Below are 107,827 nucleotides of genomic sequence, written 5' to 3' on the forward strand. Positions count from 1 at the left end.
TTTAGCAGCCATCTGTGAAAAGACCATAGTCTGCAGTGACAGCAGCTGTCCATGCCCGTCTTGGTAATCAAGTGTAGTCCCCACCAAATAAAAGACTATCTGGACTGAGGATTTTAACTAGAGACTTTAAAGGAGAGGCATATAGAACTCAAAAATTCCTCAACATAAATGTACTGGAGAATACTGGAATTTTGGAACGGCACAGACTTTATAAGTATAACTTCCTGGAAAGTTACTTTGGTGGTAAAGGTAAAGTTTTTTGATTTTTCTGCCTTTTGCAGTTTTACGTCTCTTTGACATCTGAAATTTAAGCTCATTTTGATAAACTGCTCAGTCTTCCAAGAATGGAAAGATTCTTGTCTTGAAGAAAACTGACAGGCCTGACAGCATGTGTGCAAGAAGTTGGGAGAAGATGGCTAATGCTAAAATGGTGCATGGCAAAGCTAAGGTCTCAGTCAGTCAGGCCTAGATCTTTGTGTTACCAATCTCATTCAGCAACAGCACACAACCTCCAAAACCACTTGCAAACCAGTTGGAGGAATGCAGTTTTTCCCCCTAGCAACTCGTGGTGAATATGGGGAGTGTCACCTGATTGGTGCATGACTCAATTAGCAATTAATTTCATAGCAACCATCAGCAACCACTACATCTGTTCAGGCAATACTTAATTTTGCCTTGCAACTGGTGGTAGCAAGGCAGTTGCCAACCAGTCTCTAGGCCTGTGTGATTGGGCTTAAAGAGTCTCTTGGAAACTGGCATCTCCTTTGAGAGAAACTTTATGGACCTTAACCCAGAAACAGCAAGAGTGATTGTGCCAAGGTGTTTGATCAATTCTGTGAATTGGTGACAAAGAAATTGCAGCTGCCTTGCTAGACCCAGATGCTATAAATGTGCTGTCAAAAATATAATGTTATGCAGAATATTAGACAGAAATAAAGCAGTGCCTTGAAGTTTTAGTTTCAAAGCACATCATGTGCCTTGGGCACTAACAAATACTTTTCTAGACAACCAGCTTCTGTGTCTCCAAAATTCACAGGTCATATGTTACTAATCACTTGTCATATATAGTAGTATAGTAGTGTTATGTTGAGTTAAGACAGCTAATTATAGAGCATATAAGCAAAGAGCCGCCAGATCTTGACTGAGCAAAAATGAGTGTCTCTGCTTCTTTACTCAGATAATTGAGAGGATTTCCATATAAAAAAAAAAAGGTCTGTAACTTTGTATCTCATTTTCTCTTTCCATTCCTTTCTCTATCCCTTTCTCTGTCTCTCACTCTCTGTGCCGTAAAAGCAAGCAGACATTAATTAAATACACAGATTAATGGAGGAGAAAAAAGAGCCAAAAGGAGTAGAATTAATTACAGTAGGGTATGGGCTGACAGGCTTCAAATCCCTGCCTGGAGTGCCAGTAATGAGCTCCCCAGGGTGACAGGGCTTACAGAACAGCACACAGCTCTGTACTTAGCTTCAAAATCCAGGGATAATCTGTACAAAGAGACGACTCACTCGACATGTTGACTTTTTTTATTGTCTTTTCCGACGTGTCCGAGATGTTCGTTCGCTGGGGTTTAACATTTTTAATCATAGCACTCAATAGGCATAAAGCTTTGGTTTCCAGAGAAACATTCTACTGTTGAATAAGTGGATTATAGTCTAAGTCTCATAAATGCCTACAGGTTCCACAGTATGCACAGGTACGAACCAGAAAAGACATGTTAAAAGCAATGATCTGCTCAATTTTTCACACTTTGTACATTTTCACTGGGGTTTGAGTCTTTATGTCCTTGCCTCTCTTTCTGCCCATGCTTGCTGAATGATATTTCCATTTCCATAATGCTGCTTCTAAATTTGGACCCATTGTGGTGTGGCGCATGATGCAGGAACTCAAAGTTCTCTAAAAATGTAGAGAAGCCATCCATTGCCTAAAATCAGAAATCTCTAACCCTTTTTTACCACCAAAAAGTTGGGACACTGTGAAAAATTGAATTAACTTATACACAGTAGAACATAAAAAACTCATTTTGAATTTGATGGCCAGCAACACATCTCATGCAGGTTGGAAGGCAGGGAAAGAAACAGCTGGAAAAGTTAGTGGTGTTAAAAAAAAAAAAAAGCAATGTAAATATACAAAGACTGAGTATCTCATCATCTACAGAACATAATGTCATCAAAAGATTCTGAGAAGCTGGAGAAATCTCTGTCTTCTGAAAATCAGTGGTGGATGTTTGAGATCTTTTAGGTCTTCAGGCAGCACTGCATTAAAAACAGACATGATTCTGTATTGGAAATCACTGCATGGAATCAGGAAACGTTCCAAAAATCTCAAGTAACTGGCCACGAACAGAGACTTAAAGCTATGAAGATGAAGCCGTATTTGAACATGATCCAGGAACAACGCTGTGTTCTCTCGGATAAAGCTTAGTTAAAATAGACTGCAGCAAACTGGAAAATTGTTCTGTGGTCAGACAAATCGACACTTAGATAGATTCTGCGCTCTTCGGATTACAGAGCAAAGCTTTTAACAAACTTGCGGCTCGCTATCAGCTCTTATTTCAAAAGCCTGCATCTCTGATTATAAGCTGCCAGTTCAATACAGCTTTTCAAATGAGCGGCATGCATTTGTCTAAAAGCGCCAAAGGTATGTACAGGTTTCAGAGAAGCATGTGCTCCTATCCACACTTTGTTTTGTCTTCTGTATTTCAACAAGACCATGTTAAACTGATTACTGCATCTATTTCAAAAGCATGGCTTCATAGCAGAAAAGTCTCATCATAATATTGGGAGCATCATGACACCAAACATATAACATAGGTGACCCAGAACTGTTAAGCAGTTAGAATCCCATATCAGAAAAGAATTGGACAATTCTTGGTCCTAACTTTATTCAGACATGTGGCTGCCACAAAATTCATAAAATGGGCTAATGATCTTTCAGTCAGATAATATTTTAGAATTCTTCTAATATTCTTAAGTGGTACGTTTTCTCAGCTTAAACATTTGATATGTTTCCTGTGTACTACTATGAATGGAATGAGATTATGCCATTCTGTCTGTAAACATGACAGATCAAAAAGTTTTGAGATAATACTGATAAAACTTTGTGTAGAGTGGGCTCATGTTAACAATCTATTACAATTTGGTGTACTTCCACCAAGGTCTTAAAGGTCAACTTATTGGCAGAAAATAGACAAACAGCCTCATAACTATGTGAAAGAACAGTTGGTAGCATTCAGAGGCAGGTTCAGTTTCAGGCAATACATTCCTTCTATACGAAGTAAGACATAACTGTGATCTCTAAACCCTTTCTTATACAATAAGGACTGAAAACTATAATTATAACATTATCGAATTTGTCACAGATAAAGGAATGATACACTAATACACACTAATTTAAAAATCCAATGAATGAATCCAACAAGTTCAAGTCCATCCAAACCACACTCCTCAGACATTTTATTAGCTGTTCCTGGCCAACCGATTGTTAACCTAAATATCGAATCAGCAAATCATATGGTATCAACTCAGTTAGTTTAGCCATGCAGGTCAAAATGACCTGAAGTTCAAACTGAAGGAAGAAAGATGATTTAAGTGACTTTGAACATGGTATGTTTGTTGGTGCCAGATGGGCTGGTCCAAGTGTTTCAAGAACTGCTGATCTACTACACATCTTTTTTTTACAAAACCATCCTTAGGATTTAGAGAGAATTGTCTGAAAGGGAGAAAATATCCAGTTAGAATTAGGCACAAACAACATGGAAGCCTGGATTCCATCCTGCCTTGTATCCATTGCTCAGACAGGTAGTGGTGCTGTAACTTTCTTGGTCATATTATCTTTGCACACTTTGGGCCACTTATTACCAGCTGAGTATTGTTTAAATGCAACAGAGTACCTGGGTATTGTTGCAGCCTGTGTCCATCCCTTTGTGACCACAGTGTACCCATCTTTTGATGGCTTCTTCCAGCAGGATAACATGTCTGAAATCATCTCAAACTAGTTTTGTGAACATGACAAAATGGCAAAATGGCCTCAACACTCACCAGATCTCAATCAGCACTTTTAGGTTGTGATGGAAGAATTGTTCATGGATGTGCAGCAACAATGTGATGCTATCAAGTCAATATGGACCAAAATTTCTGAGCAATGTTTCCAGCACCTTGTTGAAACTAAGCCAAGAACAAAGCAGTGTTGGAGGCAAAAGAGGGTCCAGCCCAGTACCAGCAAGGTATACCAAATACAGTGTTCGGTGGTATGTAGGGATGGGTATCGAAAACCGGTTCTTGTTGAGAACCGGTTCCCACTGTTTCAATTCCTTGGAATCGTTTGCCACTTTTAAAAACGATTCCCTTATCGATTCCAGTCGCCCCGAATGACGTCATCACGTTGAGTAGCGTCTTTTACCCAGTAGGAAACACGGCGCCTGAGCGGCACAAACGCTCAAAAGTTTGGTTACACTTTATGAGAAAGGATGACAACAGGGCAACGTGCAATACTTGCAAAGTAGAGATTTCATCAAAGGGAGGAAACACTACGAATATGCAAAAGCATTTGCTCAAAAACACGCGATTGCTTTCAACGAATGTCGTGTTTTTGATCCGCTCCGGACTAGCGAAGCTCAACCCAGCAGCAGCGGTAGCGTTTCCACGTCCTCTCCCGTTAATACTGCAGGTAACTAATCAATTAGCATTGCATATTATGTTAGCGTGATTTACCTTATTACAAAACCTGCTATTACTGTGCGTTGCATTTAGATAACCATGATGAGAGAGACAGAGTCTGGCTCAGATGCTGGCAGTTCTCGCTGCAGTCTACCGGTAGCGTCTCCTTTCAGGCCAGGATAGACGAATGTCACCCAGCAGTGTCTAAGTTTGTGGTCAAAGGTTTGCACCCATTTGCCACAGCAGATGCCCCCCGATTTCACTTTGGTAAGTGAATGTGTTTAATTGTAGGCAGGACATTACTGGATATTCTTGTGTAATTGCTACAGAATAATTTATGTTAAACTTTGTTATTGCTACAGGAGAATATTTATTTTATTATTTTACATATACATTTTTTTCCTGGGGACCCTGTGACACCCCATTGAAGAGCCGTAGGCTGGATCTCTTAAGATCTCACTGTTGGGTTTGTAAGGCCATGTTACTCCTAAATTTCTATCTTGTTCAAAGAGAAGATATAAAACAAAGTTCTAAGCTAATCGACTTTAGTGTTCTCCTTTTTAAAAAAAAGAATCGATAAGAGAATCGATAAGGAATCGAATCGTTAAACAGAATCGAAAATGGAATCGGAATCGTTAAAATCTTATCAATACCCATCCCTAGTGGTATGTAACAGCCTATCTGTCACAAGGTATTGTTCTCTGCAAAGTATTTCTAAAGGGAATATATATAATATTAGAAAAGCCAGTTAATAACATGAACCTAATGCCAAAGGAGCCACAGCTTTACACTGCAGCCTTATTTAAGAAATGAGAATGTTCTTAAACTGCACATTGAAATTCAGACAGCATGAAACGCCTATTTACTAATGCAGCAAGACAGCTCAGTCGAGACTTACTAGTTCTTGATAGACTTGACAGTTGGTGGGTTTTCCTTTGAATCTTTAGAAACATTTTCATTAGATTCTCTAACCGGTCACAATTTTTTTTCCTCAGCTGAATGTAAACAAAGAAGTCAAAGACTGAGTCCAGCCATCTCTGACTACAGCGATTGTGCTTTTTTTTTTTTTCGCCTTTCCATAAAGTGCGACGGCTCCTTCTGTCAACAGCAGCGGCCAAATGTCAGTTTAACTACAGCTGAGTCTGTGACAAAGGCTTTGACGTTCCTGCCAGTTGAAGAGGAGCTCAGTGTAATTCGAGTCATTTTTTATCATTGTGCTGTCATTTTGCTGTGGCAGCTATCAAGAGCACCAAGGAAAGGTCAAGGTCTGAATGAGCCACTCAAACAAGGCTCTCACAGAAGCTTGATGGATCTCTTTTCTTGTGTATCTAAATACTGAGTCATGAAAATGAAGAGTTAGCTTTTAGTTTTGTCCTGCTGTATGAACCACAGTTCTCTTCTCTTATTTTAGAGGAAAGTTTGTCTACGCTTCTTAAACTGACAAACCTTCACGCAACGCAAAGTAAAAGACTGTTTCTTTAGATTTTCCGCCTTCCTTTACCGTCTTGCATGGATTAAAATAAATACCAAAGCAAATGACAGATGTATAACCTCTTGCATTTCATTGTGACAATCGTGTGAATATACTGGGAATAGAGATTAGATACGTTCTGCTGTCTCAGATCTGTAAATACATAAGTAAATGAATAAAAAGCTGTTCACTAGTATATTTACATAAGAAAGTGACTGTGCAGAACTGATACTTTCACCACTTTAGTTTCAGTGTTTAGATGTGTCACAGTCTTTTTTGACACGCTTAACTAAAAAATTACTTACATGATTTATCAAAGTTGTACCATCGGGCGTAGGGTCCTGGGTGGGTTATGGGGGACTCTGTTATAGCAAACATCAATCAAGATTTTAAATCATAATGGATTAAAAAATGGTACAAAAAAGGTAAAAATGGCAAAAAAGGTATGTTTACTGAAAATTTAGGTTGTTTGCCTATGCAAGGTCCTAATATATTCAATGAATTAGGCTTTAATTGTCAGCTTAGTTCAGAATAAGTTACATCTAACTATAATGATGGCCTCCTGTTTTTCCTCCTCACGTGCTGCCATCACTGACAAAAATACATGCAAGAAGTACTAAAATCTGCACAACCAGTTCAGTACCCACGTTTTAGCCCTGAGGATGAATCCATTTTCTTTTCCTTCAACCAAAACAAAACAAAAAAAATGGTTTCCATCTAAAAGCATTTGAAAACACATTTGATGCCACAGAAGCTTAGACATGCCATGTGGTTTGACTTCTGTAAACCAGGACCTATAATTTATGATGTTGTCAGGACATGAACATTGAATGCCACAAAATGACGTGCCTATTTTGGTTATCTGGACGTGAAAAACTGAGAAGAAAAAATAATTTAGTATACTGTGATTTTTACACATGTAGTCACCCTGACTTGTTCTTTACACACGAACACGTAACTTAGATGTAATGTCACTGTTCGTTCTGACATCACTTACCAGACATAATGTATTTAATAAGAAAGGATTTCAGTGTTATAAAATATTTCCCAAAAGCTATACAGATGTTGTCCTGGTACCCAAAATAGTTTATATAATTAAGTTTCATCCAGATTAATGTGTCTAGGAGGATTTAGGGAAAAGCCATTCAGATATATTGTATGATCATTATAGTTAGATTGTTATTATTATTATGATAACAAACTTGAAGTAGAGAAAATCATTTCTGACTTCAGAGACCTAATGCTCTGCCTTTATATCACTCAGATAGGGATGAAGGCTTTTTTAGGAAAATAAAAGTCATTTTTCCTTTTTATTAGCACTGGCCTGTAAACCGTGGTGGTATAATCCAGTACAGCTGAAAAATCATTTACTAAATTGATTACATAACTTCCTTAGGGATTAATAAAGTATTCTGATTTCAAAATGTGACTTGAAAGTTGTGCACTCATGGACTGCTTTTTCCTGCTCTACTTTTTCCCCGTTTTTTGGTGGAGATTTCAGGGTTCATACGTAAATAAAAGGTTGGCCAGCATGTTCACAAGCGTCGGTACCGCAGCAGGAGTTTGTGTCTTTGCCAGCAGGAACAGAACAGAAGTCTGTTTGTTCTCATAGCAGCTCTCTGATGAGAAAGGTGAGTAAGATCGAAACCTGGAAGGGAGGCCGAGGCTCTGTTTGCTCAGCACCCGTCAGCCCCTTCCACAAACCAAAACCTCTTCTGTTCACTCCCAATCCTTTATGTGTGTGTGCGTGCTCGCTAAACACAATCAGGTTTTATAGTTTGAAGGGAGATTGGGAGCAGCAACAAACAGGGAAGAGAGCAAAGAGAAAGATGCTGACAGATTGGACTGCATCAGAGTTTAGAATTAAAGGTAAGTCACTTCTTTTTACGTTTTTTTTATTATGTGCCCCAAATATATTTTGGGTAAGTTTTTAAAAATTATATTCCTGTGTGATACATAAAACATACAGGGTATCATTTCTGTTACTCTACATTATAGACATTAAATTGGGTGCAGCTATGATATAACTATCCGGCAATACTGGTACTGCGATAGAAAATTATTATGCTGGACAAAAGCAAGAAACATCTCAAACTGATTTGTTTGCAGTTTTAAAACAATTTAAATGGGCTCTTCAACCCTTAAATTTCATGTGACTATCTACTTATCAGAAGTCAAAACCCAAGCAATGTCTTCCCTGAATATACTACTGTTATTGTGGGGTCCACCTATTGATTTTGAACAGATTGACCTCTTTGTTGACCCTCTACTGACTCTACTGACTTTTTAATTTTTTGGGAAAAAAAATATTTACAGATATTGGTTTGTTGCTTCAAGGCAACACTGTGCGACAAGGGTAGTAAAATGCCAAGTTATTCTATAATAAGTTGTATTAGTACAACAAGGATGAACAAATAAATAAACAACAAATAAACAATGTAAACATTTCACAGAACAATAAAACACCAAAATACATCCAACATTTGACCCTAACCCCATGCACGCGTGCGCACACACACACACACACACACACACACACACACACACACACACACACACACACACACACACACACACACACACACACACATTTCCTGGAGGCTTATCCTGACTCTACCCATCACAAGTCCCTGCCTGAACCTTACCCTAACCCTGACTCAAGCCTTCACCCTAAAATTAAATGATTTACCTTGCAATTTGTCCCCATAAAGTAGGCGAGACCTCACAATGGGAGTTGTGTAAACAAATTTGTGTCCCCACAACAATAAGTAATACACGTCCACACACACAGCAAAACTGGTATGGAACGGATCTGGCCCACACAATGTGCTTACACATGGCCCACATACTGCAATGAATGACGGCCCTTTGGTGGCCCAGACCTAGTTTGCCAGTGGTGGCCCACACATGGGCCAGTAACAAGGCCAGTTTCAGACACACTGGTGGTCCTGTGCTGGCCCATGTGTGGATTACATCTGGGCAAACCTGATCTGGGCCACGCAAAGGGCCGTCCATTCATTGCGGTAGTGTGGGCAATCTGTAGGTGGGTGCAGCCACGGGCCGTTGCAGACACACTGCTGGCCCTGTGCTGGCCCAGAACGGTTTCAGTCTTGGCCCCATATGTCAGCCTATGGTGTACCTTAATCAAGCCATGCAATAACAACATGTGCCAGAAATGCAAAACAGTGCCAAGTAACATGCGGAACTCTGTTCAGACAGTGAATTGGAGCTGGATTTTATATAGCGCTTTTCTACTCTCCCAGATTGCTCAAACTGCTCTATACAACATCCATGTCCTGTAATTATGAGTAGATTGAAAAAGTAAAAAACATTGACTATGATCATATAAATGCACACAAACACATCTCTAGACGTCATAGTAAAAGGCATATATAGTGCCTGAAAAAAATTGGGGCCTAACTGCGCAGGGTTGCCCTTGAGGCAACGAATGAAAATGAACAGTTTTTACTTATAAATAATTTTAAAAAGTAGAACAAACAATCAAAATATGCCTTCTAACATATTCAGCACATACAAGTATTTTTAATGATACAGTTTATTTCACTATAACATGTAAAATAGTAGATCTTTATCTTGCCTACCTAATGGAGATGTCCCTCATGTAGTGCAGCTGCAGACAGGGGTCCCCCCCCCAAAAAATGATAGGCACGACCCACCTTCAACTCATCATTTTATTGGAAGAGAGTGTCTGGTAGCATTATTTTGAGAAAAAAAAGTTTTTTTTTGAAGGGCAGTGTAAGGCATGAACAACTGTTGGTTTGTTACCATCAGGGCAAACGCTATGCTAAGCCCCAGCTTACAAGCAACATAAATATATTTACAGCCGCACTTACAGGGTTTGGTTTCTATAAGAAAGTTTATTGGAACTACTCCAGTCTACAAATCTTTGAAAGGCTGTGTATTCAGAGGAACAGCCATTTAATATAGAAACAGTTTATCACTCTAAAAAATAAAAAAATAAGAAGAAGAATTAAGACTTCTAGGGTGGACTATTGTAATTCAAAAGTTGATGTAGTGAGATCACTGATAGGGATCGGAAAGACAGAACATATTTCTCCCACATTGGCTCCTTGTTAAATCCAGAATCAAATTTCAAATCCATCTCCTTTTGACTAAAACTGCCTTATCTTAAACACCTCATAGTACCGTATCACCCCAATACAGCACTTCACTCAGACTGCTGGCTGTGAAGTGCAGCCTCCCATTCTACTTTTAAACATCCTGGGAACGTTTAATGGTAGAATGGGAGGCAGAGCCTTCAGCTTTCAGACACCTCTTCTGTGGAACCAGCTAGCCTCTCCTAGATACGATGCTGGACGATTCCCACGATGCACTGAGTGTTTCTTCTTCATTCACCTCATTTCAGTCTATCTTGTCTCCCTCCCACATTAGATGGCTGCCTCTCGCTGAGCCTGGCGCTGTTGAATAAATTCTTCTTGTTAAAAGGGAGTTTTTCTTTCCCTCTGTCACCAAATGCTTGCTTATAGGGCTTTGTCTGATTCTTTGGGTTTTCTCTTAATTACTGAAGGCTCTGTTGTTGTGATTTGCTGCTACAGTATATAGAAAAATTGACTTAAACAGAATACAAAATGAGTTAAGTTTGTATTATGTTACATGCCTTGTCTTCCTATTATTCCTTCTCGCCTTTAGCACGTTAATTAAATTACACTGACATCACTTCTGATAATTATGTCCATGAAATGCTTTGCAGAGCTGGAGGGTATTGACTGGATGAGGTCTCACCCACAGGTTTGAACCCTTGTTGTTTTTGGGTAGGATTTGCTGAAACCATGGTAGAGTTTTCAGATCCAGGCTCTTTATTGTGCTCTTCGAGCCATTCCTTAGCAATTTTGTGGTTTTGATGTGGCAAAATGTTCTCCTAAGATAAGGTGCTGCTGTCAGTGAGTGTGGTTAGTAAAATGGGCTGTACTTACGTAGCACTTTTCTACTCTAATTTAACACTCAACGCGCTTTTTACCACAAGCATCACTGACCCAGTCACACGGTGCTTTAGTCTAAAAGTACTTTGCCTAACATTCATGCATATACTGGGGACAATTGGAGTTCACCGTTCTACCCAAGGGCAAATGAACCTGCTTTGCCAAGCTGTGCTTGGTCTGCAGTGTTTAAGTAAGTAATGGTGACCAGTGTCAATAAATGTCATCATTCATAATTAAAACTGTCACATCCACACATTTATTAATTCTGTTTCAGTCACAAATATTCAGATTTCTACTGGTAGTTGTTTTCCTTATGCCAATTTAGGCTACTTTGTCTCTATACATAAAAATAAGAAAAGCTAGTGTACTGTTCTGGCAGACTGAGGGAAATAGCTTCCTCCCTGCAGATATTTCCTACACAGTGTATATGTAGTAATGACAAGATTGCATTTAATCAAATAAGCTGCTGTGGGCAGGTCATTATCATCAATCAACCACCATGTCTAACTATGTAAAATGACCACATAAATCTGATTTTATCTAGTGGACATGTGCAGTATATTTCCTCTCCATCCATTACTGACTGAAGCCACACACTTGTTTCCTCAGTTAATTTTTAACAGAGTGAGAGGCAACAAGCAGGAAAACAGGTAAATGGATCTTTGTTCCTAGTTTTCCATCTGTGATAAGAGTACAAGACCTTGTGGTGCAAATGTACAAGTATATTTTTGTACCAGGCAGGCAGACTCCTGCTCAAACTCAGACAAGCCTACATTCGTTCATTTTAATGTTCTCTGTTTTGTTTCATTTAAAGATTGTTGATACATTTAATTGTTGCCAATTTGATTCATTTATCTGCTTTATCCACTTTCTACTTGCTTAATATAATTTAGAGGATATTATCTAATTCCTTCACTGTATGCCTCTCTGCTTTAATAAAAGTGGCTTTATTTCAGACTGCATGTGTTTTAAAAGCACTTCTATGTAAATATATGTCCAGTATTTAGGCTCTTTTAGATCTGTTTTTGGTTTTTACTACCACTGGCTCTGCTTAATAATCTTGCTGTTTTCTGCTCAGTCTCTAGCATATTGTCTCTCTAATAAGAGACTTTTGGTGCAGCAAAAAAATGACACTGCAGAAGGAGGGCATTTCAGAGGAGCTCCAGATTTAACTAAAAATTCTCTGTAGGTTCAATAATTTATGACATTGTTATTGCACTATATGGTTTTAAGTTGCTTTACCTAAATGATTTTCCATTTAAGCCAAACTAGCAGTTACTGTGTCATTTGTATCCATATCTGTTGGGGAGAAAACCTGGTGACACAGTTAGCATTGTTCCCTTCGCTAAAAAGGTCCTGGGTTCAAAACCACCTGCTGGCCTGTGTGGAGTTTTTATGTTCTCCCTGTGCTTGCAGGGGTTCTCTACATGATCTTTGGCTTACTCAGTTGTTTGTAGGTGCACTTTTTCTTCTGGCAATCTGCTGGCTTGTAAGTCCCTGCAGTAACACTAACTGATGCAAATGATGTAACAGTGAATTTACAAGCTGCTGGTCACAGCCTCTGGAAACCTGCAGGCAATTAAGAACATCCCTTCCCTGTAGTAAAACTGTGTGTTGTTGCATGTTGTATATTTCCCCCTGTTTTTCATAGACAAAAGTCAACAATGAGTTGAACCATCTGTTGAGGCTTTATTAAACTGCATACACTGCCTGCAGCCCTCAGCTGTCACAGTTTACCTGCAGCAGGATGATTTACCTTTTAACAAAAAGCAGGAAGTTGGTGATGTTTTTTCCACAGTGAATGAATCATTTGGTAGTAAATATCTGGGGGGAAACGAAGGTGTGTTTGGGATTGGGTCAAAATATATTTATGTATATTTGGGTGTTTGGGCTAATAAAGGAACAGTCACCACATCCACTCAAATTATCCAGAGAAAGTAGGGCTGCTTAAACATCCATCTATCCATTTTCTTACTTATCCAGTTCAGGGTGGAGGTGGCCTATCCCAGCTGTCAACTTAAACAAGTTAAACATAAATGAATAACAGATTTCAAAATATTATGAGAAAAATATATTTTAAAAATTGGAAGAATTTGGTATTACCTTTTATATTACTTTGCAAAAAGTTATGCATTACTGTCCAAAACTTTGGATGAACTCACAATTTGCACTGGCTTAGAGTAACATTTGCATTTCCTCTTACTCATGGAGAAGTGTCAGCGACAGCAGACGGTGGCTGGTTGTAACTACAGCAAGTGTCAGTGCACCCAAGTTGTGGTTCCACATGAATAGGTCTGCACCATCTCATTAAAGAAGAAATTTAGACCACAGGTACCGGTCCGTGAGTTGTTTGGTACCGCGAGAGTTGAGGCTCGGGTGTGAAATTTATGGTTTTCAGGGACTTCAAGGTTCCCTGGGTCTTTTCCCATGTGTTATGAATAAATCCTTCCTTTTTTGGTTGCTGTACTTGTTTTATTTTGTTGTATTTTTCTGCAGCACCTTAAAAAAGGCCGGTCCGTGAAAATATTGTCAGATATGGCGCCAAAAAGGTTAGGGGACTGCTGATCTAGAGGAACTAACTCTGAGAACTGGTGAGCTAGTTAATTCAAGACTACTTTTCATATGTTAAAATAATTTGTTTCTTCTTTGTTTCTTCTTTTAAAACAGAAATGATATTGTACATTTCACTGCCCTTTCTGTGGTGTAGTGGGAGGAGAAACTGCCAAGAAGGTGTTGTGTATCATCTGGACAGAGGAAATAGGACAAGGAGACTTGGTGGTGGAATGACAAAATGCAGGAAAGCATTCAAAGGAGAAGGAGGCTAGGCTTGGAGGCTGGGCATACAACAAAGATAGAGGTGGCAAATCTAAAGAAAAAGACATAATGAATTACATGGGAGGCTAGATACTTAAGACAAAGAAAGGTACTTGTATCAATTTGTCAAATAGAGATATTAAGCTGGAAAGGATGTGCAACAGGTTAGGGTGATTTAGGAGTTGGAAATATGTAAACAAGTGAAGAGAGCGTACTGGGAAGATGGAAGGAGTATTTTGAGGAGTTCATGAGTGAATGAGGGAGAAAGTAGGACAGATGGAGGAAAGTTAGTGAATCATGAAATACAGAGGATTGTGGAAAGGCAGATGGTTCAGATGACATACCTGAGATGTCCAGGAGAGAGGGCAGTGGACTTTTTGGCCAGACTGTTTAACACAATCTTGTAGAGTCAGAGGATCCCTGAGAATTAGTATACTGACACCAATTTTTAAGGACAAAGATGATGTGCAGAACTGTAGTAACTACATGACATGAAGATAAAAAAAAAAGAGTTGTTGAAGCCAAGCTAAGAAGAGAGGTGGTGATCAGCGAGCAGCAGTATGGTTTCATGCTGAGAAAGAGAACTACAGATGCAGTATTTCCTTTCAGTTTGTTAATAGAGAAGTATAGAGAACAGGTTGAACTGTGTTACAGAGATAATACAAGGTATAGTAACAAGAGAGGAACTGTGATAGTGCATGATGAAGTTCAGTGGCAGAGAAGTATGTCAGGGTGAGGACAGGGAGACAGTGGTGAGGTGCACAGCAAGATAACAGATGGAAGACAATGTGATGTGTATTTAGAGCAGGTAGAAGAGAGCGTGGAGAGGTGGAGATGGAGTCAGAGAGACTGGGGTATTGTGAGAGCGATTTTACACCTGTACTTTGTTTCCTCTGGTCCAAATCAGTTGATGAGTTTGTAAACTTGCAGCTTTTTCCCATGATTTGGTTTCTTTTCACACAGAGAAAAATCCAAGTGAACATTTTTTAATCCGTTGACTCTGTGAAGGCAACTTCTGTGACAATAATTAAGTCCACAACAAATTTTCCAAAGGGGACAATGAAGTATATTTATCATATCCAAGCGAACCAAAATGTGTCGCTACAAACCACGACGTGTGAATATTCAGTCTTCTTATTAGCCAGGCAAAAGTAAATACAGGAAGAAGGAGCTGTTTTATGGACTATTGGAGAACACAGAGAATTTATGGCTAGTAGCCCATACAGACCTTTGCACATATATATAGTACCTTGCTGCATCCCAGAAGACAAAGCATAACTGACTACACAAAGTTATTTAGCTCTAATTTGCAACATTTTTCAGAATATTAAGCAGCGTCCCAGGTCATAACCAAAAACACCTTTAATATTTTCTTACAACTAGATTACCTATTGTGATCCGGCATCCGATTCCATTCAATCTTTCAAATCACGGTTAAAAACCTATTTGTTTAATCTCGCCTTTCCTGCTTGTTAATGCTCGCACCTGACTCTTAGACTATTTTTCCTTATACATATTTTTTATGGCTTGTGCTTTTATTATGTTTTTATTTTAATATGCATTTTATATTACCCCTGTGTATTAGTGGCATTGACCTGTGAGTATATTTGATACTTTGCTAAGGCCTTATAATACTCGTGTTACTTCTCTGTCTCTTATGTTAAGCACTTTGGTATACCGCTGGTTTTTAAATGTGCTCTATAAATAAAGATTGTTGTTGTTGATTGTAGATTACAACGATTTGGTACAGAAGCAGCTCCCTGATCTTGATCCAATTCCAGGCATTCCCACTGAAAAGAAAGAAAATAGGCCCAGCAAATTTTGAATTTCTTTTGGCATTAACAAGAAAGTGTCAATCACTGTCATCAGTGACCATGTGACAGACCAATGCAAGCAATAAACCAGTGATTTGCAGATGCAACCTTCAGATTCTATCCTGCATGATTTCCTCCCAAAATAATTACTCGAACTTTCCCCCAGACAATGTTCAGTTTCCAAACCAGTCTAATTATAGACTGGTTCTCAAAAAGCACCAAGGAAGAACTGGCTCTGCAGAGGCGCCAGTGTTCTGAATCCAACCCTGGCTGTGCCCACTCAAGGCAATACTTGAGATTCTGCATCTCAGAGGCAGGGTGCTAAGAATAGTGTTGGGCTATATTTTTAAGAATACCGCAAAACGCTGCACAGAGCAGATGAGGGGGGCTAGAAGTCAGACATAGGAAGAGAATCTAGTAAAAAAAAAACCACACAGAATAATCTGTCTTCACAATGAAGACTGTGGGAGAACTCTCAAATTAAATACACACACCAAGGGCGATGGATAGTAAGGTCCAGGTGAATCAGGAAAATAATGGGGACGGGAAAAGGAACAAAAGTGGGAAGTAAAAACACAGAAGGCTGCAGGAGGAGTTAACGTTAACTACAAGATGGTCTAAGAACAGATCCAGATACATGATACAGACAACAACAGGAAAAGACTATGGAACTGATGGCAATACCAAAAACACTGGCAGCCATCAGTGCTACCCCACAGTCTTCTAGTAGATCCTTCTCTCAACCCATCCGGTCACGGCAGATAGCCGCCCCTCCATGAGCCTGGTCCTGCCAAGGTTTCTTCCTGTTAAAAGGGAGTTTTTCCTTCCCACTGTCCCAGAGTGCTTGTTCTTCGGGGGTCATATGATTCAATTCAATTCAATTTTATTTATACTTTATACAGCACCAAATCACAACCACAGTCACATCAAGGCTATTGTAGGGTCTACCTTACAACAACAGTGAATAAAACTGAAATGAGTTGAATAGATGCACTAATGGTTAAAATGTGAAAATCCTAGGTGGCTTTCTTCTTGATTTCACAAAGAGTCACAAGATACTAGACCTCTGACCTTAACCATGATTTAAATCGTCTGAGACTTTTTGTAGATGCACCTATAATTTGAAAATCCAACATCATCATGTTCAAAAAGTTGGGTATCCACACCACCCACCTGGCAGGGTGATGACAAAAGCCTATCAGCCTTTCATGGCTGATGGGTAAAAAGTAAAGTTTAATTTCTTCAGTCATTTTCCTATGAAGCATAAAGTCCTTACGAAATTGAGTTCTGTGCTTTGGCTGTAGTCCTTTATTACCTCGTAAACCTCACAGTGGATGAAAAGTGATGCGGCGATTAGATCTGTCAGAGATGTTTTCCATCAGGGAATTGTGTTGCGGTTGTTGTTTACCCCTCGTTGCCCTGAGGTTCTCACATTATTCATCTCCTGGATATTGCAGTCAGAGTTGTAGCATTAGCACATTGATAAATATATTTTCTGTTTGCTGACGATATAATCATTCGTCTTGACGTCTTTCAATCATTGGCTCCATCTCCCCCTTGCACACACACAAAGGTTGCCATGGAGATTTGCGTCCTGCGCTCTGGAGGTTGCCATGGCACCAATGTTTACCGGTGTTTTGTTGGCACGGTGATCTCTCTGCCTCTGCCAGAATGAAGCAGTTTAAGTTTGCGGCTGTTGAACACTGCTGGATGTTTACCGACTCCTGAAATGGATCGCAATGACTGACATCGAAAGAGAGGAGGACGCGGGTGAGACTGATAGTGAGGGGAGAAAGGCGTGGGTTTATGGATATGATCTGCCTGTTGAAAGCATCATTGAAGTGGCTATGAGCGCCAATGAGGATACTCAAAGGAAAAGAGCAGCATTGTGCTGAGCTATAGCTGTGCATAATAAGGAATATATGATTTTTCAGTTTTATCACAGCATCTTACCATTGGTCTCCCTTTTCAAAGCTGTATATTAAAAATCCTGCCCTCTGTGGTGCACATTAAAGGAGAGTCTGAAGAAGGGACACAGAGAACAGGCTGGTCATCCGAATCTATTTTAACACTCAACATGACTTCACATTTTTAGATAATAGCACCAAAAGATTTCCTCCCTGTTTTGGTGTAAGTTCAAAGAATAGTTTATTCTGTTTGCCGAGAGCCTGACTGTTCTTCATCCTGGTTTAAATACAAACAATCAGATACTAGAAACACACTCCCGACTCAAAGACTGGAGGGAAAAATAAGGTTAATATATGAAGACTGAGAAATGTTCAGCTCAGTTGCTGTCTGCTGATAAAAGGCAGTTTCTTGAACCTGGTCTCCGGTGCAATGTGATGAAATGCCTTTATCTCTGGCAAACGTATCCTCCTTGAAACCAAGTAGGTTTTTACACAGATGAGGTTTCCTAGGAGACGAGAAAAGAGAAAGTAAATGGCGAGAGAAAAAGGCAGCCTCCACTGAGCTGCTATAGTACACTGTCTGACACAGAGGTGATGCCTGTAACGAATGATATTCTGACCATTATGTCAGAACTTTGACCTCTTTTACATTTTACCCTCACGAGTTTTAACAGCAAATCCTACCCCAAAAACAACAAGGGTTCAAACCTGTGGGTGAGACCTCCATCCAGTCAATACCCTCCAGCTCTGCAAAGCATTTCATGGACATAATTATCAGAAGTGATGTCAGTGTAATTTAATTAACGTGCTAAAGGCGAGAAGGAATAATAGGAAGACAAGGCATGTAACATAATACAAACTTAACTCATTTTGTATTCTGTTTAAGTCAATTTTTCTATATACTGTAGCAGCAAATCACAACAACAGAGCCTTCAGTAATTAAGAGAAAACCCAAAGAATCAGACAAAGCCCTATAAGCAAGCATTTGGTGACAGAGGGAAAGAAAAACTCCCTTTTAACAAGAAGAATTTATTCAACAGCGCCAGGCTCAGCGAGAGGCAGCCATCTAATGTGGGAGGGAGACAAGATAGACTGAAATGAGGTGAATGAAGAAGAAACACTCAGTGCATCGTGGGAATCGTCCAGCATCGTATCTAGGAGAGGCTAGCTGGTTCCACAGAAGAGGTGTCTGAAAGCTGAAGGCTCTGCCTCCCATTCTACCATTAAACGTTCCCAGGATGTTTAAAAGTAGAATGGGAGGCTGCACTTCACAGCCAGCAGTCTGAGTGAAGTGCTGTATTGGGGTGATACGGTACTATGAGGTGTTTAAGATAAGGCAGTTTTAGTCAAAAGGAGATGGATTTGAAATTTGATTCTGGATTTAACAAGGAGCCAATGTGGGAGAAATATGTTCTGTCTTTCCGATCCCTATCAGTGATCTCACTACATCAACTTTTGAATTACAATAGTCCACCCTAGAAGTCTTAATTCTTCTTCTTATTTTTTTATTTTTTAGAGTGATAAACTGTTTCTATATTAAATGGCTGTTCCTCTGAATACACAGCCTTTCAAAGATTTGTAGACTGGAGTAGTTCCAATAAACTTTCTTATAGAAACCAAACCCTGTAAGTGCGGCTGTAAATATATTTATGTTGCTGTAAAGCTGGGCTTAGCATAGCGTTGCCCTGAGGTAACAAACCACATTGTCATGCCTTACACTGGCCCTTCAAAAAAAAAACTTTTTTTTTTTCAAATAATGCTACCAGACACATCTCTTTCCAATAAAATGATGAGTTGAAGGTGGTGTGCCTTTCATTTTTTGGGGGGGGGACCCCTTTCTGCAAGCTGCACTACATGAGGGACATCTCCATTAGGAGGCAAGATAAAGATCACTATTTTACATGTTTATAGTGAAATAAATGTATATTAAAAAATACTTGTATGTGCATGAATATGTTAAGAAGCATATTTGATTGTTTGTTCTACTTTTTAAAATTTATTTATACAGTAAAACTGTTCATTTTCATTCGTTGCCTCAAGGCAACACTGCGCAGTTAGCCCAATTTTTTTCAGGCAATATAATGCCTTTTTATATGAGTCTAGAGATGTGTTTGTGTGCATTTATATGATCATAGTCAATGTTTTTTACTTTTTCAATCTACTCATAATTACAGGACATGGATGTAAATACCTTTTATGGAAGGAAACCAAGGGAATGTGCACTTTCTGTCCTCAGAAAGTGAGGACAGTGAGCTTTCAGGGAGTGACAGTGAAGTAAAGGAGTGGATCCCTGAATGAGGTTTGCGGGACACTTAGGAGCTCAGGGGTCGGTTGGTAAAGTAACTGTGTCTGTGTGTGTGTTAGTGCCCACATAGCAAGCAGGTCTGGCCAGGATCTGGTATCAAGTTGGCACTGCTGGCAGACTTCTGGCATGATAAGACGTATGTCATCCAGATATGGGACAGGCCTGGCATAGATGGCACTGTCTATGTGATGGCATGCCATATCTGGCTTGATTGTGGTTTGGTTTATGTGGCCCAGGCCTACAGAAAACAGGTCTGGCCCAGATCTGGCATCAAGGTGGCACTTCTGACTGACTGGTGTTTTGGCAGAGTGTATGTCAACCAGATGTGTGCCAGGTCTGGCAATGACGGCCACTGTTTATGCGATGGGATGCCACATCTCAGGTGGTAGAGCAGGTTACAAACTGATCGGAAGGTTAGCGGTTCGATCCCTGGCTCCTCCAGTCTGCATGTCAAGAGTGTGAATGTGTATGAATGTAGTTAGGAAGCACTCAGTTAAGCAAAAGTGGCATGTTGTATAGAGCAGTTTGAGCAATCTGGGAGAGTAGAAAAGCGCTATATAAAAATCAGTCCATTCACTGTCTGAACAGAGTTTCCGCATGTTACTTTTGCACTGTTTTGCATGTTCTGGCACATGTTGTTATTGCATGGCTTGATTAAGGTACACAATAGGCTGACATCTGGGGCCAGAGCTGAAACCGTTCTGGGCCAGCACAGGGCCAGCAGTGTGTCTGCAACTGGCCCGTGGCTGCACACCACCTACAGATGGCCCACATACCGCAATGAATGACGGCCCTTTGGTGGCCCAGATCAGGTTTGCCAGATGTAATCCACACATGGGCCAGCACAGGACCACCAGTGTGTCTGAAACTGGCCTTGTACTGGCCCATGTGTGGGCCACCACTGGCAAACTAGGTCTGGGCCACCAAAGGGCCGTCATTCATTGCGGTATGTGGGCCATGTGTAAGCACATTGTGTGGGCCAGATCTGTTCCATACCAGTTTTGCTGTGTGTGTGGACGTGTATTACTTATTGTTGTGGGGACACAAATTTGTTTACACACTCCCATTGTGAGGTCTCGCCTACTTTATGGGGACAAATTGCAAGGTAAATCATTTAATTTTAGGGTGAAGGCTTGAGTCAGAGTTAGGGTAAGGTTCAGGCAGGGACTTGTGATGGGTAGAGTCAGGATAAGCCTCCAGGAAATGTGTGTGTGTGTGTGTGTGTGTGTGTGTGTGTGTGTGTGTGTGTGTGTGTGTGTGTGTGTGTGTGTGTGTGTGTGTGCGTGCGCACGCGTGCATGGGGTTAGGGTCAAATGTTGGATGTATTTTGGTGTTTTATTGTTCTGTGAAATGTTTACATTGTTTATTTGTTGTTTATTTATTTGTTCATCCTTGTTGTACTAATACAACTTATTATAGAATAACTTGGCATTTTACTACCCTTGTCGCACAGTGTTGCCTTGAAGCAACAAACCAATATCTGTAAATATTTTTTTCCCAAAAAATTAAAAAGTCAGTAGAGTCAGTAGAGGGTCAACAAAGAGGTCAATCTGTTCAAAATCAATAGGTGGACCCCACAATAACAGTAGTATATTCAGGGAAGACATTGCTTGGGTTTTGACTTCTGATAAGTAGATAGTCACATGAAATTTAAGGGTTGAAGAGCCCATTTAAATTGTTTTAAAACTGCAAACAAATCAGTTTGAGATGTTTCTTGCTTTTGTCCAGCATAATAATTTTCTATAGCAGTACCAGTATTGCAGGATAGTTATATCATAGCTGCACCAATTTAATGTCTATAATGTAGAGTAACAGAAATGATACCCTGTATGTTTTATGTATCACACAGGAATATAATTTTTAAAAACTTACCCAAAATATATTTGGGGCACATAAAAAAAAAAAACGTAAAAAGAAGTGACTTACCTTTAATTCTAAACTCTGATGCAGTCCAATCTGTCAGCATCTTTCTCTTTGCTCTCTTCCCTGTTTGTTGCTGCTCCCAATCTCCCTTCAAACTATAAAACCTGATTGTGTTTAGCGAGCACGCACACACACATAAAGGATTGGGAGTGAACAGAAGAGGTTTTGGTTTGTGGAAGGGGCTGACGGGTGCTGAGCAAACAGAGCCTCGGCCTCCCTTCCAGGTTTCGATCTTACTCACCTTTCTCATCAGAGAGCTGCTATGAGAACAAACAGACTTCTGTTCTGTTCCTGCTGGCAAAGACACAAACTCCTGCTGCGGTACCGACGCTTGTGAACATGCTGGCCAACCTTTTATTTACGTATGAACCCTGAAATCTCCACCAAAAAACGGGGAAAAGTAGAGCAGGAAAAAGCAGTCCATGAGTGCACAACTTCAAGTCACATTTTGAAATCAGAATACTTTATTAATCCCTAAGGAAGTTATGTAATCAATTTAGTAAATGATTTTTCAGCTGTACTGGATTATACCACCACGGTTTACAGGCCAGTGCTAATAAAAAGGAAAAATGACTTTTATTTTCCTAAAAAAGCCTTCATCCCTATCTGAGTGATATAAAGGCAGAGCATTAGGTCTCTGAAGTCAGAAATGATTTTCTCTACTTCAAGTTTGTTATCATAATAATAATAACAATCTAACTATAATGATCATAAAATATATCTGAATGGCTTTTCCCTAAATCCTCCTAGACACATTAATCTGGATGAAACTTAATTATATAAACTATTTTGGGTACCAGGACAACATCTGTATAGCTTTTGGGAAATATTTTATAACACTGAAATCCTTTCTTATTAAATACATTATGTCTGGTAAGTGATGTCAGAACGAACAGTGACATTACATCTAAGTTACGTGTTCGTGTGTAAAGAACAAGTCAGGGTGACTACATGTGTAAAAATCACAGTATACTAAATTATTTTTTCTTCTCAGTTTTTCACGTCCAGATAACCAAAATAGGCACGTCATTTTGTGGCATTCAATGTTCATGTCCTGACAACATCATAAATTATAGGTCTTGGTTTACAGAAGTCAAACCACATGGCATGTCTAAGCTTCTGTGGCATCAAATGTGTTTTCAAATGCTTTTAGATGGAAACCATTTTTTTTTTGTTTTGTTTTGGTTGAAGGAAAAGAAAATGGATTCATCCTCAGGGCTAAAACGTGGGTACTGAACTGGTTGTGCAGATTTTAGTACTTCTTGCATGTATTTTTGTCAGTGATGGCAGCACGTGAGGAGGAAAAACAGGAGGCCATCATTATAGTTAGATGTAACTTATTCTGAACTAAGCTGACAATTAAAGCCTAATTCATTGAATATATTAGGACCTTGCATAGGCAAACAACCTAAATTTTCAGTAAACATACCTTTTTTGCCATTTTTACCTTTTTTGTACCATTTTTTAATCCATTATGATTTAAAATCTTGATTGATGTTTGCTATAACAGAGTCCCCCATAACCCACCCAGGACCCTACGCCCGATGGTACAACTTTGATAAATCATGTAAGTAATTTTTTAGTTAAGCGTGTCAAAAAAGACTGTGACACATCTAAACACTGAAACTAAAGTGGTGAAAGTATCAGTTCTGCAGTCACTTTCTTATGTAAATATACTAGTGAACAGCTTTTTATTCATTTACTTATGTATTTACAGATCTGAGACAGCAGAACGTATCTAATCTCTATTCCCAGTATATTCACACGATTGTCACAATGAAATGCAAGAGGTTATACATCTGTCATTTGCTTTGGTATTTATTTTAATCCATGCAAGACGGTAAAGGAAGGCGGAAAATCTAAAGAAACAGTCTTTTACTTTGCGTTGCGTGAAGGTTTGTCAGTTTAAGAAGCGTAGACAAACTTTCCTCTAAAATAAGAGAAGAGAACTGTGGTTCATACAGCAGGACAAAACTAAAAGCTAACTCTTCATTTTCATGACTCAGTATTTAGATACACAAGAAAAGAGATCCATCAAGCTTCTGTGAGAGCCTTGTTTGAGTGGCTCATTCAGACCTTGACCTTTCCTTGGTGCTCTTGATAGCTGCCACAGCAAAATGACAGCACAATGATAAAAAATGACTCGAATTACACTGAGCTCCTCTTCAACTGGCAGGAACGTCAAAGCCTTTGTCACAGACTCAGCTGTAGTTAAACTGACATTTGGACGCTGCTGTTGACAGAAGGAGCCGTCGCACTTTATGGAAAGGCGAAAAAAAAAAAAAAGCACAATCGCTGTAGTCAGAGATGGCTGGACTCAGTCTTTGACTTCTTTGTTTACATTCAGCTGAGGAAAAAAAATTGTGACCGGTTAGAGAATCTAATGAAAATGTTTCTAAAGATTCAAAGGAAAACCCACCAACTGTCAAGTCTATCAAGAACTAGTAAGTCTCGACTGAGCTGTCTTGCTGCATTAGTAAATAGGCGTTTCATGCTGTCTGAATTTCAATGTGCAGTTTAAGAACATTCTCATTTCTTAAATAAGGCTGCAGTGTAAAGCTGTGGCTCCTTTGGCATTAGGTTCATGTTATTAACTGGCTTTTCTAATATTATATATATTCCCTTTAGAAATACTTTGCAGAGAACAATACCTTGTGACAGATAGGCTGTTACATACCACTAGGGATGGGTATTGATAAGATTTTAACGATTCCGATTCCATTTTCGATTCTGTTTAACGATTCGATTCCTTATCGATTCTCTTATCGATTCTTTTTTTTAAAAAGGAGAACACTAAAGTCGATTAGCTTAGAACTTTGTTTTATATCTTCTCTTTGAACAAGATAGAAATTTAGGAGTAACATGGCCTTACAAACCCAACAGTGAGATCTTAAGAGATCCAGCCTACGGCTCTTCAATGGGGTGTCACAGGGTCCCCAGGAAAAAAATGTATATGTAAAATAATAAAATAAATATTCTCCTGTAGCAATAACAAAGTTTAACATAAATTATTCTGTAGCAATTACACAAGAATATCCAGTAATGTCCTGCCTACAATTAAACACATTCACTTACCAAAGTGAAATCGGGGGCATCTGCTGTGGCAAATGGGTGCAAACCTTTGACCACAAACTTAGACACTGCTGGGTGACATTCGTCTATCCTGGCCTGAAAGGAGACGCTACCGGTAGACTGCAGCGAGAACTGCCAGCATCTGAGCCAGACTCTGTCTCTCTCATCATGGTTATCTAAATGCAACGCACAGTAATAGCAGGTTTTGTAATAAGGTAAATCACGCTAACATAATATGCAATGCTAATTGATTAGTTACCTGCAGTATTAACGGGAGAGGACGTGGAAACGCTACCGCTGCTGCTGGGTTGAGCTTCGCTAGTCCGGAGCGGATCAAAAACACGACATTCGTTGAAAGCAATCGCGTGTTTTTTGAGCAAATGCTTTTGCATATTCGTAGTGTTTCCTCCCTTTGATGAAATCTCTACTTTGCAAGTATTGCACGTTGCCCTGTTGTCATCCTTTCTCATAAAGTGTAACCAAACTTTTGAGCGTTTGTGCCGCTCAGGCGCCGTGTTTCCTACTGGGTAAAAGACGCTACTCAACGTGATGACGTCATTCGGGGCGACTGGAATCGATAAGGGAATCGTTTTTAAAAGTGGCAAACGATTCCAAGGAATTGAAACAGTGGGAACCGGTTCTCAACAAGAACCGGTTTTCGATACCCATCCCTACATACCACCGAACACTGTATTTGGTATACCTTGCTGGTACTGGGCTGGACCCTCTTTTGCCTCCAACACTGCTTTGTTCTTGGCTTAGTTTCAACAAGGTGCTGGAAACATTGCTCAGAAATTTTGGTCCATATTGACTTGATAGCATCACATTGTTGCTGCACATCCATGAACAATTCTTCCATCACAACCTAAAAGTGCTGATTGAGATCTGGTGAGTGTTGAGGCCATTTTGCCATTTTGTCATGTTCACAAAACTAGTTTGAGATGATTTCAGACATGTTATCCTGCTGGAAGAAGCCATCAAAAGATGGGTACACTGTGGTCACAAAGGGATGGACACAGGCTGCAACAATACCCAGGTACTCTGTTGCATTTAAACAATACTCAGCTGGTAATAAGTGGCCCAAAGTGTGCAAAGATAATATGACCAAGAAAGTTACAGCACCACTACCTGTCTGAGCAATGGATACAAGGCAGGATGGATCCAGGCTTCCATGTTGTTTGTGCCTAATTCTAACTGGATATTTTCTCCCTTTCAGACAATTCTCTCTAAATCCTAAGGATGGTTTTGTAAAAAAAAAGATGTGTAGTAGATCAGCAGTTCTTGAAACACTTGGACCAGCCCATCTGGCACCAACAAACATACCATGTTCAAAGTCACTTAAATCATCTTTCTTCCTTCAGTTTGAACTTCAGGTCATTTTGACCTGCATGGCTAAACTAACTGAGTTGATACCATATGATTTGCTGATTCGATATTTAGGTTAACAATCGGTTGGCCAGGAACAGCTAATAAAATGTCTGAGGAGTGTGGTTTGGATGGACTTGAACTTGTTGGATTCATTCATTGGATTTTTAAATTAGTGTGTATTAGTGTATCATTCCTTTATCTGTGACAAATTCGATAATGTTATAATTATAGTTTTCAGTCCTTATTGTATAAGAAAGGGTTTAGAGATCACAGTTATGTCTTACTTCGTATAGAAGGAATGTATTGCCTGAAACTGAACCTGCCTCTGAATGCTACCAACTGTTCTTTCACATAGTTATGAGGCTGTTTGTCTATTTTCTGCCAATAAGTTGACCTTTAAGACCTTGGTGGACGTACACCAAATTGTAATAGATTGTTAACATGAGCCCACTCTACACAAAGTTTTATCAGTATTATCTCAAAACTTTTTGATCTGTCATGTTTACAGACAGAATGGCATAATCTCATTCCATTCATAGTAGTACACAGGAAACATATCAAATGTTTAAGCTGAGAAAACGTACCACTTTAAGAATATTAGAAAGAATTCTAAAATATTATCTGACTGAAAGATCATTAGCCCATTTTATGAATTTTGTGGCAGCCACATGTCTGAATAAAGTTAGGACCAAGAATTGTCCAATTCTTTTCTGATATGGGATTCTAACTGCTTAACAGTTCTGGGTCACCTATGTTATATGTTTGGTGTCATGATGCTCCCAATATTATGATGAGACTTTTCTGCTATGAAGCCATGCTTTTGAAATAGATGCAGTAATCAGTTTAACATGGTCTTGTTGAAATACAGAAGACAAAACAAAGTGTGGATAGGAGCACATGCTTCTCTGAAACCTGTACATACCTTTGGCGCTTTTAGACAAATGCAAGCCGCTCATTTGAAAAGCTGTATTGAACTGGCAGCTTATAATCAGAGATGCAGGCTTTTGAAATAAGAGCTGATAGCGAGCCGCAAGTTTGTTAAAAGCTTTGCTCTGTAATCCGAAGAGCGCAGAATCTATCTAAGTGTCGATTTGTCTGACCACAGAACAATTTTCCAGTTTGCTGCAGTCTATTTTAACTAAGCTTTATCCGAGAGAACACAGCGTTGTTCCTGGATCATGTTCAAATACGGCTTCATCTTCATAGCTTTAAGTCTCTGTTCGTGGCCAGTTACTTGAGATTTTTGGAACGTTTCCTGATTCCATGCAGTGATTTCCAATACAGAATCATGTCTGTTTTTAATGCAGTGCTGCCTGAAGACCTAAAAGATCTCAAACATCCACCACTGATTTTCAGAAGACAGAGATTTCTCCAGCTTCTCAGAATCTTTTGATGACATTATGTTCTGTAGATGATGAGATACTCAGTCTTTGTATATTTACATTGCTTTTTTTTTTTTTTTAACACCACTAACTTTTCCAGCTGTTTCTTTCCCTGCCTTCCAACCTGCATGAGATGTGTTGCTGGCCATCAAATTCAAAATGAGTTTTTTATGTTCTACTGTGTATAAGTTAATTCAATTTTTCACAGTGTCCCAACTTTTTGGTGGTAAAAAAGGGTTAGAGATTTCTGATTTTAGGCAATGGATGGCTTCTCTACATTTTTAGAGAACTTTGAGTTCCTGCATCATGCGCCACACCACAATGGGTCCAAATTTAGAAGCAGCATTATGGAAATGGAAATATCATTCAGCAAGCATGGGCAGAAAGAGAGGCAAGGACATAAAGACTCAAACCCCAGTGAAAATGTACAAAGTGTGAAAAATTGAGCAGATCATTGCTTTTAACATGTCTTTTCTGGTTCGTACCTGTGCATACTGTGGAACCTGTAGGCATTTATGAGACTTAGACTATAATCCACTTATTCAACAGTAGAATGTTTCTCTGGAAACCAAAGCTTTATGCCTATTGAGTGCTATGATTAAAAATGTTAAACCCCAGCGAACGAACATCTCGGACACGTCGGAAAAGACAATAAAAAAAGTCAACATGTCGAGTGAGTCGTCTCTTTGTACAGATTATCCCTGGATTTTGAAGCTAAGTACAGAGCTGTGTGCTGTTCTGTAAGCCCTGTCACCCTGGGGAGCTCATTACTGGCACTCCAGGCAGGGATTTGAAGCCTGTCAGCCCATACCCTACTGTAATTAATTCTACTCCTTTTGGCTCTTTTTTCTCCTCCATTAATCTGTGTATTTAATTAATGTCTGCTTGCTTTTACGGCACAGAGAGTGAGAGACAGAGAAAGGGATAGAGAAAGGAATGGAAAGAGAAAATGAGATACAAAGTTACAGACCTTTTTTTTTTATATGGAAATCCTCTCAATTATCTGAGTAAAGAAGCAGAGACACTCATTTTTGCTCAGTCAAGATCTGGCGGCTCTTTGCTTATATGCTCTATAATTAGCTGTCTTAACTCAACATAACACTACTATACTACTATATATGACAAGTGATTAGTAACATATGACCTGTGAATTTTGGAGACACAGAAGCTGGTTGTCTAGAAAAGTATTTGTTAGTGCCCAAGGCACATGATGTGCTTTGAAACTAAAACTTCAAGGCACTGCTTTATTTCTGTCTAATATTCTGCATAACATTATATTTTTGACAGCACATTTATGGCATCTGGGTCTAGCAAGGCAGCTGCAATTTCTTTGTCACCAATTCACAGAATTGATCAAACACCTTGGCACAATCACTCTTGCTGTTTCTGGGTTAAGGTCCATAAAGTTTCTCTCAAAGGAGATGCCAGTTTCCAAGAGACTCTTTAAGCCCAATCACACAGGCCTAGAGACTGGTTGGCAACTGCCTCGCTACCACCAGTTGCAAGGCAAAATTAAGTATTGCCTGAACAGATGTAGTGGTTGCTGATGGTTGCTATGAAATTAATTGCTAATTGAGTCATGCACCAATCAGGTGACACTCCCCATATTCACCACGAGTTGCTAGGGGGAAAAACTGCATTCCTCCAACTGGTTTGCAAGTGGTTTTGGAGGTTGTGTGCTGTTGCTGAATGAGATTGGTAACACAAAGATCTAGGCCCGACTGACTGAGACCTTAGCTTTGCCATGCACCATTTTAGCATTAGCCATCTTCTCCCAACTTTTTGCACACATGCTGTCAGGCCTGTCAGTTTTCTTCAAGACAAGAATCTTTCCGTTCTTGGAAGACTGAGCAGTTTATCAAAATGAGCTTAAATTTCAGATGTCAAAGAGACGTAAAACTGCAAAAGGCAGAAAAATCAAAAAACTTTACCTTTACCACCAAAGTAACTTTCCAGGAAGTTATACTTATAAAGTCTGTGCCGTTCCAAAATTCCAGTATTCTCCAGTACATTTATGTTGAGGAATTTTTGAGTTCTATATGCCTCTCCTTTAAAGTCTCTAGTTAAAATCCTCAGTCCAGATAGTCTTTTATTTGGTGGGGACTACACTTAATTACCAAGACGGGCATGGACAGCTGCTGTCACTGCAGACTATGGTCTTTTCACAGATGGCTGCTAAAACTCACTCATCAACTGATGACAAAATTAATTTCATACTGACCCAAGTGGACCCCAGTAAATTTGCAGTTGTGGAAACTATAAAAGCCTCCCTGGTCATTTACACTGGTGATTTGCTCTATGCACGTGATCAAGACCCTCCAGCCCCCTCCTTAAAAAAATGGACAGTATAATGAGAGCAGTTCAACAATGAGAATAGGGACTGGTACAGATCATCAACCCTTTTTATGCTACCTGAGCCACCCTTCTAGTTTCTCTTGGTCTTGCAATGTATAGCCAGAAACTACCCAGAATCTGTCCTGCTCCCTACCACCTTCAACTGCACACTTTCTCAGCCATTGTTTTTTTTTTTTCCACAAACAGAGCACTGATAACACCTGAAACATGACGGCCTGTCTCCCATGCTTCAGATAAGGAGTTTCCTGACTGTGGTGCCCTGTTTGTTGGTGATGGTGGTGGGGGTGAGGGGGTTGTTTGCGCAGCCAGCAGCAAGTCAATTCTCACGAATGTCGTGTACAAATATTTACATTTTATTTAGAGTCTCTTCCGTAAAAGTATGCAGTCACAAAAAAGGTTTTCAACTCAACACTGGCTGTGTCACTAGCACATTATACAGTATGCAGCACTGGGACGAAAGCTAGAGAAGCTTTGATAGACAGTGTCATTACAACAGTGGTCTCAACATTGTACATGGTTATTTGTGTAGAGTTCTACTTATTTTTGGCAAGCTTTATAAAAAACAGAAAGAAAAAAAACAGATTTTGCATAACAAAGATGAGAGAGTTCAGAACTAAGAGGTGTGAGTTTGGTTACTATATGGAGGTACAGGCTCAAGGTAATCGTTAATCAAGACATAAATCCTTGATGGACCAATCCTAACACTCAGTCGGTGTTCTTGATTGTTTAGTTTACTGTGACCCATATTTCAGCCAGTTAGTTTAAGGTCCCCATTACGCAGGACACAGTGAATCATGCCCCATCTCCACTGTCCCCCTTCCATCTCTCTACTTTGTGCTTTTAGGGCTAAACATGCTTCACTTTTCTCCCCATAATTTCGCCAGTGCTCTTCTCCTCAACTTTACTTTATCCTGAAATAAAATTAGCATCTAAACCCCACTTGCAGAACCACACACTTCATCATGATACTACCGTTTAGTAGAACAAAAGCACTCTCCCAAAGCACAATGCAATGCAGTTCATTAAATTTATTCTGTTTTGAGTCATTCTGGAGCAAAGTTACAAAGTTTGCTCTCACAAACCTAGCAGTTATTTAAGGTGAACCAATTATACTATTCCCTTTTTTTTCTTTGAAAGTGGTCGTTACTAACAATGAACACGGCCAAGGTTTCAGATAATGAGGTCAGCATATGTAGAAGGAATCCCTGTGTGTCAAAAGCTCAGGCGTCATGCTACTCTAAATACTCTTTCAGACATTTTATTTTTACTTTTGGTGCTTTTTTAATGTCATATGCTCACATCTCAGGCTATGAGGATAGAAGCTCCACCTATCTGCTGTTCATGCTTTCTTTACGAGGGGCAGCCAATCAGAGGAAAGTTGGCTTAAAGAAGTGAACAGAGAGCAAAAGTAGCTTGTTTCAGACAGAGGAGGAACTGAGGGGCTGCGGAAAGGCCATGTATGAACTCACGAAATGCTACTTGTAATTAAATGAGGTCCACTCTGAAACAGACATTTTCAGATGTGCAAAGAAAAGCAGCAGGAAGCATTTGACCACCTAACGTTAGCAAGCAAGTCACATGCATCCTGTCAAAGTTCCTTTAAAAGAGAGTCTCATAACTTAACAATTCATTTGAAATGCCTCCAGGCACTTATTGGGTGAGATAGAGGCAAAAGACCTGCTGTGGTGATCCATAAGATTTGAGTGGATTATCTAAATTAACATAGATTTCAATGATCTGCAGGGAATAAACACTACATGTAAAGACCCACTTGATTTAAAAAATGATTCTGTCTGATTCTGTCCGAAAATAACGTTTTAAACAGCCCGCCACAGTTTGACTTCTACTACCATCTTGTCTGCTGCACAATTTTTGCAGATTTTAATTCAGGACTCTTTGAGAGACCTTTCTCTCCCACAGGCGGGCACAATGCATTCACACTCCTCACACAAACCGGACTGTGGCGGGTTAAGCATGCTCAAATTGCCTAACGGGAGTGCATTCTAAGTCAAACATGGACTGTGGATATCTATGTCTGACATTCTCAGTTTTGGAAAGGTTGGGACAAGTTGAGTGAACTAGAACAAAGTGAGTATGGCTCAGGTCGAGGCTGATTTATCAATTGATGTTTAGAAGGTCAAGTTTGTTACAATAAATTTAATCAGAAAACAATATAACAGTTTTTAGGAAGCCAAAACTCAAAAGTTGATTTAAAACTGACACAAGGGTTTTAAATTTTGCTGAAACTAAATTATCAGTTTAAATCTAATAAATCCATTGATTCATGTTCTACAAAAACACTGCGCGTTTCAGTGTAAAACTGAATGTACAATCTTCAGTCTCAGATCTTCGAAAATAGAGGACACCAAAATATTTGGATCACTGAAATTTGAAGGACTGCAGTGAGGGAGAAGCTGAAGACAGACCAAAGGTGATGCTTCTTCTTCTTAATGTATAAATAAATAGAACAGATCTGACACGTGAGGATACGAGGATACAATATCTAAAAATGTCTTTTCTTAATAAAAATGTCTGTCTTGGCATTCAATCCACAGATCTTAACCAAATGGTTGCTTAAAAAACTGCTGTGCCATAATAAGAGTACAAAAATACATAACTGTGCAAGACTGAAGCTATTAAAAGAGTCTCTGTGAATACTGCAAGCTCCATAGAGCACTGTATTGTTTGCTGGGGACGTGGGGCCTGTCTGGTGATGTTGCCCTGGGCACGAAGAGCTGAAGGCAACGCTGCAGGAACGACAGCAGTAGTGGCATTCAGAGTGAGCAAACAGCTGATATGCAGCATTTCAAACGTTGCAATTTCAAAAAAAAAAAATTGCTCCTGAAGAGCAAGGTGTGCTGGTGTGGGGCAATGCTTGGGTTCAGATGGCATAGTCATCCTGAGCAGAGGGGCTGAAGGCGGAGCTCCGCAGGACATCCAAGCAGTTGACCAGGATGAGCGTGCCGGTCAGGTGCTTCCAGCGTTTGGTGATGGGGTTCTTCATCTTGTCCAGGCCCATGTGAAGCTCTTGGATCACATCCCTGTAGCTATCGCCAATCTGAGCTGCCCACGTGACCAGGAAGTCGTATGCCGGCTTCCACATGGCCTGCAGACAAGAAGAGAAACAAACGTGTCATGATCTCCTGGGACACTGACATGTCGAAAAACTGTCACCGGCTGACAGAATGATACAGATGCACTCGGTCCACTTGTGATTTTGACAGAAGGGAAAAGTGAAACATTTGTATTTCTCAAGATGTGTCACTGTTCCTTTAAAACACAATAATCAGGTCAGGAATCACCTACACTTTCAGCTGCTTAGGTCAGCTGATTTCATCCTCTGAGAAACATGAATGTCTTAATGTTACAGATTCAAACAGACAAGCAAATAACTGAGTGTTCAGTCCTAAAACATAATAAAGCTGATCAGGCTTGTACAGAATGGATTCGTTGTTGAAGTTGTTGTTGTGTGAAATCTTTTTTTGGGATGTTAGGACACGCGTACCTCGCTGTCCACCACCCCGTTCTTGTCACGGTGTGGTGCCTCGTAAGCATCCATTTGTTGGCGCGAAATCTTGACGAGCCTCTCGGCCATCTCCCTCCAGCGGCCGGCTACCTCCACGGCGGTGGTGAGGAGGACAAAGTCCATCACCAGTCGGGCTACAAGACCCTGACAGTCCATCTTCAACAGGGCCTGCAGAGAAAAGAGAGGGAGAAGATTTCAGATGTGGGTTCTAAATAAATTATTCACCTTTGAGTGATGGAGGTCGATTCAGAATCAATTCCTGATTCTGAAGAATTCTGGTTTGGAATCAGTGTTTAATTTCATTTCATTTCAATTCAATTCATTTTTATTTATATAGTGCCAAATCACAACAACAGTTGCCTTAAGGCGCTTTATATTGTAAGGTAGACCCTACAATAATACACACAACATGAACATACATACAGTGTGTTCACAAAAAGTCTGTTTAAGGTGCAAAGTGACCAGACGCCAGACAGAAGTCACCCTTTACAAAGATACAATTAATAAATAAATGCACATCTACAGGTTTCAGTTTTTTCCACAGCTGGCCTCTCTAACCCACTGCAAATCTCAGCTTTGTGCAATTTTTACGAGCTTCAGGTTGGATGTAGAAGTAAGAACCTTGTGTTGCTTCAGTAGCATATTTATGACATGAGGAATGCAGCAGCTCAACACTGATACACACAGGATCCAATATGAGATCCAGTACACAACAATGACATGTCTGATGTCCAAAGTGTCCCAATATTTTCTTACAAAATTCCCCAGTCTGGTCAAAAATGTCTCTGGTCTTTTACCACGTTCATGATGTAGCTGGGTCTAAATAAACAGTAATTATCTGACTTTCTTCTAACCAAAAATAGGACAACTGAGGACAGAGAGAATAAAAACTAAGAAAGAAAAATGCATGATGCTAAAGTGACTCCTGTTTGTTTGAATTTAACTGGTTTGGACAGGAGCCCGGCCCCTCCCATCAGCCTCTGCAACCTCTCTGTCTCTGTCAATTCTGCCCAGATGACTGGTGATTGTGGGAAAACTAAAGACTGCGGAGACTCGCTGTGTTCCTACGGCGGAGAGGACCTGCAGCACGTCAGAGCAGATTTGCAAATCCAAATGAATCTCATGCAAATAAGTGCATTTCCACTAATGTGTGCTGACTTTATGAGTACACTTGTGAAGACAGTGTATTCTAGAGGCTTATATCCATTTATGGAGAAATTTTCATAAAATGAGTTGCAAAGTGTTTTTTCAGCTTTATTTTGATAGATACAGTGAAGAAGGTTCAGGAAAGCAGGGGAAGACATGTGGTAGAAGGCCACGGGTTGGACTCGAACCCGGGCTGGCTGCTCTCAGCAGTGTGGCATGTGGTCGCCACATGGGGGGGGGTTTACACCTGGAGTGCTAATCTTCAAGCAGTGCAAATTAAGAACTAAGTCTGAACTAAGTCTGAATCCTGCCCTTTATAGAAGCTAGAAGGCCCAACAGCACTGATATTAACTTTAGGCCCAACAGTTTGATGGTGCCGTGCTGGTTCCAGGTTTGTGCCAACAACACTGATCTCTTTTTGATAGAAATGCATGGAAATGCATTTAGACACTAAGGGTTTTCGGGAAGAGCCGGGCTGCTCTCTGAGAGGAAGCAGGAACCATGCTCTCCTGAGTTTTAAATGCACTTTAGAACAGCACACAGCAACACTACATATGAGCGGGCGTAGGGAGGTTTGAGGTCTTCACTCACCCTGGTTCTGTTAGCCGTCAGGGCTGGGGGGCTGGGAGGAGGTGCTGGCCGTCAGACTGGGGTCTGGGATGCGGGGCCTCCCTGCTACTGCAGATAAGGAGGTGGTCCGCTTGCCTCCACCCCAGAGAGAAGGGTTACATCTCCTGGGTCTAGGTGCGGCTTGCCCCTCTGAGGGCAGGGGTACCTGGACCTGGGATATAGAGTATGTTTGGGGAGTGCGACTGTCTGTGCAGTGTCTATTTGTGTCTGTCTACACGTTGGGTGAGTGCCGAGTATTTGGTTGTGCATATGGGGTGGGAATGCACGTCTGTGTCCGCGTGTGCCTGTTCGTCTGTGTCTATATGTCAGGTTGGGTTTTAGACTCAACCTCTCTGGGTACATCTCAGGCCCTCTAAAGTACGGAGGCCTATCTCCCCTCACCACACTCCCTGCCGGTGGCTGATGCCCTCAGACGTTGGTGTGTTGGTGGTCCTTGTCGTCTGGGGCTGGGCGCTCACTCCTGGTGGCTGACTGGCGGGGCCGGGCGCCTGTGGCCCGGCTGGGCCCCTTCCAGGGGGTGGGATGCCCTCAGGCCTCTGGCCTCTGGGCCTGAAGCTCGGTCCTCTCTGGCACAGCTGGCTGCCGGCAGAGCCCGCCGGCACACCACTGCAACCCCCTCTGGCCTCTGCTCCGTAGCTGCGGGGTGACCTCTCCTTTGGGGCTCTACTCAGCTCTTCCCAGGAGGGTGGCACGGTTCCCCCCCCTTTGGTGGTCCTCCTCGGGTCCTTGTACTCTGGGGCCTCTGGATATCTGGGGCCTGGATCTCCTCCATACCTGCTTCATACCCTGGTGGACGGAGCTATGGCTCCCCACACTCCCTAGCAGATCGTTACATGGAGAAACCTTTGGAATACAAGCGTGCTGATCCACACAGGTATGCACACAGGTGTACACACGGGTGTTCACAGACACGGACTACACCTTTCTTGGCTGCTGCCTCAAAGCACATTGTGCGCTGTCTATCTTGCGTGCTGCACAATATCGTTTATTATTTAGTATCTACTGTTATCTACTGCTAGCTAGTTTATTGTGATGGTGCTGTTTTTTTTTATTATGTTGCTCTTTGTTGTTTGCTTTCTCTTCTGTTTTTTTTCTCCATACAGGTGATCCAGGTGTTTTGTTTGTTTGTTTGTTTTTTTTCCTTTCTTCCCCCCCTTCTCACCGTCTCTTCTCCCCTTTGGTTTTCTCTCTCTCCCTCTCTTTCTTTCATTCTTTCTCCCTGTCCTATCCCCCAGTCATGTCTGTCCCGTTTGTAGCAACTGAAAATAAAATAAATTCATAATTATAATAAAGGTCAATCAAATGGACCAATATGGCAAGGCCATGATGATCCACTTGGTAAAATAAATCCGCTTGGCATCTTTCTTGGCCTTAAGACAACAATTCTGATGGCTAAAGATCCAAACGGGACACGAAAAAAAAAAAAGAAAAAAGAAATGCATGGAAACTGTTTCAGACTATATCACCAAATGAGGAACTAAAAATTTCTATTCCGAGTGTCCTCACAAAGACAGAAGTGCCAGCACACACTCGGATGCAGCCTTTGACTTGCAGGCTCAACAGAGCGTAGGTGAGTTTAAAGCTCCACTTTGGACCTCAGCTGGATGTGCAGGAATGTGTGGAACGACAGGATATTGGGGGGGGAGGACGGGAGACTGGGGGAGGGGGTAAGGAATGCAGATGCCATGCTCCAGCAGCCTCTCTCGCTCTGAGAGAAGACCAGAGGATGAGATAGCGGCAGCTGGGGGCCAATCAGACGGCGTTTTGCTGGAATGCTGGAATGCTGATCTGTCGCCACATTACATCAAAGACAGAGAAGCAAACTGAGTCGATCAGACACTTCTGGACAAAATCTGCAGCTAAAGTTTGATTTGGACTTTGAGTGACAGACAGAATCACACAATGTTTGTTTGGTATTTTTCTGGATATCTTTGTGAATGTTAAGGGGAAGAGGATTTTAGCAATACAAGCACCTGTTTCCTTGCTAGATAACAACAGGAAATTCCTGCCAAAATAAAGGAGAACACTTCCTGTCTCAACACAACACAAGTCTCTAACAATATTAGAATTTGTTTACTGCAGCAGAAAGTGTTGGACTGACAAAGTCCAGCAAACATTAGGAAAATAAACACATTTATTGTATTTCGTAGGTTCAGAGTTTTGGATTTTATTAACAAGGCGAGTTTAACTGAGATGTTATTATTTTGCTCTATACTGGTATTTTAATGTTTAACTTTTTAACGTATTTCCAATAAAAGAGAATAAGCATTCCCACTCTGGACAAGGAACTTTATGAAAGCACACAAGAACAGAAAATAAACACATGACACAATAAATATAAAAAGAAGTGAGTGGTCACTAAAAAGATAAAAATGCAACAGCACAAAAACCAAGAACAATGAGCTAACACACCACCCTGTGTCCTGCCGCAGAGCACACAGCCATGCGGTGACCAGGGACCGAGGAATTCCAATGAAGGCTCATGAGTTAGACGAATCTCAGCTTTGAGGTTGCAAGCTTGAAGCAACTACCAGTACAACAGGGTCACCAACAGCCACTTTATTACCAAATATAAGCTACACAGTAATGGCTAATAAGAAAATGACTTTACTTGTGGAGAAAGGGTTAAAGGGGCGCTCACACAGGAGGACTTGACGCAGTGACGTGGTGACCACACACCATACAAGTCAGCGACATTTAAGCCCCTTTTCAATTAGAACCTACTCAGATCAACTCGCCACGGTTTTCAGGGTTTTTCATTAGGTCACAGTACCTGGGACGAGGTCGTTTTTGGTACCTGCTCGGCTAGGGTTCCAAGCAATCCAAACAGGTACTAAATTCTGACGTCGTCAGACTGCATGGCACTGATTGGCTGGTCAGTAGTGTCACTCGATGAGTCATGAGAGCGTCTCGTTCACGAAAATCAAAACTGCTAATTTTGAAACTCGACAAGGAAAATGGCTACAAAAAACAACGCTGTGGTCCCTGAGTCTGACGAAAAGCAACAGACTGAGCAGCAGGTATATATTCGCTTCGATATCCACCTTTGTTGTAGCGTTCATCTTGCACATTTATTGTGTCGTGGGACGCACAGACAAGCATGCAAACAAGGTACTCCCGGGTTGTAATGGAAAACCAGTCGATCCGAGTCGAGTAGGTACTAATGGAAAAGAGGCTTTAGCAACTTCAGGGAATGAAATAACTGCTGTCAGCGCAAAGTGGGCGGCTCCAGAATTAATGTTTTCATAGCTTGAAGTCAAGTAATTGAAGCAACTACCAACAAGAGTAAAGGATAGTCCTGATTGACATATGAAAGGTTGGTATATAGATTAGGGGGTTACCTAGGCTGCTTATGTCTGGATTGTCCCCTAGCAACCACATATCAGCTACAAAGCAATGCTGAGTGAGCTAATCACTTGCTGTTCCACAGGGGCATCTGAACTGAATGTGAATGACTGAAGCAGCCTACCTGCTGGTGCTACCTTCCCTAACATTGGCGACCCAGTATGTGTTAGGGTTGGAGGTAGGGTTTCTTTAACAACCACCCCTTTTAAAAGTCCGAAATTTCATTGAAAATGCAACATCTTCTAGTTTCTGAAAATGTGCGTATTTAGCATGTTGCTAAAACAAAACCCAATAAAACCCTTAATCTAACACTAGACAGGTTACTGGCCACCTGGTAGACCTTATCACACTTTTCTAGAGTAGTAGCACAGTGGTATAATAACTGTCGGCTGTAGCAATGGTCCTTATAATGATCACCCGGTCCATTACAGGCATTATCATGCCTATAATGGACTGAGAGGTCAGTAATCCTTCAGTCTGTTAGGATTTTCTGCTTTACATTTTAAACATTAAGTGTTATTTTAAGAATTTTGCTGCTTCAAAGTTTTATGTTGGTAAGCCAAAAACCAGCATTTTAAGTAAACATGCTACAAACCCTATCTTACATGTGATCTGTAATGCTGGAGCAGCTCCAGACACAGTACAGGTTCTATGAATGTTTTTTCCCTGCAGTAATGAGGTCTATTTCACTGTTTGAGTTTAAAGAAGACGTTCTGTGGATCCGCACTTTGGTCTCTTTTTGGAGCGTCTTGGTGGTTGGAAATATTCTCCTTGCTGTAAATTTTTGATGGCGTGTTGTAAAGTATTTATCACAGAGCGTGGCTCCCTCACGAGTCCACGAGTCTGATTCTAAACTAATAATTGCACTGCAGAAGGCCGAGCTGGGCACACTGTCATTATTGCCATTTAAAAAGCTTCTATGCAGTGGGATAATACTCTGCCTCTATAGAGGAATCAACTACTGTGCTGCGTTTTTCCAAAATGTCAGCTGCTTTATGTGTTATAGGACTCTCTGAATGTTTGTGTGTGTGTTTGTTAAATGCCACCGAGTTTGTTTCACTAGCTCAGCAATCAGTGCTCTGAAGCCCTGCAGCTCTCCCTGCTGCATAAATCATCTGCTTGTCAAAATGAGAAGAAAATTCCTCCAGACATATTTTCAGAGATAACGGCGGTGTGGAAACGAACGAAGCGGGTGGTTTCGGTGTCTGTTGTTACACACCAAAACACACACACAAACACACAGAGAGAGAGGGTGCCTTTAGACCTGTAGAAAACAACCAAACTAAAGCAAAGACAATTTTGATAAATGATTTGTTTCTTCCATTGTCCTGTTGCAGTTCTTTTCCCCTCACCTAGAAAACTGACAGTCAATCTCTCCACTTCAATCTCCTCTTTATTATTTTTCTATCCCATCTTCATTTTCCATCTGACTTCCTCCACCTCACCCATTTGCAGCCTCTGTGCTCTATCTTTGGCACACTTCTTTCTTTCTTGTCTGTTCTTTCTCATCTCTTTACCACTTTGCGAGCAGTGGCATCAGCCTCAAAAACTAAAACATTGGAGAGATTGGAGAGCCCAGCTGCTGGTTTTTACCCTGCATCTGAACTCTCCTAATTCTTAAGTAACTCCCCCCAAAAAGGCAGAATCTCCTGAGAGTAAGCGAGCTGTTGTTCAGACAGTTATTCCAGAAGCAGCAACTCACCACACCCAACCACTGAAGGAGGGGGAGGAAGAGGAAGTGGAGGGAGGAAAAAAAAGAGGAAGGAGGCCAGGGATGGGGGAAAAAAAACCTAGATTGATCTGTGTACAAAAATGGCATAGCAGAGCGCAAATTGCATATAATGGGCCTCGCCATTTTTCAGAGCCTTCCTCCAGAAATAGGATGTTATTATTATTCCCAAGCTCGATTTGCTCCACTGATCTCACTGCAAGTAATTCAGTGGGGTCAGATGTTCAGCTGCAGAGCTGAGTGAGAGCTTTGAAATGAAAATCCCCTTTTAGCTCTGAGATACAACAGAGGTCCCCCGCCCCCCATGTGGTCCCACGCCTCAAGATCTTGTGGAATCTCTACACCGGCATCTGACTGAAAGGAAGAACAGGACGTGAGGTTTCTTTGGTGCTGAACAGAAGATATTCAGCTGAAAGAGCAAAGCTCAGTCTTTTTTTAAGGGTGACAGAAGGAAATGTGTTTATTACATACTAAACTTAGTGAGCCAATACAAAATTCTCTTTGTATTTGATGCTTTATGTTGAAACAATGGAAATTTTTCTTTTGATTTTCCTGTTGTTGGGTCAGAATTAGAGCTTAAACGATTAATCCTATGACCTCTAAGTGACCGTAACCCTCATGGTCTTCCAAAGTCTGGAAATCAGGGGGCAAGCAAAGTAATCATTCAAACTGACATGCATCATAATTTATTTATTTTACAAAAGTCCTTGTTGCTTTACATAGAGTTTCAGAGATCAGGTTGATCAGTGATTACTTGCACAGCAGACGGTTCATCTAGTCCAGGGGTCCCCAACTCCAGGCCTTGAGGGCAGGTGTCCTGCAGTTATTAGATGTGTCTGTGATCCAACACAGCTGATTCAAATGGCTACGTTACCTCCTCAACATGTCTTGCAGTTCTCCAGAGGCCTAGTAATGAACTAATCATTTGATTCAGGTGTGTAGACCCAGGGTGAGATCTAAAACCTGCAGGACACCGGCCCTCGAGGCCTGGAGTTGGGGACCCCTGATCTAGTCCTTTGACTTTTTGGGGACTTACCTAAGCTGTACTTGGCCTTTTACCAAGAGTCAGGTGGGATAGGCTTCATCCCCACTGGACTAGTTAACAATAGAGACTGATGGATGTTTAGAATATTAATATTATGAGTGACATGAAATCATAAAGGACTGATTGTGGTGGGAATTCAGTATTTTTGTGTACTGTGTGAAAGGAATGAAAGCTAGAAGATGTGTGTGGCATCAAAGACCTTTCGCATACCATAAATTGTTTTGAGCAGCCACCTATCCCACATGCTCTCATAAGCCATGAAATTCAGAATCAGAATACTTAAATTTTCGACTTTTTGATCATTTCTCACACCACAGGACGTTGGTTTCTGTTACTCTATGTCAAACAGTAATAGAAACCAGTGTCATGTTTTTGTTATTGAAACTATGATATATCTCTTGACAATGTTGCTGTGAATGGATGTAGAAAAAAAAGACCTGAAAAAATCTCTAGATTACCGATAATATCACCATATTGTGATACTTGAATTTTTTCAATATTTGAATTTTTTACTTGAATTCAAAACTTATTTGGTTGTACAGCTTTAATATGTTTTTCAGCCATTATAATTTTACAGTATTAAGAATAACATTTTGCATGGCTTCATTAAATATACTGAAGCCTCTTCACTATAACTGATTCTGAATAGTTTTGTACTCTTTCCATTTTTAGATTTGCCTGAGTTTGTATGGAAGTACCCTACTGAGGCATTTATCTTGACCAGACTGATATGGTCCAGAGACCTCAATTACTTTGAGCAGGCACATAGCAACCCTGAATCCTAATATCAGAAATGCATTTGAAAGTCCTGCATATCCACTGACAAGAAAAGCAAACTAACATTAATGTTACTGAGGAAGCCAGCACTGACCTGCCACCATCGAGATGGAACCACAGAGATGGAAACACAAAAGCCTAATTAGACTTAAATGATGCTCAGAGGATATCTGGAGAAACCTCAAAAAAATGTTACACATCATACTGGGAATACCTCACAAAGTAACAAGGAGATTCTTTTTTTCACTCTTTCAATGAAAATGAACAAGCTGCCATAGAAAAGCTACAGCACACTCACATCAGTGTCCACACTGAAAAGGTCTGTGGAGTTAGTCTTTTCAGTCATTTAAAGACCCATTTTAAGAGCACCACAGGAGGTCCATCACACTCCACTACTTTCTTCAAAGTGATCACTGATGATAACGGCATGTAACACTGTTACATTTACTGTTGCATTACTAGAGATGGCACGATACCACTTTTTTATGTCCGATACCGATACCGATATCATAAATTTGGATATCTGCCGATACCGATATGAATCCGATATAGTGTTTTTTAATCAACAAAACTGTTTTTTAAATATCTTGCTGCATTTTGTATAAGTTCATACTCAAGTTTAAAACAACAACTACACTAAAGTTATTCTGTTATACCTGTATGCAAAAAAAAATATTTCATAGTTCAGCAATACTGATCAATCTAATAAACTTAAACCTACACCATCCTCCCTATTCTGGTATTTTAAAGAGTACTTAGCATAAATATTAAGCAACCTAACTAATAGGGTTCCAACTCCCAGCAACAACAAAAATAAATAAATAAAAAATAGGGAACCACCCCTCACGCTCCACCTCATGATGCTTAATCGACGTAATCAACCTTAATTTGATGCAGTGTGAAAAAAAATGCACAGAAATCAATTATTTTTCAAGAAATATTAAATAGATTCAACATCTTTCTTCAACAAAATTGCAGACTGCACAGATGGTACCTTCCCAAAGGAAAAAGTACTATAGCTTACTAGGGTATATATTAGGGGTGCAACGATATTCGTATCGATATTGAACCGTTCGATACAGTGCTTTCGGTTCGGTACGCATATGTATCGAACAATACAACATTTGTAATTTATTTTATCAATTTTCCTTCTGACGATGCTGTCTGTGTTGAGCGCTCAGTGAATCTGTGTTCGACTACTCCGCCTCGGCTGCACTGTCGAGCGCAGATCCACTGAGCGCTCAACACAGACAGCATAGTCAGAAGGAAGAGCGCAGGGCACCTCCCCCACCCTCATTCAGATCTGGCGTTTGGAATTATTTTGGTTTTCATGTGACGTATGACCCTGAAGGTAAGCGAGTCATGGACTAAAGTAAAACAGTATGTTGGATGTGCCATGCAATGCTCAATTACATTGGTGTGAACTAGTGTGTTAGCGCAGTTAGCTCGTTAAAGTGTTTGCCGTCTAGCCCAGCCCCATGCACGGAGCGATCGGCGGTAGCTCGTTAACGGAGATTTGCCGTGTTGTGGCGTTAAGGTCATTTCAACGAGATTAACCTGAAAGCACTAGTGGGAACACAACGAATATGACTGCACATTTACACCGACATCATCCTAGTGCAAAGACAAAAACAACAAGCATGCTACTAACTTTAGCCGAGTCATTTAGACAGCTGTTAGCACATGATTCTCCTTATGCTGCTGAGAATATAGCCCAGAAGTAGCGGATAGTATAGCTTTTATTTTGGAAAGAGACATTTCTCTGTAATAAACTCTCTTTTCCAAAGATGAGTGATTCCTCAATCAGATACAGGGCTTGCAATATCGCTAGCCCGACGTCCCGGAGCTAGCGATTTTTTCAGTCGGGCTACCAAAATCTATCTCTTCCCTGCCCGTCGGGCTATTGTAGGAAAAATATATGTCAATGCTTTTGCATTCTTTCAGAAATGTAGCTGGGTAATTATGTCATTGGCATCGGTGAGCCACTGTCAATATGTGACATATTGAAGTCGCGTTTGAATTTGCGCTTGTTTTTTTGCTTTCACTTTGCAATCGTGCGAACTGTGTGTAGAGAGCGACAGCACTGATCTGTGAGTGATGATAATTTGTGCACCAATTCCTCTGACATCGTCTTATTAATCGTTAGCTTACTATGCAAACATGACAAGTGAAATCTCCCGCAGCAAGCTTAAACATGTGAGAGGTTGATCGCGCAGAGAATCGCTGAGCTTATGTGAGTGAGCGTGTAAAAGCATTTCAGTTCTGCTGAGCCAAATAAGACAGGTCAGGGTGAAGAAGTGACAGCCAAAGAAAAGCTTACCACAAAACGGAGAAGTTATGACAAATCAGACTATAAGGCAAAAAGAAAGTGCAGCTTTATGGTTTCATGGACAAAAGAATTTCTGTGGCTGCAATATGATGAGCTAAATAACCAGGGCTGCACATAAGTGGTCCGCAGGTGTGCATTCGCTGTCAAAATAAAAAACACGCACAAGGGTTAGGGTTAAATTTAAAAACTGTACTTTTGAGTTAAAATATATATTTATAATTTTAATAAATGACAAGTTAAAAATGCATGAACATTTTTTTGTATCGAAAAAATATCGAACCGTGACACCAAAGTATCGAACCGAACCGAACCGTGAATTTTGTGTATCGTTGCACCCCTAGTATATATGTATATATATATATATATATATATATATATATATTAGACTTAATAGTTACTATATACAGTAATGGACTTCTATTCATTTTGCATCAAATTAAAACTTTGGGTGTCAGATAATTATTTATTAAAAGCTAGACATTTTAAATGAGAATAAGAAAGAAAAGTATGTCTTTGTGCCCCCTTTCCCCTGTTCATGCCCTATCGGCCCCCCTGGCTAAACTTTGCTAGATCCGCCCCTGCACAGTTACCAGCGTCAGCTACGTAGAAAAAGATCCTCGAGTAGAAAGTAATATTAAATACATTCTAACAACAGCTGATCAAGCTTAAACGTGCTGCTGTTGTTCAGCCGCTGGTTTCCTCTTTCTGGTGCAAAGAAAAGCCGATCAGCTGATCGTTAAGCAGTTTCACGATTGAAGTAGCAGTAAGAAGAGGCAGTCGTTTGTTAAGCTTAACGCAGGAATGCTTTACAAACATTCAGAGATGGACTTACACACTTGCTTTACTTCTCTCGGGATAACTTTGTTGGAGATGAAATGCCGGGTTGCTAGCGAAGCTCCAAATGCTATCCAGACCACCGACAGGTCCCGCATGCCACAGCCGCTCTATCACGTGATGCATACTGCTCCGACGTGCTAACGTTCTGAGGTGAGTTACGGCGTGTTGCAAGTTTTGTGAGGTGCTTTCGTGATATTTAATGGATCGGATTACATTTTTTATTTTTCTCCGATATCCGATCCAGTAATTTAGGTCAGTATCGGACCGATACCGATACGTAATATCGGATCGGTCCATCAACAGAAGGTACTTTCAGCTGATCCCCTATTTCCCAAGAGGCCACCACAGTGGATGTATCCACATGTTGACTTGCCACATGTTTTTGCTCTTCCTCACATTTTACTCAGGCTTGGGAGAGGCACTAGGACTTACAGCAATGTGAGACCCAGTTAGGCTGGGTTTGTTTGTACCCCTCGGAATCGAGCCAGGGGTCTTTCAGACGTAAGGTTAATGTGTTTAAGTAGACTTAGGTGTCTATACATTTCCCTTTAACCATCCAATCCTTGTCATAACATAAAATGACTGCATTTGCAAAATAATTTTAATAGTTGTAATAATACATGTTTTGTCATTGTCATTTATATTTCTAACACAAATGCTGGCAAATTATCATAAAAATTGGATTTAATCAGTTTCCACCTCTGTGTGGAAGAGAAAGACAGAAAGGTTATGACACCGACTTGTCAGAAAAACATTAAATATTTACAAGTTTATTCCCTCAGATTTTTATGATTTAGCTGCAGAGAGATTTTCCTAACATTTCTACTGCTTTAGCCATTTTCCATTAAAATGCACACTATTACTGCAAAGGCAAATCAATGTTGGCAAACGAGTGGTGTCTGAGTAAGCATCTAGCAGGCAGGTTTACAGTTTAGTGTAAAAACCTGAACGTGCCCAAACATCATGTTGAGGTTACAACAGGCCATGAGCAGATAAGGGGAGAGGAATGGAGTGAGTTAAAAAAAAACTTAAGGGGGAGTGCAGGACCGAGAGAGCCTGTTAAAACTTGTCCAGAATTTCTCAATCACACAGCACTCAGTTTAGGGCAACATAGTGTTGAAATCATGTAATTTTCTTATAACATCAATAAATATTGTTCAATTTTTTGCTATGGGTGGGTCTCTACTAACCCCTGAGGGAGATGTCTCGCTCTTTGATATAAGTGTACTGTTATCAGGAAACCTTAATGTGTCTGAAGTATGTGAATCCCTTGCAACGCCCTAGAAAAGTAGAATTGCAACTTTAAAAAATAAAAATGATTTAGGTTATATGTTAAAATTCAACTTTTCTGCTCTTTTTCTTAGGCTCACAGCAGTAGTATCTCCCAAAACATTAAATCTGAATGCTTGCATGGCATCTACAGCATTTTATTGAACATTAAGAGGTGCTGCTTGATAATAGCTTTGTACAATTTGAAACAAAGCATGAAAAATTAATAGAAACAACTACAGTTTAAGACAAGACTGAAACTCTCAAGCTGCTGAAATTCCTTTTTAATCTATTTTCTTGGTGAACAGAATGCAACCAAATGACACTGAATGAATTTGGTGTCCAGCCCGACACTATGAAAGCATCTGCTGAGGTTTTCCTGCTGCTGTGGGTGAAGCACAGGAAAACACCAGCAGAATCAACACTGAGCTGAAAATGAAACCACGTCACATCATTTTCTCTCTTTGCTTTTCCATAACAGTTTCACAGGGAGGGTCTCACATGCACCGACATGCACACACAGATTAGCTACCAAAACATATAATAAAAAAATCTCAGATTACAACACACACACAGAGGGAGAGTGACTTCATTCTCTGCTCCTGTATATATTTTCATAGGAAAGAACTATCTGCTGCTACATTATATCAGGCTTCTAATTCTCACTTATAGAACCTTTAACAGAAACTTGATTATACTTGGACCTAATTGCAGATTTCATGAAAAAAAATCAGAGAAGTTAGAAATCTGTGATTTTACACTGTGTCAGACATTTTTCATTCTACATCTCAATTTTTTCCCCCGACATATCTTTGTCACAAAACCCTTAGTGTCACGCTCTCTTGCTCTGGAGAGTGTTCTCGTGTGTGTGCAGGTTGCCGCCCTGGTGCATGGAAGTTAATAAGATTGTGAAGCAGCTGGATGCACACACCTCATGCCCATTCTTTATCACACTTCTGTGATTTAAAGGCAGGCTTCTCCCATCCACCTTCCCCAGCAAGTTCAGCTTCAGTAGCTGTAACGTTAGACTCTTCTTTTCATGCTTTGGTTTTTTCACAAATACATACCCGCTGTTTTCATCTTTAGGAAACTCTTAGTGTGTGCTTCATACCCATGTGGCCCCCAAGAAGAATTCACAACTGACTTCCAAGCTAAACTGGAATTGGACTTTGATTATCAACCTACCTGACTGCTTATCAGTTATTTACCCTGCTTTCCTGCAGCAGAACAACAGCAGAACTCTGGCTCCTCTAGCTATGCTCACCACACCAACTCTCTCCTTTCTCTGGTCTCCAGAAGCTGATACAGACTTCCAAACCTGTCTATTCCCCCAGGTTTTTAGATTATTGATGTAGATGCCTCCCTTACTCAATCAATCTCCCAGAACATTGGCTCAGATGGTAAGCTACATCCTGTCTATCTTCATCTGAAAAGAACGACGATGTTGCCATTAAGCTAGCCCCAGAGGGAGTGGAAACATTGGTTCCTTCTTATTGGCAAAGCACACCTGATCCAGGTAACCAGCAGCAGGTAGGGCAGGGATATCTCAAAAACAAGCAGGATGCTGGCCTTCGAGGACTGGAGCTTGACACCCCATGACAAGGACTCGACAAGGAGGTCGAGTCCTTGTCATGCTGGGTAGGGACTGTTTGTGGGTGTTCTAAATTTCCTTTTACCTATTGCTTGAAATCCAGGGATATAATACCAGACACAGATTCCCAAAGAATGTCCCGATGCTCCTCCCATAAATATGGGTGAACTAACATGGAGAGACTGACATGAAGCCACAGTCAACCAAGACCAGACAACATGATCCAGACATAGGAGGAGGCCCTCCCAACTGCCTTTATGTTCCCTCCTCCATACACTCTCAAGTAATCCAATGGGCTCAATGCTGTGAGATTTGCATGCCATCCTCGAGTGAGTTGAACCAGAAACTTTATTAAACAAACATTCTGATGGTCTGCTCTGGAAAGGGAGGTTTATTCTTATGTGTCAGCCTGCTCGGTCTATGCCTTAAATAAATCTTTCCTACAACCCCCATCAGATCTATTATAACCTCTGGACCCTACTAGAGCAGGGCAATGTGACCAAAAATATTTATTATGATATACATTTGAAAATTTGCGATAACGATATAACTGACGATATAATTGACACTAGACAAAATACTTTACAACTCCACAATTTTATCAGTGCAAAAAAAAACATCACTGTATTTTCACTTAAACAAGCAGCTGTTTTTTACGTGCATTAAAGTTATATAAAAAATTTAACAGTGCAAATGCAAATTCCTTGCTGACAGTTTAACCAAAAGGCATTTCCAGTGGAAATTAGCCGACATATCCTCAGCATAACCACGTATAATATCCACAAAACTTAAAAATACGGTAATATTATGTTGAAGCACAGTACGTATCACTCCGCGAGGCTCCTGCCTACGATAGACTTTCGAGCACCGTGTACCACATAAAATAGTTTCGAGGTCAGTAAACACAACCAGAATTCATACATAAGGCACACGGGATTATAAGGGGCACTGTCTATTTTCAGAAAAATCTAAATATTGATTTTAAGTGTGCTGTATTTTCCAAAAAACACGGTAATAACCACGGCCCGCTAGCATGCTCTACCAAAAATAGTGCTTTGTTCTGTATCTGACGGACGAAAGCTAAACCAGTTCCACACCACTGAAGTTGCAGCATTTTTACAAACCAATTCTGGTTTATCTTTTTCATTCAATGATCCACTTTCACCCTTCTCATTCTCCGTCGCCGCCATGCTTTTCCGCCATTTGCGCATGAAAACAAAGGCGCTGCGCATGCACGTTTTACCCATATTCTATCGCAATATTTCATTTTCTTATCATTGCCCAACATTATACCAGTATTACCGTGAACGGTATGATATGGCCCAGCCCTACTCCCTACCAACAGACCCTGGCATTGGAATAGGTTTTGTTACTGTCCTTCTGAAGGGAATACAGTAATCCTTGAAGTCTAAGATTTTCTAAATCTTTCCACTTCAAAGCACCTTCTAAATTGCTCACCAGCTTAGAGATAGCTAATTTATTGATCCACCATGTTTTTCACCTTCCCAGCATTCCTAATGACACCAATTCAGACTGTGAGTGTCAGTCATTTAAGGTGTGCAAGGATTTTTTGTAAAATGCCGGGTGCCTTTCCTTTTGGTTTCACCCCAAAGAAATGGCCAGACAAAGCGGTGTAGCTCTGTGCACTGTACAGCCTTCTCCAACCAGTCTACCAGTTGGACCAGTCTACCAGTTGGTCTACCAGCTCACAGCTGCTTTGGATTGAGTGCACATGCAATACACTCACGTCATCAGCAACAGGAATGACAGTCTTTGAAGCATTCCCGTTTCAAACCAAGGAGCAAGAGTTGGCAGGGCCATCAGTCCTCCACCACCTCACTGCTATAGGATTTGGAATCAGATTAAGGCAGCGCTTCTTTAGACAGCAGAGCAGAACAAACAACTGGCAGACCACAGGAGGACCCTCCTCTCCCAACTATGTGGCAGGTCACAAAGTTTGGCTCTCTACTAGAGACATTCCACTCAAAACTGACTAGGAAGATGGCTCCCATATTATCGGACCCTGTTTTATTTTGTTATTGAAAGACTAATAAATCATGCCGATATTCTTAAACTTACAAGGTCCATGAAATTCACCCTACTTTCCACGTGTTTGTTAAAACCCATCACCTCAAGCCCATTTCAACCAGTAATGTCTGGGTTTTGTCAGAATTGAAGTAATTCTGAGCACAGAAAAGTACAGTCAGATTTTGCTTCAGCTGGAAAGCATCTGACTGGTAATGCTTTCCATTTTTCCTGGATTACAATGTTCCCAAACATGAAGTAAAAAGAACACCTGAATATACGCAAATCAACCACACAAACGTTATCAACAATTGATTGGCCTTCCCAGAGCCTGGACCTCAACATTACAGAACTCTCTCTCTCTCTCTCTCTCTCTCTCTCTCTCTCTCTCTATATATATATATATATATATATATATATATATATATATATATATATATATATATATATATATATTAGTGATGGTGAGATGAAGCCTCATGATGAACTGAAGCTTTCCATCCAATTGGTCGACTCATGGTTCGAAGCATTGTGATGATTCATTTGCTCTACTGCGCCATGAAGTGGACAATTCAAGTGAAGCGGGCTCTTTGATTATAATGATGTGTAAACCTTATGTACATCTGGATAATGACACAAACTAGTGTTTGGTGCTTCACTTTTTAATAAACTAAAAGACAGAAATCAGATTATAGGATGTGTAGTGTTGTTTATTTATATTTTGGTGTTTATCATTTGTGATATTTATTACTGTGTGCATACTTTATTAGGAGAGACAAAATTTAAAAAAAAAAACATGTCTTCCTTGCTGGTTCCATCGAAGAAGAAATGCACAAGTAACTATGTAGCACGTACGTAATCCAATTCCACAACACGGTGTGATGGGGAATCAGCTGTTTTCCTGCCCATGTTATTTCGAATCTGGCGCGAACCGGTGAACCAGTCCCTGAATCAGTCACGTGGTACGGACTGCCCGCGAGGCCTCGAACGTCACTGCATACGTAATCAAAGCAAGCCTCGATACGCGCTTCAGAAAAACGCCCCCGCGATTACCCGACGCACGATTCGAAGCTTCGACACACAGGACACATCACTAATATATATATATATATATATATATATATATAAAAAACACCCAGCACGCCCCTGCGGGCGGTTTATCCTTCAAGCTCAGGTCCTCTACCAGAGGCCTGGGAGCTTGAGGGTCCTGCGCAGTATCTTAGCTGTTCCCAGGACTGCGCTCTTCTGGACAGAGATCTCCGATGTTATTCCCGGGATCTGCTGGAGCCACTCGCCTAGCTTGGGAGTCACCGCACCTAGTGCTCCGATTACCACAGGGACCACCGTTACCTTCACCCTCCACATCCTCTCGAGCTCTTCTCTGAGCCCTTGGTATTTCTCCAGCTTCTCGTGTTCCTTCTTCCTGATATTGCTGTCATTCGGAACCGCTACATCGATCACTACGGCCGTCTTCTTCTGTTTGTCTACCACCACTATGTCCGGTTGGTTAGCCACCACCATTTTGTCCGTCTGTATCTGGAAGTCCCACAGGATCTTAGCTCGGTCATTCTCCACCACCCTTGGGGGCATCTCCCATTTTGACCTCGGGACTTCCAGGATATACTCGGCACAGATGTTCCTGTACACTATGCCGGCCACTTAGTTATGGCGTTCCATGTATGCCTTGCCTGCTAGCAGCTTGCACCCTGCTGTTATGTGCTGGATTGTCTCTGGGGCATCTGTACACAACCTGCACCTGGGGTCTTGCCTGGTGTGATAGACCCCAGCCTCTATGGATCTTGTGCTCAGAGCTTGTTCTTGTGCTGCCATGATTAGTGCCTCTGTGCTGTCTTTCAGTCCAGCTTTGTCCAGCCACTGGAAGGATTTCTGGATATCAGCCACCTCTATCTGCCATGTACAGGAGGTGGCTGACAACTGCTCCGTTCCGTAGTCGGTATCCGTAGCCAGTCTTGTTAATGATCTCACTGAGGGGGTTCAGGCCTATGCAGAACAGCAGTGGGGACAGAGCATCTCCTTGGTAGATCCCGCACTTGATGGTGACTTGTGCTATGGGCTTGGAGTTGGCCTCTAGTGTTGTGCGCCACATCCCCATTGAGTTCCTGATGAAGGCTCTTAGGGTCCCATTGATCTTGTACAATTCTAGGCATTCCAGTATCCAGCTGTGGGGCATTGAGTCATAGGCCTTCTTGTAATCAATCCAGGCAGTGCACAGGTTGGTCAGTCTGGTCTTGCAGTCTCGGCTGACTGTTCTGTCTACCAGTAGCTGGTGTTTTGCGCCTCTGGTATTCTTGCCAATTCCTTTCTGTGTCCCGCTCATGTATTGACCCATGTGCCTGTTCATCTTAGCCGATATGATGCCTGACAGGAGCTTCCATGTAGTACTGAGGCAGGTTATTGGTCGGTAGTTGGAGGGGACCTTCTTGGGGTCCTTGGGGATCAGGACCGTCCGACCTTCGGTTAGCCATTCCGGGTGTCTCTCGTTAACTAGCAGCTGGTTCATTTGTGCTGCCAGACACTCGTGGAGTGCAGTCAGCTTCTTTAGCCAGTAGGCATGCACCATGTCGGGCCATGGTGCTGTCCAACTCTTCATACTGGAGACCCTTTCTTGGATATCTGCCACTGTGATGGTTACTGGACCCTGTTCAGGGAGGTCACTATGGTCTGCCCTCAGTGCTCTCACTGCTGCCGTATTGTAGATCAGCTTGTTAGTGTCGGTAATCGTAGTTGTAGGTATCCGTAGTGCTGCATTAATATCATCTAGCAGACCTTCTGAGGGTACTTCACGTAATCTTGGTAACCGGCTGCGGGGGATCCAGGTTTCAATTCCTTTCGCACTCGGGGCTATGTACCCAATCTCGGGTGGGGGTGATGATATCTCCCCCCTTACCTGGCGTCCTGACTCCTCCTTGCCGTAGCATTTCTGTTGTACCTCGTCAATCTCTAGCTGTGAGAGTAGTCCCTTCTTTCGAATGTTGGAACACTGAGCTATTAGTTGTTTCGCCGTCATTGTGGATGTTGGGTATCGAAGAATCCATAGGTCCCTCATCCTATTCGTGTAGCCCCTTCCGCCGGGGTTACTTGCGTAGTAGCATTCCAACAACGCCCTGTTTTCGTCTCTTGCACACCGATGCCTTCCTGTTCCAGTAGCCCACTTTTTGTCAGGGTGCCCTGGTTCCTCAACACCTGACGCAGACCTTGTTGATCCGGGCGACGTCCGAGCCGGCATGCCTTCATATTTATCTGTCTCGCACATGTCTGCGGTATATATATATATATATATATATATATATATATATATATTAGGGGTGCAAAGATACTCGTATCGATATTGAACTGTTCGATACAGTGCTTTTGGTTCGGTACACATATGTATCGAACAATACAAAATTTTTAATTTATTTTATCAACTGCTGTCTGTGTTGAAAGCTCAGTGGATCTGCGTTCGACTACTCCGCCTAGGCGTTAACATCATTTCAGATTAACGCTGACAGCACTAGTGGGAACACAATGAATATGATTGCACATTTACGCCGACATCATCCTAGTGCAAAGACAAGTGGAAGCAGACAAAAACAACAAGCACGCATGCTACAAACTTTACCCGAGTCATTTAGACAGCCGTTAGCACATGATTCTCCTTATGGGGACCTGATATGTTTAATATGCTGCTTCTCATAGTTGCTCATTTTTACTGTTAAAATATCAATCTGTTCATAGACATCATCCACCTGCCTCAGACAAGTTCAAATTGGTCCTATGTGCAGGGTCTGGGTTAAGGAAGACAATGGGGTCGTATGGATTGCAGGCGCCTACTAGTCCACAACTGCATCTTCTGTTTAGTTTGGGAACAATGAGGCAGGAAACATCTGCAGGTTTGAGATCCAACAGACATAACTTGGATCATTTCCATTATCCACAACAACAACAAAACTCTTTTTACATACCAACAAAACTCACATCTGACTGTCCTGCAGGGCCAAACTATTACGTGTGCGATGGAAGCTATATTCACACCACTATTTGTATTTACGCACTGAAAGAATTCCACATAAGATGTATTAAATGAAATAACAGTCTAGCACTTTTTAGAATTTAAAACTTCCCTAAAGCTCAAAGCAGCATCTGAAAGGGTGAAATTGAGCATAATAATAAACACACCCCATTAACATCAAGTTTAAGTGTGGTGAGATTTAACCTGTGAGTTTGCCTCATGGTGGTGTTTTTACCGTCTGCTGGTGGAGTATAAACTGCTCCACAAATAAATGGTTTGTAGACAAAGTAAAGGGAAAGTACATTGATGGTGTAAATGATTTTCTTTTTTTTTTTTTAACATAATGCCACTTTATTTTTCTGTTGCCAACTGAGCTGTCCATGAATCTGAAATCACTCCCCATTTATTACACTGTTTAGGGTGCTAAATGTTCATGTAGTCCACAGCATGTCTCCCCTTTACTTCCTTTAAAACATCTACCATCTATGGCTGTGTTATTATGAGAAAGAAAATGCTTATTTTGTTTAGATGAGACATTTTTACAGCATTATAACACAGATTTTTTTTTCATAATGACTGAAAAAAATCACAGACTCCAGTTAGTCACACAGAGACAGCTGAAATAAATCTCCAGCTGTACTCCCAAGGTATCGACAGAGAAGTCAAGCTTGTCCCTGCCTGTTGATATAAAAAACCTTATGGAAAAAAACACTAGAATGCACTGTATTGCTCTCTGAAAATCACTCTCAAACCAAAAAAATTCACTTTAATCCTAGTTTAGTATTCTGACTACTGTTAAAAAAACAACAACAACAAAAAACTTAGCTACACTAAGTAGTGTAAGAACACCCTGACCTGATGGTGGCACCAGAAAATACCCGCGGTTGTCGTAATATTAAAAATAATATTTTAAATTGAAACCAGCTAATTGGTTTGAAGTGTAATAAACACTCAGATAATCCAACATGTTGTGGAAATTAAAAAATGTAAGAACAGAATAGATGGATTTATATGAATATGAGCACAGCAGTACAGCCCTACTGATTTTACTCCTGAATAAAACATCATGCAGATGTATGGGGAATTAGTCTGAGTGACAGACTTCCCTGCTGTTCTGCCTTCCTGTTACGGTTTATAAAAGATCTGCAAGTTACTCACATGGCAGAAGTAAGTCTCAGATCGTTGTCTTGTTTCTGCCTCTCCAGTGTGAAGATTTGCTCAGTTTCTGTTCTAAATTACAGAAAATTAGTTCTGGACTGTTGGTGGACCAAAACATGGCTTATAAAGATGTCACCTTAAGCACAGACTCTGGAACACAGCATACATCAGTGGCCAAGTTACAATATAAGCACATAACATAATCATCTCATAACATAATACCTTTTGTGCCTCTGCAATACAGGTGCAGCTTAAACTGAAGCTCATAATCGTTGCGAAGGAAGATGTACTGCAGGACTGGATGTGTGCATATATACATACAATGTTCCTTTTCTCTACTAATAATCAAAGCACACTAAAAAAGCATCATACATTTTAACACAAAGACTGCTCTTTGGTGCAGCCACAGTGCTTTTGATTTGGTTCTCTTTCGTCTAAAAATAGATTTCAAAATGGCACGTCAAATGGCACACAGGCGAATCGTTGGAGAATGTCCCCCCGACACAGAAAATAGCTCAATTTCCAGAGGAGTGAAGATTTGATCACGCAAATGATTCTGTTTCGGGGGTGGGGGGGAGCAGTGTTTGCACATTGGTCAAACAAGAATATGTACGCTGGTAAAACAACCGTTCGTGATACCGAATCTGAGTGATCATTGCGTGCTTTGATTGTCCTGAGAGTAACCAGTAGTTTATGTGTAATCCAGACAGGAATAACATAAAAACAGGCCTATGTTCAAACTACCCAGCAGGGCATATTTTCAGTCACCACCTTTTATTATGTTCTTTTCCATACTGCAGTTTCTCTGTCTATAAATGTTTCTAACTAGTGTTTACAACCCTGTGCAAATTACAGTGTTTCTGCTCGGCATTACTTCAGCTGTAAGATGTCTGTGACCTCTGAGAAACTCTCAGGAGGATAATGTACTGATACAGAAACAAAGCGTAGAAACAGTGCCTCAAGTCAAAAGGGGACACAGCCCACTAAAAAGTAATATTTCAGGGGCACACAGACGTGTAAAATGTAAGTCGTAAAATGAAAAATGCCAAATTTTACGGAGCACAGTTCCACAAACAGTGTGTTTAGGCATGTAAGGATGAGGCTCGATATCCAGACAGCCTGAGGCGCTGAGGCGAAAATCCACATTTCCATGACAGAAGATGTATAACTGAGTGCCAGACAGAGCTGGTTTGCACATTTACAGTGAGCACAGCTCAGCATTTTGGCCTTTCCCCCTCCGAGAAAAAAAAAAGGCTGAATGCACTGAAAAGAAAAAAACACAATACATAAGCATAATGACCAGGCTTCAGACACATCTGTTCACTTTAGAAGAAAAGCCCCAGTAAAATCCCTAAAAATGTTAAACTTCGCTAAAGCATTCCACATTTGATATTCTACTTAAAGCCCAACTGAAAAAAGAGACGTAAAGAAAAGGGTTTTTGTTATGAGCTGACAAGCACCTGTGTTTCTTTCTAACTGGCTGAGCTGTATCGCTATTCCTAACCCCTAATGATAACCTAAGAATACGGGATTTGTTTCCCAAGTTGTCACAACCACTGGTCAAAATCATAGTAATTGGAACTGACACAAATGAAAAACATGCATTTTTCACCAAAAAATAGAGTTTGGGTTACTTCTCATCATCAATCACACGTTAGCCTCACCGAATTAATTAATTCAGTATCATTGTTTCCATTCCTGAAATGTCTTAGTGTACATACCAGAGTAAGAGCCAGTTTCATTAAGCTCTCAACACTTTTTTTTCTTTCCTGGTATTTGATTTATTTGCACATAAAGTAAAAAAATTACAAGTGCAGTCTATGCTATCTATTGGATTTGTAGGATCAGCATACTCATGGGGACAAAGTATTCTGCTGCTCTGCATAGCTCCTCGGTCCTGATTAGACCCCGATGCCTACACAGCAGTTATTGACTGCACTCCCAGCAGAATCAGTAGACTGGACCACAGCCTAAATCCTAAGGCAGCTGTGGGAAGATAACACAGCAGAGGGATAATTTTGCTTTAAGAAACAAGTGTCCAACCAAGGGGATAAAGAACAAATAATGCCTCTAATTGGACCAATGAAGGCCATAATGTATCGAAATGAAACTGAAAAGTTAAAACAGAAAAGAACAATTTTCATTTCTTCAAATCGGTTGCTCAAAGAAAACGCTATGTCACTGCTACAGAGGAGGATGCCAAGGTAGTAACTTACTGTCAGGAGTTCTTTCTGGAAGGACTTCCTCTCTTTGCTCTCGGCATTGTTGCAGTCTTCCTTCAGCCTCTCCAACACTGATGCAACCCTCTCTGGTTCGCTGTCCAGCTCAGCGCGGCAAAAATGCGTTAAGGGTAGGTTGACATATCCAAGTGCATCTGCGAATGCTCGCCAGTTGCCAATGTTCTCCATCAATATAGTTCTTACAGAGGCGTAAATATATGTGAGGAACTTGCAGGGCTTCAGTATCTGCTCAAGTAACAATGAGGTTGTGAGGTCAGGCCCAGTGAAGTAAATTGGCTTAACTTTGCCGACCACTAGCACATTCTTACAATGAACAAGTCCCATTCTGCCCTGATAATATCCAATGTACCATTCTTTTGTCCACAACTGGCCCTTCAGCTTGATCTTCTCCTCACTTAACAGAGCTACAAAATCTCCTTTCCTATATTCAAGCAAGTACTGATTTTTTGTTTGTCGTATGACAGTTTTGATTAACTTTCCAAACTTCAGGTTGTTTATTCTCCTGTCCTGAAAAACAGGATACTTAGTGGCAATGGCAAGAGGAGACAAGACAATCTTACCAACTTCCTTCTTCTTCAGGAATCGCCGTTGCGCTGATGTCTTTGGGCCTGCTTTGGGTGGCGGTGTTGGTGTCTGGACACAAAACTGGGCCAGTATACAATCTTGGTCATCTTTGACCTGGATTCTTAGGGTGAAATCCGACACATCGTCTGCGCGTGATGCAATGACATAGACAAGCCTGCTGACTTTGCCTAGCTTAACTTGGAATCCTCGAACTACCCTGGCCTGCTCACTAGCCTTTACCTCATAATTGGCCATGTTGGAATAAACTCCAACACGAAGGTCCTGCGGTCGGGACAGGATAAACTGGTGTTTGCCCCAGAGCTGGAGAGCAACTGGTGGTGCAGACTGGGCCTGCTTGCCAACCTCACTCACCAACAGTGTCTTTGGCGCACAATCATGGCCGAACATAGCCACCACTGTCTTAAAGGATGGATGGATGTGTTTGGGACCATACACTCCTAAAGTGATCTTCTTAACCACATGCTCCCAAACTGTGGAATTTGGAGATAAGGATTGAGCCTGAGCCACGACACACACATACATACATGGCTCAAGGTTATCCAGGCACACCTGGACTGTGTCTCCATACATGTATGCCTGAGGAACAGGAGTGTAAGGTCCCTCTTTACAATCACTTCGTACACACAAGACTTCAGTAGTCTGCCTGCTCTCCATTTTTACCACAACAGACACTTTCATCTCCAGGGTAACAGTGGTTTTGGTTTCCATGTTGCTGAGTTTAATCTCCACCACAGGGCTGACAGTGGTACAGCGGTCACTGTTGAGCTCTAGCGGCGGGTCTAGCAGAGCTTTAATTGAGATCTGCTGTGTATCCCCAGGGGCGACATGGCCCTCTGGTACATGGATGCTGATGCTGGTTTCCGGAAGCTGGACAGCTCCGCCTGAGCTGTCTAGTCGACATACGATGTTAGTCTCCACCGGCTGCGTTTGGCCCCAGCCTGGGTTCTGGCCAAGGGAATCCAAATCATGGCAGGACCTGGCCAACTTGCGGTGTGTGAGCCATGCAGTCCGGAAATCCTCCCTGCTCTGGAACTGCTCTGGTGCTGGTGCTTTAAGGCCTCCAAAGAAACTAGCAGAGGCCTGAGGAGCATCGGACTGTGCCTGCAGGATGGATAACTCAGACAGACTGTAGGAACGTTTGCTTCTAAAAAACGGGTTGTCTCTGCGCATAACCTGACCGACCCCCACAGGACTTACAGGGTTCAAACTGATAACACCGCTGCCAAAACCATTAATGTCAGCAGTGCTGCTGGTGGACTTGGGCAATGATGGAGTGACGGTATCAAACAGAAGAAGATCAACTGATTTTTCATTACTGTTTTGATCAAGTGAGCTCTGGGGACCCCCGTTTAGAAAGGGATTTGTAGAGGTATGGTTAGTTGCAAAAGGATTTCCATTTTGGAAGGTGGTTGGTTTAAGAATCACTCCTGCCCACTCGCCTAGAAGGTCCATTTCTTTGGCTGCCTCCTCATTACAGTCTCCCACAGTGTCAATCATCCCACTGTCGCTGAAGGACGAGTCTCTGTAGTTAATGGGCTCCACATATGCTGCAGGAATGTAACCCATCTCTTTGTTATTGTGGGCATACCACCACTCTCCTCCTGACGAGTCCAGAACATAGAGGCGATCTCCTTTAGAGAACTTCAGGGTGGTGAAGCTAGACGGGCAGTAGTCCTTAATGGCAACGACCTCCCTGGCAGTGCCAAAGGAGGCAGTTGTGTCCAGTCGTAAGGCACTGGGAGAAGGCACTGGAAAAAAATAAATAAATAAAACATGAAAGTGTGATATTTTTGTGGTGAAATACATCATTATGTATATAAGGCAAGTGCTAGTCATCAACTTTTCAGTGTTTCTATAGAGAAGTAGGGTTAACTTCTAAAATCCTAGAAATAGGGCTTTAAGAAAATTTTATTTATTACAAATTATTTCAAGAACTAAATATTTTTTGTCTACATATGCAGAACCTGGGCCATTTATATTCAGCTATGGAGTGTCACTACCAGATGTGCAGACATGGAAGGAAAGCTCTCACTATTTCATGCCCCTGTTTTGTTTTATTTTGTTGTTGTTGTTTTTTTTGGGGGGGGGGGGGTGGTTCCTGTGTATCTTACCTACACTTAACAACAATATGTATGGCAGAATGATGGCTCAATGCGGAATGAGTTAGAATGTTCTTTGTGGAGTTGTTTACACAGGATGTTACAGAGAGCTCTACAATTATCAAAGATAGTACCTATAATCCCCATAAACACAACTACAAAACAGAGTCTGCATCTAAAGAAGTTCACTGCTGAGTCTGGGGTTTATTTAAACTTTATTCCTAGTTTTAACAATACTGAAAAATTTACCCTAAAAAGCACTTAAAAGTAGTATTTATCAAAGTTTATCTCTGAAAAATTGTAATCAGCTTATTTAAAGTAAAGTACTTCAAACCTGAGAGAAAAACAGAGAAAAAAAGAAATAAATGACTCTTGTGTCATTAATTTCAATACGCTTTTCAGGCCTGCTGACCTTTGACATCGGTGAGACTGGCTTCTGACACTCCTTCGGTGAGATCGATGAGCGTTCCCTCTGATTTGCAGCGAGGCAGGGAAGCGTTGTTGTTCGTCGTGGCTCTGATTCGATGGGCAGCCATGTTTGGACCAGTGACTGCACACCCGGCGGTGTTTTCGAGCTACTCTAGCGTCCTCTGAGCTAACGGGGAGATCAGATGTCAACAGCCTCCCATGATCACTGTAAGACAGAGAATATATTGAGTCAGCAGTTATTAATTATTATTTAGAATATACCAACGCGTCCTCTCAAAGTAAGATTTTTAATCTTTTAATCTGAATGTTTTTGGTTTTCTGTCTTCTTTAAGACAAACTAAACACCAGTGTGTATAGATATAGTGGATGTTCAAAATTATTTGGATGATTAAAGTCTCCTAAACTCTTTGATGCTCCTTCAGGAGTTCAGGATATTCATGTACAGATTCAGCCCAGAAAAGAAACATCAGTAGAATACAAAATTAAGCACACGCATGAGTTTTGGCTGCCTGGGCGATGATAGCAATTAATCTTCATAAATGTTATCTTATTTATTCAGACTAATCTTCTCCTTAGTGATAAGACTATTTCTGTAATAATTAACATACTCGAAAGAAAAAAGAGATTATCTTGTTTTTGAGCTTCTAAAATCTAAAACGCAGAAGGGTTATATTCAGGGGACAAGTCAGCTGCCAGATATGATCAAGTAAAAACACAAAATATTCCCTCATCTTTGGTCAACAGAAGGCAAACTCACACTGCTGTCCACTCTTAGCTGTTGGATTCAAATGAACTAAAACACATAAATATAACACAGGATCAGTGTTTCCTCCAAAGTGATTACTATCACACTGATAAAGGTTAAGGTTAGTAGTCTGTATTTTTTCCTTCTATTAATAAATCCTCCAAAAATACCAAAACAAATAAATGTTAGTTTCTCAGCCCCAGGCTGTCTGGTTCCTGCTGAAGACACGAATCTTTAAAAAGTTGTTACAAATATAGTTTCATTTTAAAACTGAAACTATTCTGTAAACAGCATTTCTATACAGGTGGAAACAACACCAACTGATTCGTTCACCTTTGATGCTCCAGCTTGTCTGTGGTGCTTCAAAAGAAAAAACGTTTTAAGAGCTCAGTTGCTGTAGTAACTGTGTGTCTGTCTGTGAAGCAGTTTATACTTTCACACAGGAAAATGTGAACGATACAACATAGCTTGTGTTCAACATCCTTTAGTGCAATACCAAATATTGAATGAAATGTCTCTTGATATAGTTTTAGGATAGAATAATTGGACTTTTATTTTCTCTTTGTGAGTTACACGTGGCACATATTTCCACACATTGTAATATTTCTTGTTTTTTCTAGATGCATCATGCGACGTTTAGTATAACTTTCTGTCTGCTCTTGCAGTCCTTGCCAGGAATCAGACAAGACTTTAAACCCACTGCAGTCAATATAAACACAAGGCTTAAAGAACAGGAGCGTGAAGAAATGCAAACAGCAGATATGGGTCAGTGGAACATAGCAGTTTGAGAGACACCAGGCATTTCACTGTAATCCATAATTTACAGTATAACACAGTCAGCTCAAAGATGGCATAAAGCGCAAGGAGGAAGAGGCCAAGGAAGACTTGCAGCTGTACTGCACTATACAAGCAAACATCCAGTCTTTCACTGGGCTGTAGCTCAGGAGTTATAGCAGGTCGTCTACTAATCTGAAGGTTAGTGGTTCAATCCATGGCTGCTCCAGTCTGTATGCCAAAGAATCCTGATACTGAACTTGCTCTGATGTGTTCATCTGTGTGAGAATGTTAAATAGAAAGCACTTAGGTGTAGCTTGTGTAAAGTGCTTCGATTGCTCAAGTACAAAAGCACCATATATGAACCATTTCAGTATTCTGGCTTCAGCTAACTTTGGCAGATGTCAGACACACTTTGTCTATCATTAACATCAATACGATGTTAATATTCACCTTCATAAAATCTGGTAAAGCCAATTTCCTGTTCTCTGCTTTGTTAACAGTTATCTTAGTTTGAACTATTTTGATTGATCTACTGAATTAAATCAGAATTTCTAATGGAAAACAAATACAGTTTATGGAAACCTATACAATGTGCAATGAAAAAGGTGACTGAGGGTATTTCATCACATAACAGCAAGAGATCCTCTTAGACAGCTGCATGCAACCCTGGTGTGCTTCTAACTCACACACGTACACCAAACATTAGATCAAAAACACTGCAGCCAAAGTTTTACAGGCTTCTTTGAATCTTATGTGCACCACGTGTGTTACTGCTTAATTAAACTGGGACTCTAAAGTTTGAGCGCTCCAGTTCAAATTTGTTCAATCAGGACATGTATGTTCTTTGCTTTACATCACACTCATTGAAGCATTTAAAGATTCAAGTTCAGTTCATTCTGTTGCTTCACATAAAACATAGATATACAGACTGTTTCAGACACAAAGGGGACAGGAAGAGGTTCAAACAAACAGCTGTTCTGCTTTAGGTTCTGCTTTTAAAGTTTGATTTTAGCTCCAAAACAAGAAGTCACAGCTTTACAGCTTCCCACTGTCAGCTGTTGACATTTAGAACATCAGGGGAAATTACTGTCTTATGCTTTGGAAACCATTAACAGCCCATTCACTGAAGCAAAATTATTAATTTGGTATATAAAAGCTGCAGCATCAGCTACTTTATAGTATCCCCATAAAACCACATGCAGGGTTTCTGAGTCCTAACAGGCTCAACAAATACCAGCTTATGATTAATCTCTATCCTGCTGGGAGACAAAGATTCACTTTATAGCTGTAGCAATGCATAAAGGTGTGCGTGATTAACCTTCATTACTCTCTAGCACATTAAGTATGGTTTTGTTTTGTGCTATAACCCTTAAAACTGTATCTGTGTGCCATGTTCTCAGTAATAGCACAGGCTGGGCAATGGAATTTAAGGTACATTAGCAACAAAGGCCATTATCACTACTGTCATAAAAATGACTTTATTGTCTTTAGTTTAAACACTGACACGTTCTTGTGGGGCTACTGTTTAGTTAGTGTTTTCAACAAGATAAATTACTTGTCAAAGAATATGGCCAGTTTGCTGTGGGAAGGTTGTACATGGAAATTCTGTGCATATAGAGCTGCAAATACAGGTAAGCATATCTACTGACTGTAAGTTAATTTAGGATAGATTTTTTTAACTTATTTTTTTTTAACTAGAATTTTTAGCCTCTTTTAGTTGTCTGGCCCACAAATGTTATATTCTTTGTTAGCTTAGGCCTCATTTACAATGGTTGGAAACTCCCTAGCAGTCTCTGGAAAAAATGTGCATTCTCCAACCAGTTGGTGAGTGGTTGCTAGAAGCTGTTGGTCATCGCTGAGTCACAATCAGAATTAAAATGCTGCACCAAAACCCTCCCTGAGATTGTTTAAGTCACTAGCAGACTGCATGGAAGATATTGACTTGTTTGCAAACATTCGCTACGTACCTAACCTAAGTGAAACTCGAAAAAGTGTGACACAAACTAGAAACAGAGACACTTCACTGGTGCAGCAGATACATTTTAAATGTGCAACTTTTAATGAACGGTCTCTGTTCAAACCAGTATTAAGGTCAAGCATATAATAGATACATCGGTCCACTGTGCCTATTTATAACACAGTCACGCATGCAGAAGCTGAGTAAGCTCAGTAACAGCAGAGGGAAATATTTCATTTCAAACCAAAATGAAAATTATCAAGGGAAAGCGCTTAAACAGACATTATTAACACATTTACATATAAATACACATTAGCCGCCTAGCTTAATCGTTACTAGCATAGAAGGATTGTACTTCATACTATCTTTGGTCGCTAGGAGCTTCTTGGCTTTAAAGATATGATCTCCCCTGCTGGTACTGCAGCTTATACATGCATGTTCACTTCATGATTCAGAGAGGCACAGCACGAAATGGAGTGTTTGGAGATATCTTCCATCTAAAGAAATGGCCTCCAACTAAAGATTATTTTGGTAGTTGACTAATCTGCCAATTTTTCTTCAATTAGTCAATTAGTCAACGATCATTTCAATAACTCTCATCCTGCGGGCAAACCTCCTGTTTTAGGCCCCAGTGCCTCACATGTTCAGGTCTGTGAATATCACCCTGTTGTCTCGTCTCACAGCAAATTAAAGTAATGACTTAGGAAACATATGAATGTGAAAATAATCAAATGTGTTTTTAACAATACTTAATAGGATCATCAGAAAAGAAATATTAACTACTATATACTAATACATTTACGTGGTAATAGTATATGACGTGTCGACAGTAAAATTTCACGTCGACTAATTTTCATAGTCGACATCATCGATATTGGCAACGAACTGCTGCAGCCCTACTGGTGACCACTTCACCAAGTGACAGCAAGCAACATCCCACAAACATTTGCCGAGGAATACACATTTTTCACTAATGAATGGTAGTTACTGGGGGATTGACTAGTTTCTAGTGCTGTGTGACTGGAACTTAACAACTGATTTCACGGCAACTGCCAGCAAGCAGTTGAGGAATACTTACGACCCTACCAGGTACACGCCAGCCAGTCTCTAGACTTGTGTGAATGGAGCCTTACGCAGGTCTAGCACATTCATTTTTGGCCTCTGCTGGCCAGAATTTTTTAAAAGACATTTTTCAGGTGAAATGCCAGTAGACCAGCTAAACACTTCAGTATTTTCTCTGGTATTGGAGGTAACCAAATGAAGTGAGTATCAGATTCCCATTCATGAGCATTTTTGCCACCAGTAAAGGTGATATAATATTGCATTGTATGATGATTGTATCATAATTCACTTCTGCTGCCCACAAGTGGCCAAAACAACAGCTCTGAGGCAATTTTAATTAAGATGATTACTCATGTACATTACACCAATATTAAAGCTGTAGCACTGGTTGTAATTGTATCGGCTATAAGAATGCCTCTTATGACTTTACACAAGACTACATGCTCATGTGCCAAAATATAGTCCATGTCTGAGTTTTTTGCTGGATGAAGCAAGTGGGTCCCTTGGGTCATCTGCACGAGCCGTTTTTAGGTTTTCCAACGTTCAGGCCAAAATCCTCTGGTGGGGCACATTTTTGCTTGGCAGCTCTGAGCTGCTGAAACAGCCTGATGAGGCTCTGAGAGGAGCAGAGTGTAGTGACAGCTTTATACATATTTTAAATCCACTCTTTTAGTACAGCTTCATGTTTTTGACCATTAATTTTATTATTTTTTTAACTTGTGTCCCCATTTATTGTTTTATCTGATGTCTTATTGGATTTCCAGCCATCCTTAAAGCTCCTTTCTGAATATAAACCGCTGCACAAACAGGTTCATGAAGAAAAAAATTAGCTTTAATCCAAAAATATCACTATAATCCACATTAGTCCAGCCCTAAAGACAGTTTTCTCACTATTAACTCAAAACCAATGTTAGTATGCTCTGCTCAATGGCATATTGTCTGGATCTCATCTGAAACGAGTGGGAAGACCTGGGTGAGGTGAGGTCAGATGTAAACTTTGGGTGGTCTGCAGCAGCAGCTATCCAAACCTCAGCCTGACCACCCTGCACTGTTTAACACTGTAAAACAATGGTGGGCGAGGTCCTTCTGGCATGTATATCTGAGAAAGCGCAACAAGAAGACTCTATTCATGCAAATCACAACATGCTGCCTGGTAATAAGGCGCTTGGAGAGGCCATAATGAGGCTCAGCCAGCTTCTTTGCTAACAACATGTCAAAACCTCTCCCTCCAGACTTTTTCTAATAACATTTCTGCAAAGTGTAACTGCTTTAACTGACTTCCATAACAGTTTCCCACAATTTCAAGTTTCTCATTGGGAGGATTGTGTCAAAAAGGAAAGCTGTGGCTGGTATTCTCCTCTAAGCCACAGTAGAACAGACACAGATAAATGCAGAACAAGTGACCAGAGAACACACAGTAACAGTCTTTTATTTTCATCTATTGTGAAGAATTTTATGTAAAGACTTAAAGCCTGACTGTGGAGGCAGTTCAGCTAAATAAGGCTCTCTGAAAAGAGTAATGCACACAAACCAAGTGTGTGGACAGAAACACTTGAGCAAATAAAGACTTGATGAAGATGTACAGTATATGAGCAGAAAGCTGCATGAGTGCAAGCTAATAGAGTTAGTAGAACCAAAATAGGAAAAAGTGGGAGACAGTTTCCAAGAAAATATCAAGCGTATCTGGATCCAGGGACTAATTCATGCTTAGAGTGGAGGTTATTTCCAGCCTTGGTGGGGGTATACAGTCTCAGGCTGTTCTTGACTTTTAACAAATTTGGCAGCTTTGTTCATCTAATTGACATTTAAAAATACATTTTCTATTATTGTCTAAAGTTACAGCAAGTATTACATCATCTATGAAATACATGTGCGAACATTCAGTTTTCAATGTATTTTCTAATTTCTGAAACCTTTTTTAACTTTCATTTACCTGAAAAGTTTAAACTCCTGACATGAACTTCAGATTGTGTCCTGGGACAAGACAGACAGCATTAACTTATCATTTTTTTAAGGTGAAAGAAACCGGAGCTCCCTGAGAAAAACCATGCTAAAAACCCATACTCCACACACAGAAGGGCCCTGCAAGGGTTTAAAAAAAAACTCTAGCTTTTTGGAATTTAAGAAATTGTGATTGCACAGACCAAATGACCAAAAGAAAGGTTTATCAGGAATACAATGAAACTTTAGTAGCAACTCCAGTTTGGAGTTGAAGAACCTCCTTCATTCTGCTAGAACACTTAAGATAGGTCATTGGGGGATCTTCCAGTATGACAATGACCCAAAATATATTTCCGAGGAAACAAAAGAGTGGCTAACGCAAAAAAATACTTTATGAGTGGCCTAGCCAGTCTACAGACTTCAGTTTTACAGAAAGTCTGTTGAGGGAACTGAAGCTTTAAATTGACTGATATTCTGAATATTATATTATTCTGTCTCTCTCCATTAGAATGAAGCTACCATAAAAATAAGAGACTATTCGTTTCTTTGAAAGTGAGCAGACTTACAAACTCAGCAAGGGATCAACTAATTATTTCCCCCAGTGTAAATGTCCAAAAAGAGACTTCTTGTCGCCTTTAACGACTGTTTAGCTTCTAGCTTTAAAATGTACATCCTTAAAATACATCTTTACAGAGCAACAAGCAATAAACTCTAAATTATTTACACATCCCATTTAACAGGTTCAAAATCGTCCAATAAACTCTGGTGCAGTGGACTGTACTGCAGGCAGCGAGGAGAGATTATTTGGTCATATCTTTTGTTTTGCTGTCTTTCTCTGCGTACTTGTTTAATGGTACTGATCCACTGTCAGCCCAGTTAAAGCCCAGCCGCCCTCAGGCTGTCTGCTGCTCTGTCTTTTAAACTGTCTGCAGAAGGAGGGATAAGAGGAGGAGAAGGGGGAGTGGGAGGAGGAAGTGTTAACTGCGTTGCAGCGTGAGACGATTTCTTCCGATGCAAACCAAGGCCATGAATATAGAATTATAATCACATCCGTCATTCTCCAACCTCTGCTCTCATTTCCTGTCAGGGCAGTGAGGTGGTCAATTTAGGCAGGCAGCGGGAACGGCAGATAGTTGACCCTGCTGAGGCGCCTTAAGCCGATTTCCACACTTCAGTTCACTGCAGCGGCCGTGGGAGAACATCTCAGCTTGAAGAAAAAGTCAAGTCACTCAGCCTTTCCTTCACGGTCCCTGCAGAGGAAGTGCTCTGCAAAGCTGTCAACCGTGCCACTCCTTTTATTCAGCCGTTCACTTCCTGTAGGGTGGATGTCCCTCAGGAAAATGCTGGTGCCAACTGGTTTTTATTACAGATTCACAGGGAAATCACAAAGAGCCTTTGAACAGCTTATAAGGCACAGTGGGCATCTTCATTATAGAAAAACCCACAGTTTAGAAATAATGTGCTCTCCCTGTGACTCTTAGTTATGAAATGTTTTGTTTTTCCCAGACTCTCTAACTTTAATGTCCGTATGAGGTTTGTAGCATACAGAAATGTTATTAAACCTATAAAAAAAACACAACAACTTTTTTAGTGTCAGCATCCATTTCCCGCACAGCAGTTGGGGTGGAGTTATCATATGTTAAGCAAGCATCTGTACTACAACATAAACTAATTTCAATCCCAGTACAGTTTGCCTTTATAAATGACCATGCCAGTATGCTAATTATGCATGTGTAATTTTAAATTAGTTTCCTAGATTAGTAGAGCTGTCAGAAATGACAAAGAAATGCAGCAAGTGTTAATGATAACAGTCGAATCAACCACTGGATAAGAGGACAGGTACATTAACTAATATCAACTCCAACACTGCCTGTTTCACTTGGAAACATATAAGTTAGTTCCAAAGGCACCTTCACGTTCACTAGCAACAAAACATCTGCTTCAAAACCATGACAACGAGTGCGTGAGTGACTTTATGAGTGGACTCAACCTTAAGTAGGCTGATGTTTGTTAATTAGCACTAAATGTTAAGCAGACCCAAGGCTAAAGAGACAGGGTTGATTATTGCTTTGATGTTTACTGTCACAAAATATGAATATTTCAGAACGTCTGGGTGCACATATTTACAAGTACCACCGGTAACAGGATCTTCTGTGTTGGGTTTTAAAATCCCAACACCAGCCTGTGCACGGTGAGCTAATTAAACACGACTTCGCCTTGGGCACAAAGCCTGCTAATAAATGAAACATATGACAGATTGTGATTTTACATTAATGACACATTTATTTTATTTTTCCAGTACAAAACCGTAGGAAATTATTTTTCTGGCCCCACGTTTTTGGGTGGATTTGAACAGTTGCCAATCAATTCATATTACAGATGAAATGTCCCATTGGACTGGTGAAATGTCTGTATTGTGTACTACTCTGTGACTCTTTAATTCCAGCGTCATAAAAAAAATCAAATCCGGTTTTGCTGTTACTAACAGTGAGATTGGATTTAGCATTTTGAATATACTTGGATCACAGATTGTGGCTTGAAACAGACCCTGCCTTCCTGCTTGCTCATCATTTTTTTCCCTTTTATGCTGTTACTTTAAAAAGGAGAGTACACCATTTGTAAAGAACAGGACTGCAGTGGATAGCCACTAATGATGCTTTGGGCTATAAAACCACCTACTGTACAAGGTTAAAGATGTTTTCCTCACAGCAATAAAAGGAGCCCGATGACCAAATGACAGGCCTCATATTGACCGTCAGCGTAGCCTGGGCCTCTGCTATGATTTTAAGGGCGACTGCTCCTTAGCAGGAAGTGGCTGAGGAGGAAATGCCTTTGTGATGAGAGGCGGCCAGATCTCTGCTTACTCTCCCTGCCTGTTGCATTTCCTTCAAAGAGCCGCCTTCAATACATTGATAGCATCTGCTCACTTGCAATCATAGATCCTCAGGACACACCAACAAAGAAGATGGCAGAAAAAAGGGCATCATATTATGGTTTTCCTAACACAAAGCTTTTTCTTATTTCGAAATGTTAACAAAACATTCTTGTATAAGTTACTTTCTGACTAAAGACGGACTGAACAGAAACAACAGTGACTCCACCATTGCGTCACATTTAAACCCACTAACACGCACAGCCATCTGAGTGTGTCTCCAGCAAGGGAGGATGAGGCAGCTGACGAGTGCTGGCTGTTAAACAAGCTCTCAGACCTTGAATTAACTTGTGAATTCATGAGATAATGAGAGAAACCCAGCTGCTGTGTTTGCAGGCAGCAGCCCTGCGAGAGATGCAAGAACACAAACACTCTCATACTGAGTCAACACTGCCGAGGCCTTGAGTGTGCGGAAACAAAGCTCCGGTATTTCATGTCCCGCAGCAAGGCAGAGCTCTGGCGCAGGGTATACACAACTGTCAGGGAGACCTGTTTCTGTGCATTTGGAGAGTCATGCTTCGCTGTCACAACTACACCTTAAAAATATTCAAACTAGGTACTGGAAAACAATTGCAAAAAAAAAAAGGGGGAAGGGCTGAAAAGCGATAAATATAGCGGAGGACATGGGATGCTCTGGTATGGAGTTAACGCCAGTGTTTGCCACCATGGGACATCATACACACACAACAATAAAAAGCAGAGAGTCAAACAACAACTCAACCCTATAGGCTAACCACATTATTAAATTAATGCATGTAAGGTGAACTAGCAAACACCGTCGTAGTTACGTGCTGCTGTCTTCTTGTTTGATGGCAGACACTCCCTTCACCCTGGCCAAAAAGGCTAAAATGACCAAAGAAAAAGTGGAAAACAGCTAAATATGAGAGGTTTTTGGACAAAGTTTGTGTTTATTCCATTGTTTAAGCACTGCTTCCAGCCAAGAGTGATACCTTATATGCCCTATAGCTACAGAAAAGGCTAACATTGTTATCTTTTTACAAAAAAACAGCTGAACATGAGAGGTTTTTGGACAAAGTTTGTGTTTTCCATTCTTTAAGCACCGGTTCGAGCACCGTTTAAGCACCGGCACCGTTTCAAAAGTACCGGTTTCGCACCGGTAATGGATAAAGCCTAAATGATACCCATTCCTATATATAGGACTGTGCGATATGACCAAAATCTAATATCCCGATATAAGACATTTCCCCGCAACGATATATATCACAAAAATTTTACATTTTCGGTAAATTCTGTGAATCTCAGGCAACTCAACTTGCGTGAAGTGTTTTAAGCTGGGCGTCGTGTACCTAGAGTCGAGTGTTACATAAGTTGAAATGGCCGCAAATTTCTTTGTGAGTATTTATTACATGGCGTGCCGTGGGGAAAAGCCTGTTCTAAGGTTTATTTTTTAACACCTGACGGCTCTTTTTAGCTTCTCGTCCGTAAACACTCTGCATACTATTTCACGTGATTCCGTTTATTTTGAAAAATCTCAACAGGCTCTTCAGCTTTATTGTGAAAGGTTTATGTGGAAAATAAACAAGCGGATGGTGGAGCCACACGATGGTTTTATCGTCGCTGCTGCTAACGACAATGCATAAAAACAGTGGCTTGTCAGTCCGTAGTGTGGTTATATAAAATAAGAGAAAGAGAGAACTTTAAGGAATTCTACAGTGACCATCAAAACGATGAAAAAATATTGCTAGAAACAGTTTATTTTACAACACCACGAAACAAACGATAGCATAATATGAAGCAATAGACTTTTTTCATATCGTCATCCGATATATATTGTTGTATCGAACAGCCGTACTGCTATCTATAGCAATAGTTATAGAAAAAAATTAATGTATGCTGAAAAGGAGAAAAAGGAAAGCATGAGCAACAAGGAAAAAGAAGGGGTGAAGTTAAAGCATTGAAAAGAGGAAATAAGTTATGTTCCATTGCAGTAATGTTCATTAGCAGATACTGCACAAGCCAACAGTAAACAGTCTGCTTTTGTTTTATTCATTATTCAAAGGCGTCAGACACCACAGAGGAAAAACCATGATGATTCTGGCTCCTGATGTGAAAATTGCTGGTATCTAATTTGCCTACGGATTTTCAGGTGGAGCAGAAATGGAAACGGAAATGGAAATACCTGACATTCACTTGTTTTAGTTTAAATTTGTATACGCAATTCCTGGAACCAGGAAGATGATCAAATTACTAGTAAATAAATAGCTGTCAATGGATTTCCTGTTAACCAACGGCTTAATGATCTAATCAGCACTCAGACTTTAGAACCATCCCTGGTTCAGACTTCTCATCTTGCCGATGCTCCACCACTCCACCAGGTTGAAAGAAATTCAGCCTGGTAGTTAATCTTGCTGATTAACAGACAAACTGCAGTAAAGCGCTTGTCTGGAAACAGTTTTAGCTATCACCTAAAAACCAAAGAAGGAATCTGCTCAACTCATTGAGCCTGCACTGAGTTAGGTGTCTCACACCGTCATTACTCTTGTTTTATGAACTCTATTAGTTATTTCTGTTTTTTGACTAACAGAACTCTCCAAGCCAGAGCTCCTGATTGCCTTAGGGCCTGAAGTCCACGTGTCTGATTTTAGAAAAACCCACATGAATGCCGAGGACAAAATTTCAGTGCACTTATTCTTTTACACTCAGACACAGACTGTGCTGGCTCACAGACTCTCCTTAGAGTACTGCGATGATGACCAGGGGCAATAAACCGTGCATGTTTGAATATTTTGACTCCTCTGTCTCTGGCAGTCCCGGGTGCATTCTCTTAAGTACATATTTACGGATAAAGATTAGTTGTAGATACCAGTTCAGTTTTCTTCTGACACCACAAAAGTATTCTGTGTGATGTGTCACTGCTGCAGCAGATGCCTCTATCATCCAGTCTTTCACTTCACTATATAAACACACCAAGGTGGAATGGAGCTGCAGGAAAGAAAAGTATGGAGGAATGCGAGGAATGCCAAGCTTCAAATGAAATCATGCACTATTCTAGTGAAGGAGGAGGGAGAAAAAGAGGAAAATGTATTCTTCTGACGACAAAGACGAGGTTAGAGATCACGCTTTAACTGTCACTCTCTGCCTTTACCAGCAAATTCACTGGGCTGTTTTCAGTGTTACCAGTCTTGTCACGATCCTGAATACAATGGCAGCACACACACAGACACAAACCCATATACCCTAGCCCCAACACACACCCCCACACACACACACTTCATTCCCTTTTGCTTTCTTTAACAAGTCCACAGACTGAAGCCAATGATATGTAAGCTGTGAAGCTTGAATCTATATTACACATCCTAAAAATCATACTGATGGACACGTCAAACAGTCCATCAGTCCACCATGATCGTTTATTAGTTTGGTCATGTTTCCCACTCACAGTATTAATTGATGATACTGAACAGATCGATCACAATACTTGCCGGCTGCGACAGTTACATTCTACACTGTAGGTTGTGTTGTAGGGTTTCATAGGGGGTTGTGATTATGATGGAGCTAAAGTGTAGATTTCCCACTTATTACATGGTCCCTGGAGAGGTGATACTTTAAGAATTTCAGCTAGAAAACAATGACAAGGAAACTTGCTATTTTCTAACTCTGTTAACTGGCCAGACTGTGTAAAACAGCAGGCTAAGGTAATACAATAACTAATGTTATGGATGTAGCTTAAAAATAGTTGTAAAATAAAAATGTTAAATAAAAAGTGCTGCTTAGCTGTAGCAGCGGGTCAACTTGTAAACTCTGCAAAATGGGTGGCTATTAGAATTTCCTTTAACTAAAAAGGAATTCAACCAAAATATTGCAAATACTGTATGGTAATTTCTATTTTTTTTACAGTATTTGTACTATAAATACAAACAGTATAAATACTAAATGTATATATGGTCATTTGATATTAAAAGATATATATGTGTAAATACAATATATACACATACAAATGAAAACAATAGGTGGTCATGATGAGGGACAGTGGCGTGCCCTCATTATGAGGTGTTTCTGACCATCTAGCCCACCTCACAAGTGTCCCTGCAGGTCTGCAAGTGTATATCGGGAAGAAAAGAGGACATACCAGGGAAGCTCTGCCATAGGGCCACAGGTCTCTGGTCACTAAATCGCTGCTAGTCAATTCTTGTGTGAAGTCCCATTAAGCCAACAGCAAATGTTTATTGTGAAAAACATTTGTTCATGTTATCTCCTACAAAAAAGAACAGTTTCCAAAACTTTTACAGTCTTAATAACCACTCAGGAAGGCTAGAAAATCAACAAGCCACACAGAATTTGTCACTCTAATGACGCCCAATTAGCATCTCATCAGACAAAGTACTGTGTAATCTAAACAGATTTACAGGGTGTTTTAGATCGCTGTACACTCGCCATGTACCTCACATGTTGTTGAATTCCTGTCAGAAATGTCACACTCCTCTCAGAACTAACACAAATGTCTGACCATCAGACACTGCCATCCTTGGAGTCACCTCTAATGTGCTGCAGTTCTGAATACCAAACAATGTTGCAGGGACACTGATGTTCACACAGACTGTCATACAGCACGGTTTAAAAACCTTGAAGCAAATCAATCTGATAAACACTGTGTTTCCTTCTTGATAACAGGTGGCGATGACTCGCGTGCAGCAGTGGAACACTCACTCTAAGCGCCAGCTGATGCTGAGCGTGAAAAGAGGGGAGGTAGTTAGGAAAAGACCGAGCTCCAGTATGACTCACCCCTGATATAAAGGCTGGCTTCAATCCCTGACAAGTAAAGCTGATGATGGTGGCCCTGTGCTGCTGGGTGGGGGATGGAGGTGAGGACCAGCTGCCTGTCTGATGCCAACAGCAGCAGTGCCCATGCTGTCATAACTCATGCTGTAATCAGCTGGAACTGAGCTAGAGCGACACCAGGACACGCACGTTCACCCCTGGAGGGGAGAGGGAAGGAGGGGAGGGGTGGGGGTGACGCTTATCTGGAATCACATGTATTCATTCACACAATGAAGTCCGTTCAAGTCCAGCTGAAACACAAGACTGGGCCTCCCAGTGACAGAAAGATGAAGCAAGTTTTGCTCCGGGTGAAATGTCCAGAACAAACATACAGACCTATAAACGACATTGAGCCGCGTTAACCTCAGTCACGCACCACAAATCAAATTTACACTGCAATCAGCCATATGACTGTTGGTGTATCTGCAGTGTGGCTCACAGAAATGTCTGAGACAAGGAAGGGTAGCCTGGAATGAAATAATAACACACGTGGTATGGTCGTTTCGGATTCAGAAGCTGCTGTTTACTTAGTTTTGCGTAAGCCACACACTTCAAATACATTACAGAAATATTTAGAGTTTTTCAGTAATGTCCTTTTTAATTCATAGATTTGTTTTCCACCTCTCAAACTTCTGGTAATATTCTAAATGTCTCTTTTTATACTTAAATATTGTGCATGCATATCTTATTTCTCTGTGTAACAGACCTCCACTATCATCCAAAAACTATTAAAAATACATTAGTGAGCCATAATGTTGCACTGGGTGACAAGTTCATTAATTACGATAAACACATACACACACACACAGAGTAGTTATTCTGACTTAATCACACATACCCCATCGTGTTGTCACAAAGATGCATTAATCCCTCACTCAAAATAGTCCGCAGTAAAATGGTAGATATTCTCATCAGAGCAACAAAGATCATTTGGCTTTATATATTTATAAAGGCTTTATATTGTGCTCTGAGAAATGTGTATAAGGGGAAAGTGGTAAGCTTGGAGTGGAAAGTTACAGACAGGGCAGTGTAGTCAGTGACTATTTAAAGATGGACTGATACGCTGTTGGATTCTGTGCTTTCATTGTACTTGTTAACTATGGAGAAAAAAAAGAAAACTTCAAACATTGTAGCAGTCTGAACAATTCAATTCAATTTTATTTATATAGCACCAAATCACAACAACAGCTGCCTCAAAGCACTTTATTTTGTAACATAAAGAGCCTACAATAATACAGAGAAACCCATAACAATGAAACAATCCACTGTGAGCAACCACTTTGGCGACCGTGGGAAAGAAAAAAACCCTTTTAGCAGGAAGAAATCTCCAGCAGATCCCAGCTCAGGGAGGGGCACCCATCTGCCCCAATGAACACTGTCTCGTAAACTAACAGCAGTCCTAAAAAAAGTCCATATTTTTGGGCGATTTTTGTTTTAATGCAATATGTAATGCACTTGTAAATAGGGCTGCCACAAACGATTATTTTGATAGTCAACTAGTCACCGATTACTTTTGCGATTAGTCGACTAATCAGATCATGCATCCATTAGACGTAAAACGTACAGCTTATTGCACCAGCATGCGTCTGCTCTTATATAACTATCATTAGCTTACAGCTTTAAGTGTTTAAGGTATGTGCTAACTAAAAATAAAGACAAGATGATAGTTTATTAAATTTTAATGAAATTTGCAGATTCTTTCGTTGGAGTTTAATAAACTCAGCCGTCTGCTCCTTGCTATCTAAAATATAACAGGACACCGGAGTATATTCTCGAGCATCTCACACTTCTGATAATCAGTTGTCTGCTTGATGTTTATTCAGCTGTGTAAAAACTATAACTTTAATCTCAGCCAAACCGATTTACTCAGGAACAAATAAAATACTGAAAAAAGCCAAACAATAACATTTTTAAGATATCTAAGTGACTTAGGGCGATCGTGGCTCAAGAGTTGGCGGTTCATCTTGTAATCAGTAGGTAGCCGGTTTGGGCCCCGTCTCGGACAGTCTCGGTCGTTTTGTCCTTGGGCAAGACACTTCACCTACCGCCTACTGGTGTTGGCCAGAGGGGCCGATGGTGCGATATGGCAGCCTCGCTTCTGTCAGTCTGCCCCAGGGCAGCTGTGGCTACAACTGTAGCTGCCTCCACCAATGTGTGAATGTGAGAGTGAATGAATAGTGGTATTGTAAAGCGCTTTGAGGGCCCCGAAAAGCGCTATATAAATGCAATCCATTATTATTATTATTACTTATATATCATGTTTAACCTGAGTAGGGACAGACCGCGGGGGGTTTGAAAACGATTCCGGAGTCCGGTGTTCTCACGGGCTCTAGTGAGCCTTGCCCCCGGCTAGCTATCGAGCTAGTGGGTAACAGACGTCTCCGAAAACGTCGGAGCACTTTTGAAAATATGTGGTGTCTTGATAAACCGAGCAGATATTTGAGGTTTACACAGCTACACTCTCCCCTGAAAATATGTTAAATGTTTATTTTGTGGCCCAGAAAGAATAATAAGAGTAATATTAAAACTAACTATCTGCCGCCATTGTTAGAAACTAAGCTGGGCCAAGCTATGAATTCTGGGATAGGTTGGGCTACGAAGGACACAGGAAATGAAGGGCGCATTTATCGGCCGCATTTGTCGGAGTCTTCGAATTTGGACAGTCTTCGTCGTGTCACTGTAACGTAATCGGCCTACAAATACGGGCACAGGAGGATGCGGTTCCTGAATTTGGACACAGCTACGACACCAGACACTGCTTCTTCTTCTTCGAGGTTTAACGGCAGCTGGCATCCTTGTACATGCAGTGCTGCCATCTTCTGTTTCAGTCCGTTATTACACTCTTAAATCCTACTACTTATTCCTGCGTCTTTTGGGACCTTACAAAGCTATTAAATTAGTCGTCATGACTAGTCGACTAATGGTGGCAGCCCTACTTGTAAATAAACTTACCCTCTTCCATTCCTTACACAGAGAACATTACAGCAGGAGACAGGAGGTAATTGGCTTTAAAGCCCACGTACCAACAGCTCTAAAGCTCACCGATTAACCAAATATGTAAAAAAGAAAACAAGCTTTCGTAACAGAGCTATTCTGTGGACTTCTTTTAATCTGTTGATCTTTTCATGCTCTATTTTTATATCAACTTATCAGCAGGTATGACGCTCAAAGCAACAGAGCTGTGAATGAAATTTGACTATATTTTCATGATGTCAACAGATGACAAGGAAATCACACTCAGAGTAAAACACAGTTTGCGCTTTAAGACGTGACGTACAAGTGATTACAAAAGAACATTAGAAAGACTCTGAAGTGTTATTTAAATCCAAAGTGGGCGTTAATTCATTTGTAGCGGTTTTTCAACCCAGTAAAAGAATCATCTGATTTCATTTGAAACATGACTCACTGACAAAAAAAAACAGCCTTCCTATTGACAAAAAGGGAAAAGCACTAAAGATGCAAAAAAAAGAGAGTGATTCTACAAAGTGGCATTTGTTAAGAACGTCAAGGAGCCACCACCAGTACACCACACAGACAAAGTGACTCTGGAAATGTAAATAGCTGATCGGAGTCTCAGCACAGAGAAGTAAATAGCACACTGTGCCACATCAACCCATTACACGCCAGGTGTGCTTAAATAATCAGCTCAGAGAGCTCAATATTTACACACTCAGTGCATTTATATTATGTACACATCACACACCATGCCACCTTATATGCTCTCATATACTGTGTATACACGGAGAAAATGACAAAAACAAAAATAATTCTCTACAGAGACTTTTGGGATGCATATTTGCCAAAGTTTAATTATTTTATTAACTATTAAAGTATGAGGTAGTAAACTGTAGTTGCTTATTTTTTAGCGCTGAATCTATTTTTCATGTAATTGTCTAAGCTGTCAGAAACAGATCTCTTATTTTTGTGACAATTAAGTCTGTTCAGCTGTCTTGAGTGAGTGATGATCAGTCTGGCTTGCAAATACGTGTTCATGGTCAGCTGACATTTGGCAGTCATTTATTTTAAATATTATTGGGAGTAAACAACTCTTAAATCTGCAGTTAAGATTCATGTCTGTCTGAAACAGTTTGTTATAGCTTTCTTCAAATTTCCTTAAACCCAACTCTCTTCTGATTGGCTGCCCTTCATGAATCGAAAGTTTGAACAGCGGGTGGGTGGGGCTTATGGGCTTACAGCCAAAGCTGTGTGCCTGATGTGTCCCTATCAACTTTCACTAATACTATACAGATTCGAGATCAGAAAAAGCTAGCATGCTGTTTTTGTTGGCATATTAAATTATCTCAAGATTCTTTACATATTTCTCAAGATTAAGATTAGGCTACTTTTACCTGGGGTGGTAAGGGCTTGGTTCCAGATAACAAATGCTCCAATGTAGCAAAGAGATCATAAAATATGTGTAAAGTTAGCAATTATTCTACCAGTTATGATCACAAAGTCACCTGTGATGCTAAATAACTTAAGCTAACCTTGGACTCCCCGAGAAGCATTTTATTCGAACTGCATTTTTGAAAGAACAAGATGACTCCAAAACAGCTTAGAAGTGATGCTCAACAAGTGTCGACACATTTTATTTAAGATGATCGGAAATAATGATGACCACAAAAAATGAGTTTACGCTAGTCAGGGCTGAGGACTATCATAGAGATGTATAGAGAACTAAAACAACCACAGCCCATGGCCCGGCTGGCAATTAAAAAGGCATTTTCATATTGTTTTTACTTTTAATACCCAGAAACTACACCCAGCCTTTATACTGTACATATATGAATGAACTCCAGTTATTTTCTGTTTTGTTATTACTGCTGTAATACTTCAGTCAAACTGTTTTTACTTGTGTAGGATCCACTGCAGGATAGACTTGCATTACTGTATAAATAAAGTACTTTATGAAACACACAAGTGGGGAATTCAGCACTATGTTATCTAAATTCTGTTGGAATTCAGATAACATAACTCTGCTTTTCACCTAATGTTTTTGTGGGTTGTTCATTTTTGTTCCATTGGACATCAGACTGAGATTTGCACAGGACATATTTTGCCTGTATGTGTCCTAGAACCTACTAGCTTCACTAGATGCAGATAACAAAAGGGTGACAACATTGAGCAAGTATCTAGAAACTGCCACAGCTTTAAAACCTGTACAAATGAATCCTACTGGTGATGAGCTTTTCTTAAACGCGGCATTTTTACATTTTATACAACAAAATTATACAAACAAAAGAGTTTCTAATGACCCATGGGAGCTCTAGAGTGGGGCTAGTGCTAGGACTGCATTACAGTCAAATGTGTTCTGTAGTGATGGGGTGGATTTTTCTCCCCTTGGGCCAGTGAAAATTAAGGGGGCCAGTAAAGCTCTGACCAGGTGGTGAGTAGGTGGAGGAATGATAGGTGGGGCACGTAGGGTCCTGGAGGTCAGGGACGCCAATGCAGGAGCAAGGCTGATGACCCAGTGTGCATTGTGTGAAAGCTCTGACCCAGAAAACTGCAGCTTGTAGTTATTGTGAGGATGATGATTGTGGTGGAGGTGCTGGTGTCAAATCTTCAGTCGCAATCAGTGTTGTGGTTAATGTGTTGTCATGGAAACCAGTGTGACCCCCTCACCACCACCACCACCACCACCCACAGCCCTACTTGAGCTAGGAACTAAACATTAGCATACAGTGAGACTATCAGGTTGTAACACTGCTACAGCTCACTATCCGACAGTTACTACAGCTTACCGAGGCTTTAGCTGTGTTTCAGACGGATTTTACACTTGAAGAAGAGTCACACATGACTTTTAGCAGCGCAAACGAGGCAAAAGAACCGCTACATGAACGGCGGAAAGACCCGTTACTGTAGTTATTAGGCAGGTATGATAGAGTTGCACTCACAGAGAGGAAACAGCGAGACGGGGAGAACAAGCCAAATAAAGCCGTGTAACTGTTTAAGTGAGAACATTTTGGAATTAAAACCCAGCTAGAAAGTGCCGTTTTCTCCCCTAACAGCCCAAATGTAAGCACCACTCTCCACGCTGAGGTTCATAAAAAAAGAAGAAAAAGTTGCTGCTTTTAAACTGCCGCCCTCAGGTGGAGTATAATTGTCTCTTAAAAAAATCATTTCTAACTGACGCGGAGGCAAACGAAGACGAAAGAAAGATGGAAGCTTACCTGGCGGGGGAGTATTAATATTGTTTTGTCCCATGAAGAAAAGCGGTTAGAAAAGCCGAGCAGGCGCCCTTTCCGTCGAGCTCTCCCGGTGGCAGCGCTGGACGTGTGTGTGCGCTTACACCGAGGACTCCTGGAGGAAAGGAGCCGAGCTCCGGCTGATGTCACCCGGACAGGGAGGGGCCTCACCGGGAGACATTTCCATAAGGACATGATGTCACGATGTTGCTGCTTTAAATGACTCTTCTAGAGCAGCAGCAACAATGACATCTACAGCCACATTCAGCATTCAGTGTTAGAGTCAATAAACGGCTAAGCCCAAGTGCTTTTTTAACTGTTGTTAAAAAACTGTTGTGACTGTTGTTGTGTCACTTTATGCTTTTATCCTCATGTATATGTAGTGTTGATATTATATGCTTGTTGATTACTTTTAGCGTCACTGATGCTGTCTTTAACTTGGAATTAGTATTGTTACATCAAACTATGACGTTGTCTGTCTTTGAATTTTTTAAAAGGACTTTTAGGTTATTATAGCTGACTTAAGCCAAACTTAACACATAAAAATACTCAGTGTCTCCATCACCTGGAAAAATTCCTGCCTCTTTATTATTCACTGACAATATCTGTGGTTTCCCCCATTTTCAGATGGAGGTGATAAATATAATGTGTGAAGAGGACTGCAAGAGTAGTTTGATGCACTCTAGAACATTTGTCTGATTATGGCTGCAATGATACATCATGACCAGGGAATATTTTGCATATCTAAGAATTGTGTGATATTCACATTGTGACTAATATACTCTTCTGTCTGTGACATTTCAGAGTATTACTGTTCAGCAACCGCATTGAATTTGATTTCTTGCTGTTCTGAATTTAAAACTGTGCCCAGAAAAAATTTTTGATTTATACACAGGTGTTTATTTTTTTTCTGCTTAAGTGTTTGGCCAGTTTTTACAAAGTGCTGTTGCCAAAAACATCCTAAATGAAAAACAAAAAGCTGCCTCTCTAGATGTGGATTCCAACCACAAAAGCTTCTAAGCCAGTTAGAGTTGAAGGATCACTATTAAATCCAAAGTTGCACTGAGGATTTTTGGGACAACTTCTCTCAGTTTGGGTCACAAACATTCTCTTTTACATCGCAGACACTGTTTTTCTTTTTTCCCTAGTTTGATGTGCTTTGCTACTGTGGCAACAAGTGCCTCAGTTTCATCTCTTGGGTGTGATCTCTGCTGTCTCGCTGCGTAGCTTTGCCTCTCTTCTTTGCAGTATTGTCTTTCTCTGCAACATCCAAAACAAAACAAACCAAAACAGATTCCCGTTAACGACAGCACAATCAAATTTATGCAACAGTTTCTGATAATGTATCAATACACTTATTAGTTACAGTATTCAGATTAGTTTTGGCGTTCACACAGTCGATATGGCAAAAAAAGAATTATAACTCTTGAGCTTTGACTTCCTGTTTTACTTTCTTTCAATTAAGTGTGTGTCCAGCCACCTCTGGTCAGCCACACATAGATTGTAATAAACCAGATTGTTAACATGCAATCTGATAATAAATAAAGCAAACAAGTATTTGTGTATTGAAAGCAAAAGTACAGTGGCTTGCAAAAGTATTCGGCCCCCTTGAACTTTTCCACATTTTGTCACATTACAGCCACAAACATGAATCAATTTTATTGGAATTCCACGTGAAAGACCAACACAAAGTGGTGTACACGTGAGAAGTGGAACGAAAATCATACATGATTCCAAACATTTTTTACAAATAAATAACTGCAAAGTGGGGCGTGCATAGTTATTCAGCCCCCTGAGTCAATACTTTGTAGAACCACCTTTTGCTGCAATTACAGCTGCCAGTCTTTTAGGGTCTGTCTCTACCAGCTTTGCACATCTAGGGACTGAAGTCCTTGCCCATTCTTCTTTGCTGTTCACAAACGCTGTCCATCTAATCTGACTGAGCTGGAGCTGTTTTGCAGTTTTCAGATCTTGCCACAGATTCTCGATTGGATTTAGATCTGGACTTTGACTGGGCCAGTCTAACACATGGATACGTTTTGTTTTAAACCGTTCCATTGTTGCCCTGGCTTTATGTTTAGGGTCGTTGTCCTGCTGGAAGGTGAACCTCCGCCCCAGTCTCAAGTCTTTTGCAGACTCCAAGAGGTTTTCTTCCAAGATTGCCCTGTATTTGGCTCCATCCATCTTTCCATCAACTCTGACCAGCTTCCCTGTCCCTGCTGAAAAGAAGCACCCCCAGAGCATGATGCTGCCACCACCATATTTGACAGTGGGGATGGTGTGTTCAGAGTGATGTGCAGTGTTAGTTTTCCGTCACACATAGCGTTTTGCATTTTGGTCTCATCTGACCAGAGCACCTTCTTCCACATGTTTGCTTTGTCCCCCACATGGCTTGTGGCAAACTGCAAACGGGACTTCTTATGGTTTTCTGTTAACAATGGCTTTCTTGTAGCCACTCTTCCATAAAGGCCAACTTTGTGCAGTGCACGACTAATAGTTGTCCTATGGACAGATTCCCCCACCTGAGCTGTAGATCTCTGCAGCTCGTCCAGAGTCACCATGGGCCTCTTGGCTGCAAACTCCTGTGAGTTTAGGTGGACGGCCTTGTCTTGGTAGGTTTACAGTTGTGCCATACTCCTTCCATTTCTGAATGATCGCTTGAACAGTGCTCCGTGGGATGTTCAAGGCTTGGGAAATCTTTTTGTAACCTAAGCCTGCTTTAAATTTCTCAACAACTTTATCCCTGACCTGTCTGGTGTGTTCTTTAGACTTCATGGTGTTGTTGGTCCCATTATTCTCTTAGACAACCTCTGAGGCCGTCACAGAGCAGCTGTATTTGTACTGACATTAGATTACACACAGGTGCACTCTATTTAGTCATTAGCACGCATCAGGCAATGTTTATGAGCAACTGACTGCACTCAGACCAAAGGGGGCTGAATAATTACGCACACCCCACTTTGCAGTTATTTATTTGTAAATAATGTTGGAATCATGTATGATTTCGTTCCACTTCTCACGTGTGCACCACTTTGTGTTGGTCTTTCACGTGGAATTCCAATAAAATTGATTCATGTGTGTGGCTGTAATGTGACAACATGTGGGAAAGTTCAAGGGGGCCGAATACTTTTGCAAGCCACTGTAAGAGGAAGCTGGAGATCCATCCACGTGTGAGCTGGCCTCTTTCTCTCCTATTCTCTCTATCCATCCATCCCTCCTCCTCACTTGCAGGTTCTTTACTATTATTGCCTTGAGGTGACTGTTGTTGTGATTGGAATTGAATTGACCTAATTTGAATTCCTCTTTGTGCTTTTGCCAAAAGGCAAGCAGAGTATAAGCTAGACTCAAACAAGACTCAAACTGATCACCTATAACCTATTCAGAGGTTTAAATTAATTCAGATCAATTAAAAAGATTAGAAAAAATTATATGCATCTAAACGTGATAGTAGCAATTAATTGTTGTTCTTTAACTCTGTCAGGGACCTGGATCTGAGCGACCCAGGGTCACTGAACACTTATGGACTTGTATCACATTATATGTGTTTTTGCTGCTCTGTGCTGCTGTCCCTGTTGTTCACGCTTGTGTGTATATAGGCAGGTGTGTGTGCTTGTGTGGGTGCGGCTGTGACAGGCACCTTCAGGCCTGGTGGGTGTGGCCCTGCCAGGTGGTTGGTCACACCTGAAGATCATCACACACCACAGCTGATCAAGCCTCATCAGAGGAGCTACTTAGGAGTGTGGTGGAGCTCTCGCCGACACTGGATCATTATGTGACTATGATATGTTTTCAACATATCAGTAAGTGCAATCCTGCCGCAGTTTGAAAGTGTCTAACGTCTGCCTCTGTTATTTCCCAGGAGGAGCCTGGAAACGAAAGGGCAGCAAGCACGGGGTGCATGGACACTTGGAAACGAGGACACAGGGCACGGACACTGGGAGGAAGACACAGCATGGGAGTCTGGGGCGCACGGGGATTTATTGTTGTGTATTATTTACGTCACTGTAAATAAACGTACTGCTTGCATTGAAGAGTCCTGCATTTGGGTGCTCCTTTCCCTCATCTGCATGGGCTGCCAGCGCAGCCGTGACAAATTCACCATCCATAATTGCACTCAAATATGATTTTCACCCTCAATAAACATGAAATAATCATTTTAAGTAGGACGCAACTAAAATATATATACAGACTAGCGGTCAAATGTTTTAGAAAACCCCAATTTTCCCAGTTATTTATTGCAATTCAAGTCATTTAAGTCAAATGAATAGCTTGAAATGGTAAAAAGGTAAATGGTGAACTGCCAGAGGTTAAAAAGGGGTAAGGTTACCTAAAACAGAAAAATAACGTACATTTCAGAATGAACAATAAGGCCTTTCTCAGGGACCACAAAATGGGTTAACAATTTAAAACTGTTCTGCAGCAATGGAGGTTTAATCAAGCCTTGAAAACTGGTGCTACTAATTCCTACAGGTGTTCCAGCTTTTCTGGACTACTTACAACCCCCGCTGTCTGCATAAAAGCAGTGTTGTAACACTGTGGTACCATACAGTTGTGAGCATCAGTTGAACGGTATTGTACTGCAGAAAGTAGTGGGTTGCCACAAAAATGGTGAGAAAAGGGCAATTAACAATGGAAGAAAGACAGATCATCATGACACTTAAAAACATAGGTCTTTCCTACAAAGAAATTGGAAAGAAAGTCAAGGTGTCAGTGAGCACAGTTTCCTTCACTATATCACAAGGCACTCAGAAACTGGAGCAAACGCTGACAGGAAGAGGTTTGGCAGGTCCAAAGCCACAACTGAATCAGAGGTCAAGTTTCTGAGAGTTAACAACTTGCCTGATAGGCGGCTCACAGGACAACAGCTTCAATCACTGCTTAATAGTGGTCTTAGTAAGAAAGTCTAAGCTTCGACTGTGAAGAGAAGACTTCGAGCTGCAGGTTTGACAGGACTAGTTGCAGCAAGAAAGTCATTACTAAGACATCAGAATAAGACAAAGAGGCTTGCCCGGACCATGAAACACCACCATTGGACTACTGAAGACTAGTATTATGGACTGATGAATCAAAATTTGAAATCTTTGGTTCAGGATCTTTTTACAAGTTGAGTAGGCGAAAGGATGGTTCCAGAGTGTGTGCCATCAACTGTCAAACATGGAGGAAAGTGTGGTGGTCTGTGTCTGTTTTACTGGATCCGGGATCAGTGACTTGTACAGAGTGAGAGGCACCCTGAACCAAAATGGCTACCACAGCATTCTGCAGCGCCATGCAATACCCTCTAGTATGCGCCTAGTTGGTCAGGGGTTCATCCTACAGCAGGATAATGACCTAAAACACAAGTCCCAGCTATGCCAGAACTGCATCAGGAAAAAAGAACAAGATGGTAAGCTTGAAAACATGGAATGGCCAGCACAGATTCAAATAAAAATCAAAAGTTGATCAGTCCCATGGTTTAAAAACTTATTGGCATCATGTTTCGTACAGTGTGCCAGTCCACAGATCACAGTCTAGACTGTAAGGTGCACTGCAGCTTGTATCTTAAGTTCAATTGCATTGCTTTCACATTGCGCATTAGAGGTGAACTGTTCTTCTCCCAGTACAAGAAATCTAAATTAATCAACTCTTGTTAAAATTCAAAGTGAAGATTTTACTGGAGCACTTCCCCCAATAAAAAGTGTCTGTCGATGGTTTTAAGGAGCCACTTGGTGTCATTTGTCAGCCCAGGAGGTTTCCACCTGGCTAAAGCAGGAAAATAGGACAAATGTCAACATCCTGTCTGTTTTTGGTAGTGGTGGACAGCTTTTTGGGACATAACTGCCACCTTCTAGATTAGAATGTAAATCAGATTCCTCTCTGTTCCATAAAAAAACAAAAAACATCAAGCAACAGCAATGTGAAGAACTCAACAAAATTGAAGGGGACAAAAAATATCAGCATCTATGACTTTAATTGACATAATGCACAAAGCAGACAAGTCTGATTGTTAGCCATATACTGTAGTACCATCACATTGTACAGAATTGTAAGGAAGTCTGACATTGACACTAAGTACAGATACAGATTCCAAAAGCCTGAAAGAATAATTTATGATTGGAGGAGAAAAGGTGAGAAATCTTTACTTTAGCTTCGACAGAGGTTTCTGTCTCGACCAACAGCAGACCAACACTGCCATCCCTAAAATAGTGCTATTATTATGGTTTAAAAAATAACTTATTTATTGTCAATATAAGTCTTTCAATTAATGCGATTAAAGACAAAGTGGAAATGTAAGGCTCCTGTCTGCAATATATCAAAGTCTGGGTTCCTATCTGTCGCCACATCCTGACAAAAGCAGGCAGCCAAAGCATGCCTATGAAAGTAGATTACATTACACTCAGCGCGATAGAGCTGACAGCTGATCTACATAATCGCTAACAACACCTAACAAATTGTGCTATGTTTCACAGACCTGAAAATAAGCGGACTTCTATCTCTGCAAACACACAAACAGCTTCACTGTGAGTGAGCAGCAAGAGTAAAACCAAAAAAAGCCCTTTAATTATATTCAGTGGTAGAACTGAAAAAATGCATTAGCTTTTATTATATACAGAACTTGCTGTGCAAAAGTTTTGGGCACTTTGGATGTTTAAATTCATAGCCGTTACTAATACCATAGAGGAGGTGTCTGATCATTTATTAATTTTATATTTCAAAGTGCACTGAGGTGAAGTAGTGCACTTTCAAAGATACAGGGTGCAATATAACTATTTATTTTCTGATTATTGCAAGTTTGGTTACAAGACCTGTTTGAGGTTTATCCATAAACTCATTTATCCTGAACCACACGGCACAATATGAGTTTTATCTTGTGGTATGTAGAGGTAACTATCCTTGGTCTAAACGTAATACCAAAAGTAAGGAAAACTGTGTTTGGTGGTTTATTTCTGTGTTGTAACAATGCTTCTGGGCAATAAACCTCATACTGTTGGAAAGCCTGTTTGTTTCCTCTTGGTGTCTCATGGCTCCATTTAGGGTTAGGCGTCTTAAACGTCTGGAGTCTGACTATTACTAAGAGATGAACATTAAACTAAGTAAGTCATTTAACCCAGTCATTACAAGCAAATTAATCTGCGGTTCACCAGAGTGCAGCACAGCTCAGCTCCTACTCTCCATGAGATGTTAATTCCAGCTGTCGCTCTAGAAGAAATGCTGGAAGTAGCTGAACAAAAGAAGGAAAACCAACCTCTGAGCAACTATTGACATGTAACAAACTTTGTTTACCTCCACTTCCCACCAAACCTGAATTAGAGCTCATTTCCTAACTTGTGTCTGCTGTTCGAATGGTGTCACCAATAGAGATTGTTAAGCCGTCCTTCGGCTTCTTGACAAACTGCAACATCCGTTTGTATTTACTCTTGGCTTCATGTGGGTCAGCTTTTGTCCAGGAAATGAACACTGGGCTGATGGATGGATATGAAAGAGTTGCAGCTCCACATTCACATCCTGTCTCATTATACTGGGCTCTGTAGCCCTACCATATGGCACCTGACTTTAGAGAGTTGTTATTATATTGTTGTGAGATAAAGAGTGCTTTTCTTTTTCTTGACATTTATAATTATTTCCTTTATGTCCCTTCCAGGGCTCTGTGGTTTTCTTCAGTCCCTGTCCAGGAAGAAGATTTTGCCTCTGGCTCACCAGCTCTTCACCTGTCAGAACAGTTTCCTGCACAGTAAATAGGGCACAGCAAAGATCCTTTATGTGAAATTTACTCTATCAGAGAATTCAGTTTAACTTTTAAGATCAAAAAGTAATCTGCCATCTACATCTAATGTTGAAGACACCTTGTTGTACGTAAGACTGCAATTTCTTCTGACTATAAAGGAGAAATTCTTCTCTTCAGCTCAATTAGAAAAAAATGACTCTGAAATACTAATAGCAGCTGACTTGATGGTAGCATTGGGTTTAAATTCTCGCACTAAGTTAAGAGACAAACTAGCACAGCTGTAGGACAGACAGGAGTGCAAGTACATACTCTGGATCAAAGCAGTGATTCCTGTGAGGAAAAACTTAGACTGTAATAACCCTGCAGTTGGGAGGCTGTGTAAAAACTTTAATTGAGACAGGACTCCACAGATGAACGTCTCATCACAGCGGCAAGTACAGCCGGCATGTCTGCATGAAAGGGAACGTTCTGAAAACAGCATCAAATATTTAACGAATCATCTTTGAGCCATCAGTCGTGCTGTTGTCGGGTAAAGGAAGTGTAAACACACTCTGAGACTCCCGTTCACTCACAGCGTGGGTGAAGAACAGGCCTAAAGACTCTTTTTTTTTCTCTAAAGATCAGATTAATGTTTTGATTGAAGTCGACCACTCACTGTTGTCAAAACAGAAAGTCTGACTAATTATTAATGTTTGTATTTTTGACAAATTAAGAAAAAAACACCAGCATTTACGAATCTCTTATTGGGTTGACCGACACGAAGAGTCAGGTTGATTTTTATAAAGAGTGTCTGACTTTACCAGTTTTGTTCTGTTGTCACCTATGATCATAAGATCTGGGTAGACACAGAAAGAAAGAGCAACATGTGGATGACCTACATACATTTTTGTTATGTTTCTCTAATTTTGCATCTGTACACTAACACAGCAGATCTTAAACCAGACAAGCAAGATGTGACTGGCAAGCCGATGTTCAGTTTAACAGAAGTATTGCATTCATTGTTTATGAATTACCCACTATGTTTATACATAGTCAGTCACTGTCAGAGGCTCAAAATTAATTGGTGAAACTAACTCAAAAAAACAACAATTGGACTGTTTTTGATACTTGGATGAAGAGGTGTTCAGACCACCATTGAAGAATATCTCATTTCGTTTCCTTTTGAAACCCTTGGCCTGGTTTTGCAGTGTGCTTTGGGTCATTATGCAGAGAGTACAGCCCTTTACACTGCTGAATCCTGCTACTTCTGTCAGCAGTCACATCATCTACTGTATAAACACCAGTGGCTTGGTTCCACTGAGCCATACATAATACTGCCTGCGATGTGATCATGAACCCTTTCTCTCCTTCTCTGCACTTTTCTTTTCCCGTCTGGTACAAGTTCATCTTTATTTCATCTGCCCAACTGTGCAGGCTGTGTTAGATGTATTCTGGTTCAATCTAATCAGGCCTTTCTGGGCTTGAGCGTAACCTTTTGTTTGGACCTTGTTGCATTCATGAAGACATCTCTTGATTGCAGACCTTGAAAAGGATGTGCGCACCTACACAAGATTGTTCTTCAACTGAAATAATTCATTTCAAACTTGAGTTGTCGTCTGTGAGCTGGTCAGTGCATTCATTCTTTTTAACAAAGTATCAGACTATTGAATTGCTTAATTTGCCATGAAATAATGAGGGGGCAGGCCCTACTTTTGAGCCTCTGACAGTGGGGGCTATGTATAAAAATGTGGGTATTTCATAAAAAATAAAAAATGCTTTTGTTAATCCCTTTGAATTAAAACTGATCATCTGCAATCACATCCTGCGTGCTGGTTAAAAATCCTTTGTGTTGGTGTGCAGACGCAAAAATTATTATTAAAAAATGTCATTTTACATATAAATTAAAAAGCCTATGGACTGACCTGTAGGTAAATTCTTCTCCTGGTCCACTGTTGGTTTGCAGTTGTATAATGGCTACTTATGCAAATATAAATACTGACAACAGTCATTCTTCAATAACAAAGTTAAAACACCTTCTTTGGGTCACCTTTGGTGAAAACAGCGATTTCATTATTCATTGTCCCGTTATCCAATGTGTGCAATGAAAACTGAAAAAGCATAATGCAAGCTGGAAACAGACACAGTGTGCTTTCAGAGACAAAAGCTGCGAAAGAAAACAAGCTGCTTGGATGCAAAGTCCTCTTTGGTGCGCTGATGCTAAACATTGGCTCTGACTGCTGAACAAACTTTCGAATTGAATCATTTTTCCTGGAAATCGCTAAAATTGCCATGAATTCTCACAGCAGCTGAACCCAGCTTACCCCAGCAGCTGAAGCACAGGTGTAAGCAGTGATAACACTGAGCCAGCTGGTACAATGCAATGTCCTTGAAAGCGTAAGGTGAAAAGAGAAAGCAGTCATTGATAGTGTTAGTTATACCTGTGCGTGACAAATCCAAATGTGTGCTGTGACAAAAAACCCCCAAAAAACTTCTGTCTCATACCAAAGTGTTCAAAGCATGTAGTCTAGCTGACCACGCTGCTGTTTACTCTGAACTGTACTGCACCAAATTAGATGGTCTCTCAAAGGTCAACCGGCACAAGCAATCATCCCCGTGGTGTCAGAGTCTGGTGTCAGAGAGCAAAATTACAGCCCTGCTTTCATATTGTCTCTTCTTGTAATGCATGCAGTCATGCTTAAGATTTATGCAGCTTCCAGAAAAAAAATGCTTGCACAACAGTTACTGTATGACATCAAAAAATACCAATTATAAGTGTACACGGAGCTGCAGCGCTTGTGAAAGTTGGAGATAAGAGCCAAGTTGGTATTTTAAAAGCGCTGATAATGGGCCTAAAAGACAGTGAAATCAGCCTGACTTGAAGGTCGATCAGTCTCAGCCTTTGGTTTTAAGTTAGGGAGAGATAATGATGAATAGCAATGTAAATTTCTTCCCTTGCGGGGACTGATGCTGCACAAATGCAGTACATTCTGTGGAACATTTAAGTGTTTTCTTGCTGAACACACATCCACTGTGCCTCAGTAATTAGGCCCAGTGAATGTGTTACTCTAAAAGGACAAAAAAACCATCTTTAAAATGCCCCTCCGGCAGATTTGTCCCAGTGGTGGTTCACTGCACTGCAACAAAAAAAGCCCTTGCCCTCGCCACCTTGTTTGGACAAAAGTGTGGGTCTCATGAGTAGAACTCCAAAGCTGATTTGGGAAACCTCCATTTGAATACTAATATTTAATTGGTGGGGCTTTCTTTTCAAAAACGAACCGTAACCCGATCTCTCATCAGGCTAGGAAACAATCTTAAAAACGTATTTTCCTGAGAGACGCAGATGCTGTTTGAATATGAAACCACTGCAGCCAGGACCTTAGTGGTACTGTTCCGGCTTCACTGTTCCATCTTCGAGGATACATCCATCTATACCATAAACTATATGTGTCAAAACAAAGGCCTGTGAGCCAAACAATATTTGGGAGATAAAAAGCTTCAAATAATTATTTGGATAAATGAGCTAGTTGGGCTGTTGTGTCTTTAGGCATCTCGTGCAAAGAACTCTGTAACAGAATTCACATCAGCTTTAAACAAGCTCAGCTGAATCTATCATTTAAACACTGGCCGAGTAAGGGCATCACTTGGTGCTGTATTATATCCTCAGCTTATCTTTAGAGAAACGAAAGTTCTTAAGATACGTCGTATTAGTATAAAGTATAGTTAGTTTTTTTTTAAATATATGTGTATACACTACATGAGTGGCATTAATTTCATTGTTTAAATGTTTAGTAATAATTATAAAGTCAACATTTTTCTTTGCTATAAATGGTCATAGCCTCTTAATGTACATAACAAAGGCATAATGCAAAGATATTTAGAGTCCACACATATCATTCCCTATGTGTTATCAATACAAAACAAATAAATGATAGTAAGTAACATAGTTTTGAATATCTCTATATCACATTATCACTTTGGCCTTCAGATCAATTTATTAATGTTTAAGGAGAGGTCAGAGGTCAAATATGGCATGATATTTTAAATCTTTATAAGAACTTTCTATATGTTGACAGTACACGCCACACTTCTATGGCTTTTTGCCATTTTTTATCCAATAAATTGTAAAGTGGACCTTAAAGACTTTGATGGATTTAAGACAAATTTGAATGGATTGTTAACATGACCCCACTCCACACCCCTACAGTTTTATTAGAATTCATTCAACATTTCTCAAGCTATCGTGCTTACAGCCTGAACAACACAAATGTAAATGCTACCAGAAGCATCAGCTCTTTGATCAATGTAAAAATCTCAAAAGCAGAGAAGACAATGCTACATTTCTAAAACATGCCTGAAGGTGGTTTTCCAGAACAAACACTTGGAAAAAGAACTCTAACCATAAACTATCATAATATGTAATTTGTGTTTTTTTAGATTATTCATTAATGATTTTTAAATAAGAGCACAAAGAAAATTATTATAACTGAAATAGATCAAAAACTCTCTTTCCCATGGCCAGTTTTCCCTTTCTCCAAAATATACGGTTAGAGTGAAGGTTAGGAGGTTAGGGCCATCGCCAACTCAGAGGATTAAGGCATTTAGTTATTTATTTATTTTTAATGAGGAAGAACTAACAGAGTAAATGTGAGTTATCTGGGTATAAATTTTTGGCGGAGGTGTGGTCCCTGACTCAGCTGCAGGGGAGGGGTGGTGCAATGAGCCCAAGGGGGCTTTTGCTGTTTTATAGTGAAGCCGGAGACCAGATAGGAGGAGTGCGTACAGTCAGCTGGAACGTTGGTGGATGAGGTGCCATGAACATGAAACATGAGCATGAACATGAAAACTATATGTGTGCAGCGTTAATAAACACTCCTAAAACTGCGTGTTGGGTCCCAGTCTTTGCAAAATTATTATTAGATTCTCAATTTTTTACTTTTTAGTTCTTTTTGCTATTTGTTTTATTTTTTTTAAATGAGAATTTCGTAAATAAAAATAACAAAAAAATAAAGTTTAATAAAGAAACCCGCTGAACATTTCAGGACTTTGTACAAGGGCACCTCAGCAATCACAAAAACAACTGCTACGTTGTAGATTTTTCCCACTTATTTCACAGCTATGTTTTACTCTTGTAAAGCAGAGATGAAGCTCTCCTTCTCTTCTCTGTATATTCTAGCTGCTGGTTTCACCTTTTTTTGCATTTCATACATCACCTTTTCTGTAGCTTATCAAACACGCTGCTTCACTCCTCAACCAAATGATTGATATTCTGTCCTCGCCATCAGACAGGAGACAGAAAACACCCGCTGCTTACAACCAAACACCACCTGAAGAAGCAGCAGGCATGTGTCTTGTTGAGCATTCAGTTTAAGGTCTCCTCTTTCAGCAGTGGCCCACGTCTGCACACAGAAAACAGGCAGAGAAATCACTGTTTGATTAGTTTAAAGTGCAGTTGACTTGCACTTCTCCGCAATTAACCCCACACTGTTGTATTCAGGTACTTTCTTTAATTCCTTCTTTTGCAGCTTGAAGATGAGAAAAATCATCATGTGCAATAACATCAGTGCACAGTATCATCCTGTTGCCCCCTGAGATTTGTTTTATGGCTGCATCATTCATATTCTGAATGCCTTGTCGTGTTTTGCGCACTGCCCTAAAATCCAACCTGACAGTGTGTAATTTTTGAAAACTTTTGGGTATTTATTTCTGTCATAGCTCTCCCCATGCTTCAGGAGAAAACACCATCTTTCTTTTCTGTCCGCTGCCAGCTTCTGTCGGTTTTGTCCCTCTCGTGCATGTGTGGAATAATTCTGTGCCAGCTCTCAAAAACACTAAAAACCTGTTTGTTCGCACAGGTGTGTAAAGTTTTATTTTGCTTGGACTTGTAAACCTACACAGGTTTATATGTTTACATTTTCTATTGTAAGCACACTGAGTTTACATATAATGAAATACACTATAGATGTAAAAACTGCCACTTCTGTAATCCTGACCCTTGTCTGTGGTCATCACCACATTGCTGACCTCTCAGCGAGATTGTTACAGTTAACTAAAACTTAACTACCCAGCAGCCTCCCAGTAGATCTACCCATGGTATAAATGTGAAAAGAACCTATGTAAGTTTCTACTCGATATATAACATTCACAAGATTTTAAGAAAACTTGACCTCTGACCTTGACCTTGTCCAAGATTTTGAGTATGGTATCAATTTCAAAATCCTACGTCGGCTCGTTCTCGAGTTTACATACCCTACAAGTTGGGTATCCGATACCTCATTAGCCTGTTAAACAGGGTGAAAAACATTTGGTTAACTTGTAGCTAAAAAGGAATTGATGGATGCTTTTTTGAGACCTGGATGTCTACAAGTTTGTGAGTCAAAGTTATGAAAATAAAAAATGTTAAAACTAACACTAAAGCTAACAAAAACTAAAGTAAAACTAAACTGAAACAAGAGAACTCACTGTGGAAAGTAAATGAAACTTAACTAAGAAAAAGTCAGAATGAAATAAAAATAATAAATGGTGAGAAAATAAACGTTTTTAATTAGAAAATAAAAACTTGCAATCATTCTATGGCACATTAAAAACTGTTGACGTTTTTCGAGAAAAAAAATGTTTGCATTTCTTTAAAATTTCTTTAAAGTATACTATAGGGCCAAATGTGTAAATAACAGGACTTATGCTGGTCAGTTGGGCTGGGTGGCTGCTCAAACCTGTTCTGAAGGGTGCAAAGATGCAAGGCAAGGAAGCATGCTACTGTCCTACACAGTGCAGATAAGTAAGTAGCAAACACTAGGTTGACTTTTCTCTTGATTTGATTCATTACCCAAATCCTTGTCCGGGTTTAACCCTAACCCTTAAGGTGAAAGGAAATTGTCAGGAAATCTACCGAAATTGAGCTCATAAACTTTTTTCACCCATAAATGTTGGGAAAAAGTATTGATTTATGATCAGTATAAGAACACGAAACAGGGAAATAGAAAATCTAAAGAAATAGCAGGTTTGACGACCACATCTTGCCCTGTCACCATAAAGATGTATTCAGTTATTTTGTCCACACATGCACGGCAGAAACAAACAGATCATCTATTAGGAGAACTTGCAAACACTCTGGGGGAGATGCTCCATATTTTCATTGCATTAACACAGTCCGAAATACTGCACAGGCTTATCGAATTTTCAAGATAGAAACTAAATTACAAATTCAATCAGCTGCTTATGACTCCTTCTCTCCATTTCGCGAGGGACTTGAGCAAGTAAGAGAAAGATAATAAATATTTGATTAAGGAGATTAATGAGAAAATCCACTGTATTCTTGGAGCATAAAACAGATGGGCTTTGCAGCATGTTAATGTCAGACTTCTCTGTCATGAAGGTGTCATCTATTCCCATCAGAAATGCAATTCAACATGACCCTCAATATAAAATCTCAGTCTGTAAATGCACATATCTTCTGTATCCACCATATACCCATTACAGCCACTACTCCCACAAGAATCTCTTCATTCTAAACTTATAAGCATGCTGAATGGTGATATGACACATGCCTGGGAGCTTAGCACCAGACTACAAAGCATTAAAATTCAGCTCACAGGTGAATCTGAAGAGCAACAGAAAGCACCGGAGTTCAAGTGCTCTCAGCGGAGACAGAGACAGATTCTTTTTCTTTCTCTCCTCTGAACACAACAGGTATGCTCAGACACACGTGTGTGCACAAATGCATTTCTGCTTGCATGCTGTGCACATTCAATCACAAACATGGCAACATATCCTCACAGACATGCTGATGTTTCTGTTTCTCTTAAAAGACAACAAGACATTTGTAGCCCAGGTAGCCAAAAGGCACTACTCTAAATGCACCTCAAAATAAAGGAGGACAATATGACACACATTTGAGTTAAGGTCTCGATTTGGTACGACTGAATGTGTCTTTACAAATTCTTTGCATAAGATAATAAGATAAAATACTCTAATGGAACCTTATATTGAGGCACATTGCTCGAAAGTTGTCTGCCATAGTGGAAGTGATACAACCACCAGCTGCTAGAGAAAATTTGTGTCTTTCCCCACTGGTTGGCAATGGTTCTTGGAGGTTGCTCACTCTTGCTGGATGAAATCAGCAAATACTCCCTACCTACTACTGAGCACTAATACATCTTGATTAAAGTATGATGTAAACCAGAAATGATTCACCTTCATAGAAAGACTGGTACCTCAGCTTTGCATCCCACAGGTTTCAAAGGGCACAATTGTTACTTTGAAGGCAAACGGTCTCCATTTCCGGTGTGTGTCACACTGGAACGTAGCTGGCCAGTGTTTGTAGACAAGTCCATCACTTCCATTCAAACTATGACAACATATGCTGGTGACCAAAGCAGTCACAAGGAGTCTTTTTCCAACCAGCAGGTGGTTACAATGGGCCAGTGACTAGTCTGCAGGTGGTTTTATGGGCTTTGAAAATGATTTTCTCAGTGACCACGATTAACCTGCAGCAACCAATCGCAACAGGTTGGGGAGCACTCATTTTCCACTCATGTGGTTTCCACAGATCAGTCCGTAGGTCTGCATGACTGGGAGCTTTATTCACTTGATCCTACAATGTCACCACGATTGTCACTCATCCAAAATGGCAGACAAGTTAACGTCACATGATTAGCGGTAACATGTGTGCAAAAGCTCAGTATAAACAGACTGAAACTAATTAAATAACAACCACATCAGGCTACTAACTTTGCAAAAAAGGCTTCTTGTTCTGATTAACGTTAGTGTGGCAGGCAGACAATTAGCCTAGCTTTGATATGTCATCACTGCTGCCAGTGTCATAATACTTACTGATGGCTTACCAGTGTTGCGGAGTAACGGAATACATGTACCACCGTTAAGTATTTAAAATACAAAATATGAGTAACTGTATTCCGTTACAGTTACGTTTAAAAAGGTGGTATTTAGAATACAGTTACTTTGTTGAGATAAATGGATTACACAGCGGTATTTTCCAGAGGTGTGGACTCGAGTCACATGACTTGGACTCGAGTCAGACTCGAGTCATTAATTTTATGACTTTAGACTTGACTTGAAAAATGCTTCTAGACTTGTGACTTGACTTGGACTTTTACACCAATGACTTGGGACTTGAATTGGACTTGAACCGGTTTACTTGAAAAGACTTGATTTTACCCCAAATATAAATTTACCATGCATATATATTCGAGATTGAAAATGTGACGTCATTCACGGGTAGAACCGCAAAGGATTCTGGGAACTCGTGGCAAGCGGTACTAGCGCACGCAGACTTTCAATTAAAATCAGTTACACAGCGATAAAAAGAAACACAAAAATGTCAAGAAGCTGTTGTATTATTAACTAACCACTACTAATTAATTACCGTTGAGCTCAAAGGTCCTATTAATAAACAGTTAAGGAATGTGTATTTATGACGACAATTTGTGAAACTGGTAAACTTATGATAGGTACGATGGTCTTTCGTTCTACACGGTGCATTTCAAGGTCCTGCACCCATCCGTCGGTAAACTGTACCTGGGCTTGTTGCAGTGACCTGAAGTTACTAAACTTCATGAGTGTATGCACTCACTCCAAGAACCGTATGATTATAAATATGCATATAAATATGCTAAGATGAGATAGCTGACTTCATCTAACTAGCAAATGTTGTCCAGGCCACGTTGGTGATGCAGTTTTTTTAATGTGTATGATATTTTTGTCATGCGATTTTAAAGCCAGTCCTACAACCGCATCCAAGAATAACATGCAGCTTATCTCAGAACTGTCGGTGAAAATTATTCTTGGAGCTAGGTTTAATTGAGCTGCATTTTAAAGAGGTGCAATTTCATAATTTGTGTATATTTTCTAAGTTCACTATTTTGTCATGTGTTGAGAAAAACACAGATTTTAAAATTACATGGTCTAATATTTACATTTAGCACATAACTGCAACATTATTTTTTCGTTGTTTTTTTTTTAAAGACTCGAAAGGACTTGAAATTCAAAGTTTCAGACTTGTGACTTGACTCGGACTTTTACACCAGTGACTTGAGACTCGACTCTAAGCCTGACATTACTTGAGACTTGACTTGAGACTTGAGGATAAAGACTTGAGACTTACTTGAGACTTGCAAAACAATGACTTGGTCCCACCTCTGGTATTTTCCTGTTTCATATTGTCGCGGGTCAGGACTGTTTGGGTTTTGTTTGACAGCTACGTTCTGTTGTTCCAGGTGGCAGCGTTACGGTTGCCATGGTTACAGGGTGACGCTCTTTCTCTGAGTGTTTCCTGGGTGAGAGAGCGCCTTTTTGTCGTTGTTGTGCTAAGCTAATAGGCAGAATGCTACAAGCATAGCTCTAACGAATGTAGCATCATGGGCAGTGTAGTCCGTGTTGCAGGGAGAATGGACTGCCATACACGTTATGGGTCTGTGAGCGCGAGGAGGGAGAAAAAAAGAGAGTGGAAAAGTACGAGCTGTCATCGAGCAGAAACGGGAGCTGGAAGCATGTAAATATAATAATAACCACTGCAGCCAAGAAGAGTGCCTGACGAGCCCAGTTGTAAGTAAGCTATTAAAACTCGACTGTACGCTGTGTTCCTGTTTTCCTCCGAAACAATAAGTTCCGTTGGAGCAGCCTTTCAACGCCTCTCTCTGTCTCTCGCAAGCAAAGTTGACCCACACAACAAAGTAAAGCTAGTTTTTGGCTACGAGCCTGACACGGAATCCGCCGTATTAGTCAGAGGTCCCTTTACTACGGGTTCGGAGCCCTTCATAAATCACAGCAATAGTTCATTCACGTAGTTGTAAAAAGCATGATAATATATTAAGTAATCCAAAGTATTCAGAATACGTTACTCTCATTGAGTAACGTAACGGAATACGTTGCAGAATACATTTTGGGGCATGTATTCTGTAATCTGTAATGGAATACATTTTAAAAGTAACCTTCCCAACACTGTGGCTTACTTTCCTACAAATCTTCTGTTGAGCTTCTGATTTGACATCAACTATGATCCAGTCTGATTAATACCCCGGCACCCACACTCTATATTACTGGTAAACAGCATCTTTCCCAGCCACAGACAGTAAAGATGTAGCAATCTGTTGCTTATGTCCCATTATGAAGCCTTGCAATAAGAATTTTTACACACACTATCTTGGTATTTTGAAACAGAGTATGATGAGCATAGACAGTATAAAAGATGAATATAACTTACAGGTCTGAAATGTGAAGACAAGGCAGCATTCTCTTTAGTAGCCACCAGGGGGTGATGGCTGTAGTTGCAATAAGACATCTATGAAATAGAAATCTATGGGGAAACAACTGTCAGCCCTGAATTCAGGAAACACTTTCTTTAGAGTTTCAAATAGTTTCATTAGTTTTTGGGCTAGATCACTCATTTTGGGTCAAGTCGAATTAAAAAAATTAACCCATTTTGTAAATTTTAATGATTTTAAGTGTCAGAAAAGGGAATACTCATTCGTGGTTTCCCTACTCTTATTAGATACTGGATCCACCAGTTGGTTATTTCTGTATTGGCATTGTTGTCTTTCTTGTTTGTTTGAAACACCAGTATAGCTGATGTCAAAAGAAAAGAGTGTCATGCCAGAAGATAATAAAACAGGCTGGAGGACAAGGAATATAAATCAGCCCAGTGCCCATTCTATGTAACCTAGTTGTGCTTACTGTGCAGGACATAAATAAATGTATCAATACAAGAATATGTACGGGAGTCTTTCTTGTAGTACAGCTCATTCTGGCTGAGGTCCCTAAATCTTCATTAGGTAGATTTTCCACTGAGAGGTGATGAAAAATACCCAATTTGTTTTTGAGCAAAAGTACATTAATTTTCTATGAATTCCAGTTCAACGCTTTCCTATTCCCATTTTACCCTGATGAGCGTAATTTCTGTGCAGGTGCACCACTTTGTTTGTGAGCAATGAGGATTAAGTATGGGTGATGAAACAGTGAATAACATTCTCTTTCAGCAACAAACCAGAAGACTCTATTCAAAATCCAATTATTATGAACCTCAGTGTGGCAGGCCCTTTTCCTCCCTCTCAGTTTGATGGCATTAGTCACACCATTAGCCCATATAAAGAACAGAAATGGTGAGTGTCAACAATGAGACAGGCCCTTCATTCACATAACCAGCAGGAGTCATTCTCTGATAGCTCCTGATGATCTTTTTAAACTACTTTCTTCTTGCATAGTTGTTTCCACAATGGCCATCCAGCATTAGCACAGTCATAACACCGGATGTGAGAATGTGTTGCATATGTATACGTGTCTTCATTTGGAGGCTGTAAAAACTGCTATGTGGAAGGAACCGGAGCCAGTTTTTACCCTGAGTTTCATTCTCAAGGCCAGCTCACTTAAATAATTGAAGCAACAGTTAAGATCTTACTATCCTGGTTTGCCATGTCTCAGCGTCACACACTGTGTAGGACGTCTAAGAAGGTCCATTTAATGGAAACAGACAGAGTCAACATCTTTCATCTGTTAATATGATTTTTTTTAATGTGCACATTCAATAGAACTAACTTGACCATATATCCATGAGTTTGATTTGATTTGTTCAATGGAGTACTCATCCCTTTGAGTCTACATGTAAACATAAGAAGATTCTGAATATCTGGATTTCATGCAGAATTTATTTATCACTTACATGCAGAAGATCCCTGGTTCAGAGACACAAATCCAGCCTTGGGGGGTCATAAGCTAGTGTGTTCCCAGTACTGACCCCAAGCTCAGAGAAACGTGAGGGTAACATCAGGAAAGGCATCCAGCATAAAATCTGTGCCACATCAACCGCCTGCATCCATCTACCGTGAAAACCTGTGGGGAAATAAGAGCACAGCCAAAAGTACTTGTGTAAATACCCTACCACTCCGCCCAGCAACTGTAATCTCTTCATGGCCAGTTTCATTGCTTTTTCGATCAAAGAAATTTTAATATTTGCTGTTCAAATGGAATCAAACCTAAAAATGAGAAGAGTGACTAATATGCCGGTTTAGACACACTGGTTAATCTACTTCTGGGGAAAAGAAAACAGAAATGGCAAATCATACTCACTGTGATACAGATCAATACAACACGTTAAACTCCAAATAGGAAAAAGCAACAGAGCGTTATAGGTTAGCAGTGTGTTACTCTGCGAGAAACAAATTTCACAGAAATCCATCAGGTCATTGTTAAAATATTTTCTGGATCGATATGATGTTTAACTCAAAAATTCATGAAGGAACAATGAATCCAGCATTGCTGAAATATTTATAAGTTTTATAGTATGGAGTGAGGAGTGATAGTTCTCTTTTAGACGAAGGATGTTTGCGCAGTGGAGCTGAATGTTTTTGAGGTTTTTTCTTAGCTGTTTCTCAGACCGTTCAGAGGTACCTCAGTCGATATTCCAGCTCAATGAATGTGAGTTTGAGGGCATTAGTCTTTAATTGTACACTATAAACTGGACTCCCTGTGGACTTTTTTGTTTTTTCCCCTTTTGATGGTAAAGTCCCTTTGGGTTTAATCAAGTTTTCTACCAGGCTTTCTACCAAGTTCCTACCACTCAGATGTCATTTGTCCCTCCTCAGCTGTCAAGTTTTAACTACATCAAGAGGTTTCATTTGGACAAGTGACCTCCAAGGTTAGCAGACGAAAGCTAAACATGAATAAGAGCCTGTGTGAAATACCCAAGTTGACATTATCCACGTCACACTGAAGGACAGCCATTTGTAGGCATGTGTTCCCCCAACGTCACTTCAGTCATGTAAAGGACATAAAGTGACAGAAAGATAATCCTGCAAACAAAGAACTGAGAGATATCTTAAATCCTTTAAATGTTTTCAGTTTTCAGTCTTGCAAAACAATCTAATGACCTATGACACAGTTTATAAGTCAAAGGTGGCCTTTAATATACTGGCCTGTTATTAAATGCATAAAACAAAATACACAGCAAATAAGCGCTAGAAAATATATGTTTCCCAACAGACCGAGAGGCAGGGTACACCCTGGCTGTCAATCTGCCGCAGGGCTAACACATAGAGACAGAAAGCCATTTGCATTCACATTCACACCTATGGGCAATTTAGAGTTACCAATTAACCTGTCCCCACTGACTGCATGTCTTTGAATTTGGATCATTATTTACACAAAAAATAATAATTGGAGATCGCAAATGAGGAAAAAGTTGCCTGTGGATGAAAGTCTTTGTCACCACTTTCCTCCTTATGTCTGGGTGATATCCCACTGTGTATGCTTGCCCAATAAATGCTGGAGGTCTCTCATGTATGTCTGACAGATCAGATGGCCCTTGTACTCTAGCTGTGTCTGTTTTGAACTGGCTTTAACGTTAAACCATTTCTTTTTAACTTGAGCCACAGTCTGCGTCTCAGAGGACACAATGGTAACTGTCTCTGTTATTGTAGCCCAAGCTTCATTTTTCTTTACCATCGTCACACCTGCAGAAACACTTTTGAAAAGTATGGAAAACTTTTTTTTGCTTTGATTTCTTCAGTAGTAAACGTGTTTAAAACTTTGCTTTCTTTTACTCACCACATTTTTGTAACTTCACCACTTTTTCTCACTCACCTGGAGGTAAACTTGTTTCCTTATACAGAGAAATGGATGTATAGCAGTGGTGGTATTCGAACTGCAGGCAGCAAGCATGAGCCTGCTGATTTAAAATGAGTCTGAGTTGCCAACGTATGCACTGCGGTAAGAACAAAATTGCCTGGTGCATACGTCATAAATCTGACAGTAATTTTTCATGAAAACTCATTTTTTGCACAGACTAAAAATGTTTCCACACACATATTGGTAAACGAGGGATGGCTGTAGCTCGGGAGGCAGAGCAGGTGATCAAAAGGTTGATGGCTCAATCCCCATCTGCTCCAGTCTGCATGGTAAATATCGCTGAGCAAGATACTAACCCCAAGTTGTTCTTTAATGCATCATTGGAGTATAAATGCTTGTGAATGGTAAATAGAAAACACTTACATAGAAAAAGCTCAGAAAAAAGTGCTTGTATGAATTAGTGTGAATGGGTGAGACAATGAAGTGTTTTAAGTGCTAAGAGTAGCTAAGAACCGCTCCATTTACCATTTACCATGTCCTTTGGACAAATGAGACCAAAATGGAGATGTTTGGACATAATCCATAACACTGCATGTGGAGAAAACCAAACCAACATCAGCACCTCATACCAGCTGTCAGGCACAGTAGTTTAATTTGGGTTCTTTTTATTTTGCAGCCTCGTGGCCTGGGAACCTCACAGTTACTGAGTCAACAATGAACTCCTCTTTATTTCAATACAATATTTAGCTGTTTGACAGCTGAAGTTTGGCCTAAGCTGGCTCACGTAGCAGAACAAAGATCCCAAGCACAGCAACAAGCTGAAAAAGAGAAGAGCCAAGGTGCTGCAATGGCCCAAAGTACAGACCTCAGAGGCATCCTCTTCTTTCTGAAATTGATCACCATGTCATGAGTTCTTCAAGACTACTCAAAAAATAATAATCAAATAGTGTTCTGTACTTCTCCTCCAGCCCATCACTAATACATCCAAGGATGCAGATGATTACATCATCCACTTAAAAGATGAGGATGGTATTTTCACCTGTGGTCCTGCCATGGCATCACATGTGATGTGATGAAGGTACTGGTTTTCACTCCCATGTGTTTATGCTCCACTACAACATTCATTAACTTTTGTCTCCTCTCTCTTAAAGTTTGAGTTTTGTTGTTTCTCCCCATGTTCTCATTTTTTTCTCTTCTCTTTCCCCAAACCTTCCCAACTAGTCATTATAGATGGCTGCCCTGGGCAACAGTGGGGAAAAAGGAAGTTTTTCCCACTGTTGCCCAGTTATTGTTAGGGTTTTTCCTCTAATATGGTTGTTCACTTCACTAAATAAAGCACCTTGAGGCACCTTGAGGTAACTGTTATATGAACTGGTGCTAAGTGAAGCGATGTGAAACAGAGTCAGGTTGTCAGGATCACACACACCTGGCTAGCACAGGTCCTGAGAAGCTTGAGGTCAGTCCTTGCATTTCCTCAGCTTCACCTTTGCTACACACTGAATTAAAACTCGTCCATAATTAAAATCAGTGGAGCTAAATTTCCCATCAGTTTTCAGTTGGTTTAGTTTGCTACATGTTTCTAACAGAAGTTTCTGATTTTGAAATGATTCTTGATCAAGCCAAACCAACATACTGGGTTTGCTGAGGAGAGAGAAGTGAAATAGGATAAATACAAAACGACTAAATGTAGGGTGATATTGAGAACACGTGCTAGAACACAGAAACAGTGATATTTTTTCAGCTTCTTCTTCTTTTGCATCTTCTGCTTTTTTTCCTCTTCTCATTCCTGCCATGGCAGTGATGGAACTGATTACTCTTTCAGCAGAGGAACTGCTGCTTTATGTCATTAGGTGAGGTGAAGTGAACTGGACCCAATGATCTGGATATAGGGAAATAGACAGTGGTGGTAAAAGTGACTGCAATTTAAACCTGTGTCCTATTAAATAGCACACTTACTTTGGTTAATGAGGTTCACTGAAATTTCAACTACTCCCTGTGCTGTTTCGGCCAGTTGTACAAAATTAGTAGTTAAAAAAACAAACATACGCACTATTGCTTCAACACATATATACAACACATAACACAGATGTACATTACTATCTACAGAGATTAGATAGCAAGTGTATTTTATTATGCATCTTTTTTCATCACTCTTATTTTTGACTTTGTCACAAACTACATCCCTGCATGTTGGATGCTGCAGAAACCTAATTTCCACTCTGGGATCAGTAAAACCAGTCAACGCATCAGTGCAAGTCTGCTAAAACATACAGTAGATTTAGGAATTTCAAAAAGCGATCTGAGACCCTGATAGACCCTATGCCACTTGCTTAAATTAAGTTGGCAAAAGTATGGTCTGACACAGGCCCCTCTGCTGGCAACCGCTGCCAATCAGAATTGTACTCCCAATTAGAATGAACTTGGCCAGACTTCAAAGGCTGTTGTAAACCATTAAATTGACCCTTTGAACTCAGAAAGTGAAACTTACTTATTCACAGAAGCTTTTTGAGGAAATTCTGCTGATTCAGGTCGACATTTATTACACCACCAAATAACTAACAGACTCTAACGGTGCAGTTATTATAAATAGGCTAACTATCAGCTTTGATCAAGCCAGAGTCTCAATGTGAATCATCTTTGACTATGACAGTCATGTGTTCTTACACCTATCTGCTGTAAATTCTGTGAACCTGCAAAAAAAAAAAAGAAAGAAAAGTTGCAAGCAGTCTTATCATGTCAGGGGTGGGGAACTCCAGGCCTCAAGGGCCGGTGTAGATCTCACCCTGGATCAACACACCTGAATCAAATGATTAGTTCATTACTAGGCCTCTGGAGAACTTCAAGACATGTTGAGCTGTGTTGGATCCAGGACACACCTAAAACCTGCAGGACACCAGCCTGTGTGGCCTGGAGTTCCCCCACCCCTGTATTAGGTGATATGAAAAGCAGAATGGCATTACTAAATCTATTTTAGCTCTGAAAAATATCAGTCTCTTCTGCGAAATGTTTACCATGTTGTCTCTATCTGTCTCCTGTTGGATGCCATATTGCTGTCTACAATCCAACTAACAAGAGCTGCAAGTGTTCAAAAGAAATTCTAACATTTTGTGGTGCTGAGAGTGCAATTTGCAGATTGTTAGCTTACATTTTAAGGCATCCGTTAGTCATACATTAACTTGAAACACAATGTATTGTTACGGTTTAGTCGTGCCACTTTTTGTGCAAGAATAGCATGTTCTGTAGCTTCTTGTGGTGCTGTTAGTCAGAGAGCTGATTGGATGTGATTGAAGACACCTTAAGTGTCTCTACACAACACTAATCAATGAATAAAGAGCGGTAAGTGTTAGTGTGACTGCTTGTTAATGACAGTGGTTCTCTGCTACCCTCTGGTGGCCGGTATTTGTTGTACAACAATAGAATGAGATCCCCACAACATCACAAATTTGGTTTAGTCACAGTGCTCTCTGCTGGCAGCACAAATTTAGTGCATCAAATTGAAAGATTGCATTGCGACATTTTCGGCAATATTTACCTGAGTAAGGTCATGAGTGCTGCTTTCTAATAAATGCTATCAAATTCAAGTTCTTAAAAAGGTTTCTGGACTGATCCAAAACTTTGTGTTCAAGACAAAGGTGCACACTTTTTACAAAAGAAGATTAGGTAATAAATGCATTTCATTATAGTGTACATCTGTTTTAATTTTTATGTATGGAGTCTTAGTACAGGGGCACTGTTGTTGTCCCGGGAGCTATGCTGCCCTAGATGAGAGCAAATCCCAGTAGCTCTATGAAGAATACACTATGGTACATGATTAACCTATACCCTGAAAAGGGTTACCGCAGCCACTCCCCTGAAGAGGCCCCTCACCTCAAAGGAGAACACTTGTTGGCCAGGTCTTAACCTATTGGGCCAAGCCAGGTACAGCCATCCTGTGGTCCCACACCCACAGAAGATGCTGCAGGGGTTGGGTGCAACGTGACTCAGACAGCAACCAGTGGTCTGATGGTCCAGTCCTCATTTACTGAAATTAGGTCCTGGATCGTGGAATGTCACCTCTCTGGCATCTCGATACGGGGGAACGGCCTGTTTAAGGGCATGGCAAAGAAGTCCACACTTTGGCTAGGCCACTCCAAAAACCCTCATTTTACTTTATTTTTTGACCCATTTTTTAACCAGTGGACTCACTGCTGTGTTTCACATTATTGTCCTGCAATAACATCCAACTGTACCTGAAATTCAGGACACAAACTGATGGCTGGATGGTCTCCATAAGGTTTTTCTTTTAGCTAGTTGTCCAGGTCCTGGAGCAGCAAACCAACCACAGACCATCACACTACCACATCATGTTAGACTCTTGGTATGATGGTGAAATTGTAGTTTTACACCAGATGA

At 40.5% G+C, this 107,827-nt stretch overlaps 1 protein-coding gene and 1 long non-coding RNA gene across 3 annotated transcripts; one reads left to right on the plus strand and one right to left on the minus strand.

Moving 5' to 3' along the window:
- Nucleotides 1-30,362: 30,362 nt before the first annotated feature.
- On the minus strand, nt 30,363-81,336 carry LOC120718296 (SH3 domain-binding protein 4). 2 transcript variants are annotated; one of them, XM_040006771.1, is made up of 5 exons: nt 81,166-81,336; nt 60,786-61,007; nt 57,666-60,022; nt 33,536-33,724; nt 30,363-33,136 (listed from the first exon to the last, which is right to left on the minus strand). In XM_040006771.1, the coding sequence occupies exons 2-5, from the start codon at nt 60,907-60,909 to the stop codon at nt 32,912-32,914; spliced, it is 2,895 nt and encodes a 964-aa protein (XP_039862705.1). In that variant the 5' UTR covers nt 60,910-61,007; nt 81,166-81,336; the 3' UTR covers nt 30,363-32,911. The 2 variants fall into 2 exon arrangements, with proteins under 2 accessions (XP_039862705.1, XP_039862706.1); XM_040006772.1 differs by lacking the exons at nt 30,363-33,136; nt 33,536-33,724 and adding an exon at nt 54,009-57,435 and having other exon boundaries at nt 81,166-81,335.
- Nucleotides 81,337-84,400: 3,064 nt separating this feature from the next.
- On the plus strand, nt 84,401-85,489 carry LOC120718374. Its single transcript, XR_005692466.1, has 2 exons — nt 84,401-84,952; nt 85,040-85,489. It is a non-coding gene; the product is annotated as an uncharacterized LOC120718374 (long non-coding RNA).
- Nucleotides 85,490-107,827: the final 22,338 nt, after the last annotated feature.

Source organism: Simochromis diagramma, unplaced genomic scaffold (assembly GCF_900408965.1).
Source record: "Simochromis diagramma unplaced genomic scaffold, fSimDia1.1 OVJJ01000514.1, whole genome shotgun sequence".
Taxonomy (NCBI): domain Eukaryota; kingdom Metazoa; phylum Chordata; class Actinopteri; order Cichliformes; family Cichlidae; genus Simochromis; species Simochromis diagramma.

What these genes read in the sequence shown, in the direction of transcription:
- LOC120718296 (XM_040006771.1), bottom strand. Translation starts at nt 60,909, where the DNA reads ATGGCTGCCCATCGAATCAGAGCCACGACGAACAACAACGCTTCCCTG. An exon ending in CAGTCTCACCGATGTCAAAG is followed by an intron (nt 60,023 to 60,785) that starts GTCAGCAGGCCT and finishes ATTTTTTTCCAG; the next exon opens with TGCCTTCTCCCAGTGCCTTA. An exon ending in ACGGGGTGGTGGACAGCGAG is followed by an intron (nt 33,137 to 33,535) that starts GTACGCGTGTCC and finishes TCTTGTCTGCAG; the next exon opens with GCCATGTGGAAGCCGGCATA.